Source organism: Manduca sexta, chromosome 28, assembly GCF_014839805.1.
Source record: "Manduca sexta isolate Smith_Timp_Sample1 chromosome 28, JHU_Msex_v1.0, whole genome shotgun sequence".
NCBI classification, from domain to species: domain Eukaryota; kingdom Metazoa; phylum Arthropoda; class Insecta; order Lepidoptera; family Sphingidae; genus Manduca; species Manduca sexta.
In genome coordinates, this window is record NC_051142.1 from 933,525 (window position 1) to 1,077,703 (window position 144,179).

The following is a 144,179-nucleotide window of genomic DNA, read 5'->3' on the forward strand; positions in this document are numbered from 1 at the left end:
AGAATGAGAACGAAATCCAAATACTTGTGTCTTTATGTTTAGGCATTTATCCGTTTAATCGGCAGATAGTTTAGTAATTGTAATTTACTATATTCCGTTCTGAAATTAATTACTTAGTCAAAAAATATCGTTACATTTCAGTAAAATTCTTACATATTATTATTATTTTAAACTTTTTACGAGAAAGCGAATAGCACAAATTATTTTCATAAAATAAAAATAAAACGTAGGTGTATCTTAAAATAGCATACGCATATCTTCATGCTATGATAAACCTTTTATTCAATTCAAGTGTTTAAAGGATACTTTACATGATAATAAAAAACGCGCGGGTTACGTGCCGTTCTTGCGAGGACGTTTTTTGTTGAAATTCTTACTAGTTTTCCGTCTATTGTGTTATTTTGATACAGGTTCTAAAACTTTTGGTCTTGAAATTCCGTATTAAGTTATTGCAAAAGATTTATTTACCAATAATATTTTTGACAATATAAACCAAGTTTTACTTTCAATTAAAAACCTACAATGACTTATACATTTTTCGTCTTGCGTCAATTCAAACGCTCATGCAAACGTCACCCACCTCACGCGAACTTCAGATGTAAACAACCCTTAATACAATACGTGAGGAATCCAATAATTTTCACTTGTGAGTCAAGAATTCGGTATGTCTTCAGCGCGTCGACCTTGGCACCAGACGCATCTGCCTCAAGGTCGCCGGGTGAGTGCCTCGCCTCGCTTTGTATTGAGATTTTACTTACTATAAAATAAACATGAATGTTATAATAGCATGGACAATTCGCATACTGTCCTTCAAGACTATATTTATTTACATTTTAATCCATAGATGTTCTCTACCAGTCAACTGAACTATTGTAAATATAAAAGAAGTTCACCTATCTTCCTGTTTCTCGTAGATGCGGTAAAGATAAAATTCTAATAATGATTGTAGGCGAGGACTCCCTGTAGAATTTGCGAATGTATTCGATATTTTGTCATCCCAATGGATGTAGTGAGTGGATTATTTCAATACTAGAAATGCTGCAATTCTTGAACCGAATCGTAACTAAAAAAACTGAATTCAAAAGAAATGCCTTGACTTCAATTTCGTCGTCTGATTTTGAAGTTCACTCAGCCAGATAATTAGATTAACATAACTCAGATGCATCCTTATATATCGCTGATAAGTATTTATGTAATCAGCCATACAAAATGCTTAGGTGAGAGAATTTATGTCCAAAATTATCAGCCTCTAAACAGTATTTGCAGTAACAATTATTTATCTATATATATAAATATGAATTCCTATTTCCCTTGGTCACGCCATCATGCGTGAACGGCTGGACCGATTTCACTATTTTTGGTTATTGTTATTGTCAGGAGAAGGTTCTTATGAAAGAAAGAATTCAAAAAATTGCGCGGAAAATTAGAAAATTTAAGAAAACTTAACGAAAATATTAATTTTAGATAACTGTCAATTGTTTGAAATAACTGTCAGTGATTGACAGAATGCGCGCTGCAAATTCATAGTTAAGACGGGACAACGTCTGTCGGGTCAACTACCTATAGTATTGTATAAGGATCGCAGGCGTATATCGGAATGTAGAAACGTTTTAAAAGTTTTTAGTCGTTTTTTCTCAATAGAAATTTTTTAGAACAATCAATCAAACCAATTAATTAACAAACAGCTATAATTGCTTTAATGATCGTTAATTTTTGAGGTTAATGACTAGTGTTTTATGTCAAATTTGTTGGATTAATTCACGTAGTTTCCAAGACGTTGTGGCACTGAAATATTTGTATTCTTAATATCGACTAATACCAACAGCCAATCTTCTTTTAATTAGTACTTTTATTTTATACCGCCATTTTCAAATTTTGTATGTTTATTTTTACTTCTTAATATTGTAATGTTGATGTTTTTGTTACTTTAATCCTTAAGTCCTTGTTTTTTAAAAATTCCTTCACAATAGCTTTATTATTTCTTAGTGCTAGTGTTTATTCACGCAGTCTAGGCTTAGCCGCGATCAGACCAGTATATTGCACTCAACTTTATCCATTTTAATGTATCATTCCATAAAACATGAAGCTTACATAAAATACATTAAAATCAGGTCATATCACTACTTTTAAGATTGCTTGTAAAATGTTACGTCGCTCTCGATTTGACTGTGCAGTAAAATTTGATGGAACGTTACAAAATTCAATGGGTGTTATCGTCATTTTTCTGTATTGCATCGTATATTTTATGGGGGCTTGATGTGTTAATAAATTTGATACAATCGATCATGTTTAATGGGGGAATTATGGGGTTTATGGTGATAGATTGTTTGGAATTATAGTTATTGCTTATAGAATTTAAGTTCATTATTCAATGTGGTGTAATTTGTACATTTTAGAGAGATGTTTTGTAATTATTATTTCGCCTGATGGTAAGCGGATACGACCGCCCATAAACAGTAAAAACACTATCCAACAACTTGAATTACAAAGTATTGTTTGCTATTCCACTGTGCTCGCCATCCTAAGACATGATATGTTAAGTCTTATTTTGTCCAGTTGTGATACTGACTACAATGCTCTTCAAACCGGAACACAACAAGTGACTACACACTGTTGCTTGGCGGCAGAAATAGACTTTGCGGTGATACCTACCCAGGCGAATTCTCACATATGAGAGACCTACCACAAGTAATTGTTTTGAAGAACAAAAACGTTGGTGTTATATTATACTAGTTGTTCCTCACGGCTCACTTTTTTTGTTTTCGCGGATTGAAAGTTTCTATGACTACCGCTCAGCCTTCGTGGGGGCGACTGAGCGGTTATGTTGGGGTCACCGTGCCTTACGACCCGGCATTGCGCTCCTCACGGCTCCCTACCGTGTGGATAGCCTCCCACTACAGTCGTTCGTATCCGTAAACACTGAAGCGCCTTTATACCGTCATATAAAAGAAGCCAGCGCCATCTTTTTAAAAACTATGATAAATAATCTCATTATTTCTCAAGGGAGCAAATTGCCAAGAACAGTAGTCCTAATTCAGGACTTTTTATCCATGTGCCATATATTATCCAAATCCCTTCAACTGTTTCTACGTTTACTTCTAAGATACTGTAATAGCACTGGCCGGTAGGATCTTGTTTGTTTAATGATTTGGTTTCAATGAAATATCAGTTTGTAAATAAATGTATTTTAAGTGAACAAACTTTGAATATTACTTTTAGTTTGCCTTGAATTCAATAGAAACATCCAATCATTTAAACGTCCAAATATTTTTACAAACTTTCGCATTTAAATTATTAATAAAATAAAAAAGTAAGAAATACAGTAAGATAGGATTGCAAGCGCGTCAAACAGCACTAATGTTACTTTTGTAAATCAAAGTTTTAGCTACTAGTAGTGCTACACGAGTTACTACCTCGTCTTGTCGGGCAGTTAGATAAGCAGATTAGTTTTTATTTACCTTTATATAATATCAAAGTCTAAATCTTAGTATGAAGTTAAGAAAGACCTTCGAACCTCAGACATTTATAGATAAAGTATAAATCTGGCGTTGTTTCATCTTGAAACAGAGACGTTGCCCTTCTTACTTAATGGTGTAACTACAAAGAAAACTTAAGCCCCAACTAATGAGCCTTTACATCTTCTGTGACGACGTGAAGCGAGGGCTTATAAGGTCTTAAGCGGTATTTTTAGACATTACAAAGCCCTAGGGCTTAGGGCCTTGCATCTAGATGCAGGAATATAATTTATGTGGTTGTTAAAAATAAATATAAAATGTTTGTTATAAAAACCTTTTGAACGAATTAAACGTGTAAATATTTTTTGCTTTGAATAAAGTTTTTAAATAAGTACGGACAATTTTAAATGTATTTACTTACACGTGTTAAATATGCGTACAAAAAACATGACTGTAAAAGGAAATAATTGTTACTAAATTACGCATAATTTAACTTTCAATGCCAAAGAAAATTACTAACAAAATTGTAATTGCGGGAAAAGATTTTAGAAGAAACCAATTAATTTATAACATTATTAAACAATCACAATTCTCGCAATACTATTTGCATGTTGCGATCATCGAAAATGTCAGTGCAAACACGCGCATGCACACGCAATTTTTTTTGAGCACGCCGATAAGGCTCGGCGCTGTTGAACTATTTTTAATCGGAAATAAGATTTTTTTTAATACCCGTGAAAATTTCTGTAATAGTGTCTAATTAGATCATAAAATTCAATGTTCTTTAGCTATGGGGTATTTATTGTATATGTGCAAAATTTTAAATTCTAAATTGTACATAGGGATACATTTTATGTTTAAAATTCATTTCTACTGTATCTTTTAGTCTTTGTACAGTAATTTATAGGATACTAGGTGTTGCTCGCGGCTTCGCCCGTGTGTAAAGCTTTTCCCTCAGTAAAAGTTCCTAAAACACTGTAGTGATTTATAACGTAAGCTGTACAATAGCGCCATCGTACTGAAAAAATAAAATTAAAAATCCAATTATACATGGCTGGGTTAAAAACAGTATATTATGTTAATCCAGGATATGGTCTATCCGTGTGTCAAAATTCACCTAAAACGATTTAGCTATTTTTGAGTTTATTTCTCACAAACATTAAACCACTCAAACGTCCAAATATTTTCACATTTTTAATATTAGAGAAAAGTAAAATTTCGTCTATTGACCGACACGATATTTCTGTCGCTCGTTTGAGGCAGGCCTTACTAACCTGTGCAACACCCTGGCTCGTTCAATCGTATCGGCGCAGGTAAGGAACACAAAATAACCAATGTATATATGTATTATACATAATACGATATGTAAAAATAGCTAGCAGTATCCCACAGACTCACATGTGAAGAATGCAGATTTTAATCGCAAAATACAAAAAACTCAATTATAAAGAAGCAAAGAAATTACTGAATCATAGATTTATTATTAGACTGTATATTTTTGCAGCTGTTAGTTGATATTGATTATTCAGAAATAGCAATATTAAAACATACGTTCGAGTCGAGACGTATCGATTAATAGTCGTATTTTTGCTCATGCAATTATAAACCTTAACACCTGTTTGTACTCACGGTCATTCGCCGAGTGATTAATTGGCAATAAATTTCGTGAATTAGCTCTCTTTTGATATAAAATATCTATTGACAGTATTTGCTGGTAGTAGGATATATTTTATATGAGCCCGTATAGCGACCATCGTACGTAAGGTGTTAAAACTCGCCATAGTCTCCCACGTGAGTCGCGTTCCGGTCTCAGGCTACGTATATCCGGCTCCAATAGGCCGATATAATTGTGTCGACTGTCGAATGGTTATCATCTCTCGTCAGTCGACATTCTATTTGACCCCACTCCACTTACCATCAGATGCAAAAAATTCTTGTACTGTATAGTGTGGAATTTCTGGTATTACGCAGCATTATCCATCGAAAAAAATATTAACGTTTCAACGTAACCTAGATCAACGCGGATATAATTAAGAATGAAGTATTAAAAAGTCTGTTTTATTTTTAGCACAATGCAGTTGTTGATAAACATTTCGCTCGACGGATATTTATATTGTTTACGTTCTGCTGCTGTGTAGTAGCTATTCTTATAGCTTAATACTAGGGAGTTTAGATCAAAGTTTTTATCGTAATAGGTACCATTATCTTCTGTTGTTGCCGGTATTTTTTTCTATACTGCTTAATATTAGAGAGTTTAGATCATAGTTCATAATTTAAACTTCACTCTACTGGTGGTAGGTCTCTAATATGTGTGAGACCGTCTGGGTTGGTACCACCGCAATGTCTATTTCGGCTGTCAAACAGCAGTGTGTAGTCATTTTTGTGTTCCGGTTTGAATGAAATTGTAGCTAGTGTACTGTGTAACTACTGGACATAATGAGAATTAACAACTCATGTCTCAGGATAGCGAGCGCAGTGGAATACCAAACAATACTTTGTAATTCAAGGCGTTGGATGGTGTTTCTACTATTTATGGCCGGTGGTATCGCTTACCATGAGCCGAACGGCAAACTCATCTCGCCATTCAAAATAATAATTAAAAAAAACTTAAGTTACCACTTTCTTTTGATTTTGTTGCTGGTGATGATATTTTCTATACTGCGAACATGAAACGAACATCAACCCATATTTTTTATACAGAAAAAATACAAACCTATAATTATCAGTGTACATACGTAAAGATAACGAAGTAATCGCAATAACAATATTATAATTGACTTTCAAAATGCCCCCGTTTCGGATGCGGAGCGGTAACGAGCCGCGGACTCGGCGCCGATCGCTCCTTCCTTTCTAAACGTAAGATTATCCAGACGCAAGGTCGCACGTTAGTGTCCACTCAGCTTGCCGGCTGCCTTATGTCACGAACTGATGGAATTGGTAAATTGGTATAGCTCTAAATACAATCTATTGTCATAAAGCCGGTTTTATAAAAATCACAAAAATCAAATAAATTTTAAATTACTTAATTTAGGACAACTTTGTGGTTTAAGTAGGTCGATATTGAGATACTCTTTCGACCTGGTTCAGTTAGTCTGACCATGGCATTACACTCTGTATAATGATTGAGAATTCATTTCTGTCCTTTTGAATGAAAACAAAAGGACAACAATAAAAGTATAATAAATTTGGCATCTCAAGCGTTTTACAAAATTAACACGTTTGATAAAGTGCCATAACTAGTTTCAATAAAACAAAATTATAGAGCCACAACGTAAACATGACAATGGATTTATTTCGTCGGCAAGGATTATTTCCCAGGATGCCAAATTAGACCAGCTTGACTGCTGACTTGAATTGCAGAACTGACTTAATCGAGGTGATTGCTGTATACATGTTTATCTATAGCATCAAAAACCCCTCTGGATGAGTGTAGTACTAACAACTTATGACAAAAAAACGTAAAGTGCCGACGTGTTTCAATGAGCCACATTTTTGAAGGGCAAACCTCTCAAACCATCTCAACTAGTACTCGTCTTTCTTCACCTTTGAGACCGCTCATCTATAATACGTCTGAAATTGTATATAATGAGATCATTAAACATTTACTAGTGGTAGGTCTCTCATATGTGAGAGTCCGCCTGGGAAGATACCACTGCAATGTCTATTTCGGCCGCCAAGCACTAGAGTGTAGTCACTGTTGTGTTCCGGTTTGAAGGACATTATAGCCCGTGTAACTAGGGGACATAATAACACTTAACATCTCATGTCTCAGCATGGCATACCAAATAATTCTTTGTAAGTTAAGGTGTTGCTCTTTTACTGCGTAAAATAAAAATAATGTGCATCTCGCTTCCCCTCTTAACTTGGGCTATCGCATCAAGTTCTCAACGCTACGTTAGCAGAAATGCCTTAAGCACTGCTTGGGAGTTTCCCATCATTGTGTGCTATTGTGGACACACCTTGGCCGAAATCTATTGCTAATGTACTGGCGGATGCGATGGCGTGTCGATAGTGTTTGAGACCTCTAGCGGCTAGAAGAGGGTTCAAGGTTATGTTTTGATTATTAAATGTCTTTTGCTAGGTTTATTATGTTTTATTTATAGTAATAAGATCAAAGTGAGTATAGGTAACAATCAAGATATTATCCATGGTAATTTATTTATTTATTTATTTATTTATTTATTTGTAATAAGGTACACCAACAGCACTACATATTACATCAATCAATATTATAAAAAACTATAAGGTACAGCATCTGATATGTGTGCTACTAATAGGTGAACACAGCATTTACCACTAACAACATGTTGCATTCAAATCTAAAACATAATAATAGGAAGTAGAAAATTATACAGTACAAAAAAATATTAATCAATGAGTAACAATTATATACTAAATAATTTGTCTATAAAAACTATTGTAAACAACGTCATATAATTGGCAACAGAAAAGGTTATTGAGAATATCTAGTTGACAAAATTTATAAAAAGTTACATGTTAATTTTTGAGATAATCCAGCAGTCTTTCTTTAAACACTTTTACAGAATCATTAAATATATCAATATCCACTTTAGTGCCAACTTTATTATATAGAGCACATAATCTAGTTATTGGAGCATTTAGACCTAAGTTAGTTCTGTAAGAAGGTGTTTTAAAAATACTAGTTATTGGGCGTCTGGGTTTGTTATAAGGAACTGCTATACTGATGTTTTCGAGGAGTTCACTGCATGAAATTTTATTATTAACTAACTTATATAGGAATGACAAGTCCAGAAGCTTTCGACGAATATACAAACTGTCCATTTCGAAATGGGCCATACGATTTTCATAAGGACACCTGTGCGATATCCCGGGTGAAGTGAAGGCGAGATGACGAGAAAATGATCGCTGTAGATTTTCAATTCGTTGGGAATGCTTGCTGTATAAGGCGTTCCAAACAACACTACCGAATTCCAAATGGCTTCGCACCAAAGAGTTATATAAAATAATTTTAGTGCGGGGCGATTTGAAACCTTTCGAGTTACGTTTAATGAAGCCGAGCATACGAGCGGCTTTTTTGATAATCACGTCTACATGAGATGTAAACTTGAGATTACCATCCAGAACTATACCCAGATCACGAACTTCGGTAACTTCCGTTAGGACTTCCGTTCCGAGATTATATTTAGAAGGCAAACATGTTTTCTTTCTGCTAAATTTGATATGGGAACATTTTTTACATTTAAGCGCATGCCGTTATTCATACACCAACCACTGATACTATCAATATCGTTTTGTAAGAGTACTGAGTCCTCGTCAGTAATAATGACTTTAAATAGTTTTAAATCGTCTGCGAACATAGAAATATTGCTATGTTTGATGGTGGTTGTAATGTCGTTAATAAAGACCAAAAAGAGGAGCGGGCCAAGATGGGAACCTTGCGGGACCCCAGATGTCGCGTAGAATACTTTAGATTCGAAACCATTGACTCTAACCAATTGCGACCTGTTTTCTAAATATGATGCAAACCATTTTAATAAGTCACCATTAATACCAGCAATTTCCAGTTTATGCAATAAAATAATATGATTAACTGTATCAAAAGCGCTGGAGAAGTCGGTGTAGACGGCGTCAATTTGTTGGCCCCTATCAATGCACTGAGAGAGGTAGGTAACGTAAGATACCAGATTTGTTTCGACTGAGCGGCCCTGTCTAAAACCATGTTGGAAGTCAGAAATTATGCTGTCAATATGTCTAGAGATTATTGGATGCAATAAGGATTCGAATAACTTTGGTATGCAAGATAAAATTGAAATAGGTCGATAGTTTTAACATCATCAACATCATTTTTCTTGTGAACAGGTACTATTCTGGCTATCTTCCATTCGCAAGGAAAAGTTCCTTCAATGAGTGATCTATTAAAAATTTTTGTTAAGGGTAATGACAACGCAGCTCCACAACGTTTAATAAATACAGGTGGTATATTGTCAGGTCCAGGCCCTTTTTGACCGCACAACTTTTTAATCTTTTTAAGGACCTCTATTTCGGTGAACTGTATTTTAGACAGTGAACTAGATGAGCGACTATGACAATAATTTGGTGAATGATTTGGTGTGTCCATACTGTATACAGAAGAAAAATGACTGGCAAATAAATTTGCAATATCTGGTCCAGCGGTTGCTATTTTGTCGTCTAGTTGCATTTTGTTGGGAATTGTGGAGTAACCCATTTGTTTGTCTTTGATATATTTCCAAAAGGTTTTTGTATTCTTAGGAATAAGTGATTCAATAGTAGATTCATATTCTTTAAAGCATTTATTACTCAGTTTTAAGCACCTACCACGAAGTAACTTATACTCGGATTTATCGCGAGGATTGCCGTATAATTTGTATCTCTGGCGCACTTTGTCTTTTTCTTTTAATCTGTCTATTAATTGTTTAGTAAACCACGGGGATATAGGTATCTATGTGGCGATCGTATAGGTACATGTTTCTCGATTATAGAATTTAAAATTTTGTAAAATGCTATTACCATCTCATTTACATTATCACATTTATCTAAGCTATCGTTCCAATCAACATTTTTAAGCTTTCTTATAATACTGTCATAGTCAGCTCTATAAAAGTTATACTGAGTTCTTTTCTTTTCATGGAGGTAGTTGTAAGTATGTAGGGAGGGAAAAGATAATTGCAGATTAGGATGCTTAGTATCTAGTTTACTAATTAAATCTAAGGATTTACTAACTCGTAAACTTGTGATATTACTTAAGACTAGATCAAGCATACGACCATCAATATTAGGAACATTATTAAACTGATGCAGATTATTTAAGGACATGAAATCTGTAAGTGAAAAACCAGAGGGCAGTTATAGTTATAAGGTGACATATAATCGTTAGTGTCATTCGTCTTCCAATCAATAAAAGGTAAGTTAAAGTCACCCAGTATGATAATGTTCTCTGTTTGTGACATTACAGTATCAACACTATCAAGAAAATTTGTCAGTGTTTCTAGGCGGATAGGAGGTGGGAGGTAGACGGCACATATTGCTAATTTATAATTATTAAATTCAATTACGATCCACAGATCTTCATTCTCACTTTCCCAAGCTTTCATCCGCATAGAAAGTAGGTTACGCGATACAGCAATCATAACACCACCTCCGTCCTTCTTTGAAGCCCTATCAAACATTCTGTCCCTACGATAAACCGCATATCTAGAATCTATAAATTCATGGTCACTTATATTAGAGTTAAGCCATGTTTCTGTAATAACAATCACTTGGTAATTACACAATGAAATGTTTTTCAACACATCATTTGTTTTGGTCCTGAGACCACGGACATTTTGATAATATAAATCGAATGTTTCGACGAAAAATACCATAACTCTTAATGACTAAATGAGGAATTGTACAGATTATGTAATTAAATTGAGACTATTGGTATTACGGATAAGCAAGGCTTGTGATGATTCGTTTTTCCTGACATAAATGTGGCCGTTGCGAACCCAAGTAAATTTATAAGACATTTCTTTGGCCTTTATACGTGCTGCAGCATGCAGAGCTTTATTTGATGGCGACAAATGTTCAGAAACGTAGACTGGCGTGCGAGGACCTCCTATGCCCAGATGTTGTGTATTGAGCTTCTCATGGGAATTGGTTTTGTTGTATTTGATTACAGCATCAAGGACCTCATCTCGTTGTCGAGGACTGCGGAGCTTTACTATGACAGACCGTGGTTTTGGGTTTTCTTTGTTAAATTTGGCAACACGGGATACATATAATATATCATCAGAATTAACGCCACATTTGACCGTTTTTAAAAGTTGACCCATAGTAGTTATTAATTTTTCACTCTTATGTTCCGGTATTCCATTGACTTCTATATTATTTTGCCGCATATGTTGTTCAATCAAATGTAGCTTGCCAGTAAGATCCTTAACTGTTGATTTCAGATTTTCGTTATCTTTTGTAGGTCAGCGATAATTGTATTTGACTGGGTTAAACTGGCTTTTATATCTTCGTAGTGCTGGTTGAAATAGTTCATCGCTTCGCGAAAATCGTGTATTTGGCCTACTATATGTTTCAGTTCATTTGTTACTAATTCTTTAATAGAGACTTTTAGTTCCTGCTTTAAGATTTCCCGTAATCGAGCTTCAGTAACGTAGCCGTCACTTTCAGTAACGGAAGGTCCGAGCTTTTGTTTAGTACGCATAGTAATATTGGCATCAGAATCGTCTTTAATAGTAGGTGTAATAGGTGAAGAGGTGCCGGAACATATAGTTGGATAATCTGTAATTGACTGCTTGTTACGACACTGCATGCATTTCCATGAATTTTTCTGTTGTTTATCCATCAGATGGAATCGCTTAGTAGTTACACTAGCGCAGAGAAGATCATATGTCGCATGACAACTAGAGCACCCCAGCGCGTCTTTTCCTTGTATAGCGAGTTTACATTTCATACATATACTTGAAGTGGGTGCCATTGTAGAATATACTTTTATTATAAAAATATTCTTAAATTGACTATAAAGGCAGCAGCAAGATGTTTTCGTTGATGAAGAAACTTAGTAATGAGTATTGCGTGCAGCGTTTAGTGCCACGGTAAAGCGATTGAAGCGTTCATGCAGCGATGTATTCTATGGCATGCGCAGTGAGTTGTAGGTGTGTGCGTGAGAAGCGGGCCGCCCGCGGGTTGTCGTAGGTCAGGGAAGCGGCCGTTGCAAAAATATTTTAAAAGTTTTTCTGTGATTACTCACGATTAGTAGCTTAGTTTGCAAATCCAAAACAACCACTGAATAGCTTGTTCAATTAGCTTTCCTACAGTATAACTCACTTCACTTAAAATTCACTTTTGACGTTATTTTCCTTTAATGTTTACGGAGCAAAATTAAACGGTGTTGTTGTCGCCACGGTATACTATACTATAATAATAAAATAATGTTATAATAATCTGTTTTATTTATTATAGTTTCGGAGATTCAATGTTGATAATGGAGTTTGTAGTTTAAGAGTGCACTGAAAAAGATACCTACCCACTTTAATATAAGTAGTTATCGACATTGTGAGATGTTGAGTCCACGATCAAATTTACAATTAATTTGTAGCAGATCAATAATGGACATTTTACCTAACCTAACAAATTGCTACTAAAATGTTCATGTTACAATATACTACGTATATAATATTGTTTATTTTATTTATCCTTCCTAACTGAATTTCGGTCACGGCGGCCAATCTCAACGAAGACCAGCCAAGTACGCAGGCCATATTATAATGCACAAGTGTGTGCGCAATACACAGGTGCACTCTCTGTTCCTTCACTCTCATAGTCTGGTGAGACGACAATCCGACATGACGGGAGAGGGATCAGGCGCTGGACCAACGGCTTTACGTGCTTGACATGACTCCAAGCTACAACTGAGTAATTTTTTATGTCGGAAAAGTCCAGTGACAATTATTTTGCCCAAACCGGGAGCGAACCCAAGACCTCAGCACGGTAGTCGTAACGTATACAACAACGTCACCAAGGGAGTCAACTCACAATATACCACGTATAAAAGATTAATACTAAAGTAAACAAGGACAGCCAAAGGAAATATTGAATTTGTCTTCTATCGCCGTGAGGAAAAGCAATTTGTCAGACAGTCCGTAAATGTTTGGCGGATGTAGTTGAATTTATGTTTCCATTTTGCGGTTCCGTTGTATGTGGAACGGATGTTCTTACCGATTCGAAGCTCTGTGATTATCTTAGGACTGTATTGAGACTGTTGGTTGGTGCGGAGAAGGGAATTAAATATCATCGAGGTGTGATCTCGTGATTGTAAGGGCACGTTTCGCTTTTTGTGTTGATTTTGCATGTAGATTGATACAAATTAATGTGAGAAGGATACCAATAAATACTGCTATAAATAATCATATGTGGTATTTTATTTGTTATTTCTTTTCTTCGATAAGGTATTTTCCGTAAGATAACTTAGTAGATAATTGTCGTTAGAGGATCAACTATCAATACCCGAAGGCACTAAATGATTAACAGAGGCTAACACGAAATACTATAACATTAAAATGTTATAAACTACCCCTTACAAGACTTAAAAATGTATAAATCTTTATTGCTTAGATTCATCAATATTTTTACAAGTTTTAGTGGATTTTTTTTTTATCGTATTTTTATAACCGAAACCGTCAAGTTATTTCGACAAGTGCTCTCTTGTACTGCATACAAAGTTTTATCAACCGTAGCGAATATGTATATGAGACAAAGGACTGTAAGCGCTAAGTGCAATAAGCGAGACATTACCGTTCGTTCCCGTTGAAGCCCGCGAGACACATCGAACGGCAGACGGCCAAATGTGTTCTCAGGATAATCTGAAAGTTTTTACTCTGTTAGAGTATGTTTTAAAATTACTTGGAGACAATCTGCTTTTGCAATATTCTTTGTTTTTTACTTTCTTTCGACTGCAGTCTACTTTGGTGGTATATTTAAGATTTTATTAGACTTTAATATCCGACTCTTTAATTAGACATAGTAATGTTATTTTTGCCATAGTTTATTATACTAGAAAACTGTATTTCAAAACTATTTAACATACAAAACATAGCATTAAATCTTATCTCTTTTCCGAGGTAGGCAGAGCTGTAGTTTTTATTCAAATTATTATCGATATCATTTTGCCCTTACCAGACTTATTCACCTTTGCACAGCGTTAAAACAAAATAATAGCGCTGAGTAAATACAGTAATTAACATTTTGCATAGTTTAATTAAAACAGGAATCTGTGCACTACAACCTTTGGGATTAACTTTGCAGCGGCATTATGACAGTGCTTTTACAGTCTGCTGACGAACAAGAACTAAATGAGCTCGCGGTGTCTCACAAAGGTATTGTCCGAATATTATTTGTGAAATTTGTTTTTGTTTTGTTGTTTCAAAATGGAAGCAGTTTTTATTATAAGATGAATTTAATGTAAAATTTGTGTAGAAAATATTTGGGTGAGATTACTGGGAAATAAGACGCCTGAGGACTCATATACCATATGTTGTTATAATTCTTATTCTCTTCCTTTTTATATATAGTGCACCTAATAGTAATTGGAATTGGGTTTACAAAAGTATCGACTTACGAGGAATAATAATCCCTCGCGGTCAACACAATTATGCCGACCTGTTCTTTTGTATTGTCTAACTTTTATTGGAGGTAGATATCAAGTAAAATCAAGGGACTCGCTTGTTTGCCGGCCTACATACTATAAAAAAAGTCAAAAGGTAGAGTTCATTTTATTGAATGGCTGGCCTATGTCCTGCAGACTATGTACAGCATAGCTCATCCTCCAACCCAGTCCATAGAAACTTTATAAATGGTTTTAGTTCATGGCTTGACGACGAAGGTTAAAAGAGGCCTTACCTTTTCCCAATTTTCATAGTACATGGTGGTAAGAGCAGCCCTGTTTCACATTCTTTTGACACTTCGCTTAATCAATGATATCAGGCCCTTGTACAGGGACTTTTATTCACTAATTCGTCAACACAACTACTACGACTACAAATTCATCGAATCCGAACTATTACGCTGTTGAGGATTTCGAACAGTAATTCGTATTCACCGTCCGGGCTTGCACTAACTTCGTTAGTTTCCAACGCAGTTCCACCTTGATTTTCTTCGGGATCCATCAATTTAGATTTGGTTTACATCGCACCAACGTTTAGTACTTTAATGTCTTCAGCCGAATGGCACTAAGAGAATTAATCGGAATAGGACTAAAGCAGTTTGGCGGATTAAATTTGAAACACGTATCGATACGTGGCGAAAACACTATCAGTCTTATAAAATTTTCGCAAAGCTATGTTTAGTTAAAACACAAATTTACTCGATCAGCTGTAAGTCAAAACCCGCCATCTTGCCTCTTAATAAGGTTTAAACTAGGAACCGGTGATGTTTTTGACAGCTATTTAAGCAATGTTAAAGCACCTCTTAACGCTAATAAATTTTATAATTAAGACTGTACTTATATGCCATAAAATTTTACGACGTATGGTTGCCTTTTATTCTGTTCACAAGGTTTTTTTTAGAATCTATTATACTTCGAAAAATTTAGATACCTACTAAGTGCGAGTAATTTCAAGTCACCTGCAAAAATTTGTGTCCCTACCATGCATTATTACATTTTCGTAAAACGTGGCTTTTATTTCAGGAACGTATTTCAATATAAACCTGATGAAAGGCTGACATATTTAAACTAGTATATAAAGCCGAGGATTTTGTTTGAATGCGCTAATCTTAGAAACTGCTAAACCCATTTTGGAATTTTCACTAATAGAAATAAATTATTACTGAGTGCTATAGGCTACTTTTTGTCCCGGAAAAAACTTTCACGCGGCAGAGCCGCTAGCAAAAGTTAATAAAACGCATCTTAACAACGTATCACGTAGTTCGTTAACCGCATTTCCTGTTACTCTGATTAATCCAAGTTAATTTTAAGATTAATTATCGGTTAACAAGTTAGATAATGATCTTTTTTGTTAGTACACACGTACGTTTGTGAGCCAACGAAGCGTGCTTAGAGAAAGTAATTTACGAGCAGACTTGTAATTAGATAAGTTGATCGAATGTGTTTTACGGCGCGAAATCCTGTTTTTAATATATTTTTACGTTGGTCGCACTTTAGACACGAATTTGAGTCGTATGTATAGGATTTTTGGCACGAATTGAGTGCACACTGGATGAGTTTTATGTCCATTATTTTTAGTTTTTGCCGTTCTTCCTGAATGAAACTTGTCCATTTTCGATAATACCAACAAAACGGGATCAAAGTAAGACTATGCGACTAGGCGCAGGTAAAAGCAACTTATGCCTTGCTCCTATTGTTATTTGAGCGTCGAGAAATTTTGTGCTTAAACGTACGAACCCGGGCGACTGAAATTCGTACGAAAATGCGGACAAAGAACAATCGGCCTTATGGTTAATCATTGAAATTTGTATTTATTTTCCAAAAACGATAATGTAACAACGCATTGGCGATTTTTTTATGTATAATTTTGGTTCCTAAAGTAAAAAACAATCTTGTGCTGGACAAAATACTTTGTTAATTAGTTTTTTGAGCTATATTTACCAATGACAAAGTTATCCTTCCGGATATTACATATTTACGTTATAGTGATGTTTATAAATTACAGAATTATTCCCTCAGGATGCTTATATTATGTATAGAATTCGGCCTATTTTCCCCAAATAGAACCCAACCGCATTAAATATTGCCCAACACCAAACATTCTCCAAACTTGGATCACGCACCAGCAGTTAAGACCGGCTGTCGATCTCTCATTGGATTAGATAACTTTTCAGATAAACTTAGTGGGTTTAGCCAGAACGCCCGTTTGGTTTGTATTTGGTATAATTATGCCAAAGGAATTATATCCTGATTTGTATTATTAAAGGCGACAATATATTTCTTTAGCATTTGAAGTGTTATGAGTTATGACCTATACAAAATAGCATATAAGTACCTACAATAAAATAAAGAGCTGCTAATTTGTATGTTGGAAGTCATATTATAGGCTATTACGGTAAGTATGATAAGCAAGGAGCAAAACAAAACAAATTAATATAAGTAATTCCAACTTAATAAAGCTGTGTTCAAAATTAAAACTGTTATTACAGTTCTAATTGGATCAAATTTTTTAAGCATTTAGGTATACCTTGTCCTTAGCATTAGGAATTGCGAGAATTTCGGTATTTTATACAATTTACGCGATGAAACAACACATTAAATGCCATTTTCATTGCTTGTTTGGCTGTATAAAACAAAAACGTAACAAATATCATTTATAGCAATGAAAAATGTTATATTGTCGTGATGCGCCTGCATTGGAAATGAGAGCAATATATCACGTACGCGAGGTTATTGCATTTTGCTCGATTTAACAGGCAGGCGGTGGTTGAGAGGCACACAATACATTTAATTATTTGTATTATTACTATAAAAACTATTTTGTCACCAAAACAATACGCAGGGATATTAAAATATATTGATATTTAAGCATTCGATAAAGTGCTTAAATTGTACTCTAGACAAATTTTAATGTCGGTAAATATATATTTTTTTAAATCTAAAAACAATACTCGTACTGCCTGAATCCGAAACATAATCGCAAATTTATGGTTAAAATTTAGTTCTAGCCTTTGTTCATAACAATAAAACCTTGTCTAGTTAAAATATATTAAATTTGCCACATAAAATTTGAATGAATAGGTTTATGAATTCAAAACGTATTGTAAGTATAATGTATGTTCAGGATTTAAATATGATTTATAAGCAGGTGTCCGTTGAAAACGTCTATAATAATGGATTTTCATGGCCCCAAGGCCGGGACCCTGTCATTGGAAATCCATTCATTTCAACAATAGCATCGTGTACGATCGCTACATTTGCCGTTTATATAGGGTATTTATTAAAGAAATCATACCGATTAGTGTTTAAAAATTAATATTATATTTTTCATATATTCAATTTATTTCTAATTATTGTATTATGAAGAGAATAATTAATAGTGTATAATAATTGAAATTTCTTTTGTATAATAATCATGATTGAGAAACAAGAACTATATTTGTGTTACCATCGTTTTTGACTAATGAAATATTATGGATAGCAATATTATATTAGGTAATTAACGACTTTTATAAAAATAATTTACAACTGTAACTTGTCGAAGTACTTGATGGCAGTGTAAGCCAAACTACAATTAATTTTTGTCCCGAATTTTGACGTAAATTTGGCCAATGTCGCCTTAATGTAAAATATTGTCGCTCAAACACATTGAATTATGATGGTACATTTGTGGAAAATTAGGTTACGGGTGGTATGTTTGCGCGTTGATCCCGCATTTTATTTGGCTCAAGGCTCACTTTGATGCCTTGAATTATTAATAATACTTTTCACAGGTTATGTAGCAAAGGTTTCGCTAAGAATTATCATTTCCATTTTTTGACAAGTCCCAATTTTTTATATTGCATTTTTAATTATTAAGTATTGTGGTTAAATCGTCGACCATTAGTATTTTATCATCATCATCAGCTTGTTGTAGTCCACTGCTGGATATAGACCTGTCTTGAGGTACTTACGCCATAGAGCCCGGTCTGTAGCTTTATGCATCCAGTCGCTGCCGCTACCTCTTGTGAAAGTCGTCCCGCCATCTAGTCAGAGGGCGTCCACGCTACGTTTGCCAAGACGCGGTCACCACTCCAGAACACTGGATGGTTATGATTTTGTAACTATTTAGTTCGAGAGGAAATCTCGTCGATTCCTGATTACGTTAATGTTATAAAGCGTCCCGTCATGCGCTTTTTGCCTGAAAAGGAACCAGAGATGAACCTACAAGTATCAGCAATTGGGTAATAGTATTTCCAGGATCCATTCCACATACAGGAAGGAGCTATCAGAATGCCGCACACAGTTCCTGATTTTAGAATCGAACAAACAACACAAATCTTCAAGCAAACAAAAATGATTAGAATTGTTTGTCGCGAAATGCGAAGTGTTTATTCAACAGTTTGGCCTTCAAGAGAACATGATAATTTACCGGAGAAATGTAACCTACTTATAAAGAGGCGACCCGAATGCTACGACAATAAATAAAGTGGAGAACAATGTAAAAACACCATTATTCGCATTGTCAGATGTCTTGGCGGTCTCAAATTACCTGAAGATACTACGGTTTGTCGTTATGGTTTACTAGTTTTTACTCGCGATTTTTTCCGTGGGGAATTGGGTTTGTGGCAAATGTTGAAATAGCCTACTTACCCCGTATTTATTGAATTTCATCAAAATCGATTCAATGGCTCAGTGTAACAAAAAACAGTCTGATATTTTCAGGATATTGTCAGCACGGAAGATGTCGCTTATTTTATAATAGGTAGAACCTAAAATTTTAGAACACACAGCAAATATTTTCGATACACGTAGGATTTAAAAGACGTAGACCTATCATGCCACAATCCTCCTAAATTAAACTTACATCACAAGTTTTCATATTATTTTTATTCCCGTTGTGAAAATATAAAAGATAGATCACAACATGATTCCGTCGCTTTATTCGTATGACGGTGTTTATTATTTACAAGGACGTGCAGATTCCCTTTGTGCCGTAGCGTACAGTCCCTTTCCGCTTCTTTGCGTTGGAATTGTGTTGTGCTGACCCTCATATTTTATATGTTTTCGTATATTTTACGTTTATTTTGTAATACTTTACTGTCTAAATCTGAATTAGAGCTGTTTTGCTCGCGAGTTGACCCGTGCTCGACTGTAAGAGCAAGCAATGTTTTTTTCGGGCTGCTTGCCAGGTGGATCTGCTACCTTCTTGTTTGCTTGTCTAGATTATAAACAAGTTTACATGATGAGTTTGTTATTTGGGTTCTAATTTTGTTAATTTCTTTCCGCCTTTTTTATATAAACAGCGCAGAGTGACCCCGCTGCAACTGATGTTAAGTAGAGTGGGGCCTAATAGAATGCTGACTGACAAGAGATGATTGACCCTCGACAGTCCAACCTGTTAGAACCAAATATAAACAGGCTGTTCCCAGAACGCGAAACACTTACTTTTTTAATGCCTTGTATATGGTGGTCACTATCCGGGCGGATATAAAATATATCCTACCACCGCCTGAACGCTATCGTACTTAAGGTTCGCCTAAAAGTAGTTTCCATTTCACACGTACTACATTCTACATTCACATTGTTATAAAATTCGTTGTAGTAATAAACAAAACTTTTAAATACACAGTGTTCGCCACTCAAACAAGCGCAAGAATTTAAGTTAAGTTTTACATGAAACCTGTTGTGTTTGTTGAATTTTACGCGGTATTTGACTACATACCAATGTGAAAAACTTTTTATCTACGCCACATTCATGTTTCCCTCTTATAGTATGCACGTGCATGTTCATCGTTCATGAATTTTACAAAGCAATGCCTTTTGTTTACATAAAATACGCATAAATACAATGTCATGTACTGATAGCAATCGTGTTGTCTTTCAATCAACTGTTTTGAATATCAATTGATTGGATCATCTTTTTTGCGCAATAAATATTATTAATGTAACTGAATATACCATTTTGTTAATTATTATATTCAAACACTACCGCATTTACTTACCTTTCTCTATCCATGGTAGGTTATCTATCGGCTTCCGTATATTATAATAATAATAATATCAGCCCTGTATTATATACTTGCCCACTGCTGACGGGCACGGGCCTCCTCTACTACTGAGAGGGATTAGGCCTTAGTCCACCACGCGGGCCTAGTGCGGATTGGTAGACTTCACACACCATCGAAATTCCTATAGAGAACTTCTCAGATGTGCAAGTTTCCTCACGATGTTTTCCTTCACCGTTAAAGCGAACGATAAATTCACAAAGAATACATACATGATTTTAGAAAAGTCAGAGGTGTGTGCCCTTGGGATTTGAATCTGCGAACATTCGTCTCGGCAGACCGTTCCATGCCCAACTAGGCTATCGTCGCTTTTTTCCGTATCATAATTTAAAATAAGTTAGCCATAATATTTATTTATTTAGTCTTTATTGTACACAAGTAAAACAATTTAAATACAAAGGGAGGAAAAAACTATGAGTACATATGGTAGTCTTATCGCTCTAGGCAATATCTTCATGATAACCATGGAATAGATATAAAAAAAGGAGAAAGAAAGGGCAGTCTAGTGAAGAGAATAATGAATTGGGTTAATAAAAAAAAAATGGTGGGACTCTTGGTATTACAACCCCTACTCTTATGATACTGGTGGTCGTTAGCTACTATCTACCCTACATAGGTAGCCCACTTAAAGTTATCGCATATTTTATACTGCAGAGACAAATAAGAAATGTTGATAAGCTAATGAGCTTCACCATATTATAAGGATGATACTACACTTTTAACAAAAATCAAAACATTTCCACAAATTCGCATTTATAATTAAAGTGTAGTAGTAGTGTTAAATGTCACTGCCATACCACGAAAGTTAAGTACCGCAACTTTCAATCGAGCCTGCCGGAAGTATTAACTTTATCTGTGGTGCATCCAACTGTTAAATCGACGAACATGAATAGCCGATGCATTAATTACAGAGGTCATTCAGTTGTAAGCACTTGTATAAGACTGCTGTCCGTCAAAAATTAATAAATAAATAAGTCATTTTACATTTACACTTCACTCTAGTTTTATAAGAAGATATAGAACAACTCATATATTGTACAAGGGAACTCGTATAAACGGTATCCATGCATTTTTGAGTCAACCCGTTACCCGGTCTTCGGACCTTACGTATTGATCCAACAGAAAACATTTTCTCTTGATAAGCTTTACTATTAAACAGACACAGAAACAATGGATTTGTCCTTTCTATAATTCAATAGATATATTAGCATTGCTATTAATAAAGTATCTATTTGGGGTTTCTTTATTAAATAATATAATTATTATTATATTTTTTTATTGCTGTGAGTGACGATATCAGCTTGCCGATCGCTTGATGGTAAGCGATACGACCGCCTCCCATAAACAGTAGAAACACCATAGAACACCTCGAAATACAAAATATTGTTTGGTATTCTACTACGCTTGCCATCCTGAGACGTGAGATGTTGAGTCTCATTATGACCAGTAGTTACACTGGCTACAATATCTTTCAAACCGGAACACAACAATGACTACACACTGTTGCTTGGCGGCAAAAATAGACGTTTCTGTGGTACCGACCTAGGCGGACTCTCACATATGATAGGCCTACCACCAGTAATATTATATTAATATATGTAGGTACCTAATATTTTTGGTTTATATGCTTATTTATAAATAATATGGTTTATTTTTAGGTATTTCACTTTTGTTATTTCTAGTAAAGTCTCTCTAACATGCGGACAGTCCTTGTCGGTCAGAGTAACATTACCAACGTAATTGGAACAAGACAAAATAATACATTTTTTCTTTAGTAAAATATCGTCTGATATATTTCAGTACCAATATTTTTGTTTCGTATTGGTTGCTAGGCAGTTCGAAGCCTTGCGCTCGTTCGTTTTTTGTATTGCTATTCGGTAGATTAAAAAACTGTAGCATCGCCTCTGAAAGCACGTTAACCGTGTTTTAACCAAACATTTTCTGTCATGTCAGTGAGCTCAAAGGGGGAAACGGGAATTTTACTTTTAGTTTAGTTCACTAATAAAGGCAATACTGTTACTTAGTAAACATTTCATTTGATTTTTTGTAAGAATGTTGAGAGCATGTCTCGCACTCTCAATAAAATAATGACAAAAAAAACATTCCAAAATTCCCAATTCATGGGAATTGTCAAACAACCAATTTCTGTTTGCGACCTTTTAGTTTCTTCCCTTTTTTCTCATGCTATAGGTTTCATTTTTTACCCATCTTTTATAAGCTCAATTTTATAGCAACTTCAAAAAAAAGGTAGTAAACAAAAATTTGTTTGCTGACGACTGCCAAAAATTTCCAATTATAAAGAGTGCAATGTGAAGTCTGCTAATCCGCACTAGGCCAGCGTGGTGAACAATGACCTAATCCTTCTCAGTAGAGGAGACCCGCCCTAGCAATGGAATAATATGTAATACAGGACTGATATTATTATACATATCTTACATTTAAAATGCTAATAAACTGCAAAATACATGCACATTCAAATAATATATACAGATACAATATTTGCAGTCAAGTAGCTCAACTGCTATAGTCTATAGTTTGGTTACAGAAATACTGAATGCTATTAAATAATATAAGAGCCGCCAAACATCTTGAATACACAATTTGAAGAGTTGTGAGTGCAATATTTGCGGGCTATTACACTCTGGCTGAACTCTGTTGCCGCGAGAAGGTACTACGTTGTTACTTTACAACCAATTTTTCGCGACTACTTTGTTAAAATTATCCGTTCTCAATCAGATAAAACTCTACATAATTAACACGTTAATATGTTTTTTAAATAATTTATACATATAGATGTCGCAAATAAAAAAAATCTTTCGTTAGGACCCATGTAGTTTACTTTTTAAAATTATATTATGGGATTATACGTACTTCTATTTCTTTCATTATGATATCACGAATGTTGTCTTTTTCTTTATTTACTTCTTAAACTAATTGGAAAGAAACAATAATCTCGTTTTATTTTAATTGGCCGAAAAAAATGCGCATCATAACGCGGTAGATAATTTACACAATATAATATGTAAATAATTATGCGAAATTTATCATACTTTTTGTGTTTTGCAAACAAAGATATAAGAAAATCGAGAAGAGTTAATTTAATAATATAGGTTTAAATATACCTACCTAATTATCAAAATCCATTTATGTTAAAATATTATTGCTGAATGCATGTCTCATGTCATTACGCCACTCTAAAGCAATAATATAATTTAAAAAATAAACTCTAATATTCACGAATCCAGACCTCTTACAAAATAACATCATGCCAACGAACTTAAACTAAAAAAGCGAGACAGATTTTAATGAGGACAATATCTAGTTAAATATGTTATTTTAATTTTTTTACATACAAACTAATGCATCTGTGACTTCGTAGATCGTGGACATTGAAATATACCGTCTAGACATATTAAAATGTTTTACGTGATCGTGTCTGCGGGTAGCCGGGATATTTGCTTCCACTTGGTGTACTAATATTTTAATCCTTTTGTGTGGACTTTCCGTAAGTACTCGTAAAGGTGTTGATAAGTTTTAAGTACGAGTTTGTCACAATTACTTACTTTCATTCGATTTTGTTAGGGAAATTAATTTGAGTACCGATGATTTTTTTGTTGTTCTCCGAGCTGTTTTTATTCTGCTCCAGTATTAGTTCGGTGCAGCGATTGTTTCAGAAACAATTTGTCGTAGTTTTATGATTACTAAGGTCGTCGTTCCAGTTTAAAAATTAAAATCATGAGAAAATGAACCTCAAAATATTACACACGATGTTATAGTCTATGGCAACGTCGGAAAGTCCTAAATAAAAATACACAATAGTAATAATATGTAAGTTTATTCATACATTAATTCTAATAACTACGTTTTGATAATTTCAACGCCTCGCTAACCAAAATGGCCGTTCAAAAAACCATGTTCTATTTTTAAAACCGATGTTCTCGTTTTTGGTAATTTCGCTCGCTGAAAAAATTCGGCGAAACGCGAACATCGATCAACGAATTGAATTTTTAACTTCCGTGTTAACTATACTATGCCTATTGCCAATAGACTAAGGTAAAATATACTGCGATATCGTGTTTGAAAGTTCGTGATAATAAATAAACGAAATATTTTACTTACACTTTTGTTATAGGGAATATTTTTCAACGAATGTAATTAACGTGCTATGAAGTTACAGAGTTTTTTTTTTATATACGGTATAACCAATATAAAGCGGCGATGGCCTTATTGCGGGTGGAACGGGCTGCCATGCCGAGACGAATGTCCGCAGGTTCAAAACCGAAGGGCGCGTACCTTTGACTTTTCCAAAGATAAGTGTATTCTTTGTAAATTATCGCTTGCTTTAACGGTGAAAGTTTCATCGTGAACAAACCTGCAGGAATTTAAGAAGTTTTTTATAAGAATTTTGAGGCTGTGTGAAGTCTGCAAATCTGCACCAGACCAGCATGGTGGACTAAGGCCTAATCCCTCTCAGTAGTAGAGGAGGCCGTGTCCGGCAGTGGAACAGTATATTATACAGGGCTGATATTATTATTGTGTCAAAAATTCGCAGATTGCCATATTTCTTTGATTTTTGCATTTTAATTAAATAACCAAGAAAGGAATTAAACCGTGATTTCAAGCCAGTTATGATACCCTTTTCAAAAGCGTCATAATGTATTATTTTTCAAGAATAGCGCCTTAAAGCATCTAACAAAGACGTAGAAACGCGTGGGTTTTATGTGGGAAGCTTCGAATCAACTCGATATTATGACAAAGTTGTTCATATAAACTAAATTGGAGTTATTCCAGCTTGGTAATATAACCCAAACCTCAACAAATAATGAGAAATACTGCCGTGAGGCTAAAACTCGGATTACATCGAGGGCGTCAATTTAGCCAGTTATAATTACAACTTTATTGAAACTTGTTTATAAATTTTTTCTATTAAAATTTTATCACCACAATTATTTTTAATATTACTAAAATATTAATCATCTAGAAGCTCGCCTACTCATCGCTCGACTAGAAACTATACAAACATCTACTTGTTGCACGTACGGGCCGCACACAAACTTTCAGCCCTTAGTTTCAGTTCAGTCTTGCTTCTAAAATTGCGCCGGCAGAACGTGTCGCGTCGCCTTCGCCGCTGCAATCGGGAATTTGAAATTAGAACTCTACCTTTTTAATTTATAACTTGTGTTAGAATGTTGTTTATTGCCAGTTTAGTATAGAACATTTTTATTAAAAACTTTTTGTAGTGAAAAAAATGACCGTGTTTTGTTTTTAAAGTTTGCGAAAGTGCAGAATGTGTTTGGAGTGAGAGGACTAAAAAATAAATTTCAATAAAAAAAAATATTGTTTTTAAAAAGGTAAGAATTAAATTTCGACACATTTTGAGATTGAATAAGATAGTGCTTTAAATGTATTATAATTAATTATTATTGTAATTACCATTCTATACTTATAGACTTAAAGCATTCATGCAACTTGTAGGAAACTAGGTACCTAACCTAACAAAATCACTTGTAAGCAAAACTGTTTATCAGAGCATTAAGTCCGCCTGTAAAAAACATTAATTATTAAATTAGTTGATATATTTTGCTGTAGATACATACCTATTAAAACTTCTTTTTGAAATATTTTATTTTCGCACAGTTTACAAATGAGTGTTTATTCAAATCTATATACAATCTTTCAGTTATTATTATACAAGTTTTATTTAGTTATTTGAACATTTATATGCATTATTTTCTTTGAATATTTGAAAACATATTTTCCATTACAGTATTGAGTTAATAATTATATCATTTTTTATGTCAAAAAGTCACCACTAACCACGTACCGATATTTCAATATTATTTATTGCCAAAAAATATTACTAAAAAGATAATTGCCACTAAACATTTTTAGTGTAAATCCTTTTTACTTTTAAAACAAATGGATTGCTATGTGGGCTGTATAATTTAGAACAATGACCACTCACCGATCGCATCACATGATAATAGCCAGCGGCCATTAATGTCATTTTAGCTATATGCATTAATCTTTTACCAGTCATGTAATTACATTTTTTACGAGTACAAGGACTACGAGTAAGCATAATTTATTCAGAGCGTACTTATTACTAAAAATTCACAGAATGATTTTATTATTTTTTATAACTTTTGTGTGTTAAATTCGCCTTGTTGGATTTAGAGGGACGTTTTGTATGCTGAAGGTTGTCATCATTTGTTAAGTTGTTAATAGTTTAGATTTCATAAGAGTCACAATACAATTAAAAAATATTCAAATTTAAATAGATTACTCGTTCCTTTTGTGGTCTGGTGAAATGGATTTTGCGAGATTTAAATGGCAGAGCACCATAGTTGCTAGTGTTGTCTAGCGGGCATAGGCTAGCTCAATCCGGCACCACTGTTAGAAAACCGACGTGTAACATGAAGTAACAGCTTTGTCATTGTATTTGTGGTCGGCTCATCCACAAAAGCCCCTAAATTTCCTTTCCCAATCGTTCTAAAGGTCGACAATATTACTCTCCCGGAGATATCAGTTGACGCAATATGATAATTCATCTTAATGCTATCAAAAACCTACATCAGTTAAAATTACAATAACACGTGTATATTTAAATTTGATAGTAATAATACTATATTCTAAAATGAAAATTATGTTCTCGTATTTTCTTTATTTTTTGTACTTATCTTTCGTTTTTCTTAATGTATATCTAATTTTAATTTACACGTGTCTCACGATTCACATTATCTAAATAGTTATTGTCCTTCACAAATATATAGACATCTGTGGCAACAAAATGACGTATTGAAACTTTTCCATTTTCTACTTTGGCAGATGGCACCTATTTATTATAAAGCAATAATTTTCCTCCAATTTATTGCAAATTGCATGCCAAATATTATTCAAGATTTATAGTCATAGTTATTAATCAATTTAATTATAAATAAGTTAATGATATAAAGAATAAACATACTTTTAGGGATCAGTATAATATATTTACCTTTATTCGTTACACTATAACATATTTGCCGACATAAAAAGGCTACAATCTTACAGAGAAAATCAACATAAAGTGATAGTTCGCTATGGTGTTCCGTAATGTTATAGCCCATGGGATTTCCGGATTTATCTACTTTCCTATAATATGAGCAACGTGTTCACGATTTTGGTACTGTGTTTATGGGCAGTGCTATAACAAATATTAGGAGCCATTTGCTGCACACGATATAAAAAAACCCTTTAACAACCGAATCATTCATTACCTGTAGTAACAAACAATCATTATTCTTATATACGATATTTGGATGTGAAGTAATTATTTAAGTTAAACACGTAATCTTGTATGTAAGTACAGTAATATTCGCGATATTGTCATGCCACGATAGCGTCACGAAGTCTGCGTAGTAATTATTTCGTACATCTGTAATTACAATGTTGACACACGGGGAATACAATATCATGTTTACTTTATGTGTGTCTTGTTACCGACTAATGACGGAATAAAGTGTTCGGTTTATAAATTCGAATTTGGAAAATGAATATCTTTATTTTTATTCGTTTCGTAGAGAACTGGCTAAGGTCAGAGACCATACTGCCATGTTATAAGTAAATGAATATCCTTTGCCATATTTAACGGTACTTACTAGCTGATGAATGATATGAACATATTTTTCTAAAGAGTGGGATGGAACAATTTGAATCAAACAATAGCATCTATCAAGGTCACTTAAAATAAAATTAAAGATTATTGCGTTATTTGAGCTACCGAGTTTGGGGGAAAATATATCAAATGATATTTTTTTTTATGCGGACACAGCACAGGACCCAACTGCACCTGATGGTAAGAGAGTGGGATCCAATAGAATGTCGACTGACGAGAGATGATTACCCCTAGACAGTTGACACAATTATGCCGGCCTGTTGGAACCGGATATACACAGACTGATCCCGGAACTCGACATACTTACATTGGCCACTGTGGTGGGTTTTAACACCTTGTGTATGGTGGTCGCTATCCAGGCGGATATTAATGGATCCTACCTCCAGTAAATTTATAATTATTTGGTACACAATTTATTTTATTTCAAGGTTATAAGAATATCCTAATTCTCTAAAAAAAAACTTTATCAATAGAATTCATCGATAGTATTCGTTTTCCATAATCGGATTTCTTCCGATCCAACTCTCTATATCTGCTGTTATACATGGAACGTGAATAAACATTTGTGCAAATCAGCGCGAAATGACGACTCGCGGGAATCTTTACGAGTTTTTAGTAGTTTTGTAATGAATTCGGCACTTCTTGATACATAAACAATATTATTTTGTGCCAATTCAGTCTATAAAATTTCATATCATAGAACTAAAAGATACGTAAGAAATATTGCAATTAATTATTTTGTAAAATTTCATAGTATATCAAATGATAAATATGTGAATTTTTCAACCCTGAATGGGTTTCAATTTGCTACAATCTACTAGCATCGAAATATGGTAATTAATAATAATAAATCGTTGACACCGCCAGGTTCTTCAACGAAATAATGCACTTATTCGCACGTGTTCAGCACCTATATTTCACTGTTGGCCATCAGTTACCTTGATGGCCATATTGTGCAACGCATTGACAAATATATGTAAATGAATGCGGACCTCACAAACGTGAATCACTTCTAGATTATATTCTAGACCATTGCTGTTCCTTCGTACAATGAGACGATATTGGCGAGACTTTTATTACTAGCATCAAGATTCATCGGCAGGCAAATAAAAATAGTTAGGTCACTGACGGAACTTCATAAGGAGATCAGCGCATGATTTGAATACACGTTTGACATTAAGTGTGGAGTTCTATTGTGTTGCTACATGGCACTTCTAGGACTATATGGCAGGTTTTATGTTTCTGACGACTATACGTGGCACACGTGACTTAATCTGACGCTTTAGATGGCATTGTCATTACGAGGTTCTTGTAACTTTAACTAATTGTTGTAGTCGTTAATCAAAAGTATAAGTGTTATCATTTTAATATTATTAAGTTTATATTGGTAATGCTATTGAATACAGTAGTAAATTTTATTGGGATAAAGGTCAGTTTTATAATTTTCCGAAACAAATTTATATTGTATATCTGCCAAATTTCATCAAACTTCGTTCAGTAGTTACTGCATTTACTTTTAACAATCATTTAGACATCGTAAATAATAAAATTTCGTATTTACAATAAAAAAAAAACATACATTACGTCGTTATTCCCAAAGCGTTAGACAGGAAAACCCAGGTACCCAATTTTGACCATTAGTGTTCCGTCCCATGACGTGACAGAGGACGACACTATAGCCATGTCGAGCACACATAAAGGTATAGCATATTTCCATCCTCCAATATTTTCCTACATTCGTTTTGAAAGCAAAATGCATGTTTATCAATCCATAAACAATTTCTCGTTTCGCTGCACTCGCGAAAGTTAAATCAGATAAAATTTATCTCAAAATATAACCTATTATCTGATAACAAAGCTTGGGTGATTTGCACTTCAAACGATCCGAGACCAGAAGATAAAACGGATAAAGTTAATTGAAAATATATTTATGGTTATGTTTAAAATAATAAGTGATAAAGGTTTTTTGAACCGAGTCGTCACAATTATGCCGGCCTGTTTAAAACCGGATATACACAGGCTGATTCCGAAACGCGACACTTACCAGCAACGCCAGCAAATTGCGGTTATCTGCGACTCGTCATTTACACGAGTATTCACAAATAATCTGAGCACACAGTGTGCCCGAATGCATGTAGACAAATTCATAGTTCTCCCTGGCTTTGTTAATCTGACAGTCAACTGAAGTAAAGTTGTATCACAATATTTACCGATCACAGCGTCCATTTTATCCTATGTCTCTCAGTACGAGAGGTGTCGAACTGAAAGTCAGTGTTTTCAACATAACAGCCTTTCTGAGTAAGAAACAGACTTTTTATCCTAGCATTGCCCAGTCATTAGATAAGTAAGGTTTATGAACGTGAGCGTTAGTTGCCAGCCCATTGATGCAGAGATAAAACAAAGTATGTATCTATACATAAAATACGTTTTATTTTAAAAGGCCTCTTGATTACAGCGATTACTTTGAACACTTCAGGGCCCATTTACAGAGGCCGAATTTGTTAACGGCATGAGTAATAACTCCGTTATAATCTAATTTCCAAACCCTTCTGATTCATCAATCGTTCAAGGCAATGTGTGTGAAAATTGAAATTCCTCGCTGGTGGTTATTACTCGACTTCTTTTAAATGAATATAATTAAAACTTGTGACTTCACTCATGATTTTCAAAACAAATTCACACTTATAGATTCGTGCTATATATAGCTTCTATTTATAGCTCAAACAACAGGTGTATGGATAAACAGCTAAACGTGCTCTCCAATGCATTGAGCGGCATAACAATCCAGTCTATGTTAATAGTTGATAAACAAACCACTGTATCACTTCCACTCGCTATACATAGAACAGTTGCTATCGGGGTAATCTCCAGAGACAATATTACTTTACACCGCCAAAGCTTTTTGCTACAGCTTTAAAGGCATTCTGAAGCACGCGAACGATGCCCGCTATATTAAGTATGAACAAGCACGTAACACGTATTTTGTTTTCACACGAATAGGTACTTAAATAAAATAAATATCTCATCTCTAAAAAATAGAGATTAAGCTTGTCAAAATTCTTTGTAAAAAGTGTACCAGGAATATAGTGATAATTATTGTCGTAACCAAGAGACCCCAATTATCAAAACTAATGCCAATACTAAAGTAGAATGAAGAAAAAAAATTATTAATTAAAAAAATCTTAATCTTTTGTTAAATTCAATTTAGAATTTAAATACAGTATCTAGTACAATTTTCCAACCAGGCATATCTACAGGTAGGTCTACTGTACAGCTCAAATTAATCGGAAAAAGTTCGTCGTCTACGACTTCCGATTTGTTAGCATTTTCACAACCCAGTCCGCTGGGATCTCAATTGTCACTGAATAAACCGGAGTCTCAGTACGAGTCTCATTAAATTCGAGTACTTTTAGTTCGCAGTGTCTGGAGCTGTTTTTCTGTTCGATCTGTAATTCACAGATCGTAGCTTTTCAGTTATTTCAAGTCTGCGAGTATTTTTAGAGTTGGAAATGAATAGTCATTACGGGGAATTGCAGCGCTGTTTTGATTTCATGAATGGTGTTTTTTGAGTTGAAATCCTGTTGATCTGATGGTTTTTGAATGTAAACATTGAAATTCTGGGCTCATTTTTCGGCTCAAAATCATCTGAATTGTTTTAGTTCTTAATGTTATAGAATTCGATTTCAAGTTATATTCATGAAATCGAGAGCATCATGAGCTCATTTTAGTACAATATATAGCGAAAAGTTCTTATACTCTTTGCTATTTACCTAGTTATAGGTATCCTTTGTTCGTTCAATAACAACTGAATCTATAGTTTTTTTGGTACGTGATATACCGCTAAGATTTTATATACCTATACATTGATTATTGGCTAGGTACCTTCTATAAAATTATTGTCGTCAGTTTACTTACTACCAGGAATAAGAAGATAATCAAAACAAAAATAGAATATTTATAAAAATCCGTATAACAAACATAAATCGTACACTTCCATTACTAGCAATAGTTCAATGCCCTAGACAGGTAAGTTGAAAATTTAATGGAAAAACTTATTTACCCGAAATTGGATTTACTTGATCCCGATACGAAATAGGCTCTGCTCGTATCACATCTTAAAGGAATATTGTGGCAAATTGACCTGACCTTTTCCATTTTCAATCATTTACGGCATTCTAAATTCTGTAAAAATGTTCTGAAAGTTTTCCATAGTAAACTTCAGTGTATTTATTTATTCAAATTTAAAAGACCGTAAAATTCGCAGCCCATGTGATAGACGTATTTTACTAATAAAACAGTAAATCACGTCAATTTATAGAATATTTGTTTTATAGTTTATTTTTTATACCATCTCTACGTTTCATTACTGCTTAAATAAACTGATTTTCATTTCTCAAGTACGTATGTGTATGCGTCTAAAGGTGTTTTTAGTATGCTTAGCATTACCATACATAGTCTCCTTGTTAATTATAATAACCGGCAAACAATTTGAGCACGTTACCGCGTGGTGGGGTTTATTTTGAACGTTATTGTAACATCTTCTACATTTTATACTATGATTGTATTGGTTAATACCAACATCATCCAAACCTCTAGTAATATTGGTCCAGTTTAAGCTGGTTTTATTAGTGTATCAGATCTTTTCTATATCTATTATATCATTATATAGCTTTTTAATTTATCCTAGATCTACTGTGGCGTTTAACTAACATTGGTTTTAAGTTCTCGTAAGTAATTGAATGAATGCCAAACCAGATATTTCGCAAAGCCAAAAACATCCCAAGTGTTCGCATGAGAGTTACTTAGCAGAAGTTCGCAGGAGCTATAAATACTTCATCTAACTACTACTTACATAAAAGTTAGTAAGTTACACAAACTTTAGTTTATATATTATTCAGTGTCCCGAAATACTCAAGCGTGTTACGTAAAACATATTTCAAGAAAGTTTTAACTTTGATCTTATCACACAGACGCCTTTGTAGCTGAATGGGTAGGCGGAGGTGCAACTGGGGTACTCTTTTCACCGTGCCTTCTATGTCGTAAGGGGACAACAGCTTAGCCTGTCGCCGTAGCAGACACAAACTTTATACTCCGTGCTGGTAACAATTGATCATTTCACGAGTAGTGCATCATCATCGCCTACACATAATTTTAATTTGCAATAGACACTATTAAATAGATAATTTAATTAGGAATATTTTAGTTAGAGGATTAAAAATATTTTTTTAAAAGAAATTATTCATATATCTTTGCATATTCCCGCCGCACCTCGTGATCCGAAAATGTTTTCTTGCACCTACTTTAGGAGATGCATATAATCAATAATTTTAGTGGCATTTTTCTTTTGAAATTTAATGACACAATATCCACATTTAAAAAAAAATAAAACCACAAAATTTAAGAAACGGTTTTCGAGTATTTAACTTCTACAAATAGGTACGCTTAGCGCGCTATTTTGCCTGAAGAGCACCCTAAATGTGGATAAAAAATGTAATTAACATCGAATATCCTATGTCGAGTGAAAAGCAGTGCCACAGCGTACTTTGTAATTCTAAGAACTAAATTGTGTATCTAAGTTCCTATTTCGTATAACAATAGTAGATTAACAAGTACTGCTATAAACATAAAGATATGTTGTATGTAATGTCCAGAATTTGATTTCCAGATGAAACAATATTCCGTGTATGCTCCGCGTTTCAAACATCATTTACTGGGATTAGATCTGTATCCGCTGTAATCTGCGATGATGGACTGGTACCATGAATCATAGGAAGGAAATTGGCTGTTGGCCAGACATGTGTGACTTGATGTAGTGCTTAGTGCTTACATAATAAGAGATACACGCGTGGACATTCAAATTGATTTTAAAACAACTATTCTATAATATGTAAGTTAGTGTGTAAAAAAAATTAAGTGTCATATTTAAAGTTATAAAATATATAAAACACGTAATACTTATGTCATACGGATTGTAGATAAGTTATATATATTTTTTACTAGCTTTTGCTCGCGGCTTCGCCCGCGTGAAAGTGTTTTCCAGGATAAAATTCCACTGTTTGATAAAAGTCTTGCTACATATTTTCCCGGTACTTATAGGTTCAAACTAATTTTATCCCCAATCTATAATTTCAGTTCAATCAGTCGAAAATCTAAGAACATTTATACAAACTTTCATCCCCTATTTTATCCCCTTAAGGGTAGAATTTATCAAAATCCTTTCTTAGGGGATGCCTACGTCATAGTAGCTTTATGCATGTAAAGTCTTAGCCCGATCCGTCCAATGGTTTGGGCTGTTCCTTGATATATCATTGTCAGTCACCTTTGAGTTATATATTATATTAACAACTGAAGTTAGCTAAAATTGAGTTTCTCGAAGCCGACCACTGTTTATGTGCTATGTATTTTGAGACTATGCAATTTTGTCGCGTTCGCGATTCACTTTCACTTTTGTTGAGTTTCAGAACGCGATATTAGATCCTCCAACGCGCACGCGAATTTGAACTTTATGCAGCGGTAATAAATTACAAATTGACTCTCCATTTTATTTAGAAAACGTTTGTATGGGAAATAGAAAAATGCTGTTTTGAGGATTTTCCCGGCAATTATTCGAAATTTTCTCACCTTTTAAACTTTCCCTAGACCTCCACGAATAATTCAAGACCAAGATAAGATAAATCCGTTCAGCCGTTCTCGAGTTTTAGCGAGACTAACGAACAGCAATTCATTTTTATATATATAGATTTAGTTAAAGTTAAATTTATTATTTTTTTAGAAATTAAAATATGTATAAATGTTAAAATTAGTAAGTCGAAAATAATTTATGTATCCACATATTTATTTTGTGAAACTTATGTATGACGATAGCAGATACGTAAAATCAACAGTTTATCCGAATTGCAATGTTATGTTTTACACATTATGATAACTTTATCTCTATAAATGGGGATAGCATTACTAAACAAAAGAGAGAATTATAGATAAAAATCCTGTTTACCTATAATTCGACTATCAAAGCTCTACTTCTATTGGAACGCCGATAGTTGCAAAAAGACAGATTCGCCGTGTGGGCGATATAGGGTATGTAAATGAATAAATTCTATAAAAAAATTCAAAGTATCGCATGAACCAAAGAAGCAAAACAAAACCATTGTTATTTAAACACAAAATACAATATTAAACGAAACATTAATATTTCTGAAAATCGAATACAAAATGTCGATATATCTGTCGACCCCACGTCTGCGTAATTGTTTTATTATTCATTCATGCGATGCAGGTTACTTTGAAATGTTCCAGTATAAAACGAGCTGACAATATTGAAAAGGATAAGTTTGAAATTTAAATAATATCGAAGGTAACACAGAACATTACTTCTTATTTCTGTTATCTGTATATTTATTTAGTTGTTGGTATCAATGAATTCAGTGGAATACTTGGTAAACATTTACCAGTGAAGCCTAAAGCTAATAAAATAAATGATTTGTTTATTATTTCGAAATCGAGAATACAATTAATTAAACCTAAATCGCAGTCAATATCGATAGATACGTAACCTTAGTTAATGTGATAGGATAATAAATTTAAGTTAATTAAGTTATTTGCAGATATAAGAAATAAAAGTAAATAGGTATACTTTTTTTTTAATTATCTTCCTATGTCTCAAAGTAAATTGTTTTCTCCTGACAGTTTTATGCTTTATAAGTTATGAATCGACCAGCTTACAAAATCAATAGCTTCATCGGTCTATGGTCGAATTACCAAGATGGCGCTTGATGCGCGGGAATATTAAAATTTAAAAAAATATATATTTTTCAGTACATACTATGCAGAATCCATTCGCGTAGAACTGCCACAAATCACACAATACAAGAGTTTCTCGTATTAACTTCTTTTTTAATTCTATTCAAACATCACAGAACATCATATGTAACGCCATTATTCCAAAACACATTCACACGATTACCATTTCACTCGCTATTTCGATAAGCCGATATGAACTATTGCCAAGCGAATATGCCGAATGTAAAGAACAATAAAAACAAACCGAGTGTAAATCGACTACGCGCAACAATGATTATAGGGAACTTGTATTCTTAGAGGCGTTTTCCCCATAATATTTATACCCTTTATTTGTATTGGTTTCAAAATAAGAAGCTATTTATGCTGATATTTGACTACAGAAAAGGGAAAGACGTGAAGTAATCTACACACATTATTCTACATTCGAATATTTAGGTCAGTCATTCCGCTCTTAGCTGTTGATGCTGGTGGTAGGATATATTTTATATCCGCCCGGATAGTGACCACCGTACGCAAGATATTAAAACGCGCCATAGTGGCCCATGTAAGTAGATTAGCTTGTGCAAAGCCGGTTCGAACAGGCCGACACTAATGTATCTGATGCCGAGGAGTAATCATCTCTCGTCAGTCGGTGTTCTATGGGATCCCACCCCACTTACCACCAGGGGAGTGGGGTCATTTTTCCGTATAAAAAAACTAAGCCAATGGTAGTGGAATGAGGTCTTAATTTTCTTGTTGTGGATGAGGCCCCGTGACTAGTTGTGGCAGTAAATAATACGGGACTGCCAACTGGTATTATTACTTAGCAACACGCTGTGTTCCCTGTTTAACCCAGTAATATTTTCTCAAGCGTAATTAATGAGCCTTAACCTCTAATGTTGCCAGTTACTTCTAAATACTGTATTAAATAATTAATAGCCCTGTTAATATCTGAGGAACGAATTATCTGTCTCGCCATTTTGATGTATAAAAAGATTTTTATTCTTGGAAGACTTATTTATAATTTTATTATTAACACTGAGCTACCGTTCGAATTATACATAATCCGCAAAATAATTTCCTCAAATACTATAAGAGAAAATGCTTTTGATGGGAAACACGTCATGGAATCCGTCGAAAATCTCATGCAAATGATTCCATTGTCATTCAAAATGGAGTTGATTAACAATTGGAGTCACTGAGGGTCACGTATTTAGGGCTTTATAGTGCTCTATACAGGGGAGTGATTTATGAAATCATTGCCGTCCCGATTGAATTTAATCCTCTTAGGAGATGAGTTTTCATAAACCCTTCTTTAATTCTCAAGTCTTGTAAATAACCATTGTGTACTTTTTGTGGTTTTAACTACAGATTACTCCCTTATTCATAGACGTTATTTATCTAAGGACGGAGATAACAAGTCTGTTTCTCAGTGCTGACGGCATAGCAGCCTTCGCAGTGCGTAGATCAATGTGATTGGCTAATATTGAGATACAACTTGAATCTAGTTGGCTGTCAGATAAACAAAGCTGTGAAACAGACTTGTTATCACAGCAATGCTCCGTCCTTAGATAAATAACGTCAATGAATAATGGGGTTAGACTACGCATTAAACGCCAATCTATATTATCACATGGATATTAAATTCTAGTTTTAAAATTACTTTTATATAAAACACAAAAAAAAAACATTTACTATAATATATTCCATCTTATATTATCAAGTCTATATGCGTATCTAGTTTAAGTGCCTTGTTCTTATACCGCCAGTTTACAAAAATGCCAGTGAACCTCTTCGTATGTGATAAATTAAGCCGTAAAATACAGTATTATGACGCTCCCACTCACTCCGTGACCACAATGACAATGTGATCTGAACACTCGCTGAGAACCGAGCAAAAGTTATATTTAAGCTTCATAAACTGAGATAGTGTCTACACAAAAAATGCACTGAACTTACTAGGTTCGGAGAGGATTTTGATGTGAAAGATATTTCTTTTGATAGTACGGATATTTTTAGTATTTAATAAGCATTAATATTACATTAAAAGATATTAAATTCATGGCACTAAATATCGCTCATTTACTTTGAAATATAATTAATTAGCTACAGCTTTGTAGAGCATCGTCTCTATCATTAAAATCTATGTGATGTTTTGTTGTTGACTTTTCTTTCCACGTCTCGATGTATTAGAAATAATGATATCTATGCAAATTATAAAACTTAGTCCCCTTTTATGTCTGTCTGTATGTTATTGATTTTTTTCAAAATCTACTAATGTTTGGTTTAATAAAAATACGTAAAAAAGTCCTTTATATGGTTTTGCTTGCATGTTTGTCTGATACATAATAAACTGCTGATTTATTATAAGGTAGTTTGACCAAAGAAAGCGAGGTTCCTAACAAGGCTCACTATCCACTTTTGTGGTATTTTTTTGGTAGTGAAAATATACTACCATTTTTGTATTATTACATTTTGTAGTATGTTGCAAATGTTGCAATTTAATTGGAGGTTTATCTTTATATTTTTTCAAGAAAGAATTTTAGGAAGATAAAATATGGCGCTGGTATTGTACAGATGAGGCTATGGAGAACTAAAATATTTTAGGGACTTCTGCGGAAAAGAATATTCCCGCGGAACGAAGCTGCGAACAACACGTAGGAAATAAATTAAATAATATAATGCACTCTTTTTAATAAAATATAAAAAACAGTGGTTTGCAAATCGCTTTTAAAACTTTCCACATTACAAAGGAAGTTAAAGCAATCTATGTTGATTTAAAATATTATAAAGCTTACGGCGATGTGTTTAGTGCTTAAAATTAAAATTAAATTTAAATGTGCTATAAGGTAATAAAACAATTTATATAAAATGGAGTAATTAATTACATTGTCGCAAAACCAACTGTGGTAGTCATTAAGTTAATTGTGCTTAATTATAATGTTACCATATCAGATGGCGGTTTAACCTTAAACCACACGATCAAGTTTACAGTACGGAACATCTATAACAAGTTGTAGCCGCGAATACGTTCGCACGCATTGGAAAAAGTATCCAAAACGAGGTTTGGCTAAATTATCTTTTGCCTCAATAAAAACGGCATATCAAAAGCTATTAACACACAATTCGACGTTACATTTGATTTGTTTTAAATAAATATTAACACTGAAAACGGGCTCTCGAATTTAATATTTGATAAGCTATTTATAGATTTGTACGTGTACACCTTTAATCTTAAAAAGGGATAAGCAGCAGCGCAACTACAAAGCTTTACTACTTGTATTTCTATGATGTTATAGATTTGGTGAGGTTTATAAAATCTATTACAACAGTATTCTGTATGTAGATTATAACTGACCAGACAGTGTGAGTCGAGTTATCTACTATTATATCAAGATAAAATTTTGCCAAGGTCTTGCCGATAATATTGAACTTTGGTTCTATATACTAAGGATTAATTTAGTTAGTTATAATAATTATAATATCAGCCCTGTATTATATTTTGTCCCATTGCTGAGCACGGGTCTCCGCTACTACTGAGAGGGGTTAGGCCTTTGTCCACCACGATGGCTTATCGCGTGTTGGAAGACTTCACATGCCCTCTAAATTCCTATAAATAACTTCTCAGGTATGCAGGTTTTCTCACGCAAGCAAGTGATAATTCACTAAGAATACCCACAATAAAAAAAATCAGAGGTGGGTTTTCAACCTGCGAACATTCGTGTCGGCAGTCCTTTCCACTCACAACTAGAGTCGTCACTTTTAGTTAGTTTAACCTCTATTCCGATCAGTTTGATAGACATGTTGGTAGATAAGTTGTTTCCACCACTCAACAGAGAGGCTCGTGTTAGATTAATATGGTTCGTGGATTTGAGTTTCCAATTCAGAAGTGGTTTGTAACGTGGAAAACACACAATGCAATTTTGAGTTCGGTATTTGTGGCCGAATTAGCGATAGTCTTCCTCCTATCACAATATAATGAATATATCATGGGCGGAATACACACAGCGTAAAATGGGTACACGTACACTAGTGGTACCTCTGCATACCCCTTCGCGCATAAATAGCGTGTATGTGTGCAATTTTGAATGTTTTGTCATCAATCATTATTGTGAAATTAATAAAGTATTTAAATTAGGCTTTACTAATATATAGATATACATATACATAATATATTACGAAAAGTTATACATATGTACTTATGTACTTACATTGTTTAACGCATTTTTCTACACTAATATAAACTTTGCTCAAACTTTATCTGAACCGTTTTAAATATGTTCAAAACAAAAAAAAAATATGAGCATAGTTTGTGAAAACAATTTTCGTTTTGTCAAAATGAACTTCTAACGTCTTCAGACGCGACAAGCAATAAAAAGCTATCTTCACAATGAAGCGTTGTTCACTCGATTCACTTTTACATTTGTGGAACAGATGCACGCTCCAAATGTCTCACATTTTCTTTCCTTGTACCCGAACCAGTGAACCCTGCAGAGCTAAGGGTGCCTTCATCGTCAAAAAATCATGTCTGTGACAAATTAAAAAGTAAAAATGCAATATCATTATATTTTTAAATATTTTGCATTATAAGCACAGCTCAAAGGATTGTAATACTTACTTATCTCACGTAAAAGAAAAATACTTTTATAGTAATAGTTTTAATATTGAAAAATATCTTACTCTTGCAAGTTATAAAGGCGAAACTTTGTAAATATGTTTGGATGTTTATTGGAAGTAAACGCAGAAATAACTAAACGGATTTGAATGAAATTTGGCACACGGATAGCTTATGCTCAGGATTAACATTTAGGCTATTGTTATCCTAGTAAAGCGACGATAGCCTAGTTGGGTGTGGAACGGACTGCCGAGGCGAATGTCCGCAGGTTCAAATGCCAAAGGCACACACTTCTGACTTTTCTAAAAAATCATGTGTGTATTCTTTGTGAATTTATGGTTCGCTTTAACGGTGAAGGAAAACATCGTGAGAAGACCTGCACATCTGAGAAGTTCTCTGTAGGAATTTCGAAGGTGTGTGAAGTCTACCAACCCGCACTAGGCCAGCGTGGTGGACTAAGGCCTAATCCCTCTCAGTAGTGGAGGAGGCCCTTGCTCAGCAGTGGGCAAGTATATAATACAGGGCTGATATTATTATTATTATATCCTAGTAAGCTCCCATGGACAATATTTTTGAATAGATGGCGCTGGCTTCGTACGCTATTTCAAGGACTTTTGTAGGGCAAAGGGGATTCACACGGGCGAACTCGCAAACAAAACCTAGTAAGAAATAAACTCACCTTCACATTCATATAGCATTTTCTTTAAATATCGATTCAGATTTTATATGAATACTGAGTACTTACAATTTATTCTTTGAATGTATATGAATTGTGTTATCGTAATTGGATGTCTGAAAATGTATTGAGATGCACTTCAGGTGCCTCAAGAACTTAAGGTTAAAAGCCTTTTAGTCCGTCATGTCATTGTTCACTCTAAGGGTATGTAATAAAACAATTTATACAATAAAAAGTCATATTGACGCATAACTGGAACTTTTGTATTTCATACTATATTTATTAACTTTGTTGTTTATTGTTAAAAGCGTATATTTCGCATTTATGCCCTAATCCTACTAATATTATAAATACGAAAGTTTGTGAGGATGCATGTATGTTTGTTCTTCTTTCACGAAAAAACTACTGAACGGATTTGGATGAAACTTTACAGTAATATTGGTTATACATCAGAATAACACATAGACTATTTATAATGATTTTGTGTGCTTTGGTCATAATATAACGACACATATTAAGAAAGTCGGAAAAAAAATTATCCCGAAAACTCCTTCATGCGGGTGAAGCCGCGAGCAAAAGCTAGTATTATAGATTCGAAAGTTTGAAGTTGTTTTTTTTAAAAAAGAAACCGCTAAATGGATTTGACTTTTAACGCATATATGGACCAGTACTGAATAACTTATAGGCTACTTAACCCGTTATCCAGGATAGTGCACATGTGACTTTATTCCGCTTAAGGACAGTCTCGTGGAAAAAATCTAGTTTGTATTAACAACGTAACTTTTTGATAAAACGCATCACGAACATTAACTACTTTTTGTAGCATTAAATCATTGTACGTGCCGCAAAACGCTTAACGTAGCTATAAATTTACGAAAATGCGCAAAAACTCCACTGAACGAGCCATAAAACGGGTACGTTTCGCGTATGGTAACCCTGCCGCGCACCTCATCATGGGTATTTATTATCCGCACCTGCCCTCGCTGACTGGCGAGATGTTAAAATGCTCGAATTGACGGGTTAAAATTTATAGAAATACTGCTATGGCATTTGTATTCCTTGAGTTCAGTATTATGTGCCGAAAACTGCTTTAATCAGATGATTACCGTCGTTTGACACGCGAGGCCGAGAGTTATGCATGCAACGAAATATTATCTTGTATCTGTTAATATATCTACATCATCTCCCACCGGCTTTATGCCAGTCAATTGTCGAATTGGCATAATGCAAGTTTTCAAGCATTGGAAAAAAATATTGCATAGTTTTTAATTTTGTACAACTGGTCGCCTGCCTGACGCACAATTCGAAATGCCATTAAAAAACCAACACACAGTATTGTCCTACTTGTACATAGTATTGGCACAATGAAATTTTTTCCTGCAACAGAAAGTATTTTTGCATAGTTTGTACAACTAGCCTGCCTGGAGTACAAGTCCAAATGTCGTTATAAAACCTACACAAAGTATTGCCCTACCTGTGATTCGTACTCAGAACCTCTTAATCCACAGCTTGTGAATGCTGCTAGGAAAGCGACAATCTACTCAGAAGATATAAATATATCGTCTAATCTTTTACATGTTTATTATAAACCCATCATAGTATGAAGCCCACGCGTTGGTTGAATAAATAAACATTTTGGAAGCCACGCGTTACAAAATGACTCATTGTAACTGAATCTTTGTGAAGTCTGTCAGTTTCAGACCGTTTGTTTACGCCAAATATTGTTATAGTTGACTGTGATGACAGGCAACGTGCTTCGATAACATTTCGGTTAATATAAAATACGAGAATTTATTGAACCCTAACTCAATCTTGTTGGTGGTAGGTTTCTCACATAATGTCCATTTTCACCGTAAAACAGCAATTTATAGTTACTGTTTTCTTTCATGAAGAACATTGTAGCGAGTGTAACTACTGGATGTAATAAGACTTATCATCTCATGTCTTAGGATGGCGAGCTCAGTGCAATACCAAACAATACTTTGTAATTCAGGGTCTTGGATGATGTTTCTACTGTTTATGGGCGGTCGTACCGCTTACTATAAGGTGATCGGCACGCTCGTCACGTTATTCAAAGCAATAATAAAAAAACCAGACAACTCCAAAGATCGGCTGTCAGACATCAAGACACTGCGGGCTCATTCTGCGTAGAACGGACCACCATAAGCAATTTTTTTTTAATAAATGTATAGCTGTAAAATGTAAATAGATATTGTAATTTTGACTTCAGTCCGCCTAGTGACCACGATAGCTGAAAAGTCTTCGAAACGTCGGGGGAACATTAAATTTAAAAACCGTGATAAAATCCGCAAAATAATTATATTTTACACTTTATTCCACAAAGCGACACGCGGGTGGAACCGCACGCAAAACGATGTTAAGTAACAGACTTGCTCAGACGTGCGCAAAAAAACTTAAGTCATTAAGTATTAATTCTGTAACTTGTCTTAATTATTAAGACGTTGAATAATAAAGATGAATGTGAGCCAATTACTTAGTATTCATTTGAATTAATGTTACAATTCATATATTGCAATTAGGAGCGTGCTTAATTAGTATTTTATCTTAATTTTGCTTCGGGATTTCGAAATAAAATGCCGTTTTTATGATGTACTAGGTGTTGCTTGCAGTTTCGCCCGCGTGGAAAGCCTTTCCCGCTATAAATGCTTTAAAAAAAAATGCGATATATAGCGCCACCTGTCCGACACTAACGGCAACATATTTCAAATTTATTTTCCATCGGAACAAATTACCGGGATAAAAAGCCTATGTGTTACCAAGACATGATCTATCCAAATGTATGTCAAATTTTATCCAAATCAGTTTAGATGTTTCTGCGTTTACTGCTAACAAATATACAAATATTTTCATGAACATTCGCATTTAGAATATAAAAATATAACTAGAGATATATTATCGGTATAAATAAATAAACAGCTTAGTAAAAAAAAGGCTCTTTAATGTCTACATAAAAGAAACCGACTAAGATACTTTCGCATTTCACTCGCAATTAAGTGTTCAAACAACCAACAACTGATCGTACTTTCTACTTCAAACATCTGCTCAAAGCTAAAAAGGCTCTGACCTAACCCGACATTCCGCACCAACCACAAAGCGGCCGCCGATTACCGTACAAACCAAAATTGGCGGGCTTCAAATTGTTTTCCCGGCCGGAAGATTTTACATGTTTATCGACCGGAATAAACGGGAATCAGCCGATCGTAAATGCAAAAAAAGACTATAAAAAACTATAACTCGAGAAAAAACTACGGGATTAGGGCCGCACGAAACTATTATAGAATTCACGGCCGTTAACCGGGTGATCCGGAAAAAATGTTTTAAATTTGCGGCATACAAACCGGAAAAATAGGGCTATAAAGTTTTTAGTAGACGGGTAAACCTCGTAAAATTATATCAAACAACTTTTTCTAAGGAAGATTAGTGAATAAAATATCTTTTCGCCGCACGGATGAACGACGACCGTCAAATACTGTGAAATGTTTCAATGTTCAGTTGATTTTTTATCTGATAGGTAATCCGTAGTGTAGAGAGGAAATTAAGATATATTATTTGATTTTGCGTCTCCGCTCACGTGAAAGTTTTTCCGGGATTCATATTTTCCCGGGATAAAAAGTAGCCTATAGCACTCAGGCGTAATTTAGCTTCCTATTAGTAAAAAAACAAATTCGAAATCGGTTTAGTAGTTTTTCAGGTTAGGGCGGTCAAACAAAAAAAATAAACTCTTCAACTTTATATATCTGTATAGATTATAGCGTTTTATAAGTGTATTATAGAAACTATGACTTTCGGAATGGATCGCCTTACCGCCGCAGTCAGAGACGCCTCTTAACTTTAATGATCAATGAAAACAGATTTATAATGATTATAATAGTATGTAATAATAATAATACCAGCCCTGTCCCACTGCTGATCATGGGCCTCTTCATCAACTGAGAGGTATTAGGCCTTAGTGTACCTCACTGGGATATCGCCGATTAGTAGACTTCACACAGAAAACTTCAAAATGTTTCTACATAATATTACCTTTAATTTTATTTTTCTTTATGTGAATTAAACCCTTTAAAGTTTATGTTACTAAATAAAAACTATGGTTGATAAAAGCACAAAAGATTAAAGCAGATATGAAATTTTGAATTTGTTGAGTTACTTTGGTCGCTGACTGCACAAGATCTTCAGCAACTTACTATTCGCTTCAGGGCTCAAATAATGCTCTACTATTAAAACTGTTTATAGGTATTTAAAATACCATCCACATTCATAACCTTATGAAGTCGTAAAGTAACCTAACTGCATAGTTAAAATTTTATTTTATTTGTGTGGCAAAACCAAACCACCAAACGATATGTAACCTTGTAACCCTTAAAATATTATGAAGTATTTTTTTATTTATATAGATATATCGCCATAACTATTTTATCTGAAATTCGAATGACAAGAACTTTATAAAACTTGCAGCTGCAAATAAGGTCGAGTCACTACAGATCTTGAGGCTCTTGTTAATGCACTAAAGTGCACTTAAAAGTGCTTGTTGACAATCGTTGACGCCGTGCTGTCTGGACCTTCACCGGAGATCATTTCTGTTTGAAAATTGACGTGTATTTGCAGATCAGATTTTTAGTGTTATATTGTAATTTGAACTCTATATTTGTCAGCATAGATGAGATTGGTGCACACATAAATGTTGCTCAACTTGGCTTGTTTTTTGCTAGAAGTATTTATTAAGCATTTTTTTAATGTTGGAATTATTTTTCCCAAAAATTTAATTCTGTGAGTGAAGTTTGAGCGGCGTCTAAGTAGGCTTCATTGATATTAAAATTAGTGGTTACGAGCACTGTGTACGTAAGCCTTTACTCACAGCACAGGTTATAGAAGACCCAACAAAACTATATACCGACAATTATGTAAATATAAAAAATGTCGATGCCAAACACCAAATCCTTAATAATATGTCATTAAGGATTTCTTTCACGACCTTTCGCTTTCAACTTTGAAACTGGGTGTACCATAAACGCATGGGCAGTGTTGTGTGTCTAGATCTCTATGACATCTCGTTTGACGCGTTTCTCTGACAATACTGACACGGTTTGCGTTATGACGTTCTCACGAGATTTGGATCTCTGGGCGCACTGTATTGTTCGAAATTTGATATTGCTAGTACCTTCTCATCAAGGCACACATGCGCGTATTACTTTTCGTTTATTTTTAAGTAAGGTAATACAAGTAAAATATGATTTATGACTAGTGCAATAAAGTTGAGTCTGCAAATTTTGCTCTATATCTTCAATCGAATATCAACTGTTTTCCGAAATATAATAACTTTCATAGTTATACGCGTATAGCAGGAAGCAGTGTTATTACAATGTAATTGGAGTTTATAAACGCTGTGCCAGTTTTAATTAGTTGCACATTATTCACTTTAAGCCGCCGCGCTGTTGGGTAGCATAGCGATTGCCAAAATGTACACCATTTTTTCTTGATGATTACCTAACTCCGTACAGTTATATTATATGTAAACCGTAAATATGTACTTTAATAACAAATAAAACGAATTTACTATTACAAACTTATTATTTGCGGTTGATGCAATAACTGTGTTTCGGGATCGAACGGCATAGTTAAATTTGTCTAGTTTAAAATTATATACTTAAATTCCTTATTTACACATTTGTACGGTTACCATGTGAACCGCCCAACTCGTACTTGCCCGATTTTTTTTAAATACATAATTTACTTTTGTTATTAAGCCTCTTACAGATTTGAGTCTTGCCCGACTACGGCTTAAACCATTATCCGGGGTCAAATAAGGCTTATTTCTTTCTGAGTGAGGTATAGAGTGGCCTAGTTAACGATAAGCCAACTTGTTTATGTTTCATTGAACTGTATATAATATTGCAGAGGTTTATCTAAATGGATTTATCATCGCAATATGCACTTTACACAACTTATAATTAAGTAGATATACCTCTTTCATAAAATTTATTGGTTTTAATATTGATATCGACTAACATAGAGCTTTGAATTTGTGCCTTGTTAAGTACTGTTTAGTATTATTATTGATAATGGGCAACCGTGGTGCTTGAAATTAAATTGGGTACAAGAACACATAATATTATATATACTCATGGGTCTATCATAGACGGAATAGGGCTCCCTGACTATAAATTTGTATATATAATAATTTGTATATATATATATATATATATATATATATATATATATATACTTACTATATATATAAATGAATAGCGAAGATGGCGCCTCGACCCCGCTCGAGGCACGTGCCTTGCTCTGATTGGTCGTTTCGTAAATTATATTTTTTAAATAAACTTCTATTACATTATGGCTAATGTGTAAGGTTTTAAGAAATAGAAAAATGTAACAAATCAAATAAAATTAGATTAACAATTATTGTGCGTTATGCACGCAAACAACAATCAACCGGACACATAGCTTCCTCCGACATTGCTTTGAATTACGAGATGAGCTTGCTGTTCGCCTGATGGTAAGCGATAGGACCACCTTTAAACAGTAGAAAGACCATCCTACACCTTGAATCACAAAGAATTGTTTGGTATTCCACTGCGCTCGCCATCCTGAGACGTGAGATGTTAAGTCTCATTATGTCCAGTAGTTACACTGGCTACAATGTCCTTCAAACCGGAACACAACAGTGACTACATACTGCTGCTTGGTGGCAGATTTCAACATTGCGGTGGTATCTACCCAGGTGGCCTATCACAGATGAGAGACCTAGTTCCAGTAACTAGAATATACACAATAAGATATTAAAGGTAATAATAATAAAAATTAACGGTCGAAAACATTAATTTATTGATTTAGTTAGAAGAGGCATAGGAAATGATATTTAAAACCAAATTTCGCCGATAACTAGATACAAAACTAATACAACCACGTCACAGCCCAAAATAAATAGAGATATCGTAATTTATCAAATCGGCACTTTTTCATCTTTTATCTACATTTAATGCGCGTTAATGTGTATTATTGAGTCGAACACGCACGAATTTCCCCTGAAACATAGATTTTTCTGATTAGATGTTCCGGTAACAAGGCATTAGATACTATCGCAACAAACAGTATCAATAATTTGGACAAATGCAATTAATGTTTTAAATATAATCTGAGAAACGATCATGAGATTTATATTTGTTAAAGTGAAATGTTATCGACACTTTCACACAGGGACCGAAAAAATTAGAAAGAATGAAAACATTTTTTATTGCCAGTGATAATTTGCTGGTGGTAGGATATATTTTATATCCGCCCAAATAGCGATCGTCGTACACAAATTGTTAAACTCGTCATAGTGGCCCACGTAAGTGTGTCGCGTTCCGGGATCAACTTGTGTATATCCAGTTCCAACAGGCCGGCATAATTGTGTCGACTATCCAGAGACGTTTACTCCTCGGCAGTAAACATACCATAGCGACAAACTACAATTCATCAACTTAAAACACATGACGTCATTCTTGTGACAATGGCCTCAATATAAAATATCTGAATGTAATCAGTTATTAATTCTCGAAAAGCGAATGCAGTCACATCTTTAATACATGTACTGGCAGAGTGCCAAGGAACGGCCAAGGTGTGCCAGACGCAACATGTTTCGGTAATTTAGCACATACCTGAAATTGCCATTCGCACACGTGGTTACAGATGGACGAGGTACGACAAATATGCTCTAGTATATACGATGTTGATCCATTGATTTAGTTGTGTCTTCGTAATTCTTAACCGACCTACCTACTGGTGGTAGGCCTCTCATATGTGAGAGTCCGCCTGGGTAGGTACCATCGCAATGTCTATTTCTGCCGCCAAGCAACAGTGTGTAGTCATTGTTGTGTTCCGGTATGAAGGACATTGTAGCCAGTGTAACTACTGGACATAATGAGACTTGACATCTCACGTCTCAGGATGATGAAATTAAATGATTTTTACTGCCAATAAGCACAATACCACAATAATCATGTGGACTCTATGTTAGGAATAGAGATAAGGATGGGAAGCGGTTTGTTCCGGCTGGGACGCCGGAAACAAACGTCTGCTGTCGTTTCACATCTGTTTAGAGACAATGGTATTACCCCAGTCAGCCCATTCATGCTTCATACACTCCGCCTTAGTAATAAACTTTAATAGGTCTGCCACAGTTGAACTTTAAAGGCATTTTTTTAAATAAGTAATAATTAAATTATTTTCTAACCAATTTTGTTAATACAAATTAGATAGATAAATTACAATAATAATTTACATTTAAAGACTAATACAGTGTATACGTACAAACTACTTTTTATTTCCATTCGTCCAATGATAAATGTCATTCAACTCGATAAAGGTGCGTCTAATCTATAAATCTGACGAATGCTCGTTATTACAAAAGCCTTGCAAGTTGCGTGGGTGCAGGCTACAGGTAATGCGCCATGTGCGGCCTTTACTCATGTTACCAAAGCGACCTTATGTCAATGTGTATAAGGCGTGAACTGAATACAAAGCATGTTATAAAGAAGCACACGTACAACTGCAAAAACTGCACGCAAGAGTCGTGCCGTGCACTCGCATTTGGACGCAGCCGACAAAACATTGTATAACTAAACATTACACCGGTATTCGTTTTCTAGTAGATAGATTATGTAAGCACACTTCAAAAGTAACTCCAACTACAGTTCCAGGTTTCGTGTTATGAGGTATTCGATAGAAGTGTACGTCGTTTTCGACGAAATGCTATTATCAGGAGCGTTTATTTCGTGCTAGCGTATCGTATTTTCATGGAAATTTTTAAATTATCAGTAATTCTATGGATGTTAAAAATAGAATTTGGTATTAAGGTAACAAGAATGTAAAAAATGAGTAATAATAATTTAATGATGAGACAAGCAAGTTATGATGATAGTATATTTAGATTATAGAGCACCAATCGATTTTTCAAAGTACCTTGCACTCGTCACCTTCACATGTTGATTCTCATATTGCCCTGTTATATATTGTGTAAAACGCTCTTTTTACAGTAAACATTATATTAGCAAAATAATTACAGAATACAATTTTAGACATTCTTTTGACAACGTCCAGCCAGAGAGAATAATAATCGAATAGTCGCCGCGTGACATATCTTCTCTTCTGCCAGCCAGACCGCGCAGCCGAATACTTCCGGAAACGCCCGATGTGATCGGCTAGGATAGCGGCGCGTAACATCGGCCATCCTGCAAAGTGAATACCGTAAGGTATTCACAAAAATAAATTTGAGAAAGTAGAACTGAATTGGGTACCTATATTTTAAACAAATAGGACCCAGCAACACAAATCAGAATGCTCATGGCTGCACACAGAATATGATCAGAATGCTCATGACTACAGACAATATGATCACAGACAATGAATGACAGAATATGTTCATGGTCACAGACAGAATATGATCAGAATGCTTATGGCTACAGACAGAATATGATCAGAATGGTCACGGCTGCAGATAGAATATTATCAAAAGGCTCACGGCCACAGACAGATCAGATTAAATAAAATAAACAGTTACGCACGTTCGCATTGTCAGCCTGAAGTGTTGCGCCACTAATTTGACTTCACATGACTCCAGTCATTCCTGTCTCCAATGATTTAGTTTCTAAGAAAACACCCTTTCCAGTGAGCCAAGCAGCAGGCATAACGAAGTTTTTGTTATGAATGTCGTTAATCGTACTAATGTGCAGACATCAATTCCATATGCATTCCCAACATATTTACTTCAACAGACGTAGACGTTACCATGGTAACTAAAAATCTGAGAATCTGGTAATTTTAATTTTGGCGTTCAATGATTCATCACAGATTTATTCCGATAGTTCTCTTCACATTCGAATTCAATGTAACTTCAAATTATCATTTGTATAATCCCACTTCTGAATGTAAAACGCTCTTTTTACAGTAAACATTATATTAGCAAAATAATTACAGAATACAATTTTAGACATTCTTTTGACAACGTCCAGCCAGAGAGAATCAAAGAGAATATAATCACTACGTTTTAAGAGACAGGACTTAATACAAAGTAATAAAATCGAATTTACATGGCGTATCAATACCAATATCACGGAAGAATACGTCAGAAACGTCAAATAACAATACTACCAACTGAACAAAATTCATAGTAGTGAGCACCTTTTATCGATATCGATTAATTCTACTGGAATCGACGCAAATGCTACTTTGATAAAATTCATATAATGTATTTTCGAGTCCACATTATCAATCCAACTCATGCTATATAGTGAATATTTTAGCACTATAATTACAAGGCTGGATTAAAATGAGGACTCGAAATAAAATAAAAAGCTTTCACTTGTAGAATAATAATTGTATTTTAAAATAAAATTCTTTATTCATCAAGTAGGCAAATATAGTTGCACTTATGATAGGTCAAGGTACAATGAGCGGGAACGCGAAAAAGCTAATCCCACTCGAAGAAGGAGGCGCTGAGAAGATACTTCTTCTTGGTTTGGACATCCAAAGAGCTTTGCCGGGGGACCAAGGATGTTCCCCCGAGTCGCGCTTAAAATGCTAGCACTGGAATGGCTTCGGCGTGTTCGGTTCGAGGTCCCGGAGTCATTCTAAAGTGCTGATGGAGACCACCATGGGGTTTTTAGTCGGTAAAAATCCGACATACCCCGTCTACATTGCATATGCACGACGGGGATCCAAGAGGATTTTCCCCATGAAAAAAAAAAAAAAAAAAAAAAAAAAAGGTCAAGGTACAATGAGAATATTGAATTATAAAGTCAAAGGATGGTGACACTTTTTTGTCGCACTTCTCTTAAAATATATTATCATTTGTGCAATCATTGTTTATAAAAACATGGCACGGAAATTCAAGCAATATTTCATAAGGAAGTGGATCAGCTTTCAAATTTTTCGATGGTATGGCTGACTTTCTAAGGCGATTGTTCTTTTTATTAAAATCTTTGTTATTAAAGTAAGAACCACACACATATTTCAAAGTATGCAGCTTTTCCATGGGATCATATATAAAATCTTCTTTTCCCACAACCTGAACCCACTTTCGGCATCTGGAAATATTTTTCAATTGTAAATAAATTGCTTATTAAATTATATTTAAGCCTAAAATCATAAACAGTGACCAGGCACATTGATTGCCCAACGCATTTTTAAATACACACACACTCACACCGACACATACACGACTTTAGCATTTTTGTCCTGATGATCAGTCATCATCTTACTAATATTATAAAGCGTGTGCATGCAATTGTATGTTTATTATACCTACCCGCAAAAAAACAAAAATGATTGCGATTAAACTTGGTATGTAGATAGTTGGAATTACTTCTTTTTATCACTATGTTCCCACAGAATCTGGACCTACATGGGTGAAATCACGGAGGGCAAATTGATTAATAAATTTAAGCAGGTATCGATATCGATAATAATAACAACATCACTAGTAACATAATGGTAATTAGAAAATGAGAATTTTCATTTTGTCTAAGCTACTTTATTTGCGCGATAACTAAAAACGTCTCATTAATGCTTACCTGACCTCATCCAATGGAAATTTCGCCATGAACATTCTGCTTTTGTGATTTATGCGACTGGCATGATCTCCACAAATTTCACACGTAATGAAACATTTTTTGGTGGCATGTCATTAAAACGTATTCACTTACACCAACAAAAACACTTTTGGTATATTTTTACTTGTTTGAATAACGAATAATACAAACATAAATCAATAAAACACAAATGTATTCCAAAACGTCAGGAAGTAAACAAACAATAATAATGGCGGTGAGGAATAGAAAGAGAAACTGTACTGAGAGAGAGAGAGATAGCAGCATCCGCCATTAAATGCCATGTCAATTCCATACAAAAGATTTTTTGTTCCTTGTTGCGCTAGGCTGGAGAGAATAATAATCGAATAGTCGCCGCGTGACATATCTTCTCTTCTGCCAGCCAGACCGCGCAGCCGAATACTTCCGGAAACGCCCGATGTGATCGGCTAGGATAGCGGCGCGTAACAATTGGCTTGTTATGGTTATGTCGCTGACCTCAAGTGTCGAAGTTTCGGCTGTTGTTCGCCGCAGGCAATTTGGACATGCGAAAACTGCCGATTCATTGCTATTTTCTCCACATTACTGTAAACCTGGCCGGGTCGGCTGGCTTATTTGCCCAGTTGCCAAATATCAATAATCAATATTGTCTACCGCACTATCCTCAGAAAAATTATAAGAAATTCGATTTTGCCCGGTTTCTTTGGAGTATTGAATAAATACCTTCTAGAGAATCAGACCAATGAACTCTCTAGTTAACATACTTACTTTTTATAGCTCAGTTCTTTTGTTTCGTTAATTTGATACCTCACTTACATCTTATTTATAAAGTTATGTTATTTCATTTACAAAGACGCGTCCCACCCCCTTTTGAGCAGTGGTATTGCGGAGTGTCGCGGGGTAAAGGGACTGATCCAAGCACTCTCTCTGACGATATCCATTGTAGTGTGCGTGTGCACTTATGCTGTTCACACACAATGTAATAGTTTAGGGAAAGAAGTGGGGCGCGTCTTCGTGGACGATGATCCATACCTCCGCATTCTCCAAGAAATTAGCAAAAACGAACACTTGCAAAAACAAGTGTATCCTGTATCTGTCAATCATTCACTTTGAGATGTATGTCTATAAACTTTATTGGTTCATCGTGATTTCTTAATAAATAAACTCCGGAGCGGAACTTTACTTGTTATTTCAGGTAACGTTCTATATTCTATAGAAATCGAGATTTGGGTCATCTAATAGGAAGTGATATCCGCTCTTAAATATCCATAATATAAGTAATCTAGAGCGATCGCATTTCCGGCTTTTAAGGCAGAAATAAATTGTTTTCCTAATAATAAAATATAACGTTTAGGAATTGGGTGATTTTCTAATAATAAAATACAACGTTTAGAGGCAAAATTTATTATATGATGCACGCGCAGTTAAATCTATAAAATACTTTGCTTCATCTACTTTGTCACCATTAATAATGAATCGTGACGTATCTTGAGAAGCCGCTCGTCACCCGACACTTACATTAGCGCCATTGCAGTGTTAGGTATAGATATTTAAGTGACGCTTTATATTATACTACCTCGGTGGCGTAGCTTTGTTGCGAGCGCGGTGCGACCACTGCTCTGAGATCCCGGGGTCGAATTCCAGGTCGGGTAAAGTGATATTTGGATTTAACGGCTCACTATAATTTTAGAGTCTGGAATTTGCGCTCCATATGGCGACAGACTTGCCTCCTCATATTATAGGAACACACTTAGCTAAAACTCGGTGTCCTGGTTGCACCTCTGTCTACCCCTCGAGGATTAAGTCGTTGTGTTTTTATTTCTTTTGCTATAAAAGATACATGGTGGATTTTAATTCACTGTTTCCGGAATAATACGTGGTAAGTAGTAATATAAAACAATTCTCTAGCATTTAGCAAATAAAATACAATAAATTACATACAACACGCAGCGAAATCAGAGTTTTTCTTTGATGTGAAAACCATTTATGTAATCTTATTTCGTATTTTGCATTATAGATTTATTATATGTCATTAAATAATAACATATTTGGGAAAACGATGTATTTATTCAACCAGTTTAGTCTGAAGCTAATTAATAGCAAACTATCACAATATTTATAAATATAGGGGCATGTACTTTCCCAGCCGTAATCTGTTAAAAATAATGTAAAATTTTTTGCGTGTTTACAAAGAGCGAGGATGAAAAACATAAACAGTATGGTAAAAGTTGTGTACGAGCCAATTATGCATCGAGACAAATATTTATAGCGTAACACCTGACTATGCACTCGCCAGGTCTCAAACATTCCGGAATAGAATTTAAGAAGCTCAAATATCAGTTGAAGACGCGAGGACCGAAATTGATTTGATAGGTTTACGCGGTGTTTATTATTATTATTATTATTATTTTTCTATTGCTATGAATGACGAGACGAGCCTGCTGTTCGCCTGATGGTAAGTGATATGACCTCCCATAAACAGTAGAAACACCATCCAACAACTTGAATTACAAGGTATTGTTTGGTATTCCACTGCGCTCGCCATCATGAGACGAGATGTTAAGTCTTATTATGTCCAGTAGTTACACTGGCTACAATGCCTTTCAAACTGGAACACAACAGTGACTACACACTGCTGTTTAGCGGCAGAAATAGACACTGCGGTGGTACCTACCCAGGAGGACTCTCACATATAAGAGACCTAGCACCAGTAATTATTCGAAGATTTCAAGGCCAACTTCAGCCCCAATAACTCATCTCAAAATCTTCCTTAACATTCGACTTTACTGGCTCCGAAGAAGTAGCCTTCTTCCATTAATTGAACCGTATGTACCGCCTCCCTTAATCGTCTTTAGCCAAAACGGCTTAATGTCAAGGTCTTACCCCTTGAAGACGTCCTTCGGCTAATCGCTGCCAAATATGTTTTGGCTAAAACACTAGAAATCGGCGCCAATTTCTCCAGCGAAGTTGGAAACACGAACAAAAAAATAATTGCAAAACACTTTGAATCCCACTATCACAAATCTGAAAGTTGGTGATGTTTTTGGGTAAATTAGACAAATGGAATTGATTTAGATATAATTTAGTACCTAGATCATTCTAGGAAAACATAATTACAGTTAACCCAGATAAAAACATCAGTGCCGGTAATATTTTTATCACGGAAGAGGATTATCAAACGTACGAAGACGTACAAAAGCTATATCAAATAATTTATAGCTATTTTGTTTTATAACCTTAGTCCACGAGTTGAACTTCCATTAAACGGTCGATGGAGCGGATAGTGGGCGATTGTGGTTGGAAATGTAACCCCACCCACACTAATAACACTGCATAATAAAACCGACTGCATTAAATTGTGGCTTCTGTGGATCCGACACGATATACACGTAGTAGGGTGTTGAGACTGCCTTATGCTAGTTAATCTTCGCAGTTTGGATTATTGCTTAATTAACATACATATAATAACGCCTTTTCTCTAGGTTTAGGCTGGGACGTAACTAGTACACACATTTCATTTAATATATATCTATTTTGGGGTTCTACCCATAAGGTCATGCGAACTCCATTGGAACTTATATTAAAGCAAGCACAGTAAATAAAAATATATCTACATACAATTTAATGTATCTCAGTGTGTGTGTATACATATTTAGCTAAGCATATAAACTTTTAAATGATAGGCACCTTTTCATTGAAAACTCAGTTATATATTTAGTCGAAAAATACACACAAAATGCTTACCTTCTTGGGAATCAAACTGAGGATTTCACATTACGGTTTAAGTACGCTGTCATAGACCGAAGATGGTCTACAAATGGCACGCGACAAAATAATTCGGGTATTTGAATAATAATAGAGAATGTATGCCAAAATATAGTTAGAACCTAAAAATAAGCCAAAAAGTAGCGCGAATATCTAAGACCAGCCTTGGATGGCACGTTACATACATTTTCTTTCATTGAAATAGACTTAGACACGTTAACCAAAAAGATTCATCAACTCTGCAATAGACCATTGAAGAGATCCTAATAAAATGAAATGAAATTTATTTGCACCTATAAATGTTATACATTATTTAGATTCCGTCAATATTAACTCTGCCACCAGTTCGGAAAGCAGTTCTCACTGTAAATAAAAACATGCGGTGATCCATTAGTAGTTCATCAAACCTTGACCAATATTTTATCTTGCGTCCGCCATCTGCAATCGATCGATTCATTGAAAGATATATAGGTTTAGTTTGGACAACTGCGAAGGTTCAAGGAGACCGCAATGTTTTTATATTTGTATTTACCGAAATTATTCGCAAATCAGAATTAAACAAATCGTGACTTATTTCAGAGAAATCAACCGAATTACCAATGTTTTGTCCACCTTTGCTACCAAGCACTCCTGTATCGTTAGAATAAAATTAAAATTATATAATATTTGTTTGTGGTAGGCCTCTCATATGTGAGACTCCGCCTGGGTAGGTACCACCGCAATGTCTATTTCTGCCACCAAGCAGCAGTGTGTCACTGTTCTGTTCCAGTTTGAAGGACATTGTAGCCAGTGTAACTACTGGACATAATGAGACTTAACATCCCACGTCTCAGGATGGTGAGCGCAGTGGAATAACAAACAATACTTTTTATTTTTTATTATTCCATTTGCGAACGGCAAGCTCGTCTCGTCATTTACAGCAATAAAATAAAAAAAATACACCGAAAGTTATAAGGTGCGTATCTCAAGACGATGATAATGGTATCATGCTAAATTTTAAAGAAGACTTCAACAGTTTTCACTTAAAATTCACCTCGAACGCCACTCTAATATGAAACGGCCATCTCATTAAACATACATAAGGGACGAGCAAAAGGATTACAAAACAAAGTTTTCAGATGTAACTCGAAGTCGGAGCCATTTCCTGCCATTTGACGGGAAGGGAAAGTTTTGGACAGTACACAACTTCCTAGAGTTATTTACTAACTTGTTTCGACCAAACATTAAGTGTAACAATAAAAGTAAATGGTAGAAATACTGGAATGTTCCATTTATTTAGACATCAGAAGTATTAACATTTGTTCTTAATGGTAGTTTGGTTAACGCTTGCCGTTCCCTTTGTGTTTTATGCACGGATAAGATGACTGCATTACGATTAGACTTATTTCATAATCTATAGACGACCAATTGGTAAAACCACTCTGTAATAAATTGTTTAAAGCAGAAATAATTGAGTAGGATCTGAGCTAATAGAATTGCTTATAAATAAAAGTATGCCACGGAAAGCGGCGGTAGCCTAGTTGGATGTAGAGTTCCGAGACGAATGTCCGCAGATTCAAATCCCGAGGACACACACATCTGACATTTCAAATAAATTATGTGCGTAGTCTTTGTGAATTATCGCTTATGTGGCGGGACAGTTGACTGTCCCGCCACACTTACTTTAACGGTGAAGGAAAATATCTTGAGGATACCTGCATACATGAGAAGTTCTCTATAAGGAATTTTGAGGGTGTGTGAAGTCGGGCAACCCGTACTAGGCCAGCGCGGTGGCTTAAAGCCTAATCGCTCTCAGTAGTAGAGACCCATGTCCAGAAGTAGGACAGTATATAATACAAGGCTAATATTATTATATTATAAAAACAATGGTGGGAGACATTTTGTATTGTTAAAAAATACTTTAGATAACGTGTAAAAACAACTGATCTGCGGTCAGTGGATCTTACAGCTAGATTCAAGTAATGAATCTTAATAGCATTAAATTAATAACTAGTACAACGATGATATCTTCGACGAATCAATTTAATTTCACGGGACATAACCTATATACATAAATTTTATCCGTAACGTTTATGTTTCGCCTTGAATATTTAATCGCGACCATTAATCGACAGACGGTAATTAAAATCTCACTACGAGGTCATTTTGTGATTTTATTTTCATAGCGAATTTGGGAAAACATGTTTTGATTTGAACATTACCGGGCGTAAATATTGATAAAAACAGGTTCAGTTCAAGCATTGTATTTAAATACTTTATTGTGATAATTTTAAGCGGGTATCAGACGAAGTTAATGTTTAACTGGCAATAAACAATTTACTTTGCTTATTGTTTGGGAAGATAGCTAAGGGAAAGATATGATAGCAATCAAAAAATATCACCAGAAATTATAACTTAAATTTTGGCTAAAATTGTCTTGAAATAAAATTTACCATAAAAAAATTATATTTGGAATAAGGAGCATAAAAATATTAGTAACATAAATTTACTTCTGCAATCTAATAAAATTCCATCTCATTTCAAACTAAAATTAACTTTCACTCGAAAGTATCGACGGATAAGATAAAACTAACTTAAGTAATCGGTTTAAAAGTACTTACGGACGTTCCGGTAATATATATGAGAAGTTTATACTCTAAGTTTGTTGGTTTAATATCTTTCTTTGACGATATTCCCGGCTGAAGTGCTTCTTCGATTAATGTGTGCTAATATTACCTCTACATTAGATAAAACAATTTTCTTCTAGAACACTAACGCGAGTTAAATTTAATTTTAGCTCTCGAGAGTTGCCAGAGTGGCTGGGATGTCGTACATCATGTTATTACAATGTCGCGACACTTCCCGGAAATGACGTGTGTAAATATAATGCTATATTGCAAACAATATGAAATATTATGAAGGATTTCTATGTAAAATAAATAGAAACTTAAAAAAGGTCATTGTGTTCAACTGAATTGAACTGTAATCCATTCAAACTGATTTTAGCATGGTGTCAATATTAATGCTTTTGGTTGTGTACGGAGCGGCGCCCATAATATATAAACGCGAGTCTACTAAGTGCAAACCTGGATGTGATTAAAAATATTAGTCAAATAAGTAAAATTATTTGTTGTACAAGTGAATACATAGGTTATAACTGTGACGTTTTGGTTGCCCTTTTAGTTCAGAATTTTAACAAATAGTTTATATGGACGTTCGTGTCTATAGAATATACGTCAATGTTTTTAATACTTTTATCAAAAATATCTATCGTAGTTATCAGAATGAAATTTTAAAACTCACCCCAAAAATAAATGTTCTCTTTTAAAATCTAGTTTGAAATCGAGAACTCGATGCATTAGTACGCGGACGTAAGAAAGATAGAGAGATATATCCACTACGTGCCCACTCTTGTTTATTGCAAAACTTGATATGATTTACTACTACATTTTTCTGCATATTTCGACGCTGTTATCTCACAGAGTCTCTTTTCATATATAAGAACAATATAAAAACCTGTACGTACCTTATTAATATAATAATTACTACGCGATCTCTGATATAAAATATAAGAATTACTCAGGGGCGCCGGGAGAGGGGTGCAAGTAGATGCACCCCCTACCCAGAAATAAATTACAAAAATAATGTCACTGAATAAATCTGCAACAGTGGCAACTATCGACCACAGAGATTTTTAATGATAAAAACATTTTCAAAAACCCGTGCGATTTATATTTGAAAAAAAAAACTTTATGATATGATGTATTATAGTGCGTAGGTGCAGAATGCAGATGCACCTCCCTAAAACTACCTTGGCGGCGCCCATGGATTTACTATATATATAATGAGCAAGGTGACGTGGTCAGTCGTGCGAAAAAAGAACGAAAAGGGCGCGAAACTCAACCGGCTGGCCAGCGGACCACTGCGTTAGCGATACACTTTTGCATGCATTTTGCTTAGGATCGGACGGACGTTCACAATCGTTGCATTTCGCTAGCTATATTTTTATGTTGTTGCACTCTTGCTTATTTGTTAATTAATCTGATTAAAATTGTTGTCCTTTATAATATAGTTAATGAGTTAAGGTTTTGTTATAAGTACTAAATATTATTTTAGCTTTGAGTTAAACAAATAATAAAAACGTTAAATATATATATATATAAAATGAACCAACGTAATAAAGACGGACCTCGTAACAATCTCACTACCCACCACTAATATTCCCTTTAAGTTACTCCGAAAGTTTCCCTAATTAGTTCTAGTCCACATACATCATACCCACTCCACCTTTGTCGTCCTGACAGGATAATGAAGTTTCAAATAAAGTTTGGTTAAATTAGTTTTATAACTCAACTTTAAACCCTTTTATCTTTTTGATTAAGGTTTTAAATCGTCTGTTAGCAAACCGCAATTACTCATAAACAGTAGCAGCAACGATAATTGAAACAAAACTTTTACGTTTATTTTTAATGCAAGTAAAAATATAACAAAAAAAGATGTAATTATAATACAAATATATCTATATATATTTTGGACGAATATGCCATAAAGGGAGCAACACCATACAGTACTTTGAATGGCAGAGTAGATACTGCGTGGCTTCACTGCGCTCGGCATTCTAGGACATAATATGTTTAATTTCATAATGCCCAGTAATAACGTGGACTACAATTTCTTTCAAAACGGAATACAATAGTACATACGCACTGTTGCTTGGCAGTAGAAATAGACATTAAGGTGATTACTGCCCAAAAGGACTCTTACATAAGAAAGATCCACCAAAGTCCACCAGTATCCACTATTCACTTTTTATCTGCTCTACCCATATATAGACATAAGATGTACATATAAGTAACATTACACTGTTCCTAATCGTTAATGTCTCATCTTTTCCCATTGACTCCTGAACCGAGGTTCGTAACCCGTTAGCGGGTTGCCTTCAGCATGGTCGCTTAATTTTCAAGGGTTGCGGGTGCCTACTGCCTATAGCGCTCACTCAAAAGTAAGGTGTGTTTGTATAAGACGGCCCTTGTCAGGCTAAAAACGAGTCATGTCAAAAAAAAATGCACTGACTAAAATATTCTTGAAACTAAATTGTGCTAGAATTTAGTTGCTTAACAGTATAAATAAACAATGTATAACCTATCTAGAGATACTTTCACATACAGGAGACCGGCTAACTAATTTTATTACTTACTTCGATCCAAAATTATCGTTTTTTGAAAATTGCGTTTACGTTCCACTTTAGTTCCCCTTTCGGAGATAAAGGTGTGAGCGTTTATTAGCTTTACATTTTTGCGTAAGTTTTACTGAGAAAATCTCCTCTGACCTGAAGATTTTTAGTAACAATAACAAATTTAGAGATTTTTTAATATGGTTTTATAGACGCATTATTGTACACATACGCATTTTTTCTCAGATTAATACCAAAGTGAAGCAGAACAAAGCTATCATATTCCGAAAGAGTTTCACTCCACAATGATATGAAGCAAGCGTGTAATGGAACGTTTTCGACCTGTCGGGCGCCACTTCGATGAATCCATGAGCGAAATTGGAACTTAATTCTTACATTATCGACACTTATGTATAAAGACATAATGTTAGAATACCTACGCGCCATATTAAACCTTGATTCATTGCCCGTAAGACACTTTCTGTTACCAGTTTGTTATGCAACACATGGGAATCGTACAATACTAATATGTCCTAATTATTTTATTAATGCACCCAATATCTTTATATGTCTACCATAGTAATATTGTAAATACGAAAGTTTAGGATGAGGTTTGGGTGTTTGTTAAACAACGCGTAAAATTACTTTACGGATCTGAGTGAAATTTGCACACAGAAAAACTATATCTCAGATAAACGGATAGACTAATCTAAAAAATACACAGCGAGACCGGTATTTCTAAAAAAGCGCTTCAAGTGGACCTCTATAGCAGCATAAATTTCTACTTTACCAGAATTGGGCAGTTTAGATATCGCGACAGTCATTAATGTCAGCGCAAACTGTTTAAGAGATATATCGGTCTATTAACTTTTGAAGCCCTTTTTCAATGTTTCACTTTACCAAATTGCTGTAATAAAAGTTTGCTTCAAGTTTGATATGTTTTACGGAGGTAGATTGTTAGTAAACAAAGAAACTTCTAAATTGCTTATCTATATTATGAAAGTTGGTCGACTGGGGAACGAAGATTTAACGGAGAATTGTCTCGATTGCAAAGCAATTAGGATGTGAAGTTATTATTTCTGTAATGAGTTCTTATGTTTACCCGAATTTTAGACCTAATCCGACTCGTTACCACGAAGGCTGCAAGTCTTCGATATGTCGGTCAATGACTGAGCGAGTTCTAAGGTAACAAACATAAAAAAAATACACGTGGAATTGATAACCTCCTCCTTTTTTGAAGTCGGTTAAAAACCGCGATAAAATCCGCAAAATTGTTTTAATTTATTTTTTCTGTTTAATTTTTTGATAATTAAGCAGTTGGCTTTATTGCAATTTTGTGTTGAATATTTAGATTGGATTGCGTTATGACTGCAGCACCTTACATACGAAAAATATAACTTTACAGTTCTTATTTTTGCGTTAGAAATCTCGACGTTAAATAACGTAATTACGAAAATAAGTCAGAGATTTTAGAAAGCGTAAAATAAATTGACACTGCTCGTTCAAAACATATTTTTTACATTCATTTTCGGGAGAATGTTGACTGTCTCCTATTTTAAATTGAGACAAACAGATAAAAAATATGGTAACGTCTTTCGCCCCTCTCTTATAAATTTAGCAAAAACCGCTGAACATAAACTTTTCTCCTATATTATTAAAAATAAATACTGAAGTACAATCAGAAAGTGAATTATAATATTAATTCTACTACCTATTATATTAGTATATTATTATGTTAAGTATAAATTAATATAATGAAATAACTAGGGTTACAAAAATATGTGAGCTTAACATTTCTTACATTTTTCGCTAAACTGTCTCGTAAAAATATCCTGTGCACTCCTCGTAAAAATAAAATAAAGTCTATAAAAACGGGAAAATACGGGACGACGAGATCGGCTTTGATTGACCCACGGCTTATGCGGGTTCTACAATATCCTTTAAACCGATGTACTATAAACTGTTACGCTTGATTTGCTATGATGCTCATATGGTATCCCTTTTACGGAATAAATAAATATTTTATATTAGCTTATTTCACCACTAAGCAACTTGTTTTTACATTTAAACTTTTACAAGTTTCAATAAATTTTATAGAAATTTTAAATCGAACTATGGATTCTACAATAACAATTTTAATGAAAAATAAATTCGTGAACTAATAAAAAATATTTTAATTTTAAAAACCATAGATCAAGCGATAAAGTTTCTTCATTCCAAATTTAAAATGTCTTATCTGTATTAGTGGTGTTTTATTAAAAATATCTTAAAAAGGGAATTCAATTTAAAGCATTAAATTTATAACAGTCACCAACACATGAATTAGAATTATTCACAAGTATGAAACTGGGTAACAAAAATTTCAACTTACATGCGGATCCTCAGTCATGAAATATTCAATTTAACATGGCGCAGGTGTTACCTTTAACGCGTCGGTAATTTTAGTCCTTTTTCTAATCCACGTTAGGTCTATATACTTTTATGTGCCTATTTTTAATGTTCCTCATATTATGGCAGCAGTAGCATCAGTAGTCTAGCCAATTCATTCGTTCATATTTATTATTATTCAAAAATCGAATAATACAAAAATGAAGCCGTTTCAAAATTAGAACGCACTAGTTAATTTTTTTTTTAAATAATTATCTATTGAAACACTTGGATTACCTGTAGGCAGCTCTCACGCCCTGCTACTGAAAGCTAGAGTTATTATATTTTTAAACGTTATTTCTTTATTAAAAATTTGGTTCTCTAAACATCTGTGACCAGCAAGCAACACATGTTAATTTTTACTGTAAATGAAAAATGTTTACTGTATTTTGCGACAGATTACATTTCTCCCTGAGGGCACGAAAATATCAAAGACGTTGTATAGCACGTGTTCACTCCAATTTAATATTTGACGCAACATTCTTTCTTAAAACATTTTTATTTTAGTATAAAATCTTTTTACTTTCTAAAACTTCGTTAACAGGCCGTTATGAAAATTTGTTCACGATGCAAAAACGAGACAAATATTTGTATTCGAAGTTTAACTTTTTTCGCAGTAAAACATTTCTGCACAAAATATACAGCTAATACCTACCTATGTGCCTATTTTTATTATATATTTGGCATTTTTAACATTTGTTTGTTTGACAATTAACTCAAAACTAAAATAATATTTAGTACTTGTAACAAAAACTTAACTTATTACTAAAAGACAACAATATTAATCAAATTAGTTAACACATAAGCAGAGGAGCAAGAATAAAAATATAGCTAGCGAAATGCGAAGATTGTGAACGTCTCTCCGATCCTAAGCAAAATGCAAGCGAATGTGTATCGTCAACGCAGTGGTCCGCTGGCCAGCCGCATCAGTTTCGCACCCTTTTTTCTTTCTGCCTTTTTTTCGCACGACTGTCCACGTCACGTTGCTCATTATATTATACATTTTGAGGTAAAATTTAAAAAGAAATAAAATGAATATAATATATTAATATATTTTATATAACGCATAAAATTCTATGAAAGGGTACTATTAAAAACCCCAAAATATTCTACAACAAATGTAAATTTTGATCGTAATATAGTTTATGACAACGTTTCCAGATAGTAAACTTACATTAAGTCACACAAAGGGAGCCCCAGCCTGAGGTTGATCTTTATTAGCTCGCCTTAGTTTATTAGCTCCAATAAACTCCCAACAGCGCAACCAAGCCGTTCCAACACCTAATATATTTTTAATTGACACTAAAATAGCCTATATACTAACAAAACAATCCAATTGGACAATCATAAATAACACTGAATTATTGTTCCCAGACACCGAATAATCTGGACATGACGAGTGACAACGCGCTCAATTCTCAACGGTAAGTGTACAAAATTAAGATCCATTTTTCCGAATCAATTTATGACCAATTTCTACGATTAATTTCGGAATGGCGGGACGCTCTAAGTACAATTGTATAGCGTCAAATTGAGGCCATTTTATGGCGGTATGACGCGAACACCAAACGAGATCGTGATGAGTAAATCTCTGACGATATAAAGCTAAATGGATTAACGCAAGACATTTTCTTTCAGTAGAGTGTCATTATAGTCAAAAATAAATTTGTTTTATTGACATACAAATTTTATTTGCATTTTCCGAAATAAAAAAAAAGTGGCGATAGCCTAGTAGGGTGTGGAACGGTCTGCCAAGACGAATGTCCGCAGGTTCATATCCCAAGGGCACACACCTCTGACTTTTCTAAAAAATCACGTGTGTATTCTTTGTGAATTTATCGTTCGCTTTAACGGTGAAGGAAAACATCGTGAGGAAACCTGCACATCCGAGAAGTTCTCTATAGGAATTTCGAAGGTGTGTGAAGTCTACCAATCCGCACTAGGCCAGCGTGGTGGACTAAGGCCTAATCCCTCTCAGTAGTAGAGGAGGCCCGTGCTCAGCAGTGGGCAAGTATTATAATACAGGGCTGATATTATTATTATTATTTCCGAAATATAAATTATTTGATCAAGAAACGACAGAATCGTTTTAGATTTAATGTTAATTTATCTTAAGTGTAATATGGCCATTCTCATAATTTCCGACCCGAGTAATCCTACTGCGGGATCTGAGCTTATACTCTCGATAGTATTTATTATCCTGTAATAACAATCGGATTACACGAACCGAAAATGGAATTTGGGACAGTTAACTAAGCTACTCTAATAATTAACGTAGTTTAACAAAACTAATATCATCTACGAAGCCAAATAGTTTAAGCATATTCTCTTGAAAAATATACGCACCTTAAATAATGTATAATTGATAGATGAAGTCTGCCAAACCGCACTTGGCCGGAATGGTGGACTAAGACCTAAACCCTCTCAGTAGTACAGAAGCCCCCGCTCCATAGTGGGACAGTGTATAATACAGAGCTAGTAATATAATACATTTTCAAAAACACAGGGTGTTCAAAAAATCGTCGCCCAACAACAAGCTCACCCTGTATTTGGCGTCACGTGACCTCATAGTAGAAAATGGCGTCATTGACAGCATCCAGGGTGTGCTGCATGCTGAGCCGGAATGTTTGGAGAGCACCAAGAAATTATATGGACAAGTCACATTGACATTTCGGTAAGATTTTTTCTATATACATTAATGTCGAGACTACCAAACCTCTCGCACGAGTACCAACCAGTATCATCAATCAATCTTTGAATTGCAAAGCACTGCGTAGGGTTCTATGCCCGTCACTCTGAGACATTTGTGTTATGTCTTATAATGCCAACAAATTGCACTGGTTATAATATCCTTCCAACCAAAACAAAACAGTGGTGGGACGAGGTTGCTTGGTGGTGAAATAGACATTGCAGTAGTACTTTCCCAGATGGACTTTTGCAACAAGACAATAAAGACTTGCTACCTTGTATTTTTGATGATAGAGTGGGGATTGAAAACCCTTCGTGTGAATTTCTTGGACACGTTTTACCTCGCCGGTGCGAGACACTTATGTAAAATTTACATCATGCCACAGGTCCCTATTATTTAACTCAATTATTCATTCATCCTCTCTATTCATTAAACTTAAACATTAAATTAGATCACGAACGACAGTTTTTACAGCACTTTTATTAAAAAAATACTTTCGAATTATTTTCCCCGACTATGTTTTAAAGCGGCCTCATTTCCGGAAGAATCCCTTAATCCTCGGATACAAAACATTTCTCGTAAATCTAAGACATTTAGGTACTTCGTTGTCCAATCTCTTTTATTACCATACTTTATATTAAAGTTGTAATAAACGTTAACCCCTTTTTATAAGGTCTTTTTTACAACAGAATGTTAAAAGGACATAACCTATATTTTTCTAAAAAAAATGTTACGTCTAGAGGGATTATTGTACTAAAATTTTTCCACGTTTGCGTTAAAAGTGCAGGCGAAAATTTATAAATTTCCCAGCATTAGTTAGGAGTCATAATCAGCGCCGGCGCTATAAATACCATTTAATCTGATTCACACGATTATGGTAATGCGCAGACGCGTTGTTTTGGTCATCTACCTACGTACCAACAATATCATGTCAACTGCTGAAACTCTAGTTTATACCTTCTCGAACACTACAGTAAGAATAAAAATGCTAATTAATTCACACATTAACATACCAGCAAAGAAAGAGTCTTAATCGAAACTCCATAAAGTACCAAATTAATTGTTAAAAAATACTTACTATTAACGTTGATCTGTCTATATTTTGTATTGAAGTACACGTAGAATTTAAAAAACTATACGTCTTCGGAGAACTTTGTCTCCAATGGCTTTGTAAAACATTTCCTGTTAACCACAATAATCGGATTACTTCCAAATTGGGTGAAATCAAGAAAACATCCAATGTTTCGAACCACAGCTCTAATGCGGCGGGGCGAAATGGTTCACGACCGTGACCTCTTAATTAAATCCGCCTCAATTTATATTAATTTAGCGGTCGGATAACGTTTTATATTGCCTAATGGAGTTTGTGCTTTGCTGACATCATCTTATATAATTCAAACAGCGCCACCCGGAGTAGCTAATTAAAATGAATCACGAAAACCTTTCGTGTTTGGAAGTAGACACTTGCAAATTTTGCGAATTGATTAGTGTTGAAGAATTTGTCTTATGAATTAATTATGACAAAATATATGCTTAATTTAATACTTCATGAAATATTTTTGTCCATTCGATATTTTACAAGGCATTGAATAGTACACAAAAGCATAGGATAGTAAATTTCCAAAACGCTTATTGCATTATGTATTTTTGAGTATTAAATAATAAAAAAAATGTTCAATGCCAAAAGAGTAATTAATGGGATTAAATATCTTTATATACTTATGACATAGGTACGGTCGTGAAGATGAAGAGGTGATGGGACTGAAGTTCTGCAACGAGGCCATCATGAGCCTCGCTCAAGTGTGGCCCATTCACTGCAACCACGATCGGGAGCCCAACTCACCACTACAGGTAAGATTATTGTAGTTTATGTAATGTTTTTTTTTTTTGTATATTTAAGTAGGTTTTAGTAGATTCAAATATTTGATTTGATGATTATAGATTTAATTTTGTATATGACCTCTATACATATTGTTATGCTTGTATCTGATATTGATATATTATAATGAATAACTTAGTGAGATTATTTTATAAATGAATAGTCTAAATAACAATTTAAAATGTAGTATTAAAATATTCAATCATGTAAAATATTTAAAATATTGCCTCAAAAAATAAATCTCATTTTTACCTTAAATTTTGGATTACTTTCAACAAAATTTTTTTACAAACAACTCCTTTATGGATAAAAATAATAAGTATTTTTATTACGTGCTAATAACTATTTTTATTACGTGCTATTTTAATAATAAGTATTTTTATTATGTGCTAATGACTAGAACTACTACTCCTACTGGATATTCTTTCATTAGTTACATCTTATACTTTACTTCCTAGGATCATACATTTACACGAGTAGAGTTGCAACCAAAGCTAGCAACACTTCCACGACTTCTTACTTACCATTTAAATTGGAATCTTTTTCACACAGGATGCGTTAATAAAGCGATTGGGTGCCAACGCATTTCCATTCCATCTAGAGCTGACACCATTGGCACCTCCGAGTGTGCAGCTGGTTCCAGCGAAGCAGTACCACGGCGCTCCCATCGGCACTTCATATGATGTCCGAGCTTACATAGGTAAGTCATCAAACTACAAGTCCAAACAACTACTCCCCTTCCTTATTTCTGTTCCTTTCATTTACAGATGCGCATTATTCTTCTAGATTTATTTAATGGGCGGCGGTAATTGCTTTACATCTGAGATAATGTTGCTGATTTTCTAACATATTTTAAAATGCCTTAAAGCCTAGCGAAAGCTACGAGCAAAAGCTGATGAAACTAATAGTATAAATAAAACATTTTAATTTTAATGACTAAAAATATACTATATGACATTCAACATCCTCAGAAAAATAAGGTAGCTAAATAGCCTACATTTACAAAACACCAAAGCGACACAATATTTCAATAAAGCCAGCCAACAAAGGGTTAATGACAGCCATTTTCTGTATGGGCGAAATGAAGTCTTTTTGTCATCCTAATGGAAGATGGGGAGCAAATTGCTGAACATTACAGTCTTAGATTCAGTCGGGCGTTAGATCGCACTTGAATGTAAATCACGAGCTATTTGGTCACTAGGTTTTGGGATTACTACATGAGGTTAATAGCTCAGTTCGGGATGAGGCTTCTACTCGCAATTTTCGCCTTTCCATTTCTATTTATAGAGTTATTTTTTCTTTGAATTTGTAGTTATATTGTTTTCTTCAACTACACAATAAATCTCTTGTATATGATCAAGATACCAGAAACGACATGAGACATAAGAATATTTGTTTTAGGGCAATCGATGAACTCCATTAATTGATAAAAATTAAGGATAAATATCGAGACCAAATTTCATAAATGTAGATTAAATATAATACTCTTCACAATTTTGGAATTCAATTACTTGTAAAACCTCGACAACTAATTCCTTCTCATTATTTGAATTACTGCCCGCATTACAATCCACCTCAGTATGAAAACAAGTTTCGTGTTAATTCACCTAATCTGTAAGTAGGCGTATGAGGTAAAACAAACACGTATGTTTGCCAACTTCCCTTTGAAGGCCTCCTGAATGGAACTCAATTAGAGCCTTATTTCAATGTACTACATGCGCGCGAATATTTATTACGTTACAAAGTTTTCCAATTAGTGTAACATAAATACTTTTCTTTTCACTATTATGTTGTTAGGCTATTAATCTATCTAGGTCTTAGATATAGTCGCTTATGTATTCCCTTTATAGTCTTTTATTTCTCATTAAAGATTGCTTGTGACTTAAATAAATCAAATAAAAAACATATAAATAAACAATCATTATAAACATCTTCATTAAACATTACAAAATTCTTCCTGGACTTGTGCAATGCAAACTTATATGAAACAGAACGTTTCCTTGGAAATTCACGAATTGCAAAACATACTCCAGTAACCGTTGATTAAACTGTTTAGAACTGTCACAGAATCTAATTTATATCGACAGAAGACAGCAAAATTTATAGCTTAGCTAAAATTACTTTTTCAATATGCATGTCTTTAATATGTCTAAAATTCGCAACTCATGCATCGTCAATTCTGTTCACATCTTAAAGTAACACTTTTTTACTTCTTATAGATGGAATCAGCTGCTTCTAATAGGCGACCTTTGGTTTGAAAATCAGTACTTTAATAATGCTTAGACTGTACTGCAGTAATGAGGGTTTTCATTTTTGGCACAATATTATACATGTGTTACATTTTAATGCTTAATAGTTAGTTATAAAAGCTTTTTTTCCATCTCAACGGGAAACATAAGTAAATCCATCACGAATATCAATACAATTTCAACAAAGACTGTATTATCTTTGCTTTCTCTATCATTCCTTTCACGTTTATTGAAATTTCTATCCACATGTAGAATATACTCCAGCTCGCTAACTCGTCTAATTAGTATCAGATTAGTGTTAACATTTACGCTTGGTTTTATCCGGTTTCGTGCAAGTATTTGCCCCACTCGACTTAAGATCTAATCTTTATCGAGTTTGTGATTCTCGGAAATCTCGTATACGACCGTCGTAATACGTTTAATTAGAATTGATTACCGTCGTTTGTATCATTAGTGATTGCAATTTGCGCGTACTGGTGTTTCTAGGTTTTGAATTCAAGATGGAGAGAATATTATTATCTTAATTATTAGTAATCGATTGCTTTGAAAGCTTTAACTTTAATTAAGTCGTACGGATTTCAGAAGGGTATCTGTTGTAAAATAAATTATACTTGTGTAGGTACGTGGCTTGCAATAATATATTATAATGGCGAGTGCAGTGGAACACCACACAATACTTTGTAATTCAAGGTGTTGGATGGTGGTTTTACTGTTTATGGGCAGTCGTATCGCTTACTATCAGGCGAACGGCAAACTCGTCCCATTATTTAAAGCAATAAAAAAATATATATAATTAAAAAATAGACACGATTAAGTAAAGATCTTGAAATGTTAGAAATATTTTTATAACAAACCAAGACAAACACTAGTAAACCGCGACTTAAACTTAGCAACCTCCCAGCAGCGCAATGACGAGTTGACATATAAACCTATCTTGTATCACCTAAAATAATATTCCTGCTCTTCTTGACTAAACTTCACAACGGATTATACAGGATATGTTATCTGTAAACCTGCGTCTGTTTACTCAGTCCTAAGTTGGAAACATAACACGAACTGAACAGTAATCTAAACGGCGCGGCAATTTGATTTCATTTCGAAACATCAAACTATTTAAGGCGATACCTCAAGGTCCATTTTCATACATTTTGTTTCACCTTTAATCTGGGTAACTAAACAAGTATTGGCAAGTAAAGAATTTAAATTCACGTCTAGTTAGTGATTAGTTCTCGCAGTTGAAGAAAAACGTAAAAATAATTAATAATCATGGATATTTCGGCCTTTAAAATTTCGTCATATTAAATTTTAAAGGCCGAAATATCCATGATTATTAATTATTTTACGTTTTCTTCAACTGCGAGAACTAATCACTAACTAGACGTGAATTTAAATTCTTTACTTGCCAATACTTGTTTACTTACCCAGATTAAAGGTTAAACAAAATGTATGAAAATGGACCTTGAGGTATCGCCTTAAGGAATTAGTTTAACTAGTAACTAAACAGGCATAGTTGGTTTGCATGAGACTTCGATTTAATAAGAAATGTAAATTTAAGATTCCTGGACCTTTTTAGACGAATAACTATAAAATGTAATCAATTAAGATGTTAGATCTTATAGTAAAGAAAAAAATCATCGGCTATTCTGAATGCGCTCCGCAGTGAATAAAACCACAAAATAGTACCGCTTGTCGTATTAAGAACTTAACAATACTGACAAATGATCAGAATATAATCATACCTTTGGGGCATTCCACGTGAAGCGGGCACGAAAAAAAACTCGATGTCTCAGATTTTCGTAATATTTGATTATGTTATACCTGTATATGTCCTCGATCCAGATACAAAATATTATTAAAGTATAAAGCCTGGTAAGCGAGTTAAAGGACTTTGAAGTTTTGACTGGCCGGCTGGTATACGCCACTTCGAATCCAATTATCAAGTTTTTAAATGTTACAATAAAATAAATAAAGCAATGAAATAAATACTTCATTTAATGAGCTTTTGATTGTATTTTTGGAAATTGAAAAATGTTTTTTCTTTGAAAAAAATGTGTTTGAAAGTTACAAACTTGAATTTCACAAAGTTGGCATATTTATATTTTTTAATTTTTTTCTGAAAATAGCTGCTATTGTATAGATAATCCTGCGAAGTTTCATAATGGGCTGAGAAGTAGTTTAGGAGCTAGACCGATTACAGTGCCGAAGCGCGGCGGTCGCCAGAAAGAGCGAAGTAGTAAAAACTTTCAATTAAACTAAATACTTTCGATTAGAGTATTTTATCATGTTTTGCATCGCTCTAACGATTCAATTACATCTGATTATAATATAAAAAAATATATTTATATTACTGACGGTGCACAACAACATTTGAAACTTGGCAAGGATAATCTATATACAATATTGGCTATTTTAGTAGAAAAAAGTTATTATATAAATATGCCAACTTTGTGAAATACAAGTTTGAAACATTAAAAAAAATAAATAAATAAAATACTTTATTTATCACGTAGGCGAACAAAGTTGCACTTATGATACGTCAAAACAAAGAATAAGAATAATTATTATTTCTAAACAACTATTAAAATCACTTATATAACTATGGAGATTTTAAATTAGGGACAAAGTTTATACAAAAGACTAGGTACAAACCGAAGTAACCAGCTCGGGCTGGCAAGTAGGGGAAATAGAAGGGTAACGCGTCGCGATCCTCACCGGCGAGGACATGAGCCCTAACCTAGCTAACCTACCAGCCTTTCACTAGCTACCTAAGTGATGACTACCCGAAGAAAAAAGGCAGAAAGAAACTCCGGGCTTTCTTTTTGTCATCAATTGTTCAGTACTTCTTTTGTATTTTTTTCCAAGTCTTTCTTGTACATAGTCACAATAGTTATATAAGCTAATGCACGCACATCACCGTTACCATGGGATAAGATGAAATCCAATCGATTAAACCTGGAGCGGCATAAAATAAAATTAGCGATAGCTAATAAAAGAGAACATAGATTCATACTTAAATAATGGCGTACAGCGTGCATTCGCCTACATTTACAATCATAGTTTTCAATCATGAGAAAAGAAAAAATAGTGATATTGAACAGGCAAACACAACATGATCGCGTGGTCGTCTTTCAAAAATTACATTTCATAAAGATATGATATGATTATGTCAAATTAGAACTATAGAAATGTCATTATTATAAAAAAAAAAAGCATGTGAGACATGTAACAAAGACATTTTAGGCAGTTAATTAATTACTAATGTGTGCTAACATGGTGGGTCATTGTGTGCAGGACAAACTTTCCAAACCGTCTTATCATTAAGGTAATCAGATACAGTATAGTATCCTTTACACATTAATTCACGCTTAACATAACACTTGAATTTTTGTTCGGTCAAATTGGTAATTTCGAAGGGAAGTTTATTATAGAACTTAATGCTATTAACTAAGAAAGATTTATTGGTTTTACAGAGCCTATGATTAGGGACAACCAATTTATTTTTATTTCTGGTATTTAGACTATGCAAGACACTGTTTTTAATAAAAGTACTAAGGTTTTACGTACGTACATTATATTCTGAAAAATATATTAAAATATATGTGAATAATAATAATAAATAGTAGTAGTAATAATAAATATGAGTTTGTGGCATTGATGTTCTAGCCTATATGTATAAGCGGTCGAGTATCGTGATGGCTTTGTTTGATGCGTTATGTAAACTAGCCTGTGTCTCCAGGCGTTTTAGGTTACCACCGAGACCGTCAAATTGCCCTTCTGCCATGTGAAGTGCCACGAAAATGAAATTCTGCATTTTACCACAATCCTGTTTGAAATATAACAAGTTAATACAATTAAATCTTTTTAAAATGTTGTTGTGCACCGTCAGTAATATAAATATATTTTTTATATTATAATCAGATGTAATTGAATCGTTAGAGCGATGCAAGACATGATAAAATACTCTAGTCGAAAGTATTTAGTTTAACCAAATTCTCCCCCACAGCAGAAAGACCTGATGAGAAGGTGTCCCGTCGCAACACAGTGCGCATGGGCATCAGGGTACTACAAGGGTCCGGGCGGTCGGTGCTCCCCGCCGTCCTGCCGCCGCACTCGCCGCACCACAGCCTCAGTGCGCTGGCACACCATAACGTGCTGAGGTATGTATGCTGACTTTAAAATAAATGTTTTTCCGAATCATTTTGATGTGTACGCGAATTTTAGTCATCGAAATAATACAAATTTTCTGATTTCATCAGCTGTCAGAACTTAGATACTGCAAACACATTTTGCATACCTAGATCGGATCAATAGGGTTTTTTTAGTTATATAATTGAACACCTCGATCACATTGGTCAACACCTTGGTCCGCCCCGTGATCATAAAGGCTGCAAAACTTCTAAACATAGGAAGAAATTAAAAAATCCGTGATATAAAACTACTATTATATCGATGTTTTGCGGAAATAGAAAGAAGCGGATAAATAAAATATAAATTTCTGAGAGAGTCAGTGGTGTAACTAGGCCAGTAATGAGCTTGATGCGAGCTTTAAAATTGCGGCTACGTATGACCCAAAACTTAGTCCAGGTGTGGGTATTCCTGCGCCCTCTAGGGTCTGAACTCTTTGCTTGGGCACCGCTAACACCGACCTAATTATGTTACTGGAGAGAGTTGTAATTTTGTTCGTAGTAAAATATAATTTAGATTCTAATTTAAAACGTTCTTTAAATTATTTTTTACGATACACACATTTTTAGCCATTAAGAAATCTTTTAGAAAATATCGCAACCAAATACGAGTGAAAATATATTTTACTATATTTTCACTATTTCCCTTTGGTGTACACAAATCTTCGTTACATTTATCCGACAAGGAAACGGTAAGAAAAATTCAACGAAGCAAAATTCCACTCTAAATAAATGTTTGCACTACCACCAGTACTAAAATCACAGTTTAAGTTTATATTATGTCTGTATTTTATTTCCTTAGTAAATATTCTCTCCTCGTTTTATTTTTTAAAACGATGCCGAGATAAAGATTTTTTAAAAAGTGGGAAAAACTTGCAATAACTAGAATACTATGTTTCGTCTTACTATAATTGCAAAGTGTCTAGTGTAGAGACTGCCCAGTTAACCAACGCATGGAGAAAACTGGAAAATGAATACGTAGTTGGGTGATAACCCAAAATTTTGCTTAAGGTAAAACCCATGATATATTGATTCAACTGTATACCGACCATTTAACTTAATATCACAATGAAAAATCCGTTGTAATGCCGTGTTGTTCAAAATATTCCAAAATAATTGTGTTTAGTAATGAAAAAATTATGGGTGATCGTGCCTCCGAAAATCTCATTTACCACAAACACAACCGTGGTACTAACTCTGTCCAATAAATATGCCAACAGCATGGCTACCACTAATAAATACTACTTAAAACTATCGAAACTTTATATTTTTCAAACCAATCTTAGCCGCAATTATTATGCTAATAACATACTAATTACTAATTAATTTATTCCGACACCACGCGTTCCACATTCATTGTTGAGACGTGACGCATTACAAATTCCAAACTCGTTTAGTTTAAAAATAACCGTCTGTCTTTAAGGAAAAGGAAATTACACGTCTGCAAGTAATTTTTAAATACCGTCCTTTCCTTGTACAAGAACAGAATAATTTCGTAATTATACTTTACTGTGAAAAAGGACTTAGGTAGAGCCAAGCTGTAGACAATGTCTACTGAATAAAATATAGCTATATTTCTGTGGTCTATAGCAGTCCTGGATTTGTAAATAGGCCATATAGGCGGCGGCCTATGGGCGGCGGCCTCTTAGGCGTGGCAGATTTCAGAGGACGCGCACTCGAGTTAGTTAATCATTCGTTTCTTTAACTTTAGTGCCTTCCATAATACAAATAAATTGAAAATTATTAAGTATTTTAGAAACCTACATACATTCATACATAAACCTACCAACATGAGGCGGAGGAAAAGAAGTGGCCTACACTCATAAAACATAGAAATCCGGCACTGGTCTATAGTATAGAAGGGTCGGCTCAACCGTTATTACATAAAGATTCTAATCGATAATGTTTTAACACAGTTGTTGCTTGATATGTTTTTTTTTTGTAAATTTCCACAACTAAATTAAATGTTAACCTAATTAATAAGCTCATAGGATAAGAAATAACTCATATAGAAGCAGATAATTCATTTACTATAACATGAAAACGTACTCAAATATAAAAACTGTCTTTACTTTTCTTTTTACCCTAAGCCAGGGAGAGCCATTCCAGCCCATCGCTCAATTTCAACTGTAGAAAGTGCTTTACTGTGTCATACGAATGGCCTGAATCGGTCATCTAAAAACTCTAGATCATAGCAGAAACTAGGTGAAACTGGTAATTTTTTTTATACGGTACGAAGTAGCACAAACCACGTAATGGTAAGCAGAGTGGTGTCCTGATAAAATGTTGACTCACGAGTGGTAATTACTCCTCGCCAGTCGTTACAATTATGCCGGCCTGTTTAAACCAGATATACACAGGCTAATTCAGGACTGCCTCGGTGGCGTAGTTGTATTGCGTGCCCGGTACAATAGCGCTCTGAGGTCCTGGGTTCGAATCCCGGGTCGGGTAAAGTGATATTTGGGTTTTTCTGCTCAGTATCAGCCCGGAGTCTGGAATTTGTGCCCGATATGGCGATAGGCTCGCCCCCTATCACATCATGGGGCGAAACATACTTGGCGAAAAGTGGGTGCCCTAGTTGCGCCTCTGCATACCCCTTCGGGGATAAATGCGTGATGTTATGTATGTATGTATATAATTCAGGAACGGGTCACTTACGTGAGCGGCTATGGCGAATCTTAACATCTCATGTATGGTATCCTTATGCTAGTGGATACAATTAAAATTCTAGTAGCCACTGTTGTTCCGATTCGACATACTATAAGCCTGTGTAATTACTGGGCATTATGAGACGTCACATCTTATGTCTCAGGATGACTCGCGCAGTGCACGGCCACGCAGTGCTTTGTAATTCAAAGTACGAATAGTGAATGTTATTACTGTTAAGAGCGAATAACTATATCAGGCGAATGGCTTGATCGTTCCATCATTTGTGCAAAAAAAACCTAATCGACAGATTGTATCTATCCTTAAAATCAATTATTTCACATTCCATACCACATTGCTTCACGGAATGAACATAATGAGTAATATATTTTTTAATTTAACATTTCGCTTAGCAGCAGATTATCGACAGATTTCATTTGACGTAATCCGACGGTGCTTACTAAAGCATAAACAATTCAAATCATTATACTTCACTGGACGCGCGTAGGCAACGTCCTATTAAAGAACGATTAGCGACTGTATCCCGTATGTAAAAACCTACTTTATACTACTTTGAATTTAGGGTAAAATTAGACTGCGTTAGTAAAGCCTACAGAAAAAATGGCATGCTAAAATTGCCTTATAAGGCCAAATTTACAATTCTATTACTTCTTCTACAAAAAATCAATTTTTATTTCAATATGTTTACACGTGAATTCTACTAGGTACACCTTTTTTTGTAGAAACCAATCACTACCTTGCTTGAATTGCGTTTTACTCACAACAAAAGAGTTCTAACGTTTTGTTCAATACAGATATGCCTGAAATATTTTTTTAGCGTTGTTTTTCACCGTCCGTTCTGAATAGGATAGAACAAATAGTTTAATTTTCAGCTAACGGTTGGTGAAATTTCAATTAAGTTTTGAAAGGTTTTGTAATATAACTATATATACATGTGAACCTACCTAGCTACCCTTGTGAAACTAAAGCACAAATTTAAATGCGAAAGTTTGGATGTTTGTTACTCAATCACACCAGAACAGCTGATCGGAATTGGATTAAATTTGGTACAGAGATAAAATATAGCCTGGAATAGCACATAGACTACTTCTTTGTCTTGGGAAAATATAAAGCTGCAATTTTATCCCGGAAAAACTTTCTCACGCGGACAGAATTAATTTGATAAAGTCATGAAAGTTAAGAAAAAGGTCTCACAGTATAAATATTGTACGAAGCAAACTGGATGAAGCTTCGTACGAAAAAGTATTATTAAATGAAGTACACCCGAGATGCTAACAAATATTTTCTGCCGGTGATAACCTAAAGATTTTTAGAGGATTCTTTCTTCTTAGGCTGAGTCTGTTTACTTTTAGTGTAGCGGATAATATTACTAAAATATACTCGGGCTTTTTTGTTTTTTTTTTTTAATCGTGGTTATGGTTTCCATATTTGGCGTGAGTAACACCTACGAATTATTTAATAAGTAACGACAAGTCCCATTTACATTACAGACTTTTGTACTGCACGTAACCTCGTTTACTAGTAGCTCATAATTTACTGCTCAAATCAGACTATTTGGGTCAATCGTATCCCGCAGGTCTAAGACTCGTAAATAGACGATTACCGCGCCGCTATTTTAAACTGTTCGCGCATAACACCATCAAATATTGTTTAGTCGTTGATGTTCTGTAATTTGAATGCCGGCCTCACGTTGCGCGTTAAAATTCATTTCGGCGTATACATGATTATGCATTATACATCGACTTAGGATTTACTTTGATGTCGGGGTAGTGAATGGATACATTTATTTTTCAGTACGCACATTATTTATTAAGCTTCGATGTACTTAATGCATTAAGAATGTGAGCATCTCAAAAATAAAATAGTTGAGAATTTTTGGCATCTGAATTTACTTCATTCATTATTTATCACTATAAATGAGGATAGCCTGTTTTGTTTTATATAATTAATAATAATAATATCAGCTTTGTATTATGTACTGTCCCACTGCTGGGCACGGACCTCCTCTACTACTGAGAGGTATTAGGCCTTAAATGACCACGCTGGCCTAGTAAAGATTGCCAAACTTCACATACTGCCGATCCTGTTCCTACAATTAGTTAAATCGGAACCCAAAGGACCGACTGTCAGATTTCATCGGACTGTCCGGTCTAATTCTGCGTAGACTAACAGCTAAAAAATATTTATAATTGTAAAACGAAGGTAGATCTTGTAGCTTTGACTTTATGGACGCTCAACACCTCATTGACCCAGTGACCATGAAGGCTGCAGTCATCGAAACGCCGAGAAAATATTATAAATAAAACCGCGATAACTTCCGAAAAATAGTTTTACTTCAATGTCTAACATTCGCGTAAACATAAGAAATCATTATGTAAAACATTTATATCTATAATTCACGGCGGATTTCAAAACTGATTATCAAAAATGATAACATTAACCCACGATAAATCTTGAGATACAAAAATTCTCGCATAGTTTCAACCTTAAATATTTATACTATTCGCGAATTAACAGTTTAATTCTCATGTTAAAAACTGTTTGCAAACAGTACCAGCTGTATGTAATAAACTACTTGTTGGTGTTCGACGTGAGCCAGCCGCTCGTAAAGCCATAAGCGATTTTGCACCATAGAACTCGTGGCCATGACCCTAGTCATAGGCTTATTTAACACCATGTCTATTTTTACGGTCACTAATATTATATACTAGTTGCTGCTCGCGACTTCGCCCGAGTGAAAATCATTTTCCGACAAAAAAAAACCTGAATGTCTACTAATCCATGGGGTGATCTATACGCCATGGATTATTATGGATGTGAAGGAAAACATCGTGAGGAAACCTGCATACCTGAGAAATTCTCTATAGGAATTTCCGAGGGTGTGTGAAGTCTACCAACCCTCACTAGGCCAGCGTGGTGGACTAAGGCCTAATCCCTCTCAGTAGTAGAGGAGGCCCGTGCTCAGCAGTGGGCAAGTATATAATACAGAGCTGATATTATTATTATTTTTATTATAACAGTAAACTATTATCCCTAAGTGGACTTGTTGTTCTAATAAGGCAAACGGAGCCGTGAGCTTCAGCTCCTTTTAGAATCGTAAAGAATACAATTTACTCTATAAGCAACAGAATCGTGTAAAGTCAATCTTAAACTATTAAATAGCATTATATTAATCGGGTTTTAAATAGGCCGGCATAATTGTGTCGACTAGCGACAGATTATCTCGTCAGTCGATATTCTATCTAGAGAGATAATTACCCCTTGGCAGTCCGCACAATTATGCCGGCTTGATGGAACAGGATATGCACAGCCTGATCCCGGAACGAGACACACTTACGTGGGCCACTATGGCGGGTTGTAACACCTTGTGTAAGGTGGTCGCTATGCGGGTGGATATAAAATATATCCTACCACCAGCAAGATTAAATTTATTGGCCAAGCTCTCGATAATTTTATATTAATCCGCCGTTTGATGACGTAATGCGAAAGTTGTCTGTCACACAGTTGGAATGGAATAACTCATAAAAGCGTATTCATAACTTCATTCATTAATGCAATGTGCAAATGATGAATGTTCTCAGACAATTCTAATGAACAAGCGGTCATTGTTCTTGTCTTGGTGTGACGTTAAATGACAATTGGAGAAAGAATACACAATGAAACTATAATGTACAACCTTGTAATACCCATTTAATAAAAGCACAAGGTGTTTTTTTATTTTTAAATTATTTATTTCTAGAGTCGCCATTTTCGACCGCGATATTTAAAACGTAAAATAGCACTCTCACGAAATTGGAAGCATTACTTGCTTCTAGGTTAATGGGTTTCAACCATAAAACGCTGCGAAGGTAAGCAACTCTAATGAGTTACTGCTAATGCTATTCTATGATAACACTGTACTGGCGCTAAATAAATGTTTCATAAATACTTTCATTGAAATTCCAGGAGAAGTTTATCTCCGGCAGATACAAACATACATTTAGTAGCCGGTTATATGACTCAGACATATAAACAACTAAAATTATAACTGGTATAAGTTAAAATATTTAAAAATTCTTCAGATCTCGTTATGAGCGATAAAACCGCATATTGTAGTTTTACTTTATTTCTTTTTCATTTTGTTATAAAGACTTGTCTATATTTATATACATTTATAGACGAACAACACACATGGAATAAAACGAATATTTTATCTATTAATTAAACTGCAATACTCGACTTGGCACGTAAAATTGATTTGCTGAAACAGTTCTATGCAAATTAATGCGAGTGTAACACAATATTCGCTATACTCGCAAACCAGGAAATAATATTTCCCGTTCCGAAGTAGAGTTTGCGAACAGTTTAATGCACAAACGGGGCTCATGTGCCGTAATTAATGGAGCGGATGCTTCGCCATCCAAATTGATAATCAATATCTCTTGAAAATAGGAAGCTATTGAGAGTCGGTGAAAAATGATTTTTATTTACATAAACTGACTATGATTGAATTTTTTTGAACGATGTCTTTGGTATTGAAATCTTTTGAGATTTTATGGAATTTATTGATGTAAAGTGAAACTTTTTATTGCTTAGTTTTCATAATTTGTGGTCGGCACACAAGTCCAATAAAATCTCAACTATGCGAGCTAAACTTAACTCTGGTTGGCATAAAATTATATGTCATCTAATATATTTTTTCGTTCATTCGTATCTCTATCGTATTCATTCATCATTCACTAAATTATATTCAAATCGAAACGTAAAAATAACATCCAAAGTCCCCTCAACAGTGCATTAAAGAAAATATTTACGGAAATATACCTATTTTTAATCTGACAATTCAATTTTACGTTGTTTGAGTAGGATCCAAGGCTCCGGTGATTAATTTTGACAACGACTACGTCCTAAACCAACAGTAGAAGCGAAGTATATTTGATCTTTTGCTAAGAATAAACAGAGTAGCGTGTGGTCACTAACAAAACTTGACGTTAAAGTTCATATTCAACGTTTCGAAAATATTCTATTTTTAAAAAATATAAAATTAGAAAATGACTAAAGATATTCGGCGCAATTTTTTTTTAATTGAAGTTATTTTTTATTTACTTTTTCCACTGAGCAAGCAATGGACGTGAATCATTTTAAATTTATAATATTAATCGTACTGTGATATCAGGCTAAGATATTGTCTAAGAAAATATACATATTCCGAAAACATAATACAATATATTATTAATATAATTTTCAATTTTATCACAAGTCAACACTGGCACTCAACATTTTCATTCAATCGGAACCTTCAAGCCGACGGAATCGCCAACAAAGTTTAACATTTGAAAATAACTTTCCGACTCGATTCGTGACTGACTCATCTCTTTGACATTCTATATAATAACAACAAAAGCATTCTGTAATGACGAGAGTTCCAATAAATATAAGTATTTATATATCAACGACTTTGTTCGCAGATTGAAAAGCAAAGCCAAGATGGAGTCAGACGAAATTTGTCGAACAAAAAGGGACGAAATAGGTAAGTAGGTTATATTAAGTATGTTTATTACCAAGTTTCAGTTTCATAGATACAACAACATACTTTATTTATTCCTGTATACCACGGTTGCCATTGGTATACCATTTGTTTGGGTTAGATTTTGAGAAAAATAAAATCTAACCCAAACAAATATATCATTTAAAATAAGGCTTCGGTGTGAAACTATCGCCCACCGAATACCTACAAAGATATACGCAGTAAGATGCCATGTAGTTTTTTCTAGAACATTAGTGATTGCTCTATATGTGCAACATCTAATCATAGATGTTTTTAATTTGACGATATTCGCAAACTACTTAAAATTTCGTGGCTTTGTTATTTTTGACATAGTTATAGGTGTATATTATGAAATACATTTAAAAACAACTTAATTTGGAAAATAACAAAATACAAATCAGATATCAAATTAAAGTTTTCGAGTAAAACCAGTCGCTATTTCCAGAAAACTCGCCAGAACCGCAAGCGCCCCGCGCGACCGTCGAGAAGCCATTCCTACTGTCTGATGGCAGGTGAGTTCAGTGTAAAGCTTTTATAATACCCTCATTATGTGAACGCAAAATAGCTATTTCTGTGTTTAGTCGAGGATCTTTGCTTATAGAAGGTTATTGATAAAACGGTTTTTCGCAAACGAAATCATAGTAGTGTAAATGTTGTTACTAGAATCAATACATGGGCTATGGAATCTAAAACGAAGTTGGTAACCTTATTTAGGTACGTAAAGTTGTACTATAGATTCTAGATGCGTTGATAAATCTTAATCCTCACGTTTCCAAAGAAAGTTGCTAACTCAGAAGTGTAGTGTACAACTGAAGACTTTCTAGTTCTGAAATCAAATTCTATAGGTTAGTTCTTCTAGGTCTAGGTTAGAAAATTAGGCTCCGCGCAGTCTCTTTCAACCTATTATACTATTATAAAACAGATAGTTAACGAAGATACTGTAGTTTTTAGTGTTTTTCTGCAATAACTTTAGTCTACGCAACATCTAAACTGCAAATTAATACACTTTTTTGAAAAAAGAAAATCATACGTAAGAAATCATAAATCATCATCATCATCATTAAAGTAAATAAATATTTGAAATAGAATTTTGTTTTTGTGTTAAGCGAAGTAAGTAGATAATTTGCAGCGATGGATGTCACGCGACGAATTTATTTTGTCGGAACGAATTTAGCAAGCTTTACGAGTTTCGGAGTATCTCCTGCGATTCTCTGATTTATTACTTAATACTTTAGAACTCCTTCTTTACACCAATGTACTATTGGTGTAAAGAAATTAAAGTTTGGATACGAAATTCTGATATTCAATCGCATAATAAGTTAATTGATTTGCGTTGTTTCTTATTTGTTCTAGAGGTTTTCGGCTTGTATCGCAGGTTATACGTACATTTCCCACCAATACTTGTAGAAAATTAAGTTACATAACTTTACTTAAGCTATTAAGAAAAGCTTACGATAAATTTAGTCATAATTTGAGAATAATTCTCTCCCTAACTAAAGAATCTTCTACGCCAGCAGAAATATTTCAAACTTAACTTACCAAGTTTACGACCTTGCCAAATTTCATGATAACGTAAAACGTTTCGTGAAGTGCTGACGTATTTGTGGCATTTTACAAAGTAGTCTACTGTTGTTATGACGACATGCGACGTTTGGCCTGACCTACGAATAGTTAGGTTAGGTCATGGTCAATCGATTGTTTCTTGCTAACATGCGGTCAGCAAAATGTGTTTATTATTAACTTCTAAATGTATTTACACCCGCAACACTGAAAAATTGTATTTGATGTTTGACATTTCAAACTGTGCGGAGAGAAGTTTAAAATCATTGTCTTTGGAAAATGATTATTATTAGTTACATTAATAGAATGTGACTCTTGCATATGGTCAGCTTACATTCATTTATATACCGAGTAGTATTTACTCAGAAGTTCTGAAACAGGCCCTTAATTTTTTTATTTGATGTTAGAAAAGTCATTGTCTTTGGAAAATGATTATTATTAGTTACATCGATAGAATGTGACTTGTATTTGGTCAGCTTACATAAATTTATATGCCGAGGAGCATTTACTCAGAATTTGGGAAATAGGCCTTTTATTTTTTTTATTTCATGTTAACACACGGCTAGTTAGGGCTGTCAAGAATGATCAATAAAGGTATAATTAATTACTTTCTCGACACCTACCATCACCCTCGCTAGAAACCTACAACCCGTCAAAGGATTAAAATAAAGTGAATTTCAGAGTGGAGCTCGAGGCGTGGTTGGACAAGGCCGCTTACTCGCACGGCGAATCGATCAAAGTGAGCGTCGTGATCGCTAATCACTCTTCCAAAACCGTGCGTCGGATTAAGGTATGCATTGATTCTACTATATTATTATAGGTAATCAGGAGGGTCCTATTCATCTACGGGGTGTATCCGTATTTTTGCAATTACGGGCGTTCAGATCTATATGGGATTTTTTAATCTTTCATATGCCCTTGTAGACGGAATAGGACCTTCTGACTATATATAGCTAAACGGTGAAGGAAAATATGAATCAATTTAGGCAATTGAGAGGAGTAAATATTAAAGCTGTAATCATATTAATGAGGGTAGTTCCAAAAGACTTTTGATTAATGGAAGAATCTGATTAATAAGATCCTAAATTTTATGATTGCCTCGTCAGTTTGATTTTAACACGATTTGGGCTCGGGTTCCATCCTACAGATGGGGTAATAGTATAATTAAGGGGAGATAAATAGTACAATTATTAAAAAAATATTAAATACCTAAACCATTTCGCCTTTTCAAAACAAAAATGTAATTTAAAATCGATAATTTTAAAAAGTAAATATACTACTGACTTACTTTTTAATTTTTCATTCGTATACGATATAAAATTATTCAATACTTAAACCATTACACGTTTTCTTTTAAAAATAATGTTAATAATATACAAAATGACTAGGTTTCATTTATAACGTAAACAGCGAACTCGTTATGTAAATATTTTGACTGACAGTTTATTAACTCTGGATTTAACGTATTTCGTGAGCACGTATTATTTCTAACGTACGAAATTTGTTTGATCGCGGGTAATAAATTAATACAAAATAATTTGCATTAGTCCAAATTGAACGTAAATGTGAAGTTAATATGTGAATTGAAATGAATAGGTCATAATTCAATCATGGCTTGTTTACTAATACATTAATCATATGATATAACTGCGGTAAACGCGAAAATTTTGGTATACATTGACGAATTAACAACCTACTGTTTTGAGAGTGCACAACGTGTTACTAACCTAACAGAAGTTTAAAAAGTTATTTAGATGGCAACAGAAAATGTGTAAAAAAATAGTTGAAATATATTTTAAGTTTTTAAATGGTTTGTGATAAACTTAGAAGATTTATTCGAAGGAATCTTTCTTACAACTGGTATTGAGTGATTTTATACCGAAACAAATAATTCGCACTTTAATTTTTATATTTATATCTAATAGTTATTTTATTCTTGCATAAAATGACTTTTAAATTAATATAAACAACATTTATATGATGGCGAACTAATCTCCTTAGTTACTTTGGCCTTTGTAAAGTTTTCAATTAAAACTCCACAAAATTAACATAACTTATGAGACGAACTCTTTGTAATTTTGTTTTTCTCTTTACAGTTATTTAAAATATATATTTATTTTTTAATTATAAAACTTGAATTTGTTATAACTAAGTTTACAAAAAAGACCATTCTTTAATATCACACATAAATAAAGTACATTTTTCTTTGTTCAGTTTATTAAAACATTCCTAGCACAAATACTTACTATGAATTTAATATTAAATGAATTATCCTGGTACAATTCTGTATTACTTTTCATAGGCATTGGTGGTTCAACACGTCGACGTCTGCATGTTTTCAAATGGCAAGTTCAAGAATGTAGTCGCTCTGATCAAAGGCACCGGGAGTCCTGTAGTGCCGGGCCAGACCCACACCGACACCTATACACTGACGCCTCACAGAGGTAAGATTTGATTACGGGTCGCCATTGGGACGAAATGGTTAAAAGGGGCTTGCCCCGTCATGCAGCGGTGGAATATTAAATTTAACAATAGCCTTTTTTGATCGCCCTTTGTTTGGATAGGCTGGCAAACAAATTTAATATGAGTGTGCATATTCTATAAGCCGTAAGGGTAAAATCAATAATCTTTTTGCAGGAGTAACCAAAAACTGGATAGCACTCGAAGACTCTTATTCGAAAACAGGCGCAAGTCTTGCATCGACTGTTCTAAGCACCAATTCACCAGAAGATAGGAACGTTTTTGCCATTTACGTTTCGTATTATGTAAAAGTCAAACTAACTCTCAGTACTATGGGTGGCGATTTGTCTGTGAAGCTTCCGTTCACACTGACACATTCTTGCATCAACGAAGCACCCACAGACAGTGTTATAGAAGAAGCGACACATAAGATGATCTTAGAAGGAAAAGAGAACAGCGATGAAGAAGACAGTAAAGCTGAGACAGAAAGAGATAAGCAAAACAACAATGGTAACGCTGGTGGTCAAGAAACAGCGTTTGGAGATGACGATGGCGAAGTGAAATCACCTGAGGACCACCGCTGCCTTGCAGATGTGCTAGTCAATATTGAAAACAAAATGGACAGACCGAAAATATTCGAAGGTCAAACCGAAGTGCGTCAAGTGAAACCCAACGAGGAAGAACTGGATCTTATAGTCAAATATCCAGGAACGGACACGTGATCCGACGAGGAACTAGACAAAACGGGTCAAGGAGGCGAAAAGACTGAGTCGGAAGCAAACGCACCAGACGTAATCAAATGCAAACCAGAGGTCCAAAACCATAAATGTGGTTTCGCTGAAAATTTAAAAAGAGCTGTCTGTTGTATAGATAGGAGAAGACAATCATAGTTTTGTCCTGTTAGAATTCCATTGTTTAGAATAATAGATGTAAGTCGTCGCCGTCAAATATAAAATATGAATACATATTCTCGCATGTTGCAAACATAATTAAACAACGAGTTACGAAAAATACTTCAAGTGCAGTGTAATGTATTGTTATTTATTAAATTAACATGACAAGATGAAAATCAGACGGGATCTTCAAATTGAATGGTAAATTAGCAACATTTTGAATAGTCATAATTTTCTAACACACGAATCTATTTTTTCAACATCAAAACTTAACGAAATCTTTTGGTTAATTACAAACATTATAACAATGTAGATCGATCTATAAGTAGTTTTTGATTAAAATTTGTGAATTATAAAAAGGAATTATAAGTCTAGTCGTATATATAAATTTGATGGTGTTTTATTGTTATAGAGTTAAGCTTGTAAACAGTTATAAGACTCTGGTTTCGGCCAGCTCATAAAGCCTGAATGGATATTACGCTTACTAAATGGTAGTCAGTGTTTAATATACTTGTGTTTAAGATACTATAAGATTTAATAAAAAATGGTGTAGTGAATGTGTATAGAACTTTTGTGATACTTTAGCATGAATATTTGTCAATTCATAATAGAAACCTGCTTTACAATTTCAAATTCTATGTGTTCAGGATTTAAATTTAAATTTAATTGTACACAGCAACGCTCAACTCCCATTTGCCATTCTTTGAATTATAACATTCGCTACATCATTATAGTAATAAAATTCATCTCTTAGAATAATTTTATATGAGATTTCAAATAGGCTAAATTCACGCACACTTTAATTTGAAAAGCTCGTTGAACCGACAGCATGCGCCATGATTAACGGCTTTACATTTTATTCCATTAAAACACATTCATATTAAAACGCACTTGTTTCTATAAAATCTGATATTAACCTCGTATCAAACAAACCCTTTTTATTCAAAGGTCTCCCTCGTTAATGCTGATTAGATTACTCCGATAGAATTATAAAAAGCCGATAGCTAAACCAATTTAACCGGAGATAATGGCGCTTTTTATTGGAGCTTTATTAAGCCGTCGTCTATTTTCTTTGTTTGAAATTAGTTCCGATTTCATGAATGGCTTTTATTTCGAATAATTTCCCGAATAGTGAAAATATAATTTTTGATCGAAAAATAAATATTTGTTCAATATACTTGACACTCAAGTCACTTCTTTAAATGACAATTTATCTATAATTCAATATCCAATTAGTCCGAATAAAAGCAGCCACAGATGTACTAAGGTATATCCATTTGTGCTCCGATGTTCCGCGGCGGCTAATGACTGCTTTTAGTACAAAGTGCCGCTGTTATTAACTTTGCTATAATTTGTACAACACATCGGCAGCAAAATAGAATAGTAGAGGTTAACATTGAACAGGTCTGACTTTTATAAGCTGTTAAGTTATTAAAATGAAGGAAAGCATTCGGAAGACTTGAAACGATGTTTCATTTAAAGTGAACAGAAGGTATTATTGGCAGGTCGTTTTAATGAGAAGTGCATTTAATGATTATTTATTTGATCACATTATAATTTTTACAGTGTGTATTTTGTAAAAATAATAATAAATGTGTCTAAATAAGTATATAATTAAAACCATGTGAGTAATATTTTTTTTAAATCTGACAGTCTATACTACCAACGTAGGTAATTCTCCGGCCAATCTTGTTTAATATTTTATAAGCGATCTATGAAAGTCTCTAATATTCTAAGAAGACAGAATGTAAAGACAATTATTAATTTTGCCGAGTGAACCCGCCTACATACCTTAATACGATCATTTTATTTTTCATCGAAGTAAAATATCTAAAGGTACGAATCCCAAGGTGTTTCTAGGAACAATAACTTCTTAGAATCAAATGTGTTCTCAGAAAGGGCTGTTGAGGTAATTTGCGATCTCTATACCTTTCTCAAGAACTAATTTACCGTGTATTAACGTACCATCCACAAGACCCACGTGCAGGCTTCAAATAACTGCGCTAAGTCAGATTAATTTCGTTATAATATTACAAAGAAAACTTCACAAAAGGAGCAGTGAAACACTCTAGTACACTTTTCTCAGTATTCCGCTCGTTAGACGTTGTAACTTAATAATTTCAAATTGGCAGAGGGAAGAAATATTACTATTTGAACCAAAAGTACTAAAAGAATTGCATCTTAAACTTTTATGTACTCTGAGGATATTTTTGAATTCTTTCATATTATATTTATAAAGATAATTATCGTATCGTAGAAAACCTAAGCCAAAGATTAAGTTAACAATTTACATTTTCAGATCAAGAAGTCTATAAGAAATAATGAAATAATCTTGTGTTTCAACTCAATACAAAATCCCTTAATGTATCTTGAAACATCCCAATACTTACGCTTTGTATTCATAATAGGTAGTTTAAAATTAAAATGTATTAATGTTTCCGCATAATCCGATCAAAGAGCCTCGGGAAAATATTCTATCATGCACGGAGATCAAAATGAATTACTATTAAAAAAATAATAAATTTTAATGCAATATTTTTCTTACTTACGTACACACGTACACGTATAAATGTACCATAATCAATTTTAAATCTTGAATCAAAACAGAAAACGCAAAAACAATTGCTTAAATAAACAGACTTTTAATTATAACAATATTGTATTTTAATTCCGAAACGCAATTTTTACAAAAGTAAATACATTTTCTGTTCATCCAAGTAAATAACCGTATAATTCAATCACATGGTTTCTCTTTACATTTTAATTAAATTAATAATATCCAATGTGTAATTGTGTGGTGAGATGCCTCGCCCACGCACAGATCTGGTTTCAGAAGTCGCATTTACAGTGTTATTAATTTATTATACGGATTGAGAATTAGCTCTCAACTTTGTTTGAGCCACACTAAAGTGAATCCGACATTCATTATCGCAACAAGAAAAACTTTAAAATATTACGTTACAACCTCCTTGTCATTGTTCTGAAGTTAATAAAAAATAATAATAAATATGTCAAATATGTATTTTTTGTCAGATTTTATCACGATTTTTAGTATGCTCTGTATTTCTTTTAAATTCCGAATGCCGCTGTCAAATGACGATAAATCGCGGCTTCACTTAGCAACGTTTCGTTGCGGTTAAGGCGATAATGCTATTAGACGTTAATGTGGCCTCAGTATTAATAGTCGTTGCTGCGACCAAACTTTCATTGAGTTATCTGACGAGTGCGTATATAATTAGATTTTAGACAAAACCGCAATTTCTATTTGCATTTAAGGTATTTTAAGACAACCACAGTGTTAAGTACTTACTTAAGCATGTAAATAATTCACCATGTTACATTAAATACATTCCCCACATAGTTCATGATAATATTCATTAGAAAATGATAAATATTTACATATAATATATTGCATTACGAACATTTTATTAAAATTTCAACCTCTTTACTTACTTGTCAATTCGTGATTCAAATGAAATGTTTCGATGTCCATAATTGTTTTCGCAATATGCTTCAGATATCATATAAATGCTTAAGAATATATTCTTGTATGTAGATATATTACTTTAACTTTAATTAAACGATGTATTTGAAATGTTTTTCAGTGTTTGTATATATTGTAAATAAATTTCAAAATTTTTCAAGGAGTTTGTTCTTTTATCAATTAGTTACCGTAATTTTAGTTTAATTTAACAGCATCTTCTGTTAAATTAACCTAAAACCTCCTTATTAAAAATATATCCTTCAAACACGTTAAAACTTCAACCAATTTTCAATGACAATTCAAACGCAACAAAGCTTTTATATCATTCATTTTAGAAGACAGATATTACAATCATTAAAGAAGAAGAAATAAGACGTACATGAAACCTCACTCATACTCAAATTATTAAAACTCAAACTTTTGTCTAAATAGACCTCATTTATTACTTTACGTTATATAAATTCATACATATTTATTTACCAAAAGATTATATAAAATGGAATAACTTTTACTTTAAGACTATAAAGCGATTGATTTTTTTTTTCGAGTACATTGAAAAGTATATATCTACTCTTACTTTAAGAGATACATCACTAATCAATTATGGATACTATTCTTTGACTATTTTTCCATTTTAAAACGTTTCATTTGATATATCATTCGCATTACTGTGGTTAATTTATTATTAAAAAGCCTCTAAAATTGTTACTGTCATCCCAACTTGACGAAGGTCGAAAAAGGTTGATTTTCAAATTATTGTCCTTCTCAGTAGTCCATAAGATACCTAAATAAAATTCCTTTATTAAAAATATCAGGCAATATAACTCAAATAACATTTCTTTTAACATTTATTTCTTTGAGCTGAATAATAAAATGAAAAGCTTAAAGAAACTGACTTTAATAAAATCTTAAAATTAGGTTTTTACAATGTTTAATGCATCTTGTCGTTTTAGATAGGGATTTGGAAACTGTCCAAACTAAATAAATATTAAATAGTATATATTTCAAAATCACTGTTTTTGCATTGTATAATACATAGATAGCTTACATGATGCAATAGTACATTTCTCAAAGCTACAAGTTCACGCTCGATATTTATGAACCTACAAAATCCACTAGCGTCACTGCAAATTCAAGTAAACTCATTTAAGGCGATACCTCAAGGTCCATTTTCATACATTTTGTTTCGCCTTTAATCTGGGTAACTAAACATTATATATTTCTGCCTTTAAAATTTCGTCATATTAAATTTTAAAGGCCGAAATATCCATGATTATTAATTAATTTTACGTTTTTCTTTCAACTGCGAGAACTAATCACTAACTAGACGTGAATTTAAATTCTTTACTTGCCAATACTTGTTTAGTTACCCAGATTAAAGCCGAAACAAAATGTATGAAAATGGACCTTGAGGTATCGCCTTAAGATCCAATTCCCGATTGCTTCTGAGTTGCGACTGATTTAATCTTTAAAGTCTATCGATATAGTCGTATATCTTAAAGCCGTAACATCCCTATAGAAAGTACGAGGCAAACTTAGAGACAAGATTACAAGTTTCAACGAAATATCGACGTATAAATTAGCGTCACTTCGATGGTGCTTGGAATCGAAGTTTGGTTCGTATCTAAATTTGTAATGGCTTTGTGTTTATTAATTTAAATAGCACAGTTGCAAAGAACAATTTTTAGCGCATCCATACCCAACAGAAGAATACTATACAAAGAAAAGAACATTGTATGATTATTGTATTAAATTAGATAGTTAAACACTTGTAATATTGTAGTAATAAAGTAAAATAATAAATATCATTATTAGAACTTAGGTACAATTGATTACATCAACAAACAATAGCAGTAACGCATAGATATGACAGAACAACCCATCCATCGGGGACAGAGTTAAACTGAAATGAGTCTTAAGGACGAAGGAACAATAAAGGTTATGGAATGCTAAAACAATATACGAACTTAAATATATAAATAAATTACTAACTAAGAAAAGCATCAATTACTAATACCGGAATTTTAATTTAGTTCCTAAATAATACCAATTTTTATGACATGTTCTGTAGATTCGGAGTCCAATTTTTAAGAAAGTTCAGAATTTTACTAGAACATTCCTTAACTGAACAGTGCTTTATAGGGCACAATCTAAAGACTTAATGACTTCAAACTTCATAAAAGCTGATTTGTAATATATATTTTGAAATTTCATTTTAGCCGTAGTCAGCAATTCAGTTAAATAGTCTATATTATACCGTTGCTAGAGAACTATAAAGAGAAATTTGCAAGCACAGGTACTGCTATAAATTTAAATATTATTACTGAAATGAGGCCAGGCGTAGTCTACGCGTCGTAAAAAATATGATAAAATAAAATTATTTGTAACAATTCTGCGGTTCTTATTTTTTATCATAGTTTTATATTAATGATATGTATAAAATATAATAAAGTACATTTTAAAACATTTAAAAAGAATATTACTAAGCAACGATGGATAAAAATTACTGGGCAAATATATAAAATATAAATTGTAACTAAAACTAATACAATGGCAGCAATAGTGGTTCATGCAAAAATAGCACTTTAGGTGTGTTGTCCTTATTAGGAAATCTTGTCGGGTTTAGCAGAAATTTGAAACATGGGGATTACTTGAGAACCAGTATTACCACAACGAACCTATAAAGAACTACGATAACCTTTCAAACCTGGAATATTCAGAACTTTTACATATTATTTCCTACTTAAAGACAAGCAAAGTATATTGTTTATCTTATAACCGTCACGCCTGACAATAAACAATAGCAACGCACCTATCACATAGTTATCAGTTTGTACGTGATATATTAGATTTTATATCCATTAATAATGAGTTCAAAACTCATCAAACCAGAACGCATCAATGCTAGCACATTGCTGTTGAGCTGCTAATATTGCCAAAGCCATAGCATCGACTCAAGCGAATCTGCTATGTGAAAACTAAACTGATTTGATCATAAAACTCTTCGCACATTGGAAAAGAGTCACGACACATATAAATTGAATTTTCAGATACATATCTTACCGGCGATTTGTATTACCTGATATTTTATACATTGCCTCGGTATAGTACAGAATGTCTAAATTGTTCTGCTAAAGTATGAACAATAATCCATTTTGTACTTTGCCTTAGTAAGTATTTATACAATAGCGAATGCGCAGCCGATAATAAAAGAAGTTTTATATATGTATATGTATTTTTACTGGTGGTACGGGTAGATTTTGCTTTTTGTGTAAATATGGCTGTATTATTCTCCGAAAATCTATTTATAACTCTTACTGCCGACGCGCGACTTATTTCCAACCTACTAAAAAGAAGAAATATGATATAAAAAATATTACAGTAAGTATACATAAAGTTCTTATTCCCGACACTTTATTTACAAACTTATCCAATAACCCGCACCGAAAGACAATACTGAATGCTATTGGTGAATAGTTGTGGCGCTCTGTAACTTTTTATCGTCGAGGTATTATTTATTGGCTATGCCGTGCTGTTGAAGATAGAAAAATATGTACCAATTTTGTAGTCAGTCTAAAATCGACTTTATAAATGAGTGACATAGTATTTATTTAGCTGGTCATGAAATCGTAGGTGCAAAAAAAAAAAAAAATTTTGAATAATCGATACCAAAAAAAAAATCTTTTTTTTTAATTTTTTTTTTTTCTATTCTTACAAAAACGAAATAAAAAGGATTTCTTTAATATTGTACACTTACAAAAGCACATTTCTCCAAAAAGTGTTTAGTGACATCATTATCAATGATTATTTACTTATTCTCAGCTATTGTACTGATTGATCTTTTGCCAAAGCTGTGTCAATTTTAGTGTAAACAAATAAAAATATATAAAAACAAACTGATATACTCTGTGATATCCGAGGGAAAATCCAGATTACGCAAATGGAAATATAACAACACAATTCCCAGTAAACACAAAAATATTACAAAATAAATCAATATGTAAGCACAAATATAATATCGATGTTAGGCTAATTAACTTAAGCGACATTTTATTTCGAAAAAAAATTATTACGTTAAAAAAAACATAAAAAAATCGATTTTAAATACGTATGAAACTTGTGTCGCAAAAAAATTACTATTAGCCTTTTCACCGTCGATATAATTTTATGAATTATCGCTGCGGAAAATATCGTGAGGAAACCTGCATACCTGAGAAGTACTTACGAATTTCGAGGGTATGTGAAGTCTACCAATCCGCATTAGGCCAGCGTGGTGGACTAAGGCCTAAACCCTTTCGGTAGTAGAGGAGGCCCGTGCCCAACAGTGGGACAATATAATACAGGGCTGATATTATTATATATCATCATAACACTCGTCACGATTTAAACCCATAACATGTTATTTGTAAAAAGCAATTTTCCTCATCGCAAGCTCAGCAAGGCCTGACGCCCGGACATAAAGCCTGTTCATAAAACAGGAACACCGCATTCTACGTTACGACCCATTTTGCCTTTAGAGCTGGTGCACGTGCCTTGCCTCTTAATTATTTTCCACGTCGATCCTCAAAGTTGGTATAAATTGTTTGTAACTGGCTACAGATAAATTCTGCAGGAACTAATCTAGAATGTTGTAACATTTTGTGTAGGTCCATTCGTAATTCTTTATGATTTCTATATTTTATTTCTAAGGGTGAAGTTTGTACTTAAACATGACTGCAAATACCATAACCACAATTTTATAAACAACCCGTAAAATAAATCAATTAATTTACATTATATAATTATGTTTTAGGTTTGCACACCCCATCAAGTTAATCATAAGGATTTAAATAACCAACGTATATAAATATTACAAACTAGGTTTTGTTCGCGACTTCGCCCGCGTGAAGGAGTTTTCCGGGATACATTTTTTTCCGACTTGATATGTATCGTTATATTATGACAAAATTATACAAAATCAATATAAATTGTAGCCTATGTGTTATTCTGATGTTAAACCAATATTACTGTAAAGTTTTATCCAAATCTGTTCAGTATTTTTTTCGTGAAAGCGGAACAAACATACATACACCCATACATCGATCCTCAGAAACTATAGAATTTATAATATTAGTAGGATTGTCTAGATCTCACGTCTTCATGCAGAGAATTCCTTGGACTACCCAATTAAGACTAGGATTGTAAAACTGGTATTTCGTTTAATAACTCAATAAAAACCATAATTATGCGTCCGGAGAATGTTATTTGTTTTACGACAGACTTTCTAGTAAGTATAAACGTCTGGACAAACATTTGACCTATCTATTATAATTTGTAATCAAGTAGGCAATTGTAACCTGGTTACATACATTGATATATGACGAGAAGTAATTTCGGCCGTTATTAAAATTTACAAAGGTTTACATCAACAATTTCAACAACTTATCACTTTCATAGAAGTGTGGCGTCTTTAAATAATCAAAAACGTCTGTGCGACGCCTAATACAGTCATTAGTACTTCAGCCAATGTATTTGGGACAATATTTTGAACACGCTCTAATATAATCTGAAATCTATGACAAATTAATTCCGCATATGGAATTGGTATTTGAAATTAATTTTGAGATTGGATACAACTGACGCGATTGACGGCTGCTTTTATTTTACGGGCATTTTCAGTGCGTCATTACGTTAATGTTCTAGATAAATGTAAATTAATATATATATTTTGTTATTGCTTCGAATGACGAGAGGAACTTGCCATTCGCATGATGGTATGCGATACGGCCGCCCTTAAACAGTGGAAACACCATCCAAAACCTTGAATTACACAGTATTGTTTGGTATTCCACTGCACTCGCCATCTTGAGCCACGAGATGTTAAGTCTTATTATGTCCAGTAGTTACACTGGCTACGATGTCCTTTAAACCGGAACACAACAGTGACTACACGCCGCTGCTTGACGGCAGAAATAGACATTGCGGTGGTAACTACCCAGGCGAACTCTCACATATGAGAGACCGTCTACCAGTGACCACCACTAATAGGCATTGTAATTACTGGGCATTATGGAATTCGAAATTTCGTCGCCTTACTCATGTGGCAGCGTGGATCAACCCTTAAACCTCGATTCCAGATTACGAATTCCATTTTTTAACCAATAGGAACCTACAATATTCCCGAGTTCTATAGGCTACTTTTTATCCTGGGAAAATATCCTAGAAAAACATTTTCACGCAAGCGCAGCCGCAGGTATAAGCTAGTTAAAGATACTACCCAAACCTTTACTAATAACACGACAGATACAAACCATTTTAAAAATATTTTCCACTTGGTACGTGACGAAGCTGATGTCGCGGATGTATCTCTCGCGGGGGCTCTATATCAATAAATATTTCAGAACCGCTATCCTAACATTCACCACTGCAGCTTCTATAAGCCAAGAACTACAGTGGCTTGCATTTACAATAACAACGGCCATTGACTCTACAAACTCTAAGCTATAATATGAAATCAAAGTAGTTTTACTTCAATGTCTAACTTTCACGTATACATAAGAAATTATGAACTTAATAAATAGATATGTTAGAGTTCGAAATACAATAACCTACTCGGGTTAATAAAGGGCAAAATGTTTAAAGGTAATTAACAACATCTGTGAGGGTAAATCTGCACATATGGAATTTAATGCGTGTAACATAAAAATTTACATCATAGCTAACAATGTTCCAACGATCTAGATACTAAAGGTCATAAGGGACAAATCGGGTAATACCGTAAATAGCGGGTAATACCGGATCGCAGGGGTAATTCTGTTGTTTAAATTTACTGCTCAATATCGCAAGGTCCTATGTTAATTTTAACTTATATCGGGAAATGAGATTTAAAATCTGCATGTTGGTTAAATTTAGAAAATACAATAAGTCGTGGTTCCCGTTTTATTTATATTTCATTATAAAAAAACCTATATGTGATACAATTTGTGCAAAAAATATAAGTGAGCTAGAGATTTCCTCACACGGACAATACATCCTGTAGCACCAATCTGTCCTGTAAGTACCGCAATTGATTTCAATTTTAACTACAATTTTAGTTTTAGCTACTGTTTAGGAGTAATCATGACCAACGATGTTACCCATGACCCGGTCTTACCCCAACTCATACTACAAAACATTTGCAAAGTTTAGTGTAATTTTATCTAAAGTATATACCAATTGGGAAAGGTATACTTTCAAACATCAATCAATACAAGATAGCAGTCTAATAGTGTGTAGTAGTGAAAGCTTAACTAAAAATATTTTTTATTATAATATGTGTTCTGCAAATTGACCGCACTACACCTGATGGTAAGTGGAGTAGGGCCCAGTTAGAATATCGACTGACGAGAGATGATTAACCTTCGCCAGTTGATACAATTAAGCCGGGCTATTCATTCATGGTAGAACAATCAACAAAGTCTGTTCAGAAAGAAAACCGTCCTGGCCGAAAAGTGAACTAATTTTACGATTTTTATATAGCAACCCTTCCACGCCATATCGTATATGTTAAACTTATTTCTAATGTATTGCTTTGTTATAAACGATCTTGCGTGTTGTTTTAAGGCATTTTTGTATAGGAACATACCGAAACTAAACAAAAAAAGTATTTAAGCATAGTAGCGACCTCAAATCCCACGACGGTTTTCTTTCTGAACGGATTATACAATACTAGAGAAAAGTGTTTCTTAATATAAAAATACAATTCTTTTCTTTAACACAAATTACCATTTAAATGTAAGATTTATTACATGCTGAATATCCATGAACATCCAACCAATAAACTAAAAACAAGTTGCGAAAACGTAACAGCGTCATTGACAATGGGAGATTTGTGGGGAACGCGATTATCTAAAGTAACTTCTTATCTAATCCGTCGTGACATCGTGCATGGCAGCTTATTCCACACCAATTAGCCAGTCGTAAACAACCCACGTTGATATGAATCTATAGAAAAAGAAGTTTTTTTTTTATTGCTTTGAATGACGAGACGAACCCGCCGTTCACCTGATGGTAAGCGATACGACCGCCCATAAACAGTAGAAACACCATCCAACAAGTATTGTTTGGTATTCCACTGCGCTCTCCATCCTAAGACTGTATTTGCTGTATAATAATGCTGACGCTTTTTCTATTTTTGTATTTTAGAGCCCTGTCCAACATTTTATGCCCCTTAAGTATTTTTCTAAGTACACTTGAATGGTCATAAAATATATATTTTTAGGCTTGTAGCTCCTTTTCAACCGCCATTTATACGTGTGTTTCGTCAATATTGTTAATTAATAGATGTTATACCACACAAACATCGGCTTTAATTTATTAGCATGACTTGGCTAATCTAAGAATGGGAAATGAGAGTCATTTTATGATTAATCTTCTCATTACCGAATATATAGGTATGATTAATAATTGAAACTTCGGTTATCTCTCGCGCCTTAGCAAAATTGCCGTGGGGGAGCGTGAAAAGGTAGATTATCTTTGAGTTGCGATTGACATTGTGGCGTCACATCCGTTTTCACTATCGCGAACATTAGATATTGATTATTTAATTATAAACGGTATATGATATGGTGTATAATGAATCAGATTCTAAATTTTTTTTTGTCAAATTCTACGACTTATGCAATAAACAGTAATTAACGTTATGATACGTCTATTAAATGATAATAATGATACTGTTTAAAAAAAAAACTAGTATTTAGTTTACTGACAAATTATTCTGGTCTCTATTGACTACTACAGCCCTAGTAAATGTAATTGTCTAAAATCTATAATTTTTTTTTATCTTTAAATACCTGGTTTTGCGTAATAAAACGGATGCATGATCTATTCATCCATACCTTTCGCAAATCTATTAAAATTCAATTCGATGGATTTAAAAGCAACTCACTCATCGTTTTGTATGAGATGGCTTTGTGCATATTGCATACTCTAGTATATCCCTAAACGAGGGATCCATTCATAGCGATTCATGACATTCTAAGTGATTCTCAGAGACCGGACCTGATACAGTTAAAATCATATTTTCATATAAATTAAGTACTCTGAATAGTAAAGTGTAAGAGAATGGCCGCATGCTATTGTCCTGTAATATTATGTAAGTTCAAAGAATTAATAAAAAAAACTGTACAGATTAGAAAAGGTATTTTCTCAATATTCTTTTAAAAGGCACAGTTCGTAATACGACAAATACTTTCATCAATATTATCAAAAAGTAATTACGGATTTGATTAGGCTTTCACATTATATTACCGAATTTTATCGGTAATGTTTCTGCTCATTTCGTAAAGATTGAAGTTCGTAATTTATTCCATCAAAACAGATTGCAAAATGTAATTAATGGCGGTTGAATGACGGTACAAGGTTAGCAAACATCCCCCGAAATTATTTTATAAGAACAAGAAAAACAAGCAATGAATAGTAATTATGTTTTCAAATAAGATGTTTGTATTAATTAATGCATGAAACTACGTTCGAAGTGCAAAACCGTGTTTATAAATTGCATTTTGTAATTAATTTTACATTTACACCCCTTACAACTGTACCTTAATTTAGTCTCTAAAAGCTAAAATATGTCTGACTGGAAAGGTCATCAACTGACGTCGCATCATTTTGATGTGTATTGACAATTAGAAATCTCTTTAGCCTCGGAGACGATGGTTACAAACGAATGCAGGCAGTTTTACAAGCTGTCTTTTTAATAGTAAATTAGGAAGTTGTTATAAGATTGACCGATTCTAAATATACAAGAAAACGCGTACATAAGGATAAAAAACCGCCAAATACCACGAATATCCAAACTGACATAGGTGTTAATTAGACTTCCAATCTTGAAAATAAGGGAGAGTTAAAAAATTATAGTAATTTCCATAATTTCGCTGTCTATATGAAAGATGAGAGGACAGCGGGCATTTCAAGCAGATCTTTTTTTAAGAGATAGAGCAGAATCCGTAGATGTCAGCATGGTTCTATGATTTATGTATTGACACTACACTCAACATAACATTGTAGGTCCTGGCACCACATTCACCGTTATACAATCCACTAGTGGCGAAAGGTAACCCGATGCAAAAAAAGGGCCTTACTTAGTTACAAAAACGAAGACGAACGTACATAAACATAAAAGTGAAGCCGGTAGGTATCGGGTTGTATAAACGCTTCCCCACTGCAACCCACAAAGGTTTCACGGTGCGTATAAACGAGTGCGGGTGCAATAAAAAAATAATCAACAGATAGCAGAAATAAATGAGCGTCGTCGGTGTTTTTATTGTACAGAAAGTCGCAGCGTTAATTACTGTGGCCGCGTCGCCTCTGTTTCACCCATGCTTGCTCTACAAGTTTCATTTAAGCTGTTTTTCATACAATATAGTAATAATATTGTCGCTTTTAAACCGATTTGCTTTTTTTTATTGCTTTGAATGACGAGATGAACTTGCCGTTTGCCTGATGGTAAACGATACGATCGCCCATAAACAGTAGAAACTAAAAAAATACACAGTATTGTTTCGTATTCTACTGCGCTAGCAACCCTAAGATATGAGATGTTAAGTCTTATCATGTCTAATAGTTACACTGGCTACAATGTTTTTCAAACCGGAACACAACAATGACTACACAGTACTACTACAATATTATATGATAGTATGTTAATACAATTGGAAATGGTTTGTAAATCGATTTGTTGGTGTCTAATTGACAAAAACTCAAGACATTTTTAAGACATTTTCTTGGCAATTACAAAAAAAATCAGTCAAGTTTAAATTACAAAAAGTAAGTGTAATTTTGTAGTGTTTTAAAGAAAACTTCGAATCATAATAATGATTTTAACTCAGGACGACTTCTACGCATCAATATATATCCTCATTTCAAATCCATATTTAATAGTAAGTATAACAGTATACTTCAAAATCACTATAAAACATAAAAACAATTAGCAGTAGACCAGCTACCCGAAAGCAGGTGGTATTTTTTGATAATGTCAACACGTCAAAGCCAATTTCCGATAACATTTGTTGTGAAACAAAAACAAGCAACGGACGGTAAAGCCCTGGAAGTGACGTCACACGAAAACCGTAGCGTAGGCTGTTAAATAAATTGTATATACATTTTTATACCGTAATTCACTTGTCTTAATGTTAGTACAGGTTATCTGAATAATATTGAAAATGTATGATCTGGATGATTGAAAATAGGTATTACGGAAAATATTCGAGTTTCTCGAAGGTTAGGTACAATATGTTTCTCTCTACTAAAGCCACTGTCTGGTTTTAGAGAGTTTATATTAGTGTTTCTTGTTATTTAAACAGTATGTGTTTGCTCATAATAATGTAAGACCTAACTAACCTACAGTGTCAAATACATTACAAATATTCTTATACCTAATTATAAGATAATAAACAGAACTTTTGTTGTAAGAAGGGTCTTAGCAGTAAACTACTATCTCTATAAAACTAATAAGCAACACAATTCTAACCTCATTTTCTAGGTTTTTGATAAAAAAGAACTATGATATGAAATATAAATAGACTATGAAAACATTTTTTTTCGTCAAAACACATGCTATGTAATTTTTCGCACATAAATATATCGGAATATTCGCATTTTCTGTAAATCCAATTTTCCACAAACAATATAATGTTTTGAACAACATTGCTACATCAGATCCGCCCGCGGCCATGATTGTTTCATTAGCAGAAGTTAACACACATAATGTAGATATTTGTGGATCTTCTCCTGGGTTGCCAACTCCAAATTTCAAAAACCTAGATTCGAAGTTAGAAAAATCAAGACAATTATGTAATCATCCCTAGCAGGAATTTACGAGATATCGTTATCGTTAACGTAATGGATTTGTTTAAAAAATATATTGCAAAATGCAACAGCGTGAACATTGCGCGCGCATGAACTTCGAATAGTGAATCACGTAACCATGGAAACCGTAAACTAAAAGTCTACGGAAATTAGAAGGGCGAATTTGTTTATTGAAGTATATTATTATCAAACTATCAAAACATGTAAATGATAAAGTTATCGTAATGAATTGTAATCGTATCAAGTACTCGATACGATTACAATTCATTACATAAATTCCTGCTAGAAGGTCTGATCTGGACTCTATTCATATTTAGTCCTAAGGGCTATAATAGAGGAAAAATAATAATTTCAGTCATGTATACATTTCAATAAAATTGTTCCTTTGATATTCTCGTAATTAATTCCTTTAGAATTACCCTTTCCTTTTTTTTTACTATCGTCCATTTATACAAAGAAGAGTTTACGTGCATTTTTAATTCTTATGAAGAATTCTCCGTTGCCCAAATTGCAAAATTAAAACTGTAAAGACAACATTTCTTCGCCAAATTGAATGATATTAAAAAATGAACAAACAAGTTTGAAAAGTCAGAGATACACGAATAATAGAATCCAATGTTTCATATTTTACATTTAAATTCGGTCATAATTATATTGTATTATATGTAACAACTTGTGTAATAGTTAGTGTTTGCCGATCGTAGAGTATTTAATCGACCCTTTGATGACGAAAACATAAGCTATATTAACCAAGTTTAATACTAAGTAACGATATTGGAATTTAAACGATCAAGTTACGTATGCATAGCAATTATGATGCGAAATTCAAGTGAAATATGCTTTATCATGGATATGTGATATTTGTTTTGTTTTCGGAATGATAAGGTTATATAACTTGTTTATTCTATAAACTTACTTTCTTCTCAATCTGTTTAGTATAATAATAATATAATATTATCAGCCCTGTATTATTCATTGTCCCACTGCTGGACACGGGCCTCCTCTACTACTGACAGGGATTAGGCCTCAGTCCACCACGCTGGCCTAGTGCGGATTGGTAGACTTCACACACCTTCAAAATTCCTACAGAGACTTTCTTAGGTATGCAGGATTTCTCACGATGCTTTCCTTCGCCGTTAAAGCAAGTGATCATTCACAAGAATATACACATCATTTTAGAATAATTATCCCAAGGGCACACACAGAGGTCTGATTTGAACCTGCAGACAATCGGCTCAGCATTCCGTTCTACTAAGCTATCGACGCTTCTTAATATCTTCTGTTTAGTATAAATATAATTATTTAAACAAACTTCCTTACGAACTGGAATAATAAAATATTAGCTTAAATTAAAAGGTAATACAGAAAAATGCAATTTTCACCAATTATTACTCTTCAGGCTATAAGCTATTTGTTTCTTGAGCTGACGCACATTGAGTTAGTGTTCAAGAAGTAAAAAAACCTTTAATTATCAACAACTTTAACGCTAGTCTTCAAAAAACTTCTAATTAGTAACCGCCTTCCACTTAAGAAGTCTTAAAATGTCCCATTGACGAGCCAACTTAAAATTGCTTTGTCGGGACTTTACACGTTTACGCGAAACGTCGACCGTGGGCTCGTTTCTGTTGATAAAAGAAATGCGTCTTAATTACATTTGTTTTTCAGTAACCTTTCCTTTAATTATGTTATAATACTAATAATACTCTTGAAATTCTGCAATAATTTCATAATGTACAACTCTAATTTATGATTAATGCTAAAGATTAGTTTAAGCTTGGATTAGTTCAAAAACAAATTTACATTATAGTTCATAGACTATAATTTAAAGCAGCCATAGCGAAGAATTTATAAAAATGCACAAGTATTACAAGTCAATAATAAGGGCATGATGGAATGACTGCGCATTGCCTTGAGCCAAAATTTCCTTCTCGATGCCGGTTCAGTTGTTAGAGCACAAATTCAACGAAATTTACAAAGACTTATATATTGAGATGCTTGCTAATGATATTCTAGAAGCTTTACTCAAGCACCTTTCGAGAATTCAATCTCAAAACATCGGCACAACCCACGTGCACCCATTTATACCAAAAAAGGAAGACAAAGTAATTACTAAGGGTCCCATTTCTTTTACAAAATGTAAGATAAGTTTGTTTTACTTATTCAAAGCTAAGGTCTGTGGATATTTTATGTGCCCTTGGGCTAATTAACTAAAACTCTCGCCAGCGCTGTCGCCATCTTCGAATTGTATCGTTTAATATTAATTTGTAATTGTAAAGAACTAGAAGGAAATGAAATAATTAGGCGCCGCGCAAATGTTGTCTTCTTCTTGCCAGATAGTATAATGTTTCGGAGCGCGATGTTTTAATAATATAAACATAATAGCTTTCAAATTAAACGAATTGATTTTTATAGACTTGATCAGTATTTTCATGTTTGATTAGATACTTATAAAATCAATGAGTCAAATGATCACACAATCAATTTTTGTAATATCGTATTGGATATTTAGTACTTGTTGGAACTTGCATCCACTTAGTAGTGCGTCCGATTTTCCCACTCAAAGCCCTCAAATATAGGCTAGAATGTTCCTGGAAGTTGAAAGCCGGCTTAATCCTTTTGCTGGCTTTGATACTATTGGTTATAAAATATTGAAAACATTATTTGCCTTTTCGTTGAATGAGAGAAATTCTACCTTATTTTGCGTTACAACTCACGGATGATTTTACGGATAATTATTTTTGAAAGACTTAAAAATCGCGGATTTTTATTAATATAAGGAAAACAAAGAACGCGAAAGGTAGTGATAATCAATGTCAAAGTGCAAATCTCTAGAAGGTATATTTAATTAGTCTAACACGTAAACAATCCGTCTGTTTTCGAGGTCTCTATTTTACGACAAACTGGTTCATCATATTCTCGGAATGTAAATATTATCTATACTAATATTATAAAACGGAAGATTTTGTTTGTTTAAACGCGCCAATCTCAGGAACTAATAAACAGATGTAAAAATTTTATTACCAATAGGAAACTACATTACACCTGAGTGCTATAAGCTACTTTTGATTGCAAGAAAATATGTATCCTGGAAAAACTTATTACGCGGACAGAGCAGTAGACAAAAGCTAGTAGTTTATAAGGTTGCTGGCATTATGGCTAACATGATCTTCATTTCGACAACATCGCAATATAAGCAAGGTCACCAGAAGACGTGATCCCAGAGCACAAACAAGATAATTTATTCAAAACCCGAACTCCTTATCTTTGGTTGCTTCTTTCACAACTATTTATGTTTACTTGTGTTTCTATCTTATTTTGTATGAAGGGAGACGATAAATTTATAATACAAAGTTCAAATAAAAACACCTAAGTATTTATATGCGCTCGTGCATCGAATTAAACAATTTATTTATTTTTTGTTGGCGTACAGGTGTACCAATTACTTTCATATCTTAACCTTTGTGGATGTGAAATTATATGAAAAGGCAGGGAAGAAACGATTAATTTGATTTGCAGTTAAACGCTACCCGGCAACGTAAATGCACGAAAATGAACTCTATTCCACTCCAATGAAATACTATTAAATCAAGAGATCATTATTTGCCTTCAAATCAGTTCACAGTATTAAGTGGCAGAGAATTACAGATGTATAACAAACTGAAACAACTCAAAACAAATAACATCAATATTGTTTTACATTCCAATCGACGTACACAATAAATCACGTAAAAATCAGGCGAAAATAATCGCGGAACATTGTTTAAATCTCAACAATTTATGTTTTCCCTTGGATTCGGATTAAACAATAATTTAATTTGAAGGATTACAACTTTGGGGTGAAATATAGATGTTGTCGGGGCTCGAACAAATGAGAAACACGAGACGTGCCCCAAATTTCTTGTTTATGAGAGAAATTTGTTTTATTGAAATGTTTTGGTAACAATTATTCTAATTAATTGGCTTATTTTAGTCACGTTTGTTTCCGTTTCACCTGAAATATTGTCCAAATTAAAGCCTTTATAACGAACACAATTAATATTTAACAATAACCACAAAAGCTATTGTGGTTATTGTTAAATATTCAGGTAGGTGGAGAATTATTTTTACCTTCGCGTAGAACATTCTACTTGCAACCTAAAATTATAAAATGCCCCGACGATGATTATATTATAAAAAAGAAAAACTAAATAAACTCATTGCATATTACTTGGTTTCTATAAGAGTAGTAACGTGATATATAAAGACAGTAACCAAATGATAGCTGAAAGTCGTATTTCGTTTAGTAACAATTCCAAAGACCCTTAAAAGTTAAAATCCTCTTTCGTACTTTCCTTTCTTCAACGCGGGTAGAGCTCCGCGATCCTTTTGTGCGTTATGAACATTTACGGGTGGTTGTGGCTGTTTTTTCTCAAAATAATTTCTCATTTGCCGACATTAGAGATATATAATAGCTTCTATTAGATCAAACAACTTTTATTAGACCTATTTATACCTAATGGAATAATAAAATATTTTTATCGATAAATATATTAAATTATACGAAATACGCCACAATTTCTAACGATATAGGCTTCATTAACGCTTGAACAAACCCGAATAAAACCATATAAAGTTCAATTCGCATTTCAACTCAATAAAAACTGCAATCTAGCGGACTTGTGTTTGTCAAACAACATTCACTTCTAATGAAATCTTTCTATTCTCGGTCGTTTGTTTTGGAAGCTAAATCGAACCTATGAAATTTTCATCGCACACTGTGTTTGTTATTCAATGAACTGGTGCAAATAAACGTAAATAGCAATAAAACAATAGTGCATGCGCATTTTTGAATCAAATTTGGCGTGACGTTTTTAGCTTTTCTGTTGCTATTTAAAAAGAAAATATGGAATAAAACTTTGGAAATAACAATTAATCTGTATTACCGTGATAATGCTGTCAAATGGAAATATGCAAAATAACTTCGGAATATTAACAATTAATCTGTATTACCGTGATAAAAATGCGTTTGGGAAATTATTATAAAAAATGAAGCCGCTCGAGTATAGGCGTGTTTATACCGGTAGCTAAGGGTCTACATATCCGATTCCCGCCGGCTTCCCTTTCATAATTTATGTGAAAATTCTAATTATCATTAGAATGATTTGCAGACCGTACATTTGCATATTATTAGTATTTTCATGTTGGATTCTCTTTTAAAAAATATCACCCTTCGCCACTAATTTGTACAATCAACATAATTTAAGTTTATTAGCAGAAATCGTATTGAATTTCTTATTAAAATATAATGCTTCCAGAGCCTTTTAACCTTATGTTTAAAAGTATTCAAATACAATTAAATTTAATAAATATGATATTAATATACTTTTTTATAACGTAATTGCCACACAAAATACGACCATACAACTGAAATATTAGAGTACAGGACACTAATCCAAAATAACGGAACACTCCTCTGTGTTTTTGCCAAGTTAATCATATTAATCAGTTACACAACTTTGTTCCTTAACTTTTATACTTAAATTACATCTTGAAATCTAACCAAAAATATTAGATATCATCAACATATAACCTACATGATATGAATTAAAGAATTTTATAAGTTTCTTGAAATGTCTAGGCAATTGATTTCACTTATTTTTATTATTTATTTTATTATACAAAAGCAATAACTTTAAAAGCCGATGACGCATCAATGTTTTCCATTGTTGATATTGAAGCAGTTTACTGGTCACGAGAGCTTTGTTCTTTATAAAAGATCGAACCGCATCTTACTAAATTTATATGTTTTTTTTGTTGTATTAAATGACGAGACGAGCTTGATGGTAAGCGATACGAACGCACATAAACTGTAGATACACGATCCAACACCTTGAATTACTAAGTATTGTATGGTATTCGTCTTTGTTCGCCAGTTATGTGCAGTAGTTACACTGGCTACATTGTTCTTCAAACTGGAACAGAACAGTGACTACACACTGCTGCTTGGCAGCAGAAATATATATTGCGGTGGTACCCACCCAAGCGGACTCTCACATATTAGAGATCTACCATCAGTAATATCGTAAGCAAGCGAAAGAATCATATAGACATAAAAGTATATAAGAAAAAAAATACATGAGTTTTCCTTAATTCTGTTTATTGACCTTCCTTGAATTAAAATATCCCGTTTTCTCAATACTTCATGTTTTATCTCTCGCCTTTTAGCCCGACTGGAACCCGCTGATAATGTCGAATCAACAAAAAATTACATTCCGTCTGGAAAGAACATAAACTTGGAAATTATACGCTTTATTTATGAGATCGCAATTTCCACTTTAACTGCCGTTTCGAATATAAAGTTAGTAGCACTGTACTAAATGTCAAACAGTATACGTTCACGAATTCTACGTAAACTATGATTATTTATTTGTTGAATAATTACATACTTGAATTAATTGGCAATACTGTTGTTGGGTTTTCTGCTCATTATCAGCCCAGAGTTTGAAATTTGTTTCTAATAAACTCGCATGAGGACGACAAGTGAGTGCACTAGTAACGTCTCTGCTTACCCCTTCGAAGATAAAAGGCACATGAGTGTGTGTGTGAACTAAAGTCAAAATAATGTTGATATAAACAACATAAATTACCGCAAAAAGTTTTCTCATAGAAAGCAATGATACAATAAACTCCTACATTTTGAAAACAATGACTTCGTATTTGTATTACATTGCATAACTCACAAAAGGTAGTGAATGGTAAAATGTCAGAAACACTTTGATTGAGATGTCCCATCACTTGCAACAACAACCAACGTGATGTCTTCCCACGCGCTACGAGTCCGACGCGACAGGCAAAGAGCGCCTGCTAGCTTTGTTGTCTCAATTCAGTTCTTTTTTTGTCCGGGCACGTAAAATGATTCCATATATATAATAGACTGTCGACTGACGAGAAATGATTACCCTTCCACATTCGACATAATTATACCGGCCTGTTGATACTGGTTATACACAGGCTGACCCCGGCTACACACTTATGGGGGCTACTATGGGTTTTAACACCTTGTGTACAGTGGTCGCTATCAGAGTGGTTATGAAATATATCCTATTACTGGTAAAATAAGACTTAAGCCAATTGCAACGGGGCAGGTTCTCGGATGCAGACCACGTAGTCAAGCGCAGCACTTGCAATCTACCTACAAGTGGACAGATGACCTGATAAAAGTTATAGGTAATCGCAAACTTGGAAACCTTTGGGAGTAACGTTTTACAGTAAGCATCGTATAGATGATGTTTATGATGATAATAATGATGAATTGAATATGCTGCCATATCCTCACTACCCACAAGTCTTTACCTTCCAAAATTACGAACTAAAAGGTGCATACTACAAATTTCGCATTACACCACGTATTAAAAAAAGTAAAACTAACAAAAAGTAGTGGTTTGCATAAACAACCCGTTCTCCACGTAGTACTCAACACAGAATCGGGTTTCGACTACCCAGAAGTCAAACACTGCGAACGCCGCGGGAGCGTTTACTGAGTTTGCTTTACTCACCGTTGCTAGTCTTTACTTTTGCTTGCGTTCGCTTTACTTGGCAAGTCTTGTTTAATGGGCTGCGGCTTAAAAATCTTGTTAGTTTGGGACAACTTTGATAATTTAACAATTTTGACAAAAGATATAATTAAAAGGTCAATTTTGTAATAAATTTTTCTTCTTTAAATATTGTATATTAGCAAAATATTTTAGTGCTTAACATTGTTCATGACACGAGCAAGTCGAGCTGACAAACAATTTTACATAGATGTTAAGTCTCATAATGATTTATATTTACACATATTATCCGTATAATAATAATACGTGAAGGCAAACCTTTACCCCTTTCTAAGTACATTGCGCGCACGTAGGAGTATGGGATTTGGCATAATTAAAGCCCATATAGAGGATAGAAGAAAATTAAATTGTATAATAGGTATGTATTACCATCGATATATATTATGTACTACGTACTAGATTTGACGTCCCGAACATTCATTGCGTTCAACCGAATTAAACTGCAATCCATTCAAACTGACTAGTATGGTCAAAATTTACAGCTTGTGGATGTATACGGAGTGGCACTCATGATATACGAACTCGAGTCTAAACCTGGATTGATTAAAAAATATTAGTCAAATAAGTAAAGTTATTTGTTGTTGAGTGAATAAATAGGTTATAACAGTTACGTTTTGGTTGCCATTTTAGTTCAGATTTTGAACAAATAGTTTATATAGACGTTCGTGTCTATAGAATATACATAAATGTGTCTTACAAATATTTTAAATTCGATTATCGAATTTCGACCGCTACACGTCCACTGGTATGCAATTAATAACTAATTTCATCTGTATGCAATTAATTTCATCTGTATTTGCTACAAAATTATTATCCTTTCTAAAACAGACGTGATTGCAGACTCTTTAGACATTCAACAAAATACATTAACCTTTATCAACCTGACCTTTTTGATGTCAAAGGATACAGCCAAAGACGATACATCTATAAACGTGCAACTTTAAAGCAAGACTTCTAATAACCTCCCACGTCACATTCGTGCTTACACTAATTACCGAGCTTCGCAAGCAGCTAATTAGTGAGTGAGATAGTTCAGTGGGATTGAATGCAAATCCCGAGACATGTTTGCGGATTTAGTTTTATGGCTGAAACAATGTATACGATATATTGGAGAAAGAATTATGATACTCAATCTATACATATTATAAAAAAACCTCTGTCTGTATGTTATCGATTTTCTTAAAATTTACTAAACGGATTTTTATGAAATTTGGTAAGGAGATAGTTTCAGATCCTGGGAAAGTTATAGGCTACTTTTTATCCCGGGACTATATATAGCGGCACTTTTATCCTGGAAAACTCCTTCACGTGCGTAAAGCCACGAGCAGAAGCTAGTTATATAAATGAAGTTCGTGAATTGTGTTATTTTTTATATTATAAATTAAATTCGTAAAGATGTTTGCATATTTTAGATGTATAAGATATTAAGTGTGAGTATGTATACCGCACTTATGTTATAGATTTATATACTCAAATATATCTTACGCCCAAAAACCTTGGCTGCAATGGAATTATATTATTAGAAAATAGATTTTTACGAGTCAAGACTAGGAAAAAATCCACCAGTCAAGTTACATTTATCAAAAATACCGAAACGGGATTGGAAGTTGTGTCCAGTAATAAGCTCTTCACCTCTCAGATCAAGGAACAGAAAGGCGTGGATGCATTAGTTGTAGCTCTTAAATTAAATAATAATTACTAACTTTATTCCTGACGGCTAGAATATAAATTCTAAGAAACACAACGAGCCTTCACACAACCACGAAATTAATAATGAACAGTAATAAAACCGTTTTGAAACAGATTTGATTTTGAGATTGTATTTCTTTGAGACGCCATCACGTCTCGATATCAAAAAGTACCTTCATTGTAAGATGATCAGAATAGAATATTAAATTCCAAACTCATCTACGCTAACTATAATTAAAATAGAAATAATAAAGAGCAAAAGTTTATTTTGTCTCTAAAACTAACAAATATTTTCGCACATTGAAGGTCATCGAGTGTACCAAACTCTACCACTCTACTACATTTCGCTGACCGAATGTCAATCCTATGAACAGATAGGGAGGAACCAATCGTCATACCGAAGACAGATTTCAATCCCAAATTCAATACATTTCAGAGGCCGTAAGCAAATACTTTTCTATAATCATTAAATAATAATATCAGCCCTGTATTATATACTTGCCCACTACTGAGCACGGGCCTCCTCTACTACTGAGAGGGATTAGGCCTTAGTCCACCACGCTGGCCTAGTGCGGATTGGTAGACTTCACACACCTTCGAAATTCCTATAGAGAACTTCTCGGATGTGCAGGTTTCCTCACGATGTTTTCCTTCACCGTTAAAGCGAACGATAAATTCACAAAGAATTCACACGTGATTTTTTAGAAAAGTCAGAGGTGTGTGCCCTTGGGATTTGAACCTGCAGACATTCGTCTTGGCAGGACGTTCCACACCCAACTAGGCTATCATTAACCGTAATGGAAAAAAAATTGCTGGCGGTAGTATATGTTTTATATCCGCCGGATAGCGACCACCGTACACAAGGTGTTAAAACCCACTACAGTGGCCCACGTAAATGTGTCTCGTTCCGGGATCAGCCTGTGTATATCCGGTTCCAACAGGTCGGCATAATTGTGTCGACTGTCTAGGGGTAATCATTTCTCGACATTCTATTGAACCCAACTTCACTTATCATCAGCTGCAGGGGGTCACTTTGCCGGGCCCATCATAAAAAAATATGGAAATGATATATCCTAGCGGTAGACGTAATTATAGGATAAGTTTTTTTAATAGAAAGCCTTACACATATGTTACCCTTGACAATGGAACCAAAGATATCACGGGATACTACGTAAGTACCAAGAATATCAATGAAGGGATTGATGAAGATATGTAGCTGTATTTACAATTATAATTTAAAATAAATATCGAATTTCTACAATAAGAATAGAAAATCATAAGTAAAAAGTAACTTTTTACAACTTAATATAACTTTGTCGTTTTTTCTATATATCTACGAATCTTGAAGTTATACAGATTAAAAAACTAATAAAGCTGTAAAAAGTTTCAAATTTCCATACAAAGGTTGTCTTGATCTTGAAGTCTCGTCTTTTATACAGCGTGTTTTCAATAGTTACAAACTTGAGATAACTACTTAAAAACTTTAAGTATTTTTTTTATAAAAAAACAGCCACGTTAGCGCAACTCATGGATCGGGAGTTCCATAGCATTTTGATTATAATATTTTTTACACAATCAAATAACATTTGCTGAAACGAAAATACAATTTGTAAGTCTTGTAAGATGTTCAAATTGTTATTGATGTTTTTATATCTTACTATCTTTCTCTTACTTTATTATGCCCGTTGCTTCGACCACCTTGTGGCGCTGTAGTACTTGGAGCTACAACTTCCTATTAATGACAGAATATTCAAAATCAGATAATCATTTAGCAAATTATCGTGTACAATCGAAACCGAACTGGTACCTAAAAGCTTATTTCTACACGTTGTTAAGACACTCCCCCGAGCAAACGGCCTTGAGAATTTGATCCGTACATTTTCGGTGCACGAGTTACAGTAGAAATATAAAAATATGAAATGAAATATAAAATATACAAAGACTTACGAAATAAATACATATTAGGTCTTTCTAAATTTTACCACCGAAATATTCCCTATTAAATTATCTAGATCTTATATTGATATAATGTGGGTTGCGAATTAAAATTATGTGTACTTTAAGAGAAGATGCACAAAGCCTTAAATTTTACTAGCATTTTTATTATAGTATTAACGATATAATATCCACATAATAAAAATATGAAACTACCAAAGTTAAACTAACATATTGTAGAAATAGTTTGTTTTAGAAAATTCGAGAAGATAGCTTAAAAGTACAGTTTAAATCGCACCGTTTTGGTGGGAAAGACGGGGTGGTCACCTAAAACAGCGGACCTATTTAATTGATGCGTAAAATTTTATGACACAACATCGATATAAATAAAATATATTAAGATTTCTAATAATACTTTTACTAAGGTTTTACTGTTCAATCTAAGTTACCCTAAACACGAAGACAATATAAAATCACAAAAGGTCACCGAGCTTGCTACACAAAGATAAAACACGGCAAATATTGAAAATATTCGCAATTTGTGTAAATATTTTATACATAAACTAATGTTGGCGTGCGATTTCACTTATGCATTGTCTTGGATGTGATTTATTAAAGACATGTCCTACTTTATCCAGAAGTTTATATTGTGTTTGAAGAACAATGCATTTTACCTATAAAACGAACATTTCATGTCGGAAATGCATAGACTAGAACGATATAAAACAATCATCATTGAACAACAGGTTTTCCAGCTTCCGTCTAAACTATTCTTGTAACTAATCAGATGTTAGAAAGTATTTATCCTGGTGCTGGAATTTAAAAACGGATAAAAGAAAATACTTTGTTGCGGGTTAAATAAAATAAACGCTACTTGGTCATGAAAGGCCCATGGAGGCACGACGCAGCGCGTTTCGGTTTGAAGACTTCTAGAACTTGAAGTTAAAGGTTGTAGAAAGTATAATTTGCCGCACACTTCACCGCAATATGATAATGACTTTATACTTTAGTAATTCTATAGGCGTAAGCGATGTTCTACAAAGATCTGATGAGAACACAAACAGAAACCAGCATTTTAAGTCTCTATATTGAAATCAAGTTCCAGGTAGATAAAGAATATTTCAAACTTAATATCTATTGTAGTATTTGGAACTTGGGAGTGAAGTCACCCATTTTACATCACGTAATTTTTTGTTTACAGTTTTCTTTATATAAGCAATAACTTCTTTTCATTACATCATCTTTTTTTACTGGTACCTAGATAAGTAATAAAGTCTTGGGATTTATTTGGATTTTTTAAAATTAAAAAAAATATATATCTGTCCATATATTCACTTAATTAAAGTAGGAAATGATCCTTCTGGTAAAAAGAACATCTTTTACAAGATGTTTTGACGAAAATAATGAAAAAAACACTTACCCTCTTACATAACTACAGGCATGAAGGTTGTCAAAAAAGTAATTATAGCACCCAAATATCGAGTGAATACTAATATTATGATTTGACAATATCTATAAAGGGATTGTAGTGTTGCTCGCGGCATCGCCCGCTTGAATTGCCTTTCTTGTTACAAAGGCTCCGATCGACAATACCACCAGTGTATTGTTGATTAAAGTACAAAGGTCTCAAAATCACTGTGCTACCTGTGCTATTTGCACAACGGCAACGCCATCTATTTCAATAAATTAGAATTTTAGTTCGGTAAGATTATTCTCTTAACCAATACTGAAATATTAATGTTTTATCGCTGCGTTGTCTTTCAGAAACAAAAAAAATAGGTTATTCTTCGATTGGGTTCTTAATAAATATCAAAGCAATTAAAAAACTTTTATATTGTACAACCGTAGAAACGTATTTCTTGTAATAAAGTTGTCCACAACATCGCGAGAACAAACAAATGGATTTGTGCCATATCCGTGACCTGACGTGGCACGTTACTCCTTACTTTGGCAAAGTATGTTGAACTAGGCACCGCACACACGTCATTAACTTGTACAACACAAAAATCAAAATGCCAGCTGTCAATATTTTATTCATACAATAAGCATGAAGTTGAGTGTTCATACAATTAAATTGTTTGACTAATAACTATAATAACAGGTGTTTTAACAAAAATACAATATTTTAGTAAGTATTCAATTCTTCGTTTCGCCTCGCTCGCTGCCGCCCTTTTGATTATTGATTTTGGTGCAACAAGTTGACACGGATAAAAAATATGCTTTGAGAGCGCCATACTACTTTCCATTTTAAAGTTAACGTTGTCAGTAGACATAAGAAATGATTTCCAAATTTTACATAACGAAGTTTCTTATTTCCCTGGTTGTGCTATACTTTATTCAGATTTAATATTATTCGTTTACCGCATAATGTATTAGTTTAATCCTAGCCTAATTTGGTCAACAATAATGATTTATGAGGTTATGCGATCGAATCCCATGTTAAGTATTCAAATTATTCCAAATAATATCCGTGCTTTTACATATCATCTTTATTGCAGTGTTGATCTCGTAATGAAGAAAATTGGACTTTGTATTAAGAATTAAGTGTCTTCTACAAGACAAAGGTATGAAACAAGGTGGCCTTTCTAAAAAGTAAACGAAACACACCCATTATTATAATGAAACATCCTGACTGGAGACAAACAGAAACACATTATTCCTTTTTTACAAGCTATTGCGCAATGAAGTGAAGCATGGAAATAAAACCTAAATCTCACCTTAATTGAGGCCCGAAGAAAAGAACATTTAGGCAGCATTTTATGTACTGTACCGTTTTATGTGTTTATATGCGTATATTTACATAGAGTAGTAGCTATAAAACTACGTTTAATTTCGGCAAACAGTACCGAAGTTAGTTTTTTAGGTATGCAATAGTTTTATCTTTTTAATTCTTTGAAAATCTTCAAAAGGATACATTTAAAGGTGAAATAAAATCTACTTTACGAATACTCCTTTCTGAAATTGTAGAAGAAAAAATGTAGAAGTTTTATTTAATTTGATAATAATACAGTAAGGAAAACTAGTTAAAATAATTATACTGTTTTCTAAAACGAGATTAGTTAACAAACGCTTAAGAGAAACTGGTGATATTTATCATTTCTTTTGTACACAGCGCATTGTTACAACACAAGTAACTTTTCCTGTATTGTTAATGAATAAGAATGAAGTAACTTTTCCTGTATTGTTAATAATGAAGAAAATTTAATCAACGTTTGTATTTCTAACAATCGTGCAAAAATGTTTTATTAAACAGAACGGCACGCCTTTATTGGAACGGTTTGGCAGAGCCGTGCAACTAATATACAAATTTTGTGATGCGTTCTCTCATCCGTACCGATGATGTGATTAGGGGCCGAATCTTGCTATATCGGACACAAATTACAATGTCGGGAATCTCAATTGCTTCTTATCAAAAGTTTTATATTAAATGTGCATGAAAAACTTACAGCTAAATAATGATATTGGAAATAGCAAAAATGTAGTTGTTAGTAAGCCGATGGTACAAGTTCTCTTATAGAAACGTTATAAATATACACGATAAAACGCTTAATAAACTTGGATGAAATTGACTCACGATCAATCAAGTCCTGTATTATAAATGAGCAGCATTTCATTCGGGAATAGTACATAGGGTGACGTTGAATCTAAGACAGATTTTTCATATGAGAGGAAAGGAAAGGCTAGAGTTGTTATAAACTTTAACATCTAGTGAAATACACAATTAAAATTCGTTGGTTCCGAGCCGTGAGACAAATGGCAATGGCTACATACTGATTATAATTATTTATAGCTTTTCCCAGCGACTTCGCCTGCGTGACAAAGTTTGTTATTCAACTCAACGAACGTCGTTAAATTTGAATATCTTCGTATCTAAACGTCTAACTTTGACAGCAACTCATTGTTGCATAAGCTATGCATAAGTAATACACTCTCAAAACCTCTTCTTGAGTGTTAGTAATTATTGGAAATTTTCAAAGAATCCTACTTTAATATTAAAGCAACTTATTTACTAACAAACGTTTTCTTAATATTTTGAATAGGAATATACACTTGTATATCATTATGGTTGCCCATGCCTATCTCTTGCGTTCAACTTACTAAAAAATCCTTGTAGCTGCATAGTATTAAAACACCGTCGTGTTTTTACAATACATTCTAATTACTTAAAACTGAAGTTTTTCGCTGTTAGAAAACATATTTTTTTTTTCACTAATAGCTATATACATTATCCATAAGTGCTGTAGGCCTTTCAACCCGTTAACGGAGTGTACCCAAGCAGAATCGACAGCAACAACTAGTTTTAAATAATGAATCCCATCACTGCAGAATCTGTCCCTGGCCAGCAACTCAGACGCCCCGCCGGGCTCCATGTTTGTTTACACGTTATTTCTCGAGGGCGGAACACCACTTCGCACTCAGCTGTATTGCGCGATATCTTTATGAACGTTTACTTGTGTCTGGCCTGTACGGCCTTTCAATATACTCACAGCTATTTCTAGATATGAGTATTGTTGATACGTTGTTAAATTTCTTTCTTAATTTACTGAATGGCCTCGTAATGGTGGCAAGAATACGCTGGATGCGAGCTCACTGTTTGGTCTAGATATATTTAGGGAATGCCTAGCTTCAACAGTGGACTTCCAAAGACTAATGATGAATGACTAGAAAAGCAAGTTAATCGCGTGGTAAGCAGTATGTCTGTCTAGAAATATTATACAAGAATTCAAACTATATGTGTAAATTGAAGCTAGCCGTTTTGTTATAGAAAAGATTTTTTCTTATAAATAATTCTTTTATTGACGTGAAGTTTTGTTTTTAGTAGGTTGTTCTTGACTGTAGTTGATGAGAAGCACGTGATTATATTTTTACCAAAGCAAATATGTTTGCTATTTACATCAATCTTTTTCAATATATTACACGCTAAATACTGCGTGGCTATTCGCTGCTAATATTAGGTCGCTCGCAATCCTGAGACATTAGATGTAAACTCTTGAATATTGCCCAGCGATTACATGAGCTAAAATATCCTTTAAATAGGAACATACCTGCCTCTACTGAGTGGCTTGGCACAGATAGAAAGATAACTGTTTTAAATCAAATAATTAGCTAAACATATCAATAACTGAGAAACGAAAAAAAAACTTGTAATTAAAACTAAATAATTATTTTGTAAAAAGAGCAAAATTTTACACACACCTATACTTTGAAGCAAAAAGGCGGGAAATATTGACAGTGGCGTATCGCCGCCATTCGTGTGCCGGCTAATGGAGCCCGGTCCTATGCAAATATTATTTTAACGTGTTTATTAACACACCAGCTTCACCGTATAGCGCCAATTCGATTAATCAGTCAAAAAGACGTTATAAAATTTTTGAATGTTTTTTTAAGGTTTTTGGCATTGAATTTGAAAGTGATCCTATAATTTTATTCGATTTTTTTGTGCTGCCGAAAATAGCCACCGTTGCCTGAAAACACTAAAAAATCAAAAGACTAAAATCAATTATTAAAAATACAATGTAAGTTTAGGTTATGTTCTCATATTTTCATCTTGATAGAGTTCCGAATGGATTCTTTTTCCGTATAAGCCTCGCAAGTGAGCGTATCCGCGTACAAACCCCTTATAGAACCTTAGAAAGCTTACAGGGTTCACTGATTATTTAGGGTGTTGAGAAAAAGTAGCAGTACATTTCAGGTCAATTTATTTATTAAATTAGGTAATTTTTTTGTGAATACTCACATGACTTAAAGCTAACAAAGATATATGATATAGACGAAATATTCCAAAACCGTTTTGTCCAAAATCTACGCATCAAGGACGCTGGAGGCTATTAAGAAGGCATTAAAACAAGCTGAATCACTCGCTATACCGCCCTATTGTCTCACTTTGTAACCTTTTAAACTCCAATAACTCCGGACCGTAACCGACCACTTGAAAAGGCTGCGTCCGTGGAAAATTCAAACCCTCCGAGGCATCCGAAACTAAAAATAGCGCATTGAAAATATGTTGTTACCAAGAGCCCTAAACTCTGCATAGTGTCGTACGGGAATTTTGGACCTTAATGAAGATGAAAAAAGCTACATAAACGATAGAAATGAGCGTAATAATAAATTATACTGCTTATTGGAATCACGCGTTGGGCGCCATTTAACCTGCTAGGTCGCAGCATCGCATCCGTAGTTCTGGTATCATAATCATGTGTGGTATTAATTACCAATATTTTAGTTTGCCAGCCTTAATTTAAATTATAATTATTGCCAAACATATCCACATCGGTACTTTGAATTTCAAACGCAAATCCAAACAGTCTGTCTATTGGACAATTTTTTTTTTCTTATTGAAAACCATGACATAGATATAATTACAAACGATCGCCGTCGCGCTGGCCAGCCATTCGGAAGATCTGATCTTAACGCTGAAATGCTTTCTTTCATTTACTTTTACGCTTCGACAGTTTCTCGCAATCGCTATTGATACAGTTATATTACTATTTATTTGAATACTGATTAGTTATTGATTTTTGGGAATAAAAGGCGCTTTTTATGAAACAACGCGCATTTTTAGATAGGTACGCGAATTTTATTATGAGCAAAGATTAAATACGCCATACGCAATGATGGCTAGTATGTTTCATGATGAATAATTTCTTGCATTTCCATAAATCTCAACGTACATTTTGGCGACCTGATTAAAAATTTTATGGATGTTGAAAATCTTTATTGAACATTTGCGGCGGCTGGTTCTGTGACGGTTGGTATTTCATTTCTGCGAATAATTTATTCAGGAAAGTATGATCAACACATGCATGTTATATAGGTATATTAATGATTTCATTTTGTTATATCTGACAAGGGACGCCTGGAAAGTTGTTTATACGCGAATAAAATCAATATGTACTTAAGTAAGGTACTCGCATGTAATACGAAATTCTTTAAAACTTTGTTTAAAGTACCTTGTACCTTGCAGATCTTATTAGCTATTGCAGTAATCAGACACAAGCTACGAATTGCAAAACTTATCTAACTTAATCAAAATTGGACTTACTATTTCTAATCATTATCAAAAAGAAATCCTATTTCAAATACGAACCAACTTTATAGAAGAGTAGCATTTGCTTGCGGATCCGAAAACAAATACTGATTCCATGCATCTCCTCCTGAAGTAGACAATAATTTGCAACCAATACCATTAGATAGACAATTTAATAAGAAAAATATTAGTCGACTAAAATTTTCAATAAGACTTAAATTTTATTTTTAAAGCATTTACTCGTAAATCTTTGCACGTTCCCACCCATAAAATATGTGCACCGTAAATATATAGAACGAATTCTCAAGATCATTCGCTAAAGGAAGGGTCTTAAGTAAATCTGTAGCACGTGAGTCGTTTAATATCTCAGTACTACAAGCAATTTGCTTATCTACCTACGAGTATTTATTATGACAGTCATTGAGCATGATTACGTTAAGTGGGCATTCCCTACAATTCAATTCGTATATTTGACTTTTCAGTTCAACGATTCCTTTATTATTTGTATTGCCGAGTCCATGTTATTATTATTATTACATGTTGACTTAGGTGTTAAAATTACAGGTAATAGAAAAAGGTAATAAAATAACTAATACTGACTCTATTAATAAATAAGTATTTAAAAGTATTAAGAATATAATAACAGTACCATTATAATGAGGATTACCAACATACTTTAAAAAAATAACAACTCACGACAGCAACAAACAAAAAGTAAAATTGGCAAAATGCCTTTAAAAATCTCAAAAAACTTTAAAGTAAAAAAACTAATTAAAAAGTATAAATAACAACTATGTAGTCTTAATATTAACAATAGTAAATAAACATCACACCACCATGAGTTATTTATTTATTGATTGTGCGTTTAATTATGAAAGACAAAGTTCAATATTATATTAGCACACATTTCAAGAGTCACTTGCTGCGGTTTGCCTCGTAAATTTTATCTGTTACGCTAACATCAACTCTATTGATTTGTGATAGAGTTCAAGTTAAACACATTCTAAGTAATAAAATGGCATAGGTAGTTTAGCTAAAACACTTGACCATTGTTTGTCGTAAATAATTGATATTGGATTGTATTTTATATCCGACAAAGGGGTGAGATACTGCTCTACAGGCACAACTCTTAATAAAGCTGTATCTAAATAAGTTAATAAAAACTAATATTAATAAATGATTATTTAAGGTCGCTTCAGCCGCCTGTCATAATAATTACTTAGATAAGATTAAACTCAAACCAAGGTTTATGCATACAGCCTTGTACTAGTTCCATTTAATTCTGGATAAAGCGTAATATGCAATTTTGAGTTTAACTCAATGCTGATAAAGTGCTATAACTTATCCACGCGCACTTACGAGTATCTAATCGAAAGAACTCGGAAAGTTTTAATGAAATTGAAACTTTCGCATATATTGAAATATTTACTCCCAATAGATTAAGTGCATATGGGATAGGCATTTTTTTTTATTAAAGCATTAGTGCTGAAAATGACTTCTACCTAGAATTTTGACAGTTATTTAGTCTATTAACATTTTTATGCTTATAGAAACTGTTAGCATCTTTATTTCATAATTTTTTCATTGTGATTCCATATTCAAAGAAATTCCTGGATTATTTTCCAAGCCGTACCAACCATCTTATAAATGTGTTATCGGTCATAGTATCACTAAATGCGGAACAAGATAGACTTATTTAGGTTCATTCACTTCACGTGTGAACAATATAATCTTAACATTAATAAAATAAACTTCTTTATTGTACATGAAAATTTGTAATCAGCCGAAGTTTGATTCGTCTTTTATTATAAAAGTTTTGGCTCTTTGTCGGTCGTCAACTCTTTTACTGTCTGGGTACAAGCTAGAAATCGTTTTACGACATCAACCAGTGCATCTCAACATCGACATGTTCGCAAATTCAGCCCTTCTTCACATTCAGTATTCAACAGAACATAATAATACCATTCGATCCACTTCAGTATAAAATCAGTTTTATTCAAAGTTAGTGCCGCTCCCTGCTGTTTGTCGTAAAGCGGAGCCATATTTTATTCTTCATAAACTATCTCGAGTTTTATGAAAGGCAAAGAAAATAGCGTATTTTATTGTCTTGTGTAATGTCAGTTTATCACTTCTGAAAATTAATTCTCTAGACGTTGAACTGATCTTCATCGCTACTAAAAACTAAGGATCAATTTACATTTAAACTATTCAGGGAAGTTAAAAATAAGATTATCATGATTTTAAATTTGATCTTCTGCAAAATATTAAATTAACACAAATACGAACTTATATAAATCAAATCTCATCAAAAATATTTCACAATCACGCGCGTATCTACTGAAAAGGTTCCTATCATTATAAAACTAAAGGGCATTCGAGATAAGCTATGTGGCATACATAAAGATCGTTTATATGTAAATATACACAGATTCCCGGTTCCGTAGGTGCGATGTGAACGAAACTTTAAAGCGACACGAAGGTCTTTCCTCTCGAGTTCATTCCACTGGAGAGTGTTATATCTCACTTGATGTCAAGCAGTTAGATAATATTGAAATAACTATAAAAGGATATCGTTCGCTACCAAATTGTAGAAGTGGTTGCGATTTTACGTTTACTTGTTTACTTTAACAATGTTCAGACACGCTGTCTTCTTGGTTTGTATTTTAGCTCTAGAAAACAGAGGTAAATATAAACAACGAATTTTTGTAATTTTTGGGAAGCTTCAATAGACAGTCATTTCGCTTTGAAAAAATGCACCCGATCCGCACTTATTCCATAAAGATTTAAAATAATAAAACCTTTGGTTCGACATTATAAAAAAAAAGCTAAACAATAAACTATTTTCCAGCATTCATCTTACCACAGTTGGATGAACAGGGTCCAGGGCCTCGCATTGTGGGCGGTTCTACAGCGCCTGATGGTCGGGTCCCGTACCAAGCTTCCCTACGCAATGTATTAAATTCTCATTTTTGTGGAGGCTCCGTCCTAAACAATCGATGGGTGTTGACCGCTGCACACTGTACTGTTGGGTATGTAGATATTAATGTTGAATATAATTGTGTTGAACGTCTTGATTTCGTTGATTTCTAAATAAAATCTTACTAGTACTATAAATGGGAAAGTTTGTGAAAATGTTTGAATGTTTGTTAGTAGTAAACTCAGAAATAGGTGAAAGAATTTGGATGAAATTTTGCGCACATTTAGACCGCGAACAATACTTAGTATAATATTATGTTTGACAGCATAATTACTGTCTAGGTATGCTAATTGCAATATGGAAATTTGAACAAACACTAAGGTATTTCTAGTTTTAGCATTAGTTAAATTATGCCTAAGTTAGTTGCAACCTATGTATTATTCATATGCCTTCGTTACAATGTATTTTTGAAACTAATATTCTATCTACTTATAAATGAAATTACAAATAATTTAATCACAAATACTGTTGATACCAAAGACATTAAACTATATATATAGTTAGTTTGGCCATCAGGACCAAATTTTTGCTCCAATAGTTATTAACAATTGGTAATAAGTCGCTGTTTTATTTGAAATATCCGTATAACACGATGTCACAGCGTCCTTAGATATTAATACAAAAATAATATATTTGAAAAAAATATGCTAGTATTCGCATTAAAAACGTTCAAATCATATTATAGAAAAAATATGAACTGTTTTACATTGATGTTTTGCTATTTCACGGTAGTTTGAGTAACCATCACATAAGCGCAAAATTTTTGTATGACAATATTCCCAATGTCCGCTCTATATAATCTTAGAACTTCTAGATACTTATTTTCTCTGACCTCTGTAATTATTACCTGCCTACCAGACAATCTAAGAGCTCGATCAAAGTCGTGGTTGGCACCAACAACCTCCTCGTCGGCGGAGACCGGTACTCCGTCGAAATCATCATCATTCATGAAGGCTACGACAGCGTTCAGATCAGCAATGACGTCAGCGTTATCAAAGTCACCAGCGACATCGAGTTCAAAGACAGAGTTCAGCCAATTCAACTGCCTGATGAGGATACATATGCCGGTGCTGATGTCGTGCTAAGTGGATGGGGCAGACTTTCTGTAAGTAAACTAGTAAACCGCAAGAGAAAAGTGACACGATCGTCTTAAGCAGTTAAAGCATTACTAAGATTAACTAAAATAATTTCAAGTATCAAAAGTGTACAAACTATGAAATTGATCTTTAATATCAGATATAAAACTGAACTTTGAAGCGTGTAGACGGTATAATAGTTTAACTGTAGTCCGTTTAGAATTTTGATTAAAAAAGTTATGTAAAATACCACGACTCTATACTAAATATTGATAATTTACCATCAGCTCCAATCTTAACAAAGTATATTTTCCAGTATCCAGGTATATACCCAACGCAGCTACAGATAATCAACCTAACGGCGCTGAGCGTGGAAGAATGCCAGGCAGCGTATAGCACGATCAACCCGGTGTTCCCCTCGGAGATCTGTACGCTTACAAAGGCTGGAGAAGGCGCTTGCCATGTAAGTATTATTTTGAATTCAGATAATGATGATCACAGTAAAAGTGGTATATTTTGTGAAAAAATATGTATATAAAAATGATAATTTTAAATAATGCAATGCAATTGCATAAGTGTTAGCTGACGGCTTATATTTGTATAGCATGGCGTTAGTTGAAAATAAAAATTTTGCGCTACTATATTATGTGTTAGAAAGTGTACAAAATAACTCGTGGATAAAGTAGAACATTCTCGAATACTGGCTGTTATAAAATAAACAATACCTAAAGCTATCCATATGCACGCATCGTCCAAAACTACCGCAAAGAAATCAAGTCTTATTGTTTTATTCATAATCTTTATACACAAAGATACGAAGCCACAGTCACCATCTAGTTATTTCTAGCATATAGAACACACTCCCACAGTATTCTATAATACATCTCTTAGATGGCGCATTATTGGGATCACAGTTCCATTCGTCATATAATGTTTTCAATTAGCGCAAAGACGTCAGCTATTATCAATTTCAATAGGGGTTTACGAAGATCCATCTATAGACAGTACATAGCTTTGATTGGATTTCATATTCCATTATAATCTATTGTGAATCATTGATAGGTAATAAATATTAAATTGAAACACTAATCATACTAAAAAGCAGGAAACAGAGATATTTTTCTTTTTAATATTATACCAAAATAAGTACAATAGGCAGTATAGCTTAATTCCAAAACCAACGTATTAAATCCTTCTAATACTACAATTGCGGCGATAGCATGGTGGATTAAGGCTTTATCCTTCTCAGTAGTAGAGGAGGCTGGTGCCCAGCACTGGGACAGTATATAATACAAGGCTAATATTATTATTTTATTATTAATATTCCAATTCTACGAGGATGATATATATTTTACTAATAATATATATGTAAATGTTTGTAAAAATCATTGGATCTTTGTTCGAAATAAAGCTAATGCTATTTGCATAATTTTTTTGCATTTTAGGGTGACTCCGGCGGACCTCTAGTGGAAAACGACAGGTTAGTCGGTGTGGTATCCTGGGGCATGCCGTGTGCGCGAGGGTATCCCGACGTCTACTCCAGGGTGTACTACTTCAAGAGCTGGATCCAGGATAAGATGGATAATAATTAGGTTAACGGTATTTGTAAAGTAGATTAATGATTACTAATATATTTCAATTGTATTTTAATGTATGTGATATCACTGTTTATAGCTGAGACATGAAATAAACATTAATTTAAGTCTAACTATATGTCAAAACCATTTTATTTCTTAAATATAAAGATTATTGATCAAAATTTAAATATAGTGGCGATAGTCTAATTGGGCGTCAAACGGACTACCGAGACGAATGTCCGTAGGTTTAAACCTTAAGGCAACACTTCTGACTTTTTAAAGTTATTTATGTATTATTTGTGAATTATCGCTTACTTTAACAGTGAACATTGTGAGGAAAACACCTGAGAAATTGACAATCCGTACTAGAGCATGGTGGTAGAATAAGGCCTAAACCATCTCAGTAGTAGTGGAGGCCCGTGCGAATCTTTGGGATAGTATAAAACACAGGGCGGATATTATTCAGACGCAGAACACTACTTCGATTATAATCAATGATTACACGCTGAAAAAAAGGAAATATTACGTATATTATATTTCAAGGTAGATATGTAAAAGTTACACTTAACTTGTATCATATATGTTGTACATATTTTATACATCATCTAATTCTGTACATTAAAGGATATTGTAAAACACATTATAATATATACTATTATATAAAATTGAAGAGTTTGTTTGTTTGAACGCGCTAATCTCAGGAACTTCCGGTGCGAATTGAAAAAATCTTCACGCTATATCATCACGCTATGACCAATGGGAGCGGAGCATCAATAAAAAATGTTGCAACAACGGGGACTTTATTTTTCTTTTGAGAGCTTCCGTTGCATGCTCTGTGTAAACGGCAAAAGTTACGAAACAAATATATATGACGGAATTGCTTCTCTTAAAAAGTTCTAAAAAATATATTATAAAACAGTCCCTGCTGCATCTGTCTGCCTGTTGCACGCGTTAAACTCAAAACTACCCAACGGACTTAAATAAAATTTGGTATCGAGATAGTTTAAGGCCCTGCAAAGAACATTGAAAAATTTCTATCCCGGAAAATATATAGCATGACTTTTATAAAAGAATCTTTAGCCCGGAAAATCTTTATCACGCGGGCGAACCCGTGGGCAAAAGCTAGTAATAAAATATAACAAAGCTTTTCTGTATCAGATATTTCTTGGTACAAAATACACTTTGTATTTTCAAAATAAACACGAGATAACAATGTTTCGTGGTTGGAAAAATAAATCACAGCCCTCGTCGAAAACATAAACAGTAAAATGTAACGATTTGTTCCTTCGACTTTTCAAAACGACTTTCTATTATTTCTAGATCGTTTTGAATTTAAAATATATCTTACAGGGATATAAATATTGGAATTTATAAAATCCCTAAGGAATGGGGACCACTATACCGGCATCACGATTTTTTTGATAAATGAACACTTCACGCACTTACACACTCTTTAGTCACGGTTGTTTGAATAATAACGACGGAGACGTGAATTAAATCACGAAAAAACAACATTCTGACGCGTTAAAATTTATTTGATGGGTAATTTTTAATGAATTCTTGAAAATTAGCTCTTAGTGCCATAATAATAGATCAGTATTTTCACAGACCGAATCTAGCCCCAAAAGGTCACCAATAACCTGTAAACAAGAAGAAGTCACAATAAAATTAAAAATAACACCATCTCACCTAACTTACCATTATAATTTCATCAGAAGTGAAATGACGAATTTTCTTCGAAATGAATTAATCGTTTCATGTATCTTGTGCCTATGTCATATAAACAGAAATCATTAACAGATTATTTCACAATAATCTTTTTATTATTTGCTTTAAAACCAAACATTACAACGTAATTTCGTGATAAGTCAGCCAATATCATTTTTGACGTCATCAGTAAACGATAATCCAATTAATAAACCTTAGACCTTGTATACTGTCAGGGTATATTAATTCATAAGTTAAATTGTTAAATGCTCATTATGGATTAAAATGTAATTTACTAATTGCTTTCTATTATAGCTAACAAGTTATAACAGGCATAAACGCAAACATCTGCGTGAAACTACAAAGAACAAAGCAGAAATATAATTTACAATATTTTATTTTGAAATTAAGATTTACAACTGCACTCGCGAAATTTAAAATAAATTCACTAACTTAAACACATTAAAGACAAACTTTATTTCTTTCGAGATAACAATTTGTGGCGGAAGGTGAAATTTTTCGAAAGGAAACCTGACATATAGGTACTAATGTGCGCAAATGCGCCCCGCAAATCGTTCTTATAATAATAAAATTTTACGCAAAGGAAAGTCGACAGAAATAGGGTTATACGAACACGTCCCCTCTGATAAGAATTTAGAGATTTATTCGAATTTTCCAATGTTACATACTTTCCTCACACAATCACTCTTACTTTAAACTTATTTTAGCGTAAAAGTTGATTAAGAATTGCTTAAATAGCTGTCAAAAACATCACCGGTTCCTAGTTTAAACCTAATTAATAGGCAAGATGGCGGGTTGATTTACAGCTGATCGAGTAAACTTTGTGTTTTAAGAATAGCTTTGCGAATTTTTTATAAGTAAAACCAAATATCAGTAAAAGAAACTATATAGAAATTTCTAGGCCTCCTGAACACTACGGCACCTAGTTACGACATTGAATACAGTTGCCAATAAAGTTGTGATGGCCCTGGACACTTAGTTCCAGACAGTTTGCTTCGTTGTCGGAATCAAAGCCTGGGATATTCGGATTGCTGAATAGAATTAGTTAGCAACTTGTATTACTTATGTAACTGTCAGTAACGATATAGAAAGTATAGTCCACGTTGGGAAATAAAGGAACTTCTTTAAAAAATTGGATTTTTTTTTGGATCTTTTCCGAAACGCAAAGAAATTGTGGTGGAATATTTAGCAATTTCCAAGGGAATTGACAGGTTTCAATTTGGAGAGAGATCTCAAATTTTTATGTAGTGTGGGTTGGGGGCTAAGCGAAAATTTCATGTAAGTAATCCCAATAATTTGAAACAAATACATAAGGTATTTATACTTTATGTATTTGTGTCACTACTACTTATAGAAAAATGAAATTGGATATAGGTACATTTGTTTTGTAATAAACCTAAAGATTAAAATAAAATGATAACTTACCAGAAAAAAAAACGTATTAATGAAAAAATATTTTTAGAGGAAAGGCGCACAAAATCGTGTGTATTTTCGCGTTAAAAATCCAGCGACTAAACGCCGGTACTTTATTTAACAAACCTACATTAAGTTTACCTATTCCGATTCGTTTTGAAAGGTAAAGGGTGTTTTATCGTCAAACGAATGCTCGCAAATCGGGCTTAATCCGGGAACAATAGTGGTTTCGAATGCCTTCTTTGAGAAACGCTTTACTGAAACTAAAATACTTATAGTATAACTTATACGTTCCACCTCTGTCCAGAAACTATAAAAAGAATATTTTGCAAAGTATTAAAATAAAAAGTTCAACATAAGTAAACTACACTGTCTCGATTTTACAATGAAATATCCACAAAATAAGTAAGTCGTACAAATATTCCAAAGGAAGTAGGTAGGTAGGTAGGTACACGTTTCAAAATAAGGGCCAATAATGGCGTCCTTAACGATGTAAGAATCTTCCTATTAGGCAAAGCAACCTTCAACTAGAACCAGTAATTGGATTAAAAGAGTCTAAGATTAGACTTTGAACTGCGTAATACCTACCCTCCAAAGGTCATAGATTCATAGTGGACGTAGGATATAATAATAAATTACTGTTATTTTAGTGTTATGTCTACTAGAATAGCTAAATAAAATAATATGCATGCATTTTGAATAGAGTCTCTAGAGATATCCTCCTAAAGCGGTCATTACCAAGCAAATTGTCTCAAACAATCTAAGAAAGGTTCCCGTAAAGAACACAGCTCTCTGCGCTAAATGCAAATGCTCTTCAGCACTTCGAAGTGGATGCTTTTCTAGTTTTCTTTTGATCCTTTCATTCTTTTGTTATTGCATTGTTACGTTTTTCATTTGTCTGTTGTAAAAGTTTGCTTTTTTGTCCATATTTATATCGTGGTTTGAAGAACTATTATTGTCGTTTAGCGATAATTCTTTATTATTTTAAAGTAGTATATTAATGTTTTAACCACTTCTTTGATTAAATTATTAGAAAGCAGTTTTTCTTACCACTGCTATCTACTACTAATATTGAAAAATGCGGAACTGTTGCTTTACGCACAGGGAGTGACAGATCAACATGATTTTCGCATGTAATTTAAAACCATATTATACATGTAATTTTTTATTTATTAACAAAATACATTTTCTTTTGGATATTTATTTCAGGGACACCCCACGGGGGCGAAGCTATAAGTAGAAGTAGCACCTCAATAAGGCAAAAGTGTCAAAATTATAAGTATATTTTTCTTTCGAACTCAAACGTCAAGGGAGTTGATTTAGTTTAAGTAACAACTTATGTTGAGAGGGAGAGGTCCACAGGAACCCTTAGTATAGATCTTGGAAAGCGACTTTGTTTGTTTTCGTAAGTTCTATAATGTTACAACTCCCGCGAGGACTCGTGTTATGTTACCTCAAGACTTCTGTGTGGGTCTACTTAGCGAAAATTATATCTATACTATTATATACAGGAGTTTGTTTGTTTAAACGCGCTTATCTCAGGATCTACTAAACCGATTTAAAATACGAAGCTTCGGTACTCCTGAATACTTTATGAATTATAGCTTGCTTTAACGGTGAAGAAAAACATCGTAAGGAAACCTGTATACCTGATAAGGTCTCTATAGGAATTTCGAGGGTGTGTGAAGTCTACTAATCCGCACTAGGCCAGCGTGGTGGACTAAGGCCTAATCCCTCTCAGTAGTAGAGGTGGCCCGTGCCCAACGGTGGGACAGAATATAAATACAGGGCTGATATTATTGTTATATTACTCCTGACTGCTTTTAGCTCCTTTTTATCGCGGGAAAATCTCTATCCTGGAAAATATTTTTGAGTCGCATGCAAAAGCTATTAGTTAAATATGTGACCATGTCTACATTACACACTAGAGATTTCTATTTGCTTCTCTTCTGATTATTTTAACTAATAGGATCATTCAACTAATCAAGTGACTCCACTGCACCTGATGAGATATGATTACACCTCGCCAGTCGCCACAATTTTGCCGGCCTGTTTGAGATCGGTAATACACAGGTTGATCCCGGAACGATTCACACTTGTGGGCCACTATGACTGGTTTACACCTCGATACGGTGGTCACTATCTCAGCGGATATAAATGTCCTACCATGAACATATAGTAAGGTAAGTCCTCAATTGTTTATAACGACATTTTATCTCTAGTTTTAGTATAAAATTGACACAATTTAATAATTGCCAAGCCTAAGGATCAATCACAGTTCATTACCGCTTACACAGCCGCCACTACACTTGTGGATTGTGGACCAACAACTAATTACATCTTTCATGATCTTTATACCCAAAGAAGTAGGCTCAAGTGCAAAGAGGATACCCACTTTTCGCCATGCCTATTCCGACTAATGACATGATAGGTTACTACTTTAACATCATATCCGGGCTGACACACCGCTGCAAAACTTAACATCACTTTCCCCGACCCGGGTACGAACCCGGGACCTTACGGCGGTGGAGTAACACGTACACAATACATCTTTGCTTCGTCATTGCCACCAAGGCAATCATTTACTAGCACATACATAGGTATGTGCTACTTATAGATAGCTATAGATAGCTATATCCTTAAGTATCAAGGAGCAATACAACCATAGCAAGCTTAAAAGCGAACCTCATAAATCCTTTCAGTACACAAAAGGCAACTTACAACTCAATGTACAGTTAAACCGCTCTTAAGTTTTAATACTTTCCATTGCTCCTCGCAAGGCAATATTTTGCTGAGCCGATTTCGCCTTACAAAGGATTTGCTTATAAAAAGTTACAAAGTTTCAGCATATTGTTACCTTCTTTACCTTCAAAGCAATTAGTGTTGTTCTTGAATTTGTTTACTTGTAATTTAGAAGTATAAGGATGTTCCTTTTAATTTTAGATCTCTCGTTTTTACCATCATAAATATTAAGTACGAATTTAAGAAATATAAGTGAAGTCTTTTATTGATATAAACGAAAATATTAAGTGATACATATAAGGACTACATCCTAGATTAACACGTAGGCTTCTTTTTATCCCGGTAATTTTTTTTGTGTGGGAAATACTTAATTTTTTTTTTAAATAGAGTGCTATTGCAATTTAGGGACTTTTGTAGCGGAAAAGGCTTTTTCAAGGAATACGGGCGAAGTCGCGAGCAATACCTAGTTGGTGATATATCGTTTGCCTTTTTTATATTAGAAATATTTTTGTTTCTCTTTTCTATTATGAACTGTGATGCCGCACAAGCTTAATAATTTATATATGTTTGTGATTCGCGTAGACCTTGTTGCTGAACAATGCATTACTAATAAGTAATAGTCACTTCAGTTTCAACTCATAGTTGCTAAAGTTAAGCCTAACGTCTGCGTGGCACCTTTAATATTTCCTTTGTTAATGTAAGTTTGAACTAAAGACATCTATCTTACTTTGTAATTTTTAAGCTACAAGATGGGTACTTAATATAAATATTGTCAAATAACAGTATTTTAAGCAGTACTCTACGGCTTCTTACTACTTTTTAATATTCCCAAGTACTGAAAGTAATTTAACTTCTTATAACTCGACGCAAAGGTACGTTCCCAGTGAAAGAATTAACCTGAACATTTCCTTCATAACTAATAGTGTCCCACTATAACGTGGGCCGTGGCACATGAAAGCAAACAACCCACTTTATTATAACGACGTCATATTGCAATGTCACCCGAGAAAAGAAACGCGCAGTAGGACAGGAGAAAATCTTCGTTTTCATATTCACCCGGCCAAAGACTTTTTTTACATACATATAGTATGTGTGCTTCTGGTTTTCAGACTTCACATTGGGAGAATTGTCGTATAAACGATACAGTCAAACAAAATAAATTGGATTCGATTGAAGACTGAGAATAAGATTTTATTTCTATAGCCGAATATAAACAATAATATTATTAAAACTTACGCGAGACAAATTTAATTATTAGGTAACAAACCAATTTTACTCACGTATTCTTAGTTGGAATCGTCGACCAGTTTCAACCTATTAATTGGGTCTTCTTCACAGACAAGTGCTGAGAGGATATCGCGTCGCGGAGGCCTCTCGATCACAATATTATATTATAAACAAGCTAAAATAATACAACGTAATCTGCTTTATATAATAGTTTTATCTATTGTGTTATGAGCACTAAATGTTCTATGTTTTCTTGCTTGAAATAATATTTGTTCTGAAACGTAGATTGTCGTAACGTGTGAGTAATTTGCATATACATTAACAAAAAATATTGTTAGAGGAAGCGAAATAAAACATTGTTTATCTCCATCCTATTTAAGTTTTGTTTCAGGACGATTTATAAATTTTGATTTTTCAATATACTCATAATCATTTGAACATTTCCTTCACCAAGATATCTTCTTTCCTTCCTCCAACACAAAATTTATCTTCCATTTCAATATTATTATTTAAATTGCCTAATACTTTAATTCCATAACGATCACTATTGTCATAAACTATCATACTGTACTCCCATACTGTTAATCCTCGAGTCGAGAAACTCACGTAGTTTTCCAATAGAAGTAGCAAAGTTCCGAAGTGATCATAATTATTAGCCTTTGTAAACAGAAAGTTCCAGATCACAGTCAGGTGGCCCCGAAACCTTATACAAACTTGGAAAACTAAGAGAAATAACACTAACAAGCTAGAGAGCCTAATTAGGTACGCGGAGCAACGTGAACTATTTTCTCGGCGTAAACAAGGTTATTTTATATATTGGTGTGAAGCGTCAACAATTAATCTGGGGCCTAATCAATATGTCTATCTACAATCGTTAACGCTAACGTTATGTAAAGGAAATACATATCCTAGCGACTGACTTATCGTTAAGATATTTGATTTATTTTAATCTGCAATAATATTCAATCATTTCAAAAACATCTTTTATACATAAAATCTTTATAATCACAATTATCCAACTCAAGAATCCAACCAGAAAACGCAATACCTTTTTGAAACCACGCATACACTAATGGATGACTCCTTTTTTAACATGGTATTCGAAACATCCATTTGCAATAAAAAAAAACCTTGAAACAGAAACATAGAAAAGCGTACTTTTGGCATAAAATGTTATTTCACTATAGCATAGTATACAATGACGTCACTCAACTGTACGACAGAGAAATGCGGAACAAATGATCGTCTTTGATTACTACAAAAACATTTATACTTTGTAATAAATAAAAATACGCTCATAGTGCATGTTTATGTACATATTATATGTGTAACGTGGGTATAGATAAAAAAATACAATATTGTTTTTTTTTATTTTATTTAACATACTTGATACGGATTATGTAATTGTAATTGAAGCATACCTCCAATATTATAGTCCAACATTATATATATAATTTGCTTACTAACGATGACCGGTAAGTAATGCCTATAGTTAATAGGTAACAATTATTATAATTATCGTCGTGTATCGTAATTTTTAAAACTACACTATATTCTCGATTCAAAATATAACATTATAGTCGCTAAGATAATAGCAACAAGACAAAATATTATTCAACCCAAAGAATACATCATTATTTTTGTAATTTAGTATAGTATATAGAATATTGATTATTTTTATATATTCGGTATCTAAATCTAAGTATTCAATTAAAACAAGCAGAACAACTTGGAACACAGCTTCGCCAAACCCACAAATAAATTAACAAATCCGCAAACGTAACCGCGGTTCCGATAACTATAGACAAAGCTCTCTTCAAATAATTCCGAGAACAACTAAAATAAACTTGTTAGACATTACAAAGCGTACTTCAACCATCAGACAGACAAGAACCACTCAATTGTGTATATTTGTAAACATAAACCGGAATTAAAAGAAAATTTGTTTTACGTTGAAATAAAATTACGTATTATTTTCGCGTTTTTTTTTTTATTTCGGGTGAATCCGTAAAATTAATTTATTTTAATGTTTATCATTTGCGTAAACATAAGAAATCATTAGTCTTGTAATTTTGTGTTATTTACATTTTGAAAAATCTTACCACTAAATCTACTGTGGAACACATATATTCACCTGATTTCCAATACATTGTACTACACTATTTCTAAGTTCCGAGTGACGTCATACAGTGTAATGAGTGCTGTCGCCATAGAATATTTAAGTTGATTTGCCAGCTCTCTGTGTGTGATGCTTACGGTCACACAGTAATACAGAACCCAAGATTTCATAACCAACTTATAAAATACTATTTAATATACATTCATAATAATTACTATGCATATCTTACACTAAACCTTTGGCTTTTTTTATATGGACATCCTAACCCCTCTGCACCTGACGGTAAGTGCTGTGGGGACCAATAGAATGTCGACTGACGAGAGATGCTTGTTCCTCGACAGTCGACACAATTATGTCTGTTAGAATCGGATATACACAGGCTGATCCCGGAACGCGACAAACTTACGTGGGCCACTATGGCGGGTTTTAATACCTTATGTACATTGTACAGTGGTCGCAATCCGGGCGGATATGAAATATATCCTGCCACCAGAAAATGGTTCCCTCATGCAATTATTATTTACTTAAAAGTCATTCTTCGTCACTATCATTTGCACTACAAAATTAAAGAGTACCTAATATTTTCCATTTCCTAACTGGTTTTCCTTCATTTTCTATAGTCTAGACTACTTAATCTAGATAGTATGAAATTGTAAACTAATTTGCATTCAACTATCAATACTTATATGAACAATGAACATTGGATACGTGGTCTTTCCCATAATCGCTTTGTTTACTATTTCGGTATAATCTAATTTTATTATTTTATTTTGAGTATAATAGTAACTCGATAGCTTAGTTGTATAGCGTGCGCGGCGCGAAACCGGTCCCGGATTCGGATCGGATAGTTCGAAAAAAAGTGATATTGGGATTTCTGCTCGGTAACATCCCCGGAGTATGGAATTTGTACCCGATATACTGATAGGCAGGGGTGGCGAACAGGGCAACCGCCCGGGGCCTCGCGCTTACAGAGGCCTCGCGCGGTGCCTCGCAGTACCTTTTTTTACGTTCTTACCGACGAAACTGTTAAAGCAATAGAACGTTTTTTTACTGTGCCCGGGGCCTCGCGTCTGTTTCTTTTTGCTTTCGCCCGGGGCCTCGCGTCGTTTAAGGCCGCTACTACTGATAGGCTCCGACTCATCCTGTGAGAAATGTCAACCCATTCAAGCATGAATTTCAGTCGCGTACCGTTATAATATTAGAAATTAATAATATATTAATAACTAGCTTCCGCTCGCAGCTTCGCCCGCGTGGATTTCGGCCTTCAAAAATGGAGGAGGTGCTCAATTTGTCGGGATGTTTTTTTTAATGTATGGTGGTATGCAGGTGGTCCGATTGTCCGGTCAGGGTCTGATGATGGGATTCAGTATTCACGCGTGATGGCTTATTATTAGCATATCATGTATAACTTTGGTGTTTCTATACCGATTTCTATGATTCTTTTTTATGGAATATTTAATTTAATAATGTTAACTTTTTTTAATTAGGGATGACTGAGAGTGTTATAAACGTAAGAGTAGACAAATATAATAAGAAAGCTTCGAACTGCTAAGTTATCGGGAGTTACACGTGTTACTGTGAGTCAATCATAAAAGATAGACATATGCTGTCGTGGGATATTTTTTACATAATTTTAAGGAGAACATTTCCGTCATACATGATTTCTGTGTAGCTTTAACCATTAAGGTTGCACACGCGACGGAAGCTTAAAAATGGAGTAACTTCTCCCGTTTTCCCAACATTTCCCTTCACTGCTCTGCTCCTATTAATTGTAGCGTGATGAAAAGTATACTATAACCAGCACAGGAGTATGACAAATAATTGTACCAAGTTTCGTTAAAATCCGTCGAGTAATTTTTGTTTCTATAACGGTTATACAGACAGACAGACAGACAGACAGACAGACAAAAATTTTACTAATTGCATTTTTGGCATCAGTATCGATCCCTAATCACCCCTTGATAGTTATTTTGTAAATATATTTCATGTACAGAATTGACCTCTCTACAGATTTATTATAAGTATAGAAGATTATAATTAATTTTTACTCAGTGGATAATGGTGCTGGTTGTACAATTGTTATATTTATATACTGTTATTCTCATTCAGAGTTTTATTACATAACTGTTTGTTGCCGAAAATAAAACAAGTACGAAAATACTAAATGACTGTGAACTCTAAACGCCTGCAAATTTGCGTAATGGAAGCTTTGGTAATTATAGAACAATGCAAGGATGAGATTGTTGTTAGAGTTTACATACCTATTCAATACAGTAATACACACTCCTACTCAGAATCAAAATTCAAAATAGTGAACAATATAGCGAGTAAACACCAATAACGTTCGTTGAAATGTCCGCTTTTTCCGCGAAAATTGTTTTTGTTATAAAAATATATGTGGATTGCATTAAACAGACGGTTTAAATGTATGTGGTTTTTGTTTAAATGAAAAATATATATAATTAGTGTTTCATAAGATAAATAGGTAGTGTAATTCTTGATTCAAAGTTAATTATCCTTAATCCTCATCTAGTTGCCTTAAAAGTTTCGCAAAATAGTATTCTCTTACTTCTGACTCTACAATCCTATGATATATATTCATAAAGTGCAAAAGCTAATTTAAATAAGGGAGAATTACGAAATAACACGAAAAGCTTTAAGAAATTGCTGTGGATTTATTTAATTATTATTTATTAAAGACATTAATTTAGTATTTTTTGCCGTTTTAAAATGATAAGTCAGAAAAAATGCAATTTGAAGCACAATTTCCAGAATTATTTGAACACTACATAATACGTAGAATTATAGCAGTTGTGAAGGGTGAAATTTTTCGTAAGGGAATCCGACACGACATGCATTTAGGTATTATTATGCATGAATGCGATCTACAAATCGATCCAATCCTTTCGTAAATCCAAATTAAGAAAAGCAAGCCGGCACCGTATGGACCCTTCACCCTTCGCCATTGTTATACACTGATACAGTGTTACGTAGCATCGATACCAACCTACGCAACATTCAACGCTACGTGCTACGAACGTCGTAGAAAACTGCTACGAAATTTTAGTCGGTTTCCTTTACATTAAAATTGTTACATGATAGTAATGGATGGATGGTTTAAAGTATTAAAAAAGCATATACTTGATGATGAAAATTCTTAATAAATTAATTCAACCCATTTTTTTTTTATTCTTTTGTTTCATCCTCCCACCGTGGTCACAAAATTTTATGTGTAACTCCATGCCAATTAGTATGAACATAGCTGGCAAACCGAAACGCTAGATGATTCTCACTCAGGAGTAATGTAGATTCCTATTATCGAAAAAAAAAACATAGTCGGTTTAGTAGTTCTTGAGATTAGCATGTTTAAACGAACTCTTCAGCTGTAAAAATAACATTAAGACAAATGTACATAAAAATAATAAAAATAGGAAAATCAATGAATAAAAATACATTGGCCTCTCCGCGGATTGCCGTCTCAACGGACTATGAGAGTGAAGGAAACGACAGCACCCGTGTATTGCGCACACACTTGTGCACTATAATATCTCCTGCGTACCTGGCTGATCACCATTAAATTGGCCGCCGTGGCCGAAAGTTAGCTAGGAGGTAAACACAGATTCATGCCACATCGCCAAATCTATTACACAACAAAAATAAAAACAAAGCTACAAATCAAAGAGACCGTGATGACCGCCCGCAGCGCATTCGAAGTCGCGACAATATGGCCCAAAGTGGGTCAATGGCGCTGCCTGGTCGATACCCATTCAAGGGCGAGCCTTCCGCACGTTGTATTGTGCTATATTGCCCATTGCATCCACGGGTATGATTTGTGTGCCGGATGTCGGAATGAAACTAGTACGAATGCGGCACTGGTGAGTTATGTAGGCTGTCTTGAACCGTAAATTGTTTATGACTGTCCCAATTTGCAATGACGCGGATTTTTAATTACGTTAATTTATCCTGCAATGGTAAGATAAGAAGGCCGAAGATAGTCTGGTTCTTAACAAGGCTGACCGTCCACATTTTCAATATATTTTTGTGTTTCAATGCAAGAACATACCATTTTGTTAATTATTTTATTATAAATTAACACGCAGTGATATTTTGCAATTGAATTATGGATTATCCTTTGTATTTATTCATGAAACGATTTAATGTAGATTTTAAAATTAAGTCTGCCTTCAATGGTTCCTTTACCAATATTAAAGGAAATTAAAAACCTTGCAAGTCTGATATGACATATAATTCGTCAAAGTATATATTTCTACCTTTACTAAAGACATATTTATTTAATCAATCTTAAAACGTCGTATCATACTTTACAAAACTAAATCTAAGTTTTTTTCTTACGCACACTGTCAACTTTCTCGTTGGCAAGCAGCATACATAAACACACACAGAGCTCCAAAAGGCGTCGCCTGTTAAAAAGATTGCTCGGTCGTAATTGCACGGATTTGAGCGAAGTTTGGTCGGATAGATAGCTTCTGTATTAGCATATAGAGTATTTTCATCCTCGAAAAATGCAAAACACCGATAAAATTGAGGTATACGTTGAGTATATACCGTCTAGCTTTTTTCTTATATCTAAAATAATGTAGTGTAGTTATTATGATTAAATATGAAGCTGAAATACTTTTGCGCAAGGTATTCACCCTGTTTATTATAAAATTTTAATAACCATTAGCTGGTAAAAACAAATGAAAATTAGAATTGCCATTTTCCATTTAAATATTTTATATAACAGCGGTGAAGTGTCGATATAAACAGATTCCTGCCGGCTACCCTTTCGTGATTTATATAAAATATAATTATCATTAGAACGATCTGTAGACCGCAGTTATACATATTATTAGTACTTATAGGCTTAGACGGTTTCTCTTTCAGAAAATGACACCCTTCGCCACTGTTGTGTATTTATTATGAGTTGCCAAAACAGGAAAATATTGCAAGACTTTTTTAAATCTTAGGTATAAAAGATAACAAAATTATTCAATACAAGCTTGGTTCAAACGCTATACAGAAATATTTAACTAAAGAAAGTATTTTAACTCAATTTAAAGATTTATGAAAAATAATGTGAACATCTATTCTTTCCTACAAAAAGTGTTACCTAAGCGAAGTCACGCTGTGAACAGTCTACTGTATGAATGAGCTTTATGAAATGGTAGCGCGGTAGTTCCATTTTTATTTGAAAAGCGCTTCATTACGACATTTTAACACAACTTTTTAAACAACTTATTCATTTTTTTATATACAGTGTTCAGTGTCTGAATTGTAGATTCTACTACGGTAGTGCCAGTAGGTAGAGTATTGTCATATAGTGCTGGTTGGTAAGATCGGATATACTCAAGAAATCTTCCTCTTCTCAGACCTAATTACATCTTTTCAAAGGTTGGTAATACGCCCTCAATTCTTTAGCGGCGTGGGTGATCACCAATCATAGTAAAGATTAAGTTTCCCTGAGGAAACTTTCTATTATAACTCATAAAATATCTATTTAATCAACAATTCCAAATTACGTATCGCTGATTCAAACAAATAGTTATTTACAGATTCTCAATTTCTTGGTCCTGGTAAATGAAAGAGAAACTATTTTCATCTTAATTAAGCTGCTTTTGCAAGGGTCAAATTTGTCGAATTAATTACTTTGGAATTTATCCATCATAGACTTGTAAATATAATTAATAGGATATTGTTTTATATACAAGTATTGTTTTTGGAAAATGAAAACTACTCAGTTTATAAAGTATACCAGGTAATAATAATATATCTAGTTGTTTAGGTACTTATAGCCACGCGTTTTGTAAGAGTGTAAGCACTGGTGTTGCGGTTCGAAAAACCTTAATATGGATACTAAATACTAATCATGACTATGACAAAGCAAGTCACAGATAAACGCAAATTATGACTCAGTCTTCCTACGAACCCTATCTCACTATCTCGCAGGATCCTCTCAACATACATTTTCACCCATATTGTAGAGCTCGACTTAGTTTCTGCGACAGATTTTTCATTGTAGGACTTAAGTCCCTCTGCGCACATTTGCCCCACCTAGAAATCGAACCCAAGCTCTACCATACCATTCTAGACGATGAAAGCAACAATTTATGGTAATAATTAATTTGTATTAAAATGCTAATTAATTTGTATTTTTTTAAAACAAAGGTAACTTGTGTCACCGATGAATACAGGCATATCGTTATCCTTAAGGTGATTGTCCGACGTAAACCTCCCGATGTAAATGAAGGAGTGACGTCATAGTTCCTATATCATTAGACATGATTATCATGGGAAATGTAACGTTATTTTATGTTTTTCAGCTTTTAGCATTAAGTTTACATGAGAAATATTATGTAAATGACGGTGTATGTAAATTCTGAATGTCATAAATAACTTTAAATATAAACTTTAACTTTACAATTACTACTAAAGATATAATTAATTATACAAAAGTTAAAAACACGTAAATTTGTATACAAATTGCTTAGCAAACATAACCAATAATACATTCCGTAGTAGACCAAAATACCTACATAAAATATACAAGATAAATAAACCTCAACAATTCCCATAGCAATGTTCGCACATACTAAAACTAATATTTCTCCAAGCCACCAGAGAACTGGGATACATATATCATGGCTTTATGAAGCTTTAAGTTATTAAGAGTTATGGCGTATACACAACCTTTGCGACCTGGTAGTATGTTAATATTATAAACTCCAGACATTAATATGCACAAGTTTAAGCCTCTGCAGACGTCTTTTTAGTCATCGCGCAGACGCTGTCAATTTGTTGCGGAGTGGCACTGTTACTAGGAAACAAAGTTGCCAGAGTTGTTGCCGAACAAAAATTTTATAGTAATGATAGCAAAACGTTACATTGTACGGAACTTATTGGGAACAATCTTTGTCATGTTTTAAACTTTAAGCATCTATATTAAAAAAACATTATACAAATGTTCATAGAGATATAACTCTGCAGTAATTCTAAACGGATTTATGAGTGCTATTTATTATTTGACTCTAACCGATCGTTTTCCTTTGTATAATTACATTATTCTGCCTGGACTGTAGCAAATGCGTTAGAATCTCTTTTGATTTAGAATTGTGTATTTTTTCAGTTATCATATTAGAACAAGTTTATACGTAAATTTACAAATATTTAAAAATAATAATTATATTGTCTATTGTACAGTAATGGCGAAGGGTCCGGATAACCCGATTCCTGCCGGCTTCCCTTTCTTAATTATGTAAAAATCTAATTATTAGAACCATTTGCGGACTACATTCATGCATATTAGAGCCTACATATTTTATATGTTGTGTCGGGTTCTCTTT

General features: G+C 33.8%; 2 protein-coding genes across 2 annotated transcripts; both read left to right on the plus strand.

Annotated features, from left to right (window-relative positions):
- Positions 1-25,747: 25,747 nt before the first annotated feature.
- On the plus strand, positions 25,748-90,920 carry LOC115453711 (arrestin homolog). Its single transcript, XM_037444825.1, has 11 exons — positions 25,748-26,005; positions 65,691-65,740; positions 66,823-66,990; positions 68,736-68,856; positions 69,437-69,584; positions 75,137-75,290; positions 83,432-83,493; positions 83,957-84,023; positions 85,753-85,861; positions 87,374-87,515; positions 87,709-90,920. Exons 2-11 carry the CDS (start codon positions 65,709-65,711, stop codon positions 88,251-88,253), a joined length of 1,548 nt encoding a protein of 515 aa, XP_037300722.1. The 5' UTR covers positions 25,748-26,005; positions 65,691-65,708; the 3' UTR covers positions 88,254-90,920.
- A 33,628-nt stretch (positions 90,921-124,548) lies between these two features.
- LOC115453980 (chymotrypsin-2-like) lies at positions 124,549-128,277 on the plus strand. Its single transcript, XM_037444937.1, has 5 exons — positions 124,549-124,659; positions 124,826-125,006; positions 125,813-126,059; positions 126,347-126,493; positions 127,476-128,277. Exons 1-5 carry the CDS (start codon positions 124,608-124,610, stop codon positions 127,620-127,622), a joined length of 774 nt encoding a protein of 257 aa, XP_037300834.1. The 5' UTR covers positions 124,549-124,607; the 3' UTR covers positions 127,623-128,277.
- Positions 128,278-144,179: the final 15,902 nt, after the last annotated feature.

Excerpts from the sequence above, each read along its gene's own strand:
- LOC115453711 (XM_037444825.1), top strand. The coding sequence starts at position 65,709 with ATGACGAGTGACAACGCGCTCAATTCTCAACG. Across the intron at positions 68,857-69,436 it reads AGCCCAACTCACCACTACAG|GATGCGTTAATAAAGCGATT; the intron begins GTAAGATTATTG and ends TTTTTCACACAG. Across the intron at positions 75,291-83,431 it reads GCACACCATAACGTGCTGAG|ATTGAAAAGCAAAGCCAAGA; the intron begins GTATGTATGCTG and ends CTTTGTTCGCAG.
- LOC115453980 (XM_037444937.1), top strand. The coding sequence starts at position 124,608 with ATGTTCAGACACGCTGTCTTCTTGGTTTGTATTTTAGCTCTAGAAAAC. Across the intron at positions 124,660-124,825 it reads TTTAGCTCTAGAAAACAGAG|CATTCATCTTACCACAGTTG; the intron begins GTAAATATAAAC and ends ACTATTTTCCAG. Across the intron at positions 126,060-126,346 it reads GTGGATGGGGCAGACTTTCT|TATCCAGGTATATACCCAAC; the intron begins GTAAGTAAACTA and ends TATATTTTCCAG.